General features: G+C 35.6%; 1 protein-coding gene across 4 annotated transcripts; it reads right to left on the minus strand.

The window, feature by feature from the left end:
* Positions 1–2,919: 2,919 nt before the first annotated feature.
* Positions 2,920–121,336, minus strand: WDR72 (WD repeat domain 72). 4 transcript variants are annotated; one of them, XM_061999429.1, is made up of 20 exons: positions 121,273–121,336; positions 111,787–111,948; positions 110,606–110,712; positions 107,614–107,692; positions 104,416–104,590; positions 103,624–103,700; positions 101,737–101,856; positions 99,710–99,855; positions 99,247–99,340; positions 96,229–96,370; positions 95,492–95,734; positions 94,779–94,999; positions 93,296–93,491; positions 76,389–76,594; positions 54,580–55,400; positions 52,423–52,514; positions 49,483–49,565; positions 44,295–44,406; positions 9,731–9,829; positions 2,920–3,191 (listed from the first exon to the last, which is right to left on the minus strand). In XM_061999429.1, the coding sequence occupies exons 2-20, from the start codon at positions 111,937–111,939 to the stop codon at positions 3,136–3,138; spliced, it is 3,222 nt and encodes a 1,073-aa protein (XP_061855413.1). In that variant the 5' UTR covers positions 111,940–111,948; positions 121,273–121,336; the 3' UTR covers positions 2,920–3,135. The 4 variants fall into 4 exon arrangements, with proteins under 4 accessions (XP_061855413.1, XP_061855412.1, XP_061855414.1 ...); XM_061999428.1 differs by having other exon boundaries at positions 99,247–99,343; XM_061999430.1 differs by lacking the exon at positions 9,731–9,829 and having other exon boundaries at positions 99,247–99,343.
* Positions 121,337–128,213: the final 6,877 nt, after the last annotated feature.

Raw genomic sequence — 128,213 nt, forward strand, 5'->3', positions numbered from 1 at the left:
CCAAAATGGAAGCAGTTGATTTCACTGATCAAACTTAAAATACATAATCAGCACTAGAGAACTAAAAAATATAATGTTTGCATTTGGAGCCATAAATTAACAGTTCAAAATTGTGGGATGTTTCTAGGCAGGAATCTAGATCAGTTACTTTTTGGAATCATTTCGAAAACTCAAAATCCATCAAATCAGAGAGATGTCAATGAGTCTCGGGTTGGGTTTATACTAAGGTACCAGTAACTTCCTTTTAAATTTAAAAAAAATAATATACTGAATTCTATAATGTAATAAGTACCTATAGGATTTGAAAGCTGAAAAATTGCTTTTAAGAGAGACTCTGGTATATCCCACCTAAAGCTCCAGTTTCCTGTTAAGATAATCCTGACCTACATGTGTGTTGTCCCATGCTTACAATGTATCTCTGCCTTCTTCCCATCCTGGCTTCTTTGTGCTGCCTCTGCTCTTTGCACTGAGACCAGTGCTTGTCATGACGTGGTCTGGTCATACAAGCATTAATGCAAATATAAGTGAGGAGATATAGAAGCATATGTCTGGAGTGGGGGGAAATTGCCCTGACTATGAAATCACAACTTGGGCCATACAGCAATTACTGGTTAAAAAAAAGAAAAAAACAATCCTGTTCTTTAAGCAGTTTCTACATTCATGGACTTTTTACCCCATATCTCAAATTTCAACAACTATTAAAAATTACCAGCATATTACTCCTTTTGGCAGGATTCCCTCAGTATAACACAACTGAAAAATATGTTCTTAATTACCTCGAAACTTTTCTGTAAAATCAGTCTCCACAAGGTTTAATACCGTGGTACATCAGACTGCATTGGTATAGAAATATTTCTGCAGTTACGGCTTACATGAAACAATCGCAGACGGTTAGTATGTAACTTTGTATATAGCTCTAAAATCCTCACTTTGATGCAAAAACATTGTTCAAAGCAAGAGACAATCTTGAGCATATACTGTAAAGTTGGTTGTTTGAAAGACAGGCAGACCACGTGGGAAATTTATTTGCTTTACTGGGAAATAAATGTACCTAATAAAAAACGTTTCTGGCTTACCTTACTGATAGTGTAATTATAATCAGCACAAAGCACGCATAAGCATGTGCCAAACAGCAATCATCACTGCACAAACCGTTCCAAAGGGCTGTCTGTATTGGCAGTCTGCTGATGTGCACTGCTTTGCAGAATTAAAAGACAAGCAATCAAATATTATGTTGCACAAATGTAATTGTTACTACAGCAGTACTGGGTGTTATGGACAATGCCAATACCTTGAGCTATGAGACCTCTCTGAACACATCAGTTTTAAAAATATCTAGTAGAAACAGTTTTAAGGAGATTTGTTACCTTGGCACTAAGAACAGAACTGGTCTGCTGATGCAAAGCAGTAATGTTTGTTGTGAAGGGAAGTGCATGTTTCAGTGCCAATGGAAGACTACTGCTGCAGACAAGAGGAGACTGCTGATGAGTAGCAAAGGAGATAGCAAGGTCCATCCTTTTGTTGTACTATCTGTGATTCCTATACTGGTTTTAAGTTCTTGTAATTATATTTGCAATTTTATTTTTACCTTCCTAATGTTTGCAACTCTGATTTAACCATAAAAATTAAGAAGATACATGTCAGCTGAAGAAATTTCTGCTCTCAGTTGTTTTGTACATTTAAAAATAAGTTAATGAAATTATTCTGACATACAGTAGAGTAAGTAAAAGAATGAAGCTGTAACACTCATCATCCAGGTTGTTTAGTCACCATGACTCAAATACAAGCTCATATAAGTATCTAAATATATATATTTTACATAGGAAATTGCCTTCTAAGAATAAGGGTTTTTTTTTTTCCTGAAAAATACCAAATGTATAAAAATCAGTAACTTTGCTGTTAAATGATGTTATTTTTCTGCATAGCATTTACAATTGCAGAAATTAACATTAAATATCTTTATCTCCTCTGGATTGCAGCCTATTTTATATGACATATTCTGTGGAATAAAAATTGCAATACTACTTCTCAGAAGGCCCTTTCACTCAATGTTTCTGAACACCTCGCTGCCATCACTTAGAGATATGGAGTTATGGGATATAAAAAAGCAGAAGAAACAAGGTTTCCCATCTCTTTCATCTTTAACCAAATCCAAGCCATAGTATGACAACAGAAACCTCATTTTGTCACTCCATGTAGCGATAACATTTCCCCACAAGTAGGAATCAGATTCATTGCTAGAGAATCTTCCCATCCTGAAAATACTTTTTCTCTCCTAGTTAAGGCAACCATACCTTTGGCTTCATTAGCACTCCAACTATTGGTAATAAAGAAAGTGAGCTTACTTCTCTGAGTAGCCATTATTTGTCAAACCAGCACAAATCCCCCAGAACGTCAGGTGATAAATGAGCCTAATAAGCTGCAAACATTCTCCAAACATAATGATATATTTATTTTAAAAGACATAAATGAGCACAAATAGAAATTCAATGAAATACATAATTTCAGAAGAGGCTCCAATGGGCTTGTCCAACTTCATATTGGTACTACTTTCTTACAGATGGTGATGGCAGTACTTATAGAAAAGGAAAATTTACATTCTCAACATGATCAGATATATAATCAATTTTCCATGCTCTCCTGTGCACAAAACATTCTCGTAAAATTCCATCCTTAATTAATAATGCATATTTTTCAATTAAATGCAAACAAATTTTCTAATTATTTCAAATGTACATGGTTTTGCTCAGTGTTAAGGTGTTATTGGTAATAAGTTGGAAGCAAGGAAAGAGAAAAAGTTAAATTTGATCAATGTAGAAGAATATTAAAATTGATGCAAATGTTTTACGGTCAAAATTGTAAGATTTGGGATCACTACATAAACTATGAAAAATATCTAAAAATAAAGAGGTGGTATTTTCTGTTAGAATTACCTAAATGGAATAAATGTAAATCTATTGGTGATGGAAATGTGAATTAAAGCTAATAAATCAGCAAAAAGCTGATATTACGGCTCTTGTTTTGAAAATGAGTTAAAAGTATACAATACACAAAAACCATTTCATGTCCACACGACGTATCTCCCATTTCTTGTCTTTTCTTGATCTTCTAATTCTTTCAGCTAAGCAGAGTTTTCTAACACAACTTGCAAGAGCACACCTTAGATATCCAGGGATGTGGTTTCGTGTCATCTGGAAAAGAAATGTGTTCATCTTGCTTAATGATTTTAAAAAATAAGTTATTATGCAATGTTTTTACAGATGAATAAACTCTGTAATTTTTGTAATGGAATGAAAACTTTCACCACCAACACGCTAGTGTTAAAATCACAAATCTACCTCCAGAATTATAGAATCATAGAATGGTAGGGTTGGAAGAGGCCTTTAGAGATCATCTAGTCCAACCCCCCTGCAGAAGCAGGTCAATCTAAATCAGGTCGCATAGGAACATGTCCAGGCGGGTCTTGAAGACCTCCAAGGAAGGAGACTCCACAACCCCTCTGGGCAGCCTGTGCCAGGGCTCCCTCACCTGAACAGTGAAATAGTTTTTTCTTATGTTTAAGTGGAACTTTGTGTGTTCCAGCTTCATCCCATTACCCCTTGTCCTGTTGCTAGCTACTATAGAAAAAAGGGGTGCCCCAACCTCCTGACACTCATCCTTTAGATATTTATAGATGTTAATAACATCTCCCCTCAGTCTCCTCTTTTCTAGACTAAACAGCCCCAGTTCTTTCAGTCTTTCCTCATATGAAATATGTTCCACTTCCCTGATCATCTTGGTGGCCCTGCCCTGGACTCTCTCCAGCACTTCCCTGTCCCTCTTGAGCTGAGGAGCCCAGAACTGGACACGGTACTCCAGATGAGGCCTCATCAGGGCAGAGTAGAGGGAGAAGCATATCCCTTGACCTGCTGGCCAACACTCTTTTTGATGCATCCCAGGATGCCATTGGCCTTGTTTATGTTCTAATTGCTATACTACAAGAGACAATATGGAACCCAAAACAGCTCAAGAGAATGTATAGCATTTGTCCAAACTTTTCTCCTGAACAGTCTTCTCCTTATTTTATTTTAAAGGAAAACATTCCAGTGGATCAGAGGGAAGACAATATCTGTTTCAAGTTAATTAACTGTTTGTTTCCTCTGCAAATAAAATTATCAAAATCAATCTATTTTCTTTTAGCAAAAAGAATCCTACAATAGCTCTAAACACAAGTAATAGGAAGTTATAATAAGAACAGATTATATTTTATACAATTTATGTATTTTTAATAAGACTTATTAGAGTTCTACAGAAAAGCACTGTCAATTATCAGGTTTTAGTTTCATCATTTCTTATATGATCTATGATAACATTTACTACTTGAATTTTAAATATTACTTGTTTTAAAAACACTGCTTAAACAGCTACACCACTTTTCTTGGGCATATGTACATCAAGAAAGCAACACATACAATTTTTTTCCCCAGTCTACTGGATATCTTGTAAATTTATCATATTATTTATCATCTTTCTGACTGTGTCATAGACACATGGAGATACATATTTTCTTGATGTCGATTTTGTAGTCGTCTGGTTTTACAATTTAATTTACTATTTAAACAAAACAAAACAAAGTCATGATACTAGTAACTCAGAATGATACTAAGATGTGAAACTACATCTACTGCAGTGAAATTCTTATGGATTTATCTCTGCCTCTGTTGAAAATTCTGTCTCTCACAGACTGTATTTCAGGGCCAGAGATATTTCCCATCTCTATGGCAAGGTCTACCTAGGAAAAACAACTAAAGACTGAAAACTGCTTAGATATTCACTATTCTCTGTTATACACCCAGAGTTACATTCTGTCTTGAAAAGTCAAAAAATGAAGAGGTAAAAATTTAATAAAAGAAGTCCTTTTTGGAATGAAGGGGTAGTATTGATCAGGAGCTGCAAATGGGACCAGGTGACTCAGGCAACTCTGGCTACTCTGGCTACTTCAGTAGTTTGGCTACTGAAGGCCATTGGCATACAGGGTTCTTGTCGTTTACATGGTTTTCATCTAAAAGATAGAAAACACACTGTAATTCCTATCAAAAGCTTCCAACTCAGGCTTCCATTACAGAGGCCCAATTTCTCTCTATTACCAAGAGAAATAATAGCCTGTTGCCTAGTCTACTGCAATATCTCTTTTGAGGGAAATGAGGCAAGGGGCATTTGCACCTACATTGTTTCTTGGGGCTTCAGCTCAAATCTATTCCTTTTTCTCTTAAGAGTTGTACTTGCAGAACTCTTCTTAGTATGATTGCACCACATATGAACGCTAAGACACCCCAAGTTGTGTCAAGTCCTTCTACAACCCTCTGTTGAAACCCAGAACATTTTCAATCCCTTTAAAATCCATGTCAAGCAACTATCTTTGGACAAGATGATCTATGTGAATTTTTCACCATTGGTGGTGGTACAGCAAAATTTGGGTGAATAGCTTTGACCTGGAAGTCTAACATATACATCCATGTATATGAGCTAGCAATGTGCCGTTGTGGTCAAGAAGGCCAATGGTATCCTGGGATCGATCAAGAAGAGTGTTGGCCAGCAGTTCAAGGGATGTTCTTCTCCCTCTACTCTGCCCTGATGAGGCCTCATCTGGAGTACTGTGTCCAGTTCTGGGCTCCTCAGCTCAAGAGGGACAGGGAAGTGCTGGAGAGAGTCCAGGGCAGGGCCACCAAGATGATCAGAGGACTGGAACATCTTTCATGTGAGGAAAGGCTGCAGGAACTGGGGCTGTTTAGTCTAGAAAAGAGGAGACTGAGGGGAGATGTTATTAACATCTATAAATATCTAAAGGATGAGTGTCAGGAGGTTGGGGCATCCCTTTTTTCTATAGTAGCTAGCAACAGGACAAGGGGTAATGGGATGAAACTGGAACACACAAAGTTCCACTTAAACATAAGAAAAAACTATTTCACTGTTCAGGTGAGGGAGCCCTGGCACAGGCTGCCCAGAGGGGTTGTGGAGTCTCCTTCCTTGGAGGTCTTCAAGACCCGCCTGGACATGTTCCTATGCGACCTGATTTAGATTGACCTGCTTCTGCAGGGGGGTTGGACTAGATGATCTCTAAAGGTCCCTTCCAACCCCTACCATTCTATGATTCTATGATTCTATGTTCACTCAGTTTCAGACTCTTTCTTGATTTCTCTAAATCTGGAAAATTTGTCTGATGAAATGAAAAACATTGCCTGGAATATTTATTTATATTAAAGAAGCAATTTAAATTATAGTGAATTCTTTACAAGGGGTTGATGTGATTAAAAGTCAAGTTCTACAAAAAGCTGTTGCAGTTCTTGTTTGAGGCCACAGCGGAGACAAGTTTGAAAAGCCAAGGCTTTGCATGTCAAACAGATGTAGTCCTCAGCATGTGGGGAAAATGGCAGTGATAAACCTACTATTAGGCATCTGGGAGAGAAGCCCAACATCTCCTCTGCGTGTGGGCTAAAATAGACATGAGCCACTATCACAGATAATGGCAGCTTGTAGGTGCATGAAGGGAGCAACTAAAATCCATTTCACTTAGACAAGAAACTGCAGTCTGATATTTACCTGTGTCCATCACATGTGAAAAGTGTTTACTGTGAATTATCCAAGAGAAAAGTGCAGGTTGAGGGGTTTCATTACCTATTTGAGAGTAGTTCAGATCACACATTGAACACAAGAAATCACAGGTAAATCTCAGATTGGTGTCTTGGGTAGTCAAACAGATTCCCGCTATTTATCTGAGTATATGCCTTTTTCTACAATTGCTGGAGGTCCACATCCAGAGCAGTGAGAATATGTGCAGGCATATAGAAAACATGAAAGTAAAATAAGCCGAATAAGCTTTACGTAATTTTAGAAAATTAAGATCACTTTGAAAATAACTCTCAGTCTAATGTCAAGGTTAGAGACTCCATCTTTCACTGTCAGAAAACAGTGCACTGATATGTCTGTTAATGGCTGTTCTACAGCTTCCCAATTCTGCTGCAATTGGTAATAGAGAAATCTTCCAGGAATAGTTGGAATTCCTTTCAGGCATATTTTCACATTTTCACATTTTCCTCACCAAAAGAGATAATAAAATCAATATAATTTTTAACATCACTTTTGCATATTTGGCAACACATTGCAAGTGAAGCACAAAAGACTCTGCAAAACACATGTATAGACTTTTAAATAAAAATATGTAAATGAATTTTGTCAGTTTGCCCAGACTTTGAATATGAGTGAGAGAGATTTTAAAGTCCCAAGTTTCACCAAACCAAATGCTGACCTCCCAGGCACTCTCAAATTCCAAGATACGATTCAAAGTAAAAACACCTGAGAAATACTGGAGAAAATCATAGCCAACTGAATGTCATATTAGTGTTTCAATGTTTGCTACTAAAAGTCAGTGGTAAGTTTTAAGTAAATGTATTGTGCTACCAAATCTTTCCTTTCAAACAAGCACTTCTGTCAGAAGTGTCTTAATTTCTTATCACAGAATTTCATCCACACAAGGAGCAATAAATAATTCATGTTCCTAGCTCTTTGTTGTGTGTCCCTGAACTGCACAGAGCTGGAAGGCTGACAGCTGTGTCAGGACAAGCACCAAAGATCTGACATGACAAGTGACTAACAAGTTTCTTTCAGTCTATAGTGAAAGAAGACAATGGCATAAAGTGCAAAAACGAAATCCTGAAACAAAATGAAACTGTTTCTTTCTCTTTACCTAAGTGTTTGCTATGAGCTTATTTCCGACCCATAACCTCTGGTCATTTTATAGTACTGCCCAACCCCCTTTACTCCTCACATTCGCCTGGCCATTTACGCCTGTCCACGGATCAATATGAGCAATTCTTGGAGAAATACGATGTCTCCATGACAACCAAGCCACAAATTCTCAGTGGAAAGCAGTGAGACCAGTAGTGAAATCTCCTGAGGTTTTCAGACCTATAAGACAAGATGTCTTAAAATGCAGGAATGGACAGAAACAAAAGCCAGAGTAATTCATTGTTTATTACTATTTTAATGATGTCAGATGGACCAAATGGAACTCAGTTTTTAAGTTTAGATGTCTTATCAACATGTATTTTTACCAGTCAATATTCACCTCCTGACAGGCTTTTATTCTTTCCATTACTTCATATAGATAATGCAGAGTGTAGAATTGGATATTAAAGTTCCTGTCCAAATATGTACAGTTTGCCACACAGAATTAACGTAAGGTTAAAATTAAGGTTATCTTTAAGGTACATTAATTCTCACCTGAACACTTTAGTGACATCTTGTTTTAATTCTTTTTCACTTCAGAACAAATCATAACTTGGACAATCCACATTTTGCCCACAATCATTGTTGAAGAGACTACTGACAGTTTCTGAAGGAGGTGCCATGCACCACAAATTGTAGGTGTGGTAAGGTATTAAACTTGGCTCCTTCCCAAGTAGATTATCTATCTCTTTCTAAATCTCATGCTGGTTTCTGCTGTAGAGCATTGAGTCCAAGGCTCTGTGGCTTTGAAATGAATATGGATTTACAATTCATTGGTTTCAATTATTCTAACATATACTGGTGTTCATTTCTGTGGAAAAGATGAAACAGGAATGTAGTTCAAATCAGGTATATGACAGCAGTTGAAGTCCCAAGGAATCTTGGAGGAGTGGAGTGTGCTGAAATATAATCCCCTAGACAAGGGTCCTATCTGGGTTCTGAGATGACTTAGGGGACCTGACATGGATTTCAGACTGCACCCTTTGACTGAAAATTAAATCTCAGCAGTGTTCCTTGGGGAAGGATCAGGGGACTGTTGGCAGCTGCCCCCTGTCAGCACAGGCTGCAAGATTTGGAAATCTCTTAACTAAGCTGACAGGCCACAGAGACAATGAATCAAAAACATGATACACGGATCAGCACACAAAGATGCAAGAGGGTACACAGAAACCAGATAAAACAAGGAAGGAAAATATCAAGTGAAGAAAGATGTTTAACTCTTTCACTAATGAGGACTTTGTGCAGGTTATGTATATAGTGTATGTGGGTCAAGCTCACAGTTTGCTTAAAAGACCTTAGTATTTAGTCCCACAGAATGTTTTTAATCAGCTGTGACTCAACACGCTTTATATTTAATTGTTTCCCTTTGGGATTCATTTAATAAATTTTGTAGATGTTCCATAATGAGAAAGATAATGAAACTACATGAAAATAAATCTTATAGTCACCAAAAAGGATGCACTTTATGGATGTTCCTGTATTTAGCTGAATCAATGTTAAGAGCCATTAAAATGAAATAATGATTGTGAGCTGATTTAAAGAAAAGAATCAAGCTATTTAAGGCCACCAATTTTCTTTCATCAAGAGATACAGTATTTGAATGCCCACTGCTACATTAAACTGTAGTATATGCAGTCTCTCTAATTTTTCATAATCTCATGCTACTTCCAAAGGGTCAGACATTGCACATATATTAAGTAAGCAGCGTAGTCCAAAACTAATTATAATGAACTAGTAGTGTCAGTTTTCTTTTTGGTCATAAAGCCTTTATCATTTCTAAGACCTGAATTCTTGATGAAAGAGGAAAGAATAACAGCTCCACACTGTGACCCTCGGAGGTGACCACTAATTTGACATTGCAGCTGCTAAAAAGAAAACAGCATTACAATGTGCTTTTTTTTTTTTTTTACAGATCTAAAAGCTGTCTCAGATTTACACTTGGTGACTATCTTTAAATGTCTCTCACCTAGATTCTCAGACTCATCTAAGACACATCTGTCAGGTGTATCCTCCACATCTTGGAAGTTTGCCGAGTTTGAGCTCTTGTCATGCTTCAGCACACTGACTGGAACAATAAAGAATAAAAACAAGGGGAAGGAGAGACATAATGTATTCAGAAACAAACACTTCATGATTTTCTGTGGAGTCTCCAATGCTGAAGATGTAATTTGTAAACACAAACAATAGATCTAAGTAAAATAGAAACTCAATGCACTTGTATGCATCCACAGCAAAGTTGAAAAATGCATAGATAAGAATTCATTCAGGGAGAAGTTTGAATATTAAATGTGATCTCATTGAAGCAAAAACCCCATTTGTTTCTTACAGAATCCTAAAATAATAATTTAGAAGCCATTAAAAAGTTTCTCTCTCTTTCACCTAAGAAGACAGTGAACAATATAAAAGATCAATTAGGTGATTTTTTAATTACTGGAGTCATTCACCTGGAAGAGAAATGGTGTTGGTTTTAAGATGATAATATGTTGCACATAATAAGCTAGAATGCATAATAAAACTAGTTAGAATTCCAAAGTGCAGTAAAATTTTTCTCTTTTTCTTAATCACTAAAACCATTTTCATTTTATAGCAGGAAAATATTTTCATGTAAACAATTATTCACCTGTATATGACCTTTAAATTCACTTGGCTTATATTCCTATGTAAGTTTTTTTCTGTAGTATTGCCCTTGCCCACATCTGTTTCCCTCTCTTTTCCATATGTTCATATAGACGCATGTAGTTTGAAGATTACAATTATTGAAGAAGTACAATTATTAAACATTCTAGAATAGCACAGTAAAGGTTTTTAGTTTCACTAGTTCCATTAAAGCTCTCAGCTGATCCCATTTTTTTAGGAAAATAGTAGTAACTAGAAAATGCTTAAATTCTTCTAATATCTAGAAAATTAAGCAAGGTTCCAAACAACCACAGGGATGGGGATACCAAGGCCATTAACAATCTCAGTGTAGTTTTAGCTTTGTTTTCAAATTAAGAAATTTGTTTCCTTATAACTTTTGATGGACTTTTTTTTTTAACCAAATGATGGATTACTTAATTTAATCACCCATTTAAATTTTCCTATGAGTCCTCAAGGCCTCAGGGCATTATTCAGACAGGAAGAGCTCAAAAGACACATATTCCACTTCAGTGCTCTGTACTTTTCTTTGGTTTGCAGCTATTGATCCCAGATTACCAAAAGGTTCCATCACTCTCAGCTCCTGCATCTGCAAAGGGCCCATTTGAAGCAGTCAGGACTTCAATACAATTGTGGAATTAGATACTTGAGAATGCCATATTAAGACATAATAAATAATAAAATATATGATTGTAACACTGTTCATTTCACCTGAAAATAAAGCCGGCAATTTTTGGTATAAAAATCTGCCTTCTATGGCAACTAAACAGTACCTAAAACCCCGTCCAAGTAGAGCAGGAACATTGGTTAAATTTCTAAGCTTACAAAAAGCCAGTAGACATTTATCAGTGGTCAACTTATCCACATGAAGAGGAGTTTTAGTTACTGTCTCTACCATAGAACTGTGAACATGATCATCTGCATGAAGCAAGTTGACATTGAAGAAAAACTTAGAATAAACAACAAATTTTCTTGTTCACACCTGAAAATGCTATGATATGTGCAGGAAAAAAATGTGCTTTTCATTGATTTTTGCATTTAAACGATTTTCAAATACAGTAATTGAAGGCCAGGATTTCAACTTCAGGAAAACTGGAAAGCACAAGTGTGCACATCATACTTTAAAAAAAAAAAAAAAGGTTTGTGCCAAATTTATTAAAACACTCTTTCTAAAACGGTTCTTCCCATTAAGCAGTCACTCCACTGTGCTGAATGATAGATTGAGTCATTACAGCTGCATGAATTTAAAAGTCGGAACTACTCTGAAGTAGAGCAATAGGAAAATTTCCATCAGAGTATACTGTGATAAAATGGAGAAAACAATAAGTATGGCTATGCCTCTACAGAGAAAGAGAAAAATCACTAGAGTTGTTCTCTCTAAAAACATAGTGATGAATAAAAACTCAGAATCAGCCTTTCAAAACAAACGGTGTTTTTTCACCCAGTAAAGAACTCTCATAGTGAATCAAGCGAGAACGATGATTTCACAGCACTCAGCTTCACTCTCAGTTAGCACAAGGCAGGTTCTTCCCTTGCTGGATGTCTGTGCTCTAATTGCTCTTGAATGGAACTAGGATAAACATGTTCAATTGCTCTCCCACTGTCCCAGACCAACTCAGCATAAATCATACAATTTAAACTAATCTGCTTGGTTTTACAACAAAGTAGAGCGATGTAGTGCATTTAGTGAAAGTAACAGATTCACATGAGAAGTAACTCAGAACAAAATGAGTAAAGGACAGCTAGAGACAGGTCCATACCACAGAATGGATATACCAGAAGGAAGCTGTGAAGTGAGCAAGAACAAAACCAAGGCAGGCCAGCAAGATCCTTGTACAGAACAGGAGGATCTCCAGCTGATATGCTTGAGTAGAGATTGCAGAGATTCAGGGATGTTCAGGAGACAATGGAGTCACTGAAAGCCAAGAAAGACAAAACAGAGAGAAAAGGGATCAGAGGCAAAGCTGATATGGCAGACGTATGACAAAACGATGAAGAAATGCTCTTAAGACTATTTGGTGGCAAGGACTCATTAGGAACTGTTTAAAGGAAGTGGAAAGCACAGATAGAAGGCGTTTTCACAGGGACAGAGAAGCAGACTTCTAGACATCTTGTGTAAAAAGAGCTGCTAGAGACTGAGGTTCAGCATGAAAAAGTGAAGGGAAGAAAGCACATATTTTAGAAAAACCAGGAGACAGGCTGGGACAGGCTAGGATTAGGTCACTGGTGAGGGTGTGATGTGTAGCTTAGCTTTCTTGCTTACTCAGAAGCACACATACCTCCCCTAGACAGAACTCAGGCAAATAAACCACACAATTCTCTAGTTCATGAAGTTACATGAGGGTAGGCAATGAGCAAGAAATGGACCCAGGCAGAGACCTTCAGATCCTTCTTTTTTAAAATATCACATGTTCTATGCTCAATTTGAAGAGGAAGTTTCCTTAAAAATATCATAAAAGAACATAGGGCATGGCAAAGTTAAAAATAAAGAAAGAACAGTCTGGCCCAAATAAAGAGTGAAAGTAAAAACAGCATTATGTAATCAGGAAAAAAAATATTAGAAATATCTAACACTAACTCCTGGTTTACTTCACTTTCTCCCAGAGGAATAGGATTTTATGTTTAAATGTCAATAGGGGAAATATTGTTCTGAATTGTTTATAGCTAGGATGCTGTTGGAATTTAAGTTATTTAAACGTAAACAGTGTGATCTTTATTAACTCTAAGGATACTCTGTCCTACTTTGGGTTTAAATGGACCTTAAAATTACTTTTGCCTCCATTTGAAAGCTAATTTCTGTAGCCAAAGTGATGTAAATGTCTGGAGTATAAATGAATCCCAAATCTACAAGTCAGAAAAAAAGTTCAAAAGCAACAATTTCTGATGTCATATCTCCAATGATATTTTCCTTCTATTCAGTGCAGTTTAACTTATTACACGGACGGTAGAAATTACATTTGTTAGCATTCAAGTAAGTTAAAAAAGAACAGATTTCATTGAAGCAAATGACCTTGAACTTAGCATATTAAAATGACATAAATCTTTATTGTATGGGATCAATCTTCAGAATTGTGGTAGTTTTTTGTGATACATCTTAATAAGCTCTTAAGAGTTGTTTACTGAATGTGATATCCATTCTCTTACACTATTGAAACAGAAAAAAATATTTAAAAAATAAGGAATTTAGAACAGTAAAAGAATATCAAAAGTTGATAGTATTCAATAAAAAATTTACACAAATAATTTCAAAATCTCTCCCACTCTACAAAATAGAACCAAATTGTTTCTGAAAATAGGTCACAGACTGATTGGTCATTAATCTATGAAAGAAGAGTCTTTGTGTGAATGATAAACGATAAGCTATCCATTGTGAATATACAGTAATCACTAATTACAGCAAAAATCCATCACTATCATTTATTTCTACATGCTCTATTTAAACTCTGAAAAGCCTTCCTCCACTCTGGAAATGTCACACACTGAAGTCTAATCTGCTCTACATAGCAGTTCTCAGAAGGCAGACACATTGAAGAAAGAAGTTTGCATAATACAGGTGAATAAATCAGTTAATATTTTCTGATAAGATGCCTTTGTTATTGATACGGTGGATTAGTAACTTACAGACTGCAGAGAGAATCAAAACTTGTTATTCAGAACAAGGAGATGGGGTGACAAAAATTATTTTTCAATAAAAAAATAATATGTAAGATAGGTTATAGGTGATAAATATATTTAAGGTCCAATATAGAACACAAAGCAATCTCAATCTAAATAAAACTGTATGAAAAAAAAACAGACTAAAAGAAAACAGAGTGCTGGGATGGATAAAACAACTGTGCTGCAGTGCTACTTCTGGGGATCTACAGGCACTTACCGCAGTATACCTAAGAAGCTTGATGGAGAGCTGGGCAATGAATGTTTTGAGTACTATTTTAGAAAGCACACTTCGTGGATATCATAAAAAGCGTAAGAACAGCTGTACTTGCTGATACCAAGTATCAGTGTAAGAGTCCAACAACCACACAATAACACTTCATCAGAAATATCTCCTAAACTCCAATTTGAAACCCAAGGAATTGCGATTTTTTTTTTTTTAATTAAAATCTCACAGTAGATTTCTGTGCCACAAACTTCTCTAGTTTTCCTTTAACATGGATAAATTTTCATCCTACAGCCTAACTGGCTTAACATGGCAAGCTCCATTGTTTTACCACATAGGTAGGTATCTCCTTTGCTTGTTTATATGTGTTCCTATTAGCTTAACGTGAAATTTATTCTCGCATGAGAAAAGGTATATGTGTGAGTCCTGTATCCTCCCTACATGGTGCTTGTGACTAAAGAGTCCTTTGTTTAATCTTCTTTCAATCATATCTTTTCCAGGTTGAAAATTACTATCCTATTTAGCTTTTTCCACATACTCTGCTGCCAACCTAAAAGGATGTGACTATTTCACTAATATTGTAAGAAATACAGAAAATTTGTGAAATGGCAAGTGAAATATTAGCATCACTCAGCACAATCACCTAACACTAGAAAGAGCAGGTAATGAAGTTAGACCAGCCAGCACAGATCACCCATCCTGCCATTCTGGTGGTAGCACTGTGCTGAATAGCATGCTGGCAGGCAGGGAGCCCGAAAGGCTGAGGCTTTGCCCTTGATGGCACCAGCACTGAGTACAACACAGATTGTTTCACAGGTTTTACAGGTGATACTCCCATTTACAGAGCCTGGTATGGTGTTTGCCTTTCTTGCCACAGCTCAAACACTGTCGACTCATGCTCAGCTTGTGATCCAGATTCTTTTCTGAGAAACTGTTACCTTGCTATTTCTTCCCCATCCTGTCTGTTTGCAGAAGATTAATCCTACCTCAGCCTAGATCCTTGCTCTCATCCTTATTGAATTGAATCCTGTTTTTTTCCAAACCATTTCTCAAGCCATATAAACCACTAATTCATCTCACTGACAGAAGACATCAGTTGCTCCTCATTTCATAATTTTTAGCATCATTTAAAAAAACCTGCACTGATGTATGTAGTTGTCATATAATTGGGAATGGCTGCTTGTTATCTTCTGACGATTAAATATCACACTGGCACAGTTTTCATTACTTTTTCATTTTAAAAATGAGTGATTAAGAAATTAACCTGGAGAAGCACATTATTCTAAAACGAATGTTGCATCATATGGAAGTTCCCACTGTCCTTGAAATAGGACACTACAGAACAAGTCAAACTGGGAATGACAGTAATTTAAATCCATTACTTTGAATGCAGAAGTAGGACCTAATATTCCACTGCACAGCTCGGTTTGCAGCAATCCTAACCCATGCACCTGGGGAAGTCTGAGCTTGCTCCTACACTCGGTAAAGTCACGTGCAATCGAAGCTCATTCCATTCACTAAGAGAATTGCAACTAAAGAATATTTTTCCTTCTGTAAGTGTGAAATGCATTCTACGGTTTTTAATACATCTTAAATTTTAAAAGTCCCAAAACTCCATTTTCCTCCTTCCCTGTATCTATGAGGACAGTATTACTCCAGACAGGAAAACTGAAATTTTCAGTGATTCTTTTCCCAATATACCTTGAAGTTTTATTCACCCAGAGGGACTTTCTATTTCTCTCAACTTAAATATAATGGCATGTAACAAATTATGCTCTCAAAGGACACCCCATTTTTGTTTCATTAGTGCAATGAAACATTCACTCAATTTTAAAGCAGTTGTCTTGATCTTATTTGTGATTTATACCAGAATCTGTCCATGTATTCTGTGTAGTATATATAATAAAACACCTAACTAGTTAGATTTGTCTCAGTGGGTTCTCCTGCAAGAAATAAAATGCTTTCCCATAAAATCCAACACAACATTCACTGCACAACTCTGAAGCGTATGCTTCTGTAAAACTCGGGATTTAAAAAATGAAAAAGTAACCCCAAATTGTCTGTAATTAATTCTTCTATTATTATATACATTGATGTCCTCTATGGCTACAAAGTCCAAATTTCTTTTTTCTTAATGTGTCGTAGTGCATATTTTAACATATGGTGTACAACTGAACTGTTTGATCGTATTTTATCAGCATTATTTATCTCTTGGTATTTTTTTTTTTTCAACCAGTAACTGAGAGGCAACAGAAAAGTGATTTTTTAAAAGGAATTAGTAAAGTAGGCCAAATGTCAGTTCTGGTAGTTACTCAATAAAAAAAAGTACATACCATATCCTCACCTGTCCAATCTTCTAAAAATGTATAGGAAAATTCTCTCTGTTTTCTACATGCTTGTTCAATGTTGTGGGAGAGTACATACTGCAGATATGACTGCCTATCAGTGCACCAGTAGCTTCTATAAAACAAATAAATACTTTGCATTTTTACCCTTGCACTATTGACAGTATTGACATTACTATTTTCATAAGAGTAGATTCATGTCATATTCAAATCCAAAATCATTCACTAATGAATTTTCAGAGGATTCAGGTTCAGTCCATTTCTAATGAGGAATTCTAGCTCTAGATTGCCTCAATCTGCTTTTAAAACCAAAATGAAGGGCACACAGCATTGTTACAAGACTGACACGTATCTGTGCGTAATGCAAATGCTATAGCTTTCATACTTATCCCTTTTCTTGATCAAAGCTGCCCAAATAGCTTAATCCATAGGAAAAAATATACACAGAACATCTTTATTAACCTTTTATGGCCAGATTATTGTTATTATTTTGCATTATGGCCTTGAAGATGCATTACTGATAGGGAGGTAAAGCCAACTGCAGCACAGCATGACCCTGCTGAATGGCTGCTGTATGAAAGTGGAAGTACTTATTTCCAAGACATTTCTGTGATGCTCCCTACTGTTAAAATGTTATCTGACTTTAAAAGATGTTCAGTTCAATTGTAAGCGATAAGTAAACCCAGGCAGTACACTGCTGTATTCTGAAGAGTTTCACTAGCTGGTCAAACAGGCATTATTTCAAGAAACTAATGTTGTATAGGACTGCTTCCTGGTGGCTGAGACCTCTGATTGGCAAAAGACAGTGGACTTTTCAGACAGCAAGCTAGTTACCCATGGATGTGGCTCAAGGCTGACACACAGATTGACTGGTTCACACTAATTTACTTCACACAGATTCCATTTATCTCCTAGAAGATCCCCTGGCAGCAGCTTATAATGGCATATCCTAGGATGCCTGCCTGCATGAGTTTTTAAAGCGGCGGAGCTTGATGAATCTAAGTCCAGAAAACAGTTCACAGATTGAGGACTAGGTGCAATCAAAAAACATCAAGTAGCACAGCTGGGACTTGCTAGCTTGCTTGACTGGTTTGAGCAGCTGAGCATTAACTACGCTTGCTTTCCTGCTGGCAGCCCTGTGTCACTAGGACAAATCGGAGCACTACCGAAAAGAAAAGAAAAGAAAAGAAAAGAAAAGAAAAGAAAAGAAAAGAAAAGAAAAGAAAAGAAAAGAAAAGAAAAGAAAAGAAAAGAAAAGAAAAGAGAGAAAGCTGAGATCATTACTTTGCATGGATAGTATTAACAGATGCAGAAAAATACTATTACAACATTAATCTTTATGCAAATTCTGAGGGTAGGAATCAGAAATTTTCTGTTGGTTCCTAGGAAAAAGACTTGAATAAAACTAAAGCTGTTGACATTTCTTTCCTGGTGAAAATAAAACTTTATTCAATACAGTTATACATGAACAATGAAAACTAGTTAGCAGTATACTAGGTTTTATGTTATAACAAGGTGAGGTATAGGTCAATGTGATTCTTTGACTTCATAGAGAACAACAGACTTCAGTAAGTGCAAGTTTATAAATTATGTTTTTAAAAGGACTGAGAATACAGGCTTATAGCTCTCCAAATTCAGATCAGCAGACACTACTCTTTAAAGTCCTTCTCAGAAACAAAGCAAAAATTAATATTATTAGAGAATAATATTTGACAGCAAATGTATTGTGAGAAATCCAAAGCACATTTAGTACTTAGGAGGTTAAAGACTCAGCTGTAGTGCTAGTTGATGAAAAAGTAGGATTAAGGCTTTAGTATGAGTCTTGACATGATCATGTTGTCTGCCTGCTGTCTTAAGCTTCAAAAAACAGCTGGGATCATCTTCTTATAAGCTCCAACTCAAAGATGTTTAAGCAGTTCCCAATCCAATTAAACAGAGGTAAATATAAGGAAGGGCCCTACTGAGCCCAATCATCTTATTTTTTTAATGAAAAACAGCATAATTGCAGGTTACACAACTCCTTAATCTCACTTTAAACCTAACAGACTGCTGCCTTATAGTGCACATGGCAGGCCCAGTAAACCCAAGCATTCTGTATTGGTGTGCTTAATTTTTGATCATTATCCTTTATTATGTTACTTGTAATCCTAAAAGCCTATGATTGTGTCCAGATATTTGGCAAGGATTGTACCTGGATATACAGGGATTCCTCTTCTAAGAGTAATGCATTAATTGGATAGTACTGTATGACTAGTAGATGGTTTGCAGTGAAACTGCTGTGCAGTTTTTAATTTCTGAAGTCCAGTTCCTTCTTCTTCTGTCCCTATGCTTTAAACAAATTGCCTTTTTGAACATTAGCACTGCAGATGTAATAACTTATCTATTCTTACTACTAACATGACAATACTCTCCAAATAACACTGCTCTACAGAGTGGGCTGCTTACTAAAATTCTCTTCATTAGTTAAATAGAAGATATGGAAATCCTATTTTTCAGAAGGAATTGCATGTTCAATTTACAAGGGGCTATCTCATGCAAATGACTCATTCATAGTATTATTACATGAAGACTTAGAGCATGAGGCCACTTATTTTCTCCACAGTCAAAAGATTTTTGAGGTGTGCATATGTGACCATGTTGTGCCAATGTATGTATTTTTTCAGTTATTACAGTTGATACCATAAAAGCAAAAATCCACATATGTAATCCTTCTACTTTGTCTTATAAATATGCACAACGACATTCTCCAAGGATGTAAAAGCAATATCTCATCAGGGACTACTTCAAATACAGGCTCCTCATGTCTGTAAGAGCAAGAAGTAAATTTAAATGATCAGGAGGGAACTGTTTGCAGTAGCTGTGTTACATTATGCATGACTCTTGGCTGCACAGGATTTAACTAATGAGTTCCAGTTACATGGTTAAGATTTGTAGTGAACTAGTATTTAGGCCGGGAAACTAGTATCTGACAAATTTATTTAATTTTGTCTTTTCTCCCCAAATACCAGCTACTAGCCATTGCTATTCCCTTTTTTTTTCTGTGTGGGTGGAAATCTATTTTGTATATATAGACAACGTTTCTGGCCTGTGTAACAAAAGCATGACTCTAGATTTAGTTTTAGACAGCTACTCTCCTGATGCAACTGAAAATAAATTCTGGACTCTGCTATTCTGTTAATTAATAAGCAATATTTCTTGATATGTATAAGTATCAGAAAGGTGCATTGTTGAACTGATGGATGATACATAATTATACTGGACCATCTGTTTCAATTACTATAAAACAGACACAGGTTTGGGAAACAGATTCTTCCCTTTAAGCATATATCTCCAGAAAAGGAATGTGGCACTCCTTCAAATGAGTAGATAAAGAGGGAACTGTGAACTACTTGATACTGTCTAGTACTGCACCTTCACTCTACCTATGCTCAACTTTATTCTTCCATCTATCAGCAAAGTGTATCTGTAAGATAGGTACAAAAGAGCCTAAATCCTCTCCTTTGAGACAGGTACATAAGTAGTCACCTCAAAGAAGATGGGCATCTGAGGAGGTGACTGACAAGTAGCTCTGTGGTTTAGAGGCTATATGAAACCACACGTGCAAGCAACTAAAACATATGGTTCTACAAAATGTGGATAATCTGCTGTTTATAAGTGAATCAAGGTACACGACCATGTTCTTACTGGAGTTAAACACCACAGCAAGGTGAATAACCAAGAAGTAACACTAGTGCGAGCTCTTCCATGCTCCCTTTGGTGCATTCAAGAGCTAAATGAGAGCATGAGGCAGAAACAATCTAGATGGAAAAGTAGCAGTATTTTTTAAAATATCAAATTCATTGCACTTTGCTTAAGTTGGTCAAATGCAACAGGAGCATACAGTTCAATGCTGACAAACTTAAAAGACTGTAATCAGCTTTGGTATTGCCCACTTTCAGCATAAGGCTCAACTCTTGAGTGGTGTGAGACTTAAAAAAGTAAAAAAAAATATTTAGGTTCTTTTTCAGTTATTTTTTGTTAGTCTTTTTGGGTGTTGAGCCTTCAGTTCTCAGGAAGATATTACTTCCTCTATGTTTCTTTTCCTGTTTGTAAAAATACTTTTGTATTATCACTTTGCTATAAGAAACAGGACTTTCAGAAAAGAAACATACAAAGCACCATAAAATTTGCCATAATGTTATGAAAGTTGATGAAACATTACATTCACTGTCTCTGTTATTGTGGTAGCCAAGTCACTAGCTATAATTTTATTTTTTTCACTGTCTGAAGAGTAGTTTCTTCCTCATTGTGAAAGCAAGACATATAAGGAAGAATTTCTTCACTGTGAGGGTGATGGAGCACTGGAACAGGCTGGCCAGATGGGTTGTTGGGTCTCCTTCTCTGTGGTCATTCCAAACCCACCCAGATGAGTTCCTGAGGGACCTACTCTAGGTGGTCCTACTCTGGCAGGGGGGTTGGACTAGATGACCCTTTGAGGTCTCTTCCAGCTCTTGAGATTCTGTGAAAAGTATGTGGAATATCTTTATTTATGTATTCTGAAATCTACTTGTTCCAGTGGGTTGTTTATTTGTGCATATCTATATTCCAACTCACACATAGAAAAGGTAGGCATATACTGATATATTTGGAAATGATCCAGTCTTCAACAAGAAATTCCACATGGAAGTGACCTACTTGCCTCCTACAGGTACTTATTGCCTGTATTCTTCTCTTTTACTGGTTGATTTGTTTCTGTTACTTTATGCTTTCAACTACCTACCTGTCTGAACAATCAGAGGTGAATCTAGGGACATTCATAGATATCTCTCCATATATGGAAGGATAAAAACAAATTTAGTGTTTCAGGAAACAAAACTGCCAGTTCAGGAGATCACTAAACCTTGTAAGCTGAGTGAAGTGGAAATGCCAAAAGGGCTCCTGTACAAAAAAAATAAGGTGCAAATGTGCAGCAGGACGTTGATTGCAGTTTCAAAAGCACAGTGCAGTGGCTATAGCGTAATTAATGGAGAACACAGCATTCTTGTAAAATAAATCACAGAATGCTTGCTCTCTGCTCAGGGCACTGAGTTCATTTCTGTGTTAACTAGGTGCACTTTTATAAAAAGCAATAGAACTGCTCTTAATTTACCACAGCCTGAGTTTGGCCAAAGTGGCTGAGATGAAGTAAGCAGTATAGAAATTGTAATGGATATGTAATAAAAGATCAGGACAGATATTGTAGAAGATGACTTCCCATAACTATGTTCAAACAACTACAAGGCGAGTTGACTTTCACCAGACAGAACACAACTGGCACTCTGGAACCTGCCTAATCTTTTCCAAAATAACCCAAATAAACTCAGCTCCAAAATAAAGCCTCAGCCTTCTTAGTCCAAAGATTTGAGACTACACAGCTGTAACACAGCAATATACCTAATTTCAATGATTAAATGAACAAAGCCCACTGAACCACATGGGCAACCCAGTCTTTGCACATCTTTTATCACAGCTAAATGACAAATGCAGGAGAGCTTGCTATATGCTGCTCCTGATGCTTTTTCCAGAGGGGAATAGCCTACCTCTGCCAAAAGATCTCCACTTTACATTTTCACATTGCTACAGAATTGCAAGAATTCTTGAGGCAGTATATGAAGCAATATCTACAGTGCATGTAGCTTATTGGACTCCAAGAGTATGCTAAGAGATTTGCTGTTTGTCTAAGGCATTTCACACTCAGGTTTGTTAATTCACTTAGAGGCAGTCTTTGTTCCCAGGAAAAAAATGAAAGGCTAAAGAATAGATTAAAATTCTATCAATGCGAAGACTTACAGTTTACAAAATTGGGATCACAGCAGTATTACCATATTGTATTATTATAAAACACATTATAGGTATTTGACACTTTTATAGTTGCATTCACAGCTGCCACTTCAGGCTCCACTCCAAGAGAATCACTCAGTCATTCAGAGCTAAAGGAAAGTGAAAATGTGGTTTAGAAGAGCCAACCACTTGGTTTGTTTTAGGTCACAAAGACAGCTATTGAGTGCAAATGAACAGCCAGGGCTCACTGTCCTTGTTTTATTTTTTATTCTTCCAGTGCTACCCAAGTGTTAAGATAGAAGGTGTTTCTCAAACTGTCACATTTAGTGAATATTTATCGTACCATGATTATAATAGAGTTTGTGCAATAATAAAGGCTGGAGTAGGACCTGGGGATAACTCACACATAACAGTACATGGAGATATCTCTAAAGATTCAAAAAGAAACATTTTACTCTACACACAATTATTTTTCTCTACTACTATAAATACCAAAAGATAAAAACTAATAAACTTAACTGAATATTGATTTATGACAGAGCTGCACTTATAAAGACAATAAAATAGAGGTATTTGAAATGCTAAAAATCAATTATTCACAATAATTTAAATGTTCAGGTTTTTGCATAATTTTAATTCAGTATCATCTTGTTTAATGTACTTCTCTTAGTTTACATATATATGGTTGGCCATATTTCAGATATGAAAACATTCTATTACTTAAAGAATATATATTTTATGGTAATATTTAACAAGCCATAAATTTACTTCAGTATTACTAGAGGAAATCCATTTCTATGAGAGCTGTATATCCACAATATATTTTTGAAGTATATAATGGATTAATACTTCACTGTGCTTATAAACATTAATATAGGTTATTTGTTTATTAGTATGTCAAAGTTATTTATCATATGGAGTGTCAGAAAGCACAAGCTGACATCTCATATTGTCTGCTTCAAGGGCAAGACCAATGTGACCTTTGGCTCCTTCTTTTAAAAAGGATGAAATCATTCCAGAGGAATAATGCTGAACTGCACAGCTTCCTTTAAGAATCAATCTGCCATTTGTAGTTTCCAATTTTCCATACTGTAGTAGGGTTTGTTAAGATCTGATGGCTAATTTTCTCTAATTCAGTGTTCCAAAATTCAAAAGAATATATTTCTTTTTATTGTAACATCACTTATGCTTCCTATTTATTCTCTATAGAATGAAATCAGCAGTTCTTTGTTAATTTTCTCAAGGTCCTTCTTGGTTCTGTTTCAGACTGAAATCATACTGGTTAGTGATTTTCTACTCTAGATTGCATCTGTAATCAGGAAATATTTTTAAAATTATTTGGACTCACTGTGTTTCTATTTTCCAGCACCTATTATAATTGCCAAGAAAACCATCTTTGTATTTATTGGCTTTTCTTGCTTTACAGTTCTTCTAAGTTCTACATTCAACTGATACACATGTGCAGCTGAAGGCAGAGGTATACTTACTACTGAAAATATACTGAATATGTAGATGGAATATATAAATAGTCAAAAGGAATCTATTAAAAGAAATGGTAAAAATGAGAGATCATCTGTAAACTATGGAGCTTTGCATTTAGCCATCTCAGTATCAAAACAGTGGAAAACAGATGCACAATTTGAAGCATGAATCAGATATGAAGCTACATGTGTTATTTCACAAGGATGACAAGATATACATGTGGTCTTGAGGCATACATGCATTTGCACAGGCAACTCTTCGAACTTCATCAACTTCAAAGTGGGTACATTTTTGGAGAGAGAGGGATGAGATTCACGTGAATTGGTAATTATATTATCTGTGCATGATACTGATTTCACCATAAAATTTGACCAAGGAGAATGCAGCATTCTTTGACCTAGCTGATAAAAGGTCAGAAAGCAATTTTGAATAATAAATGAGACCTGCTGACCTCATGACCCAAGTCTGGCAGGGTCAGCAGCAGCCCTCTCACCAGATGCTGATGGCAGATATACAGAGGCAGACAGCTCAACTAATGAGCTTCCTGGATAAGGGTTTTAGATCCAGTGACATTTAAGTGCCATGCAGTATATAAAATAAACTTACAAATAATCTGTGCCATAAAAAATTAAAGTGATATTTACAGTGAGGTGTAATATGACATACTTTGTAATCCTCACTACAGTGATTTTACTGCTTCTCCTAGATGGCTTTTAACCACAAAATATAATACCTGACTAACATTTCCTTAAAGGTCTTTTTTCTTCACGTTTATATGGTTCCAATTCAGTGAATATACTTTGAAGAGATATACTTTACAGTGCATTTGTTCGGCATCTCATTTATAAAAGCCAACAAAATATACTTTTGCAATAAATTTCTATTTATTTAAATTTAAGCTAACACATTCCTTCCTCAATGAGGACAAGTCAAGCCTAGAGTGTGCAAGGCCAACCAAGAACAATTTTCTCCTGATTACTTCATCAACAGTTCCACTCAGAAAGAGTTACAAAGCATGTGGTTCATGAAGAAGAAGGGGCAGTATACTAGAATTCATTCTCTCATCCACTGCTGGATTTCATTGTGTAAATAACCACTACTACATTCCAGATCTTGGAAGCCTGGAGTTTTGACTTCACCCTGGGAGCTGTGTCTCAGTTCCACAAACCGCCATCTCATTTCTGAGATATGCTACAGCTGCTTTCAAGGAATTTGCAGGAATATATCTACATGTTTGCTTATGTTCTGCATGAAATAGCAGTATAAGGACAACTTTCCAAATAACTTCTGGAGGGATTTTAAGATCTGATTTGTAAGGAAAGATAATTGTTTAGGTTATTCTGATGTCTAAATACTTCACTGTAAATACAATTAGCTACAGGAACTACAAAAGTTGTCTCTTAAAAGTTACCATAATTACTTTTATGGAGGATGTCCTTTAGACACTGAAGTCTAGAGACTACATTGGAAACTCTACAGAAAGGTTATTGTGCTCTATTCAATTCTATATTACACTTTGCATAAGCTAATTTTAACTTTCATAGTAGCTGCTACTAAAGAACTCAGAAACCTTCAACGTTACGTGGACAGGAAGAAAAAATACTGCCCCATTTCACTGAAGGGGTCTGAGGTGTCAGATTTGAAGAAACATTCTTTCAAGCTTTTTAAAGCCTCAGTCTTTCATTTTAATCACACGTATTCACGCTCTTGAATTATGAAAAAGGATAAAGAATGATTTACTTTTGCCAAACAATTTGTAATTCTGTATACTTTTGCAGCATTCTCTCCTGTTTATCTCCTCTTTAAACTAACCAGCTTACACAGAGGCCCGTTAATGTTTCTTATCTTTAATATCACTACTTATTTCATAATCTTTGCAGTGTTGTTTAGATTTTTCTTATAGCTTCAGAGTGTATTAGCTCTTCTGAGTGTAACTGTACAACTTTTGACTGAAATGTTACCCCTGACATTTATAGATGGAATTTACCTCCACTGTGGTGACTGGCATACCACTAGGGAGAGAGCATCTGTATCCTTCTGAACCAGGGACTGCCAGGAGCCATTTAGATCTTTTTAATCAGTGCTGATTAAGGCAAGTCAGATGACTAGCCTCAAATTTATCACTGCCTCTCTAAGACCCTGTAGCAGGCAACAGTCAGGGCAGCTAGCGCAAGGGACTGCCTTGATCACACGTCCTCTCTCTGTACTTGTGAGGACTTTGCAAGGGGAACTACACACTGTCTCTACATAATCTATCCCAATTTTTCACTGAGTCAAGTGTGTGCCCAGAATACAATTTTGGGACTTTGGTACTCTGTGTAGATACCAATTATACTCATTGGTAGTGAATCCAGCTTCTAAATCTTAGTGCATTCATTTAGGGAGCCAGTAACAGTAACCAGCCCCTGCACTCCCAGTCTGCAAGCAATTGAAATAAAATTTGATTATAAATAGATTAGATTATAAAAGTTGCTAAAAAATCTGACTGTAGCCTTGCTTCATGTATTTAGGACAGCAGTAGCCTCTACAAAGGAAAGAATTTCTTACTGCATTCAGTGTATTGTAAAATGTACTTAGCCTTGCTTTAATTTCTTTCCTGCCACTAAATAAATATGTGTGCTTCTGTGAGTCTGCTAGATTTCCTTAAAACATTGCATTCACTTTGCTTTACAATAGTGGGCAACACCTAATACACAATTGTGCTCCTAATTGAACTCCTTACTCACTCCCCCTCTTGAATAGTACCTTGCTATTCCAATGGCACATCTCACTTCAAGGAATGTACCTGGGATCTTCAGAATTTCTCTTAAAAAGAAAGAAATCCAGCGAGATTATTTTATGGATGCTCTGTTTTATAGCTATAAGAATATAACTAATTTTGGAAGTCAACAAAGAGTTGTTCCCAATAGCTTCATACTCATTTCTACCTCAGAAGATTCTACAAGGACGAACACCAGCATAAGCAGAGTAAATCTTCCATTACAGAAATCAGCTTGGCTTGTGTTGTTTACTGGTAAAACAGTGTAAAGCAAAACAGTGCAGTCTGGAATTAGATCCACAGGTTTGAGATACATCTCTTAACCAACATTTGAAAATTATTTAATCAGAAAGAGAGTGGAGGAGCTAAAAAGATTTGCTCAGTGGAATCACAGAAATTCTACTTGGCTTTCCTCAGTAGGAGCAGAAAAATGCATGCTACAGAGTGGATCTCGGTATGGGCTGGCAAAGGTATCGGTATGGGAAGGAGGCATCAGAAAGAACATTGTGCCCAACTGGCACTGGAATAACAGGAAGTGATTATCTCACAGAAATCATCCCAGATAGGTCCTACACACTAAATTTGTTAAACAAATCTCCTAGCTGTGCTATGATGTACCCTCTGCCCCTGTGCCATTGTAGTGACAGCTAATGCATGGCAGGCTGCTGTTCTCCACCACTTGCCCTGCTTTTTATGCAGTACAATGTCATTCACTTTCAGTATTTTATTCACATTTATGCAGTGACACGGACAATGAGAGTTTTCCCAATATACATTTTTTAACTACACTCACCAAAGAATCCTTTTTTAGTATTACCTCTGTGCTTTAAATACGGAATGTGTAAATTAGTACTGTCCACTAAAAATCAACATGCTTTAGAGAGTGTACAATATTTATTTTTCCTTAACCTAGAACGGCGTATTCCCAAAAGCAATTAACATCCCTTATGCTGCTTCTTCTTCTCATACTAAAACCACTACAGAGAAAAGTAGTCCTCCAATTTGGTATATTTTATCTGAGTCAAACTGAAGTCCTACTTACTAGTTTTTAGAACAATTATGCTTGATAGAAGCCACACTCATATCCCAGAACAGATTTGGTCATCTGTGGATTTTCTATTAAGAGGTCATTTCATTTGCCACTTTTTTTTTTTCCTGAAAAGATTATTTTTTGTCAAAAATGATTACACTTTCTTAATCATTTAATTATGCTTAATTTTCAGTCTTCTCTTTTGAATTTTGTTATTCAGTAAGTGCTAAAAGTGTATGAGCTGTGCAATTGCTTGTGGAGTTAGTGTCCAACTAAGAAAACTCTTCAAGTCTCCCCATATTTTACATATTTGTCCTCACATCCAATTTCTAGCCTTTACAAACCTTGAAGACTTTTTTGTATTGTACCAGGAGTGAAGCTCATCTGCAGACAGCTGCAATATGAGTTTCCTCACCCTGCCCTGCCATTGACCTACAACCTGATCTAAAAGAACCATCTTTTTTTTTTCAGAGTGAGAAGTTATTCATTTGCTGTAATAGTTCTATTTTGGGCCTCCTCAGCAAAACCAAGACAATTGTGCCCAAATAGCAGCAAGATACTAGCCCTGTTTTCTATATTGTGAAAAAACTCCACAAATCTGTTTCACTTAGGAATGGCTTACAAATCAAAGGAGAAAAAAAATCAGATTTAAAAACAGGCTTAATATGCACTTTGTTAAAAAAGTATTAGAAATTTGTACTTGTTCATACAGTTTCACTTTAATTTTATTCTTTATACTATGTAGCTTATTCGTTGAGTACAATCTAGTTTTCCAGTAGCTGCTTGCATGCAGGGCAGACTTCACATATTATCATTGTCAGAGAACAAATGAAAAAAAAGAGATAATCGGGGACTATGGAATAATAATTGGAAATAAATAAAATGTTTCTAATGAAAACAATTAGTCACAAGCACTACAAGTTGAAATTCAGTTCAGTGTTAAAGAGACAGTTTAGAAGCACATAGTACATTTATCACAGCTCCACAGACAAGTTATTGAGCTGTCTGTGAAAAACAGAGCCAAACAGGAAAGCTTTCAGCAGAAAGCAGTGGTTGAGGTCCTTGATTGATAGAGTTAGATGATGCAAAGCTGTCTGATGGCCTTTCTGCAAAATAAAGTGAAGGAACTCAAGGTCTTTCATGACGATCTCTGACCACAGATGAACAGCTACTTTATTACAGCACAGATTGAGGTTGCACCTTAGTCCATATTCTGCCACTTTTGGATGCACACGGTTAACTTTACCAACAATCCACTGTGTTTAACATAAGTGTCTTCCATCTTTACAGGTTTTTAAAAGGAACAGCAGATTACAGAATTTAAAAGCTTCACCTCGTTCTTGTTTAACTGCAGTGACTGAAAAAAAATATAATCGGTTTTATCATCATCCTCTTACTGCAATGACAGGGCTGATTGTTCAGAGAGAAGTGTCTCATTGAAAAGATACACAAAAAACTTCATTGCCCCTAACAGCCAAAATCTACCTATTGTGCTGCTTCCCTCAGGAATTAGCTCATTTACTTTTCCCTAGATGTGGTTCCATTCTTCACCGACATGATGCTACTGATTTCATAGAACAGATATTTGCAAAATGTGAGGATTATTACACTGTGTTAGCTTTTTGCAGAAATCAAATCCTTATATTCGTGCTTGTGATATCTGGGAAACATTCTTTTTAAGCAAAAGACCCAACACTGCCTGACCAATATAAAACACTTCAGTCACCTAAACAATCTTTATGTGTGGGGCACTATTAAATTCAGGTGAGAGCAGTGACTCTTTACATTAGGAACTGAGAGTATTTTTTTGAGATTTTTAAAAGTGTTTAGCTGCCTGTGCTTGACACTAGATGAGGCTGTACTGCTTTTTTAGTTTGAAAGTCTCAACTAAGAACCAAATGCTCTGACCCAGTCGCTTCCAGATTTCTTTATATGCAAGGCACAGGTTTTCCTACTCCAGTCCATCCTTGATACTATTTTCACATAAGAGTCATAATGTAAAGCAAACAAAGACCACAACATTTAAGATCAATGCACACACTTGAGCCCCAATGCCATAGTCTGCTATTAACACAAGCACAGGAGGTTAATAAGATTTTCTTCACTGCTTAATCTATCTATTTCTCTCCACAAACTTCACTCTGAATACCTCAACACAGTTTTACGTGCTGGTTTTAACTTCAAATGAAGATGACCAGTATGTTTTCACTGGTATCCAAGTCAGAAGAGTTGTAAAGAAGAAAGAAAAGACATTGGGACTATGACTATCTATCCTGTAGACATTTTCACACTGACACTTCTTATTAAGAAAAGAGGAAAATTCCACAAAGAATTTTTCCAAGTGTATGAGTTTGACTCTGTGGTCTGTTTTAGTTAGTTTCTATTGCATACCTGGCTCATAGGGTTGCTAAAGCAACTTTTCATAAGTTGCTCTCATTCATTCTCATCAACTCTCCTTTGAAGAAAAATGTGTTTTTAGACGTATAAAGTTATTTTGCCTTAATTAGAGGTCTCTCTCATTGACAAGACCAAAGCAGTGGCCTAGAGTAGAGAATCATCACAGATCTTTTCCAACTGAACTATTGTGGTCCAGTGTATCTCAAGTCTGAAATACTTTCATTGGTCCTTGCTTTAATTTGTATTCTTTGTGTTACTCTCTCAGCTCTAGTGCTCCAATGTGAGCATAAGTTTAAGTGGGATCATCCTCACATCAGACAAACTATGGTAAGACTCAATAAACTTACCTTTCCCCAGGAGGTGACTCAGTAGGCAAACAAAGTGTCAGTGACTGCAACAAGCACAGTTCTAACATGGAGAGGTTCATGTATTCACATAATGTCTAAAAGAATTATTCAGCTTTGTAACAATTTCTGCTCTGCAGCTAAGGGATGAGCATTACTAATATCAACATATTCTCTTCCCACCTCTTTGATGGCCTTGGTTTTAAAGTCAGTATTAATCACTGCTCCCCAAACTCTTCAACAGGATTGCTTTTTCTTCCCATTACTTTAGTTTAATATTTACTTTAGAAGTTGCTACCTAAATTGTCTCTGGTTATGGAATTTAATGTCTCAGCTATCAAAGGACTGACAACAAGCAGTCTGCCTTGAAATTCTGACTTTGGAGTAACTAGTTTTCCAATAATATTTAAAGTGTTTTCACTAGCACTTCTCCCTAACTACACACTTCAAATAAGAAAAATGTATTTGTTTTGGTGTTAGGCCACAGTTACCTAACTAGGTCAATATAACAACTGTGAATTGACAGAAATGGATAAAGTAAGGCAAAAAAGTTGAGAAAAAAATTAACAGCAGGATAGCTGCCACAATTTAGTGTTCAAAATAAAATGTCATTTCAGGAAAATATTCTCTAATTCTATGAAGTATTTAATCAAAGTGCATGCAGCAACTACAATTTTTAATTGGAAAATGTGCACACAAAAGTCTACATTAATGACAGGCTATATGAGTTTTTAGAATTTTAATTCACTGAACCACCTAGCTCATTTTTCACAGTTGATCTGGTGTACAGATACTTTGACCTATGTAGTCAACTTTAAACTCAGTTATTTTGCAACTAAAAATGCCCATATTTACAATAGCATACACTACTAGTGGTTTTAAATTTTACTTTTTAAACATATCACTTGATATTACTTGAGTTGATTTATTCTGACTTATGGCATACATGTTACAAATTTTGTAGGATTTTTTATGCAAAATGAGATTTATCCAGAATTTTCCTCCTGCATTATATGGAAGAAAGCTCACCACAGTACAACCTGTTAAACAGGAAGATGCTCTCAATTGCCTCAGTTAGATACTTCTCCAATAGAAACAGGGAAAATGAAAATAACATTGACTGCCATCATCGGGATTTGGGAATATAAAAAGATTTCTGTCTCTAAACTTTAAAATGATGTATGTTTCTAGCCACAAAATTTTAAACAAACTTCTAATGGATTTAAAATAATTTCAGAATTGCACATCTGTGATTAATACTGGGACACAATGTTTGACATCCTAAAGGCTGAACTATGAGAAGAATTGCATTATTACACCTTTCTGTTGTACAAGTTCAATCTTGGGAGTAAAAAAAAACCCTTTAAAACCAAAATACTATGTTTGGTTCATATAAATAAAGGTGTTTTAAAATCCTGTATTGACTTTTTCACGTTATTAAGCTTTTTAGATGAATCCAGTTGTTAAATGGTTGTTCTAGTAACTGGCCTGTCATCTGGAAATGTTCTTAGATTGTTTTTTTGACACAATGTCCCTGCAGAAAGTTGGGCAGGGTGACATAAAGAGCACAGGTTTGCCTATCACACTGATTACTGGATGTAATAGTAAGCAAGCTTAAGTGAACTGTGTGTCTTCAATCTTTCCAATCACTTAGGGATGGGCACCAGAGGATACCATCCATCATCCATGGCCTGAAACATATGGTGCATCAGCAATCTTAGGCTGACCTAAATGATAGTAAAAGCTGCTACGCTGTTCACAATAAGAAATTGTTGTCCACTGAATTACAGGTTTGTGATTAGATTGCTAACATGGCCAACTTGATGTATAAGTGAAGTGTCTGGGAAAGATATTCCCTAGGATCCTTTAAAGATTAATTTATACCCTTGAAATGTGCACCAATCACAAAATGAAAAAATATGTCAAGATATTTTTCTTGTGAACAAAAAAAGCACTGTAGTGGTAACAGCAATTAATTTATTTTTGGCAGTTTTTGCCAACAGAATTCAATAAACAAGGTTCTTAAAGGTTTTTGTTTTCTTGCAAGGTTTTTATTGCTTGACTTCTAAAAACACTGGGCACTACAACACTATCCCTGATAAAAGGAACAGCTCATCTTCCCATTGTACTCTAAAAATCTTATATATAATTGCAAATATTGCACATCTGCAGCTTGAAAAATACTGAAAAAAAATCTTCATTTTTTATTATTATTTTCCTATCTAATAGATCTAGAAATACAATATTATCAATTAATAAAATAGAAAATATATCGCAATATATCTGACCACTGATCTCCAAATTAGCAATCTCTCTTCTCCATAAAGTAGATTATGCTTGTCATGTTATTCATTCATCAATTCAGGAAAAATGCATTAACATCACAAAGTTAAGTTTCAAACTACAATATCAACTTTGAGGGGGGTCAGGGAGGGCAGTGAGAGAAGGAGGTGTTTTTATGCCAGAGCTATCCTACTCCCTATATCTGCTTTAGGTAGAAGAACACAAATGGTGAAAGGCACATCTTAAAGACGCACAATCAGAGTGAAAGAGACCACTGCCTTATAATATTTGTGACCAAATAAGAGTATGTTGTGCTGCCCATTCAAGACTCTTCACAAAAATCTGCTTACTCCAGGCTGAAGGAAATTACTCCATAGAACTTGTGAGAAATTGTTTTGCAAATATAGCTGCTATGTACAATTATAATGAAAAGATTGGAAGCAATGGTTCTCTCTACCCCGTTCATTAGTCTTTTTTTTGTGATATGCCTTGCTGTCCCCATAAATGAGAGTTACATCTGCTTGCTATGGTCTGTTAGGTTAGACTTTCTACTTATGCTTTAGCTTTATTTCTAGCATGCTTGTCACTGGCATAAGTCCTGAACTATTTTTAAACATTCCTAACCATGCAACTAAATCACTAAATTTCATTATGAAAAGCACAAGTTTACATTAATGATCTTTTTCATTATTCCTTAATACAGTCTATTGCTGACAGTGTAATTCACATCACATACCATATATCATACCTTGACATGGATAACAATGGTCACTAGTGAAAGGGGTTCCTTTTAAACCTTCCAAGAGGCACATACTAAGTAAATAAATTCTTTCCTGTGGGTTGAGAATGATCTTAATCTGTTAAGATTATCTGGGACAAATCTATTTGAAAGGCCTTCCTAATTTGTGTTGCTGAAAACACAAGTTAAAACCAGTGCCTGCTTATCTTGTACAACAATAAATAACAAATTGTCTTCTCATTCAAGAGAAAGTTTTGTCTTTTTCACTGTCAGCATTAAACTATCTAGTCCAGTGAGATACAAAACCTTGACAATACTCCATTTCCAAAAGAAACAGAAAATTTAGCAATAGAATATAGGCCATACATAAAACTGAGCAGGTTTGCTTTATTTATGTCTGATAAATATTTTTTCTTTCATTTTAAATTTACTTTTGGAGCTTAAGGAAAAAAGGAAAAAAATAAAATCCAAAACTTATTCTGCTATAAGGGTGGTAGAGAAGAAAAGAACACATAGGTCAGCTACTAATTATTCTACAACAATTACTTCCTGAATTCAAGTTCCTACTTCACCCTTTTCACTAGGCTATCTGGGAATCTTCTAGTAGTGCAGCAGGTGACATGCCTAACATCCATCATATGAGAACAAAACAGGCACCCGATCTTTAGGGAATTAGTGATAGGTATATCTCAAGTGTGATACAAGTTGAGTTTTTCCAAGAGTAGGGGAAAAAAGAAAAATTCTTCTGCTGATACACTTGGATTTTGAGAAAAAAATTCCTCAGATGTACTGTAAGGTATCTGCATTCCTTATCATATTAATTTTAATCTTTTATTAGTACGTAAAATTGAAGTAAAATATAATGCTGAATCAAGGCAGGATACATGGTGAATCTAACTTGGGGTCTTAAAATAAAGCATAAGCTGAAACATTAAATACAAACCAGGCCTGAGAACAGAAAATACTGAGCAATAAACTTATTACATTTCAGAATGTGGAAGTCATATTGTAACTCTCTCAGCAAATATAGATATTATTTTAAACAAATACTACTAAAGTATTTAACTTGTCTTCCTGCCTGATAACTATTTTTCGACTGTTCAGCTCAATATTTGAGTTGACTTTTATAATTTCCTTCTATATAAGTTAGGGAAGTCATATGCTGAAATTCAAAGACAGGAACATTTCAAATGTAATTATAGGAACCAACTCTGTATCTACTAAAAGATTCAAAATCCAAGATTGAAAACTGAGTAGTTCTTTGTTTCACATATCCTAAAAAACATTTAGCTACTATCCCAATCACATAAGAGAAGATTAACTAAAGAATGGGAAAAATTACTAACTGCACACTGCAGATTGATTTGGCATCCCAAGACAACACAAGCCATAGCCAACTGCAATCAAAATCTCTCAGGCAAGATTTTATTCCCCCCAATAAGCAGAATCCAGGCACAGAGCCCAAAGAAAAAAATACTGCCAAACTTGCAATCGTTTTTCCAAGCAGGGCAGCAGTATAATCACATGATCTGGAGAACACTACCCTCCCACACCTTCTACCCGGGGATCATCCCACATATCCTCCCTTTTCTGAACCAGTTCGTCCTTTCTAAGAAGGCATCCAGCTGCCCAGACCTTCTAGGGCAGGACCTATTTAAGTCTTTAGTGATCTATGTGTAGTCGTGACATTGCACATGAACATCACACAGCAATGAAATTTTATCATAAAAAATTAATATAAATAGTATCAGGAGGCTGGAGATTACAAAACATCAATATAGCCCAGAAAAAAGTCTAAATGGAAGATTATAAACAAGGTATTCTGAGATTGTGCTGTTCAGCTCTATGGCTATTAGCACAGGGCTAAGCTTCAGTACTAGTAACAGACTACGTAGAACTACTTCCTCCCCAGTCTGCTTCTCATACTATATACTTAACAAAAAAATCTCTACCCTTTTAAAAATTAATAGCAAAAAACACTGTGGAGGAAGTGTTTTATTTCGAACTAAAGTTTTAGGGGGGAGGGGTTTGCTGCTGTATTCACAAGCTTTTACAGAAGCTGGATGAGTGGAAACAGGACAAACAAGTAAAGCAGGGAAACGCTATTAAGGCCTGTGAGTTACTTAAGAAGGTGGATAAGGGACAGAAGAGAATCAGAGCAGTTTAACATTCTGAGTGTTGCTAAGGACAAAGTTTGAAACATAACCTAACCAGGGTGAAAAACAATAGGTTTTGTTATCTTTACTTTTTTTACATGAAATGTAGACTTGTGTTACACAAATAACTTGATTAAAAAAAGTATGATAATATGAGACAGAAGAAATTAAAACATTGCATTGTAATTTACACACTTCTTTCCAGAGTTTGTTGACATCTCTTCCAGTTCTTAGGGAACATCAGAAGGCTTATTTGACTCATGGCTCTGTATACCGAATTACTCATAAAAAGACCAGCATTCCAAGTAAACTAAAAGGATTTCAGACTGCATGTTATTAGCAAGTCCAAACACTGTGTTTGACCAAGAAAAACAATATAGGCAAGGAGATATTCAGAACAAGGAGATAAGATGTGACAGTGTCTCTTCTAAAACCAAAACAAGTAGCTGAAGACACAAGAGACCAGGCTTACTCCAAAAAAGCCGGAGGTATTGCTTTAAACATAGTGTACTTGTAGTTCCTTCACTTGTGATTTTGAAGCCCCAACTCAGAATCAGCTTTCAAATCATGGAAAGACGTGTGCTGTATGTTGCTTGTACCAAATGAACTTTTAAATAAACAGTAAAGACGAAATATAAACCAACGGTAATTTAATGTGTCTGTATTAACAGCCTCCCCTCAAAAAAGTATGATTACTTTTAAAGCTCTAAACAGAAAGTATAATAGAGATTATTCCTATTGAGAAAACATTAAAAAAAAGCACATAGAAAACAAAATTGTCCAAACTATGTTTTGCATTTGAATTTAGAATACATGTCACCCTTACTGTCTTCTTGACCAGTGAATTCTATTCTTCCTAATGTTTATGAAGAGTCTGAGATGGCGCCTGTACAATTTGATTTTGTGTAAAAATACACACCAAATCTGATTTCTGCTACATTAAGGAGTTCTCTGGTAAAATATATGACGCGTGGAATGAAATAAGCTGTAGTTCTAGAATGAGTCTTTAAGCTTACTTCCTTTAGTACTTGACCACTAATATTAAAAACTACTGGATCAAAATGTAGTTTTAATTGGATATATAGGACATGATACAGTGGTATAGTTAAACCACAGGTTAGATGCTAAAATATAACATTGATTTGTATTCTTTTACTGGAAATATTTGTAACATGAAACTAGGATATAAGACTCATTTTTAATGTCTATTCAGTACAGAGGAAAGCTACTGCTGTCATCATCTTATACTCAAAGTCCACTCATCAAACAAATGCTAGATTAATTGGTTTGCTGTTTCGCAGACTAAAATGAGATTACAGACTAATCTAATTCTTATTAATAGTGCAGAAATGTTTATTATACAATCATTTCTTATACTACTTATTGCTAATGCATGCACACATGAAACTGGCCTGCCGGGGACTTTTTTTAAAACAGCCTAAAGTAAGTCTAATAGTTTAATGAATTTTTTGTATGAACTTGTACAAGAGCATAAAACTTCAGTTCCATCTGAAAAACTTTCTGTTCTTATTGGTTGAAACATTTATGCTAATAATAAAAACAATGTGGACAGAGAAAGGAAATTTCTTTCTGCAGGTATTTTTTAAACATTCTTGTTTCTCAGGAAAAAAGAGGAAATGGAAGATGGGAATGTAAAGGAATAAAACACCCTGGAAGAAACCAGGTAGAAGATGTAACATTTAACAGAAGGAGATCTAACCTAATCAGATCAGATCTCATAGAATCATAGAATCGTTTCAGCTGGAGGAGACCTTTCAGATCACTGAGTCCCAGACCTATCAACCACTAGATCATTTCTCTGAGTGCAACATCCACCCGTCTCAAACACCTCCAGGAACAGTGACTCCACCACCTCCCTGGGCAGCCTGTCCCGATACCTGACAACTCTTTCAGGAAAGAAAATTCTCCTCATCTTGAACCTCCCTGGCGCAACTTGAGGCCATTTCCTCTGGTTCTATTTCTTGACACTAGGGAGAACAGACAGACCTCTGTCTCACTACAGCTTCCTTTCAGGTAGTTGTAGACAGCAATAAGGTCTCCCCTGCCTTCTCTTCTCCAGGCTAAACAGCCTCAGATCCCTCAGCCCTTCCTCATATGAGACATGCTCCAAATCCTTTACTAGCTTGGTAGCCTGCCTCTGGATCCTCTCCAGCACCTCAATGTCCTTCTTGTAGAGAGGGGCACAAATCTGGACACAATATTTGAGGTGCAGCCTCACCAAAGCAGAGTACAGGGGAATGATCACCTCCCTTTTCCTGCTGAAAACATTGATCCTGATACAGGCCAGGATGCCATTGGCCTTCTTTGCCACCTGGGCACACTGCTGGCTCACTGATCATCTCCTCCTGAATTGTAGGGGGACATTTTGCTCCTCGCCCCTGTCTTGGCTTGGGAGGCTGACTTTCCCCAGTGGAAATGATGCTATTACTAAAGACTGAGGCAAAGAAGGCATTAAGAATACATTCTCTTTGAATAGAGAACTTAATAATTTCGTGGTCACTGTTCCCCAGACAGCCTCCAACTGCCACATCCTCCACAAGACCTTCTGTGTTCACAAACAAGAGGTCCAGCAGGGCACCCTCCCTCTTCAGTTCACTCACCAGCTGTATGAGGAAGTTATCCTCCACACAGTCCATGCTGGTTTGTTCCTTCTCTGTGTATTTCCAGCAGATATCTGGGAAGTTAAAGTCCCCAACAAGAACAATGGCCAGTGACTGCGAGATAACTTCCAAATGCTTATAGAATGTTTAATCTACTTCACTACTTTGATTGGGAGGTCTATAGCAGACTCCCACAGCAATATCATCTTTACTGTCCTTGTCCCTTAACCTAATCCAAACACTCTCAATCCCATCATCACTATACTTAAGTTCTGAACATCCATAACAGTCCTTAACATATAAGGCCACCTCACCACCTCTCCTTCCCTGTCTGTGCTTCCTGAAGAGCTTGTAGCCATTGACTGTGGCACTCCAGTCATGGGAGGTATCCCACCACATTTCTGTGATAGCCAGTATGTCATAACTTTCCTGTTGCATCATGGCTTCAAGCTCCCCCTGTCTGTTGCTCACACTCTGTTGCTCACATTCGTGTAGATACACTTCAGGTGAGCTAATGATTCCAACACTTTTTTGTGAGTGAGGGCCATTTCCTACCAGATGCTTCTCAGGTGTTTCTCCGACTTATAAATCAACAACCCTGGCCTCTTCATTTCTCATTATATGTCTATCCCTTGTATCCAGTGAGAAGGCAGTCTTCACTAGCACAACATCCTATGAGCCCTGGCATGCCTACCTTGGATTTATTCATAGCAGTTTTATCACCTTCCCCCTTCAAAACTAGTTTAAAGCTCTATCAATGAGCCCTGCTAACTCCTGCCCCAGAAGCCTTTTTCCCCTCAGATTCCATTTGCTGTCAGCAAGTCAGGTGTCCTGTATATCCACTCATGATCAAAAACCCAAATCCCTGCCAATAACACCAATCCTGGAGCCATGAATTCATCTGATGGCACTTCCTGTTAATTCCCTCATTCATTCCTGCCAGTGGAGGGATAGAGGAAAATACGACCTGTGCTCCTGATCCCTTAAGCAGCTGTCCCAAGGACCTAAAATCCCTCTTAACTGTTTTTGAGCTCCTAGTAGCCACTTCATCACAACTCTCCTGAAATACCAAAAGTGGATCATAATCCAAAGGCTTCACCTGGGTGGGAAGTGTCCTAGGGAGGCTGCAGAATTCTCTATGAAATGGGTCCAAATGGCATATTGGGCCCTTCAGGAGGGAGTCACCCACAACAATGACACGTCTAGTTTTGGTTTTGGAGCTAGTTTTTAAGCTTGGTCCAGGGTGACTTGGTCTTGGTGGTGCTTCTGACCTGGGTACACTAACCACCTCTTCATCAGTCAGTTCATGCTGCAGGGCCCCAGACCTGTTCTGCAGGAGGAGCTGGGAAGGTGAGAGAGGATGGGAGGGAACTCTCCTGCCTCCCCAGGCAGGGGCTTGTTTCCATTTGCCCCTATCTCTTTGGACCCCTCCTTCTGCCTTGCGGCAATAGGGGAGGGGATCCTCTGCTTTTTGTGGAGCCTCCAATTGCTGCTTTTGCCTCAGGGAGTGGCTCCACTAATCTATCTCTATCTCACACTCCCTGATACTCAACCTCTCCACTTCCTCCATAAGCTCTGCCACAAAGTTGAGCAGATCATTCACCTGGTCGCACTGAACTCCCCTAAAAGTTATTTCCCCTGCAGTCAGACCACCAAGGACAAGTTTTCACTGAAATTCTGTTTAATCTTTGTGAGATTAATGGTCCAAATAGACCAATGTTCAGAGTCAAGGTTGTCTTTGGGGCTTTTTTTTTGTTTAAATACAGAGTCAGAATGCATATTTTGACTAATATGAAAAGGCAGTACGTTGTAACAAGATGACAATATGAAAGGAAATATCAGAGACAAAACAACCCTTCTCTTTCTACATTTTCCTTGAAAAAAACTTAAGATTTTGCAGGGAGGCAAGAAGATTCATTCTCTCTACAGAAAGACACAGTTATGGAATGACTTCCTAAGACTTGACATTAAAAAGTTGTCTGCAACTGAACAGATTTCAGAAACCCAGACAATGGAAGTGTTTGAAATCCTCTGTTGCAGGTCACTACACTTTCCTAGTGAAAAGAAGCTGTTATATCCTGCCTTTCATTGATTTACCATTACTGAATGGATTCCTCATTTTAACAAAACATATTGTTATATTCTAGATAAGTCTTTGATAATTCTTTACACTAACCTATGGAATTCAATTGCTACCATTAATTGCACTCTGGTATTTATCAGCAGAAGCTTTTTTTTTTTTCCTGCAAGAACAATTTATTTAATTGAATAATTTAAAGAGCTCCAAAACCACATACAAAAGATGAGGTTATAGGTAATAGCTTTCAAATATACTTAAAAGCCTGAATCATTAGCAGCTTTTAAACTAGGAATTTTAAAGTGCAAACCAGAATTTATCACAAGCTAGTCTTAGTTGTGTGGTTTCTTGCTCTTAATTTTTTCACAAATATAAGAGGTAGTTGAAATAATATTCTGTTTTTAAGAGTACAGCCTATACTTTTTGCTTTTCTTTCTCTTTTCCAGTTTTTGGCAATTTCTGCAATATTACATACATGAGTTCCTTAATTTAATAACTGAGCATGAAGAGCTTAAACATATTTATCATCACAATTTTCTTAAGAGGAAAATAAATCCAGCTCCTCACATTTTACAAGAAAAATGAAGCACATGATTCCAGAACAACTGGAGTTCCATAATGCTGTTTCAGATAAGATAGCTTTGTCTTCCTGTGCATTAGAAGAAATGGGCATCCAAGGAGGCCACACACAAAGCTGCTTCAGTGCAGTAGGTAGGAGATCACAGTCCTACACACAACACACACCTGAAAGTGAGCGAATCCCATTTCTAACTCTTACTCTTGCAAACATTTTGAGAAACAATTTCTCTAGATAACTCACAGTAGAATGCCTTGAGGATAAGCAGTGAATTTCTGTTGAGGTAGATATGGGTTCAAATCAATTACAGAAGGGACTATTCCATGTCTTTGTATCAAATCACTGGGCTACTGAATGACAAGAGTGGTATTACTGTTATTTTTCCTCTGATGAAAAGAAGTTTTGCACATGGCAGGCTATGGACTAGATCTGTAAGTCAATAAGATGATATATCATAAAAAAAAAATAAAGAAAGTTGGCAAACTTAATTCCTCTTAGTTTGTGCAAACTAAGGTGGATAAATAGGTTCTTAAGATTTTAAAAAGCACTATCTGACGTGTGGCAGTGGAAAACAATACCTGTTAAACAGTATCATTAACCTGAGATTATCAGTGTATAGGAAAAAAGGCATGAACAGATAATGTACAATGTATCTTTTCAGAATTATGATGTCAAAGAAATCAGGGAAAAACCTCTGCCTCTGTGAAGAATTAAAGCAAAGATCGCAGAAATCAATAGTAAGATAACTATCAATATGTTTGGAACAGGTCCAAAATTATTATCTTTGACATTAACATAAAGAAATAGCAATTGTTTGCATTTATATTTTTTTTAGCAACAATAGGAGAATGTACTTGGATACAACACAATCCTTTCTCTAAGATTCATTTCACAAATAGCTCTAAATTTCTTATTTTGTTTCTGGAAAAATATTTTTTAAGGAGTTTTTATGCTTGTGGGCCTTTTTTGGGTTTTTTTGTTTGCTTGTTTTTTAAATTCAATTAACAAACAATTTTGCTTGCTTGGACATACAGAAAAAATTACAACATTTAAACTTATGCAGCAAGTGAAGCTGATGTCTTAATACTATCACCTTTAACCATGAAGTAAGGATGCAGGAGCTTCCTAAGGAGCATGAAGCTTTCTGAAAAACCAACTATACAATATACCATAAACTCTTAAGGTGAAGAAAAACTAAAAGTGAAATCCTGAAAGTTGTCTTTGTCATTTTAAAGAAAACTTCTTTAAAGTTGACTTCAGTGGAAATTTTTTGAGAGCTAAATATCTCCAGATCAAATCTAATAATTTCAATTAAACAAAATGAAATACAATACAATGATGACAGCAGATAAGATTCAGACACTTTTACTTTGGGTCAGAGTGCATGATCTCATCCTTGAATTATGACTGGAAAACCTGAAACAACATTTAACTTTTACCTTGATGATGCACAAGATGACAGCTACTGTACAACCCATAGAGTATTTTATAAGAGTGCATAACTATCAGATTAATTACTAAATCCAGAACTAATATCTTGGCTTTGTAATTACACTGGCTGTGAATTTATTCCTGGATGGGTTTTTAATAATTCCTGTATATCAATACACAAAAAATAATTTTAGTATTTAACATGTTAGAAATCACAAAACAATTTGTTCAATTCTGAATAAACCTATCAAGTTTTGCACTGCCTATTAGAAAACCATACTAACCAAAACAAGAATATTTGCATTATTCACATAGTGATAAATAATGCAACAAGTAAACATATGAATGGAAATGAAAACAAAAAGAAAGCTAATATGATGGTAAATACTCTTAATGTAACAATTTCCCATTCTTCCTGTATGTTGTCTATTTCAGAAGACATTAGATTGCTTAATAATATGTAAAAAAATCAACCCTGCTTTACAGGATAGATTTAGGTAGTTCAGACGATGACGAATGAAAAAAGTCTTAGCTAGTGTAAATGCATGTAAACACTGTGCTCATTCTAGCAAAACAATTTTTTAGTTGTTTGTTGAATAACCTTCAAATAATAGAATTAAGAACAAAATGACAGTAAAAATCTTTTACTGGACATACAACCAATCAAATTGCCTTTGAGAGTGGAAAGCTGAAGGAACTCCCCTGAACTAATAACTTCTGTGATATTTAACAGTTAGATTTAATCAACTAGAATCTCATAATCATTACTGAATGCTCTATGAAAAAGAAATGTTTTTTCATCTAGTACAGAAGGTTTTGTAACAAACCCAAAGGTCTAAACACATCTGGAGTCTGCAAATACCTGCAACTTCCATGGGTTCCAGCTAGTAACTCACGTAAACCCTAGTAAACTAGTTTACTAGTAACTAGTAAACTCTACCTTGAAATACATGCTGAAAATTCAAGAAATTTGAGATAAAATCCATATATAACTTACAGCTCGTAATGTTTTCATGACAATACATCGTATACCAAACCACATGAAAGTAAAATGATTCAAAGCAATCTTCAGTGTAAGCTAAGCATAAATTCATATGAAAATTATTCAAAGTGTTTTGAGTTTTGCAATATTTCAACAGTCCAAATTATAGAGACACCTTTTAGTTTCACAGCCTGAAGCAAGTATCACTGATCATTTTTAGTATCCTGGAAGAAGCAGACCGGTAACAAATTTTCATGACAGACACACACACTCAATGAGATTATAAATTAGTTTCCCAAGAGAAGGCTCACTAATAAGATTGAATCTAAAATTTAGGTCACCTAATTTTAAGACTGAGCTAATGGGCAGAAAAAAAAAGAGAGTATAACTTCATAACATAAATTCAGGTACAATCTTTTTTTATCATAAACATTATCACCATTGTAAAGTTACAAAGAATAAGCTTCTTGTAAAATAAAATGATCTAATTGTAAAATACATTTCATATCTCCTTGCAGGGAAGTGATCTCTTAACGAAAAATAAAATGTTCTCTATTACATTATAAAGTTATAAAATTTAAGCAATTCATTTTTAGTGTTGTGTAAGTTGTGATGTCATTGAAAAGATAAATTTCAAAAACTTTTCTATATGATTTACTGATTCTATTTCAAACACATTGCTTCCTTTATTTGCAAATATATTTACAATACCAGACTATCACACAATCAATGTTCAGGGTTGATGAGAGAGTATGAACGTCCTTTAACTCCTTGACAATCATATGAGAAAACTCAGCTTGGTAAGGTCAGAAATAGGCCATTTGGCTTGTCATACACAGAAATAATGTATTATGAACTCATACTTCTAACTTGTTCTGAGTACTAGAGAACTTCTAAAAGACTATAGCAATAAATTTTCCACCTACATGCCAAAGAAGCATTTTTAATGTATTGCAAATCCCTCTCCTCAGTCTTTGGCAATATTAACAACTTACCACTTCCATTCTCTACTACGCCCAATGGCTCTCTGCAGATTGCCATCTTTCTCAAGGTATTCATAGTCCTTTGAACTTCTGCCAACAGCACTGCTTGCATTGCTACAGGAATCTGTCATAAATGCAAATTATTATTGGATGATATCAGTATTTCAATTATTTGTCTAAGCATTTGACAATTTTAAATTACTACAAAATTTTAAGACTGTTCCAGAGAATGTCATTGGAAAGTCAGTACTTACCAATACCTTTCAGTCAGTGATAATCACGTGTCTCTACATAATTACTAACAAATAAACATTAACTGGATAGTAATAAAATGGTGCAGGTTGTCAATTGTGACTACTTCCCACTAATTAAAGATCCATTTTCTTTAATCCCAGAACTAGAATCAGTTGTATACAACCTCCTTGATTTCAAAGGGTCAGGGCACTATATATTAGTAAAGTACAAAGGAAGAAAAGCTAATAAGGAATATCTTCATTTTTTTTTTTCTATTGTGCAAAAATGCTTCACAGAGTGAATAAGGATCTTGTATTTTGACTTTAAAAATTTTGGTGTCTAGTTGCCTTCTGAAAAGCTTAAAGAATGTTTTGTTATTAGTGGTGATCCACTATTCCTCTAGCTCAAACATGATAATACTGTATTTTTTCTCTAACACGAAGAAATAACATTCCTCAAACTCCTTTTATCCAAAAGGAACGTCTGCTGGAATTATGAATGGCTCATAAGTGGCACTTGCAACAGCTGACGTATCATATATGGGTGTTAGGAGAAATACAGAGAGAATCTGAATTTTTCAGGCCAGTGTGCTCCACCTCAAATCAAATATGAAAATTTTAAGTTAAAAATGTTTAGATTACAAACATGAAATGATACATTATAAACAATCTAATAAAAATGAGTTTAACAGAAATGGAAGTTGATATGCAGACTCCCTCAAACTGGCTGGAAGACAGACAGTTTCATCTCACTAATCAAGTACAGTGAATTCATGGGCTGTCAATCACATTTCTAGCTGTCCCTGTAAATTCAAATCATTAAGCAGAACAAAGGCTGTAGGTGTCCTTTGTGACAAAATCCTTTATTGCAAACAAGTATACCACAGTCAGGTTCACAGTGTGAAAGTTCACAGTAAGTGAACCCAGCCCTATGTGTTTTAACATCGCACGAACCTTCATCTTGTTATAATAGTACTTTATTTTACAGGGGAAACCAAAGGCAGTTTCCAATTCCTTACATCGAAACAGCCCTGAGCTTTGGGGATTACAGATCCTGACTTTACAGCAGACTCTTACAATGTAGCTACAATCATTAAAAGACAAACACACAGATATGTTGTCATTTTCCTGGGGAAAAAAAAAAGACAAAAAAAGTTCTTACAGAGGTACACAAAAGAATTGTACATGTTATGTGTTTTCCATGGTGTTCTGATTTGCTAAGAAGCTGTCACTAATCTGCATCAGATATTACCTGTACAATTACCTCTGTATGCCAGCCAGGCAGCATTTATATCATGTAGTTTCCTCTAACATCTTAAAACAAAATAAAAAATTGAAACAAAAGGCACAAGATGATGTTGTAGAGGCACTTGTACTTCTCTCTTTGCTACTTGTCTATTGCTGTTGAATCTGCATTTCTACAGCTCTCAGTGTGGTTTCACATCTTTAGTTTTGTTCTCTCAATGCATCTTCCCCAAGAAATCATACACTTCATCTATTACCAAGTTTAAAAATCTCTAGAAGCTTTGCCTGTTTCTAACACAAAACAAATTTATACAAGAATCCATTCCTCTTTAGCACCTTTCTGAATTAGATATACATTAGCTATCTTTTTGGCTACTAATATATGTGTCCATTTTTTTCCGCCATAATTGTAACCACTGTTGTAAATACCAGCTGCTTTTTAGCAGGGATTGTGAAATATGACAGAAACTATGCTTCTATGTCTGAGAAAACGTAAACAGCGTAAGTCCAACTATAAAACCAGATATTAAAGAGTGAAAAGGAATTGTTTGACTCTGCAGCAGCAATGCTAGAGAACAATTCAAAGAGGCAAGTGAACAAAAGTTGAGGTAAGCTGCACTGTTATGTCTGTACTAAGTTATCCTGGCTTTCCTTTCCACACTTTATCAATTACCTCCAAGAATTACTATTCTCTTTTATAATCTGTGGGACTAAAGAGACAAGTCAATAGATACATCTCCTGGTTACCTCTACAGGGCTGAGCCTTGCAGGAATTGTCTCTCAAATGACTCCATTTCATAGTCATATCAAGAAAAAAAACCACAACAAACCTAAACAACAGATCAAAACATCAGCATTGAATTATGCCATCTGTTTTCCTCTAATTCTGGATACCTACTGTCAGGAAAGTTGTCTAGACACTCAAGCTACTTGAAGTGAACTGACTTCAGAGTCAAATGCTATAAAAACAAATGTATTTAGAGCTTGCTAGAGAAATGTAGCATAAACGTAGGCATTAGTAAAGAAAGTACTAGCTTATCTAGTACTACCCTCTGCCATGAACTTAACATGAAACAGCTTATTTTTTAAAAGAAAAGTCCTTTGTAATGTATCTCAGATTCATCCCACCTTAGATACTAATGGAAATTAAGTAACTGAAGTGGGAAAAAACCCAACTACAGTCCTGCTGAAGTTTCATGCAAAACTGACTGCTCATTTAGTATTGAATTTATTTGCTGATTAGTACTGAAAATGGGAAGGTGGCCATGGACATGGGGACACTTACTTTGTTTTACAAATGATTGTCCACCTTGAGGAGTAAGATATATTGTAGAAGTCTAAGGAACTAGAAGGAGCAAGGAAATAATCAAATAAAATCTTTTGGTGGAAAAAAAAATATCCTTACATCTGCTAGAGTCAGCAACAGACAAAAAGTTTTGATTGCACGAGAATATGACTATTCTAACAATTTTGCTTACTGATGTTTTATTTTAGTGTTCATTGTTTCAGTCAAATAGGTTCCGTAAATCTGCAATAAGGTAGTATTACTATTTAAAAAAACCCTAAGGTATAATCAAATATCCATCACAGATACAACTGAGGAACAGGGGACTGTTTCTTCATATTAAATGTGTCAATACAAGCTTTTGTTTAATATAAATCTGTGTGAAAAGATGAGCACACTTAAATGATTTCTGGGCAGGAGGGAGTGGGGTAATAACAGCTCTATTTTATCTGAAAGATCAACAAAAGGCATGAAGACGACCTTTCCTTTAAAATCTTATGGAGTAAAATGTCCCAGAAAAATATTTTAAAACATATACATTTTTAAAATGTAATACAACAAGAGACCTCCCTCAGCCCTTCAACTAGTCAGTAGAGCCCTGATAATCACTTGCAGTAGGTTTTTTCAGTTTCCTTGTTTGCACAGAATCTGCTGCAGTACCGTAAGGAGATGAGGAATCAATAAATGGCAAGTCCTTTGGGTCATGTCTGAGAGTCAGTATCTGCCACTGAAGATAACAATAAAAAAATTTAAAAGAAAAAAATTGTGATGTTTTGGGTAAATGTACACAAGTGCTTAATCAGGCTGCTCAGGATTAATACATTGGCCATAAACCTTTCTTTACACAAATACAGATTTAACAAAGCGACTCTACTATCAAAATTATAATTTTGTTCAAATCGTTGGTTGGTGAATACTCACAACTATTGACAACATCAAAAATTACTTTGAATGTTAAAAATTCACAGCAGTTTGGTTGTACTACAAAGCAGGTTAACAAAGCTTATTGCAACTATGAAACTACAAAGCTATGTCTGAATAACATTAAAATCTGAAAAGCATTGATACATGTATTTTAAATTTAAGATAGTGAATTGTTGTCTTCTCAGATGAAGTGTGAGGCAGCTTATTCCATGCCTTATCTTCCTGCACATTAACATCCACTAGTAGATAGGACCATTATAATTGTACAAGCTGTTCAGTCACTCAATTCACTGGAAAATGTAAATACATAGATCTGACATAGTTAGCTGTGATACAAACGCAAGTCTCATGGCCACACAACCCTACGCTGTAAAGACTTTCAGCAGCTGACCAGGTCACCAAGGATGATATGGATCTCATGTGACAACTGCAACTATTGAAACTGGGGCTCTGTGTTCAATTTTTGTTGTTGTTTAAAGGATTCAAAAAGGATTAAAAAAACTTATTGTAAGAGAAAGGGGGCAGCTTGCAAAGGAGAAAGAATGCTGTAAGAATATGAAGATGTGCAGACATTGAGGATATGATAACTGATAGGCTGAAGATAAAATGCTGAATTCAACTGAATGTGTGTCTAACAGAACAGAGGATTATTATTGCAGTACCTCTGAACACCCCAGCTCTGGAAAATATTCTTTACATTTGAAATGCAGCACAGAGTTACATTAACTTTTAACGTACCATCATAAAGTTAACTTGTGACAGATATTCCCTCTTCTGGAGTAAAATCCCTTGTGGCCATAGTATACTGTCTTAAATTTTGTAACTCCTGAACACAAACTCACTCAAGAAACCACACAACTTCATTAAAATTCCTATTTCCAAAATGAAAAATAGTCTCTAGATTTCACTGTTCAGACTATTTCACATTTGACTGTCAAGTCTCAAGAAACAGTAATTTATCTCTCAAGACATCAGAGTCTTCACTAACAATAGGCACAAGCTTCATGTGACCTAGCAACCCATAACTTATTTTACTAAGTCATTCCTGAAGAGTGTTCTAATAAGCAAGGACTTGGGATTATTTATTCCTTTAAGAAGTCATTTTATGTTACTTCTATAATAATATACAAGTATTATTACTGCTCTTATTTTAAACTTTATTTTCCTGCATCATAAAACTGCATTTGTAATGTAAGTTACATCTGTTTGTTAGAGAACAAGTAAATAATTTTTTTAAGTACATGCTATGAAGAAGATCACCTAGATTAAAAATTAGTATGACAGTTACTTTCCAAGATCTAAATATGTATTTTAAGGCAAAATAGTTTTATGAGTAGCATATTTCATACAATATGCAATAATAATCTGCTTTTCACATATCTGAATGGCACTATTTATATAATAATTTCACCAAAAATCCTAACGATTGTAACATTACAGATTCCAAATACTAAATTACAAACAATATTACTTCAGGATTACATTGCAACAACTGCCAGAGTCTATTTCCTACCTTTATAGATTGGTCCTTCCAACAGCAAATTAGTTTCAGCAACGAAACACTCCCAAAGTCTGGGGAATGGTATCTGCTTTTACCTGAATGACACAGACATAATTTATGAACTCCCAGTATACATAGAAGTACATAGTACACATAGTACACACATAGTACAGTATACACAGAAGAGAAAGATATTAAACATTTTTAATTTTTTACTTCAGCCACATACTTCAAAAGATCTGGAAAAGCAAAACTTCTTAGAATGTGTTTTCATCTCATACAATAACCGCAATTCATTCAGGCAACATATTTGAATATTTATTCTTATCCTAAATCACATTAGATTGTTGTTTTGTTTTTTTTTTTAAACAGAGGTTTGATAACCCTCCGAGTATGTTTTTGGAGATGAGAATACTTAAGTACAGGTTTTATTATGTAAATTTTAAAGCTACTTGAATATGCAGTTTTTTTACCTTTAAAACAGTAGCACAGTCTATGCAGAAATACATTCAATAACATTTTGTATAGTTACTGTTCCACCTGATTTACTTTCCTGTTACAGGATAGGAAACCTGGTGTGCAGTCAAGATGTCACATAGCCACAGACTCACCAATTATGCTTGCAGTTAGTAAAGACATTACATTTATGGATTTGCATGTGAATTTTGTTACTACTCATCCTGATTTTTCAGATTATTTTCAAAGCAAAGCACAGTTTGAACTGGCAGCTGTGCTGGTTTAGTCCACTTGTTCCTCATTTGAGCTTCAGAACAAATGTGACATCTCAGTACTTTACTACAGTGTTTGTTGCCAGACATATAAGTTTGGTAAACTGGTTGTCTGATCCTTTGAATTCACTCAAGAATCTGATTGTCAATACAGTATAATGTCTTAAGAAGAAACTGAACCATAAGTGGCAACTCTGTTTCAGTAACACTGAAGTTCACACAATGCATAGTCATTTGCCTAAATGTTGCTTAAATGATTCTTGCAGGAAAAATTGAAGTTTGAAAAAAACCACATAAGTACTTGCACATTGCAAAGTGAACAGGGTACACTAGTGTAGTCTGAATGGGAGCAGTAAGCAACCACGTAAGTGTAACTAAGTCAATATCTAATATAATATACAAGTGTATGTACAAACATACATGCAAGTATGAACAAAAATAATTAAAAGGGAAAGAGGAAAAAAGAAAGCTAAAGCACTTAATGTCTTTTTACAGAAACATGGGGTAAGAGCAAATATTTATCCTCTGACAGTTGATACAGCATGTACCATAGTACAAAATCTAAAGGCTACTATGGAAATATAAAAAAAGGATAACAAAATGAGAGGCGGAACTGATTACACAAAGGTAAACCTCTCCTCCTAATTTTTAAATTTTATTTCTTTGCTATCAGAATTTCTATGATTTCAGATCTTTTATTTTTTTTCTGTCATTTTGTAAACTTTGCTGTGTCAAAGCTCAGTTATTTCTAACTTTCCCATCCCATGATTTACAATTAATTTCTTTAGCATGAACTTGCAGTAGAGCCTGTTAGAAATACCGTGTGATAGAATCAGGTCTCCAAAATTTGAATATGACCAATATTCAAGCAATGCTCATTTGAACTAATAGCTCTTATAGTTCTTACTGACTCAAGAGCTAACCTGAGACTACTCTAATCATAAAACAGCCTTTCAGATACTGCATCCATTGATCAAGAGCAGCACAGCCAATAGGGTACCTATCATCTAGTCTTGTCCTCTCTTTCTGCACTTCAGTTTAACATCTACATATTCAAAAAAGTCTTAAAAATTCTTGGTTTAATTTGGTTTTGTTCCTTTGCACACACGTAAATGTATACAGAAAGTCCAGAAACATTAGCAGAATTAAGCATTAACATTGCTCATTCTGTTGTCCAGTGTGTCCTTGATACAAAAGAACTGGTCATTCCTAAAACATCAGAGATCTGCTAGTCTCCGATAAGATTTTAATTTGCAAATCCAAACAAATGGACATGGAGATACAGGATGAATTAGATTACCTTAGAAGTTTTAGGCCACTCAGAAGAACTATTTTAGTGAACATTTAGATGGACATTTTAGTAATCTCTACACCATTTCCATTCTTTGATCTACTTATTTTCTATTGCTTGATTTTATGTTCCATCTCTTTCTTCCAACAGGCATTTCTGCTGTCATCACAAGTGCACATAAGGGTTGCAGAAGGAAAGGTATACTAAACCTTGATTTTAGCTGGGGATATTAAGGCTTATTTACACCTCAGAAAATCAAGACTTTATTTGAAAGAATTTGTATTACCAGTCTAGACAGGACTTAGCCCAGGAACACTATATTTTTCAGGTAATGTATACTATCAAATATCCATATTCTGTTGAGGTTAGTTGCATACTGTAAACATACTTAGACTGGCTTGCTAAGCAAAAATCGGCAAAAAATTGCTCGTGGGACAATAATGTGAAGAGATTACGTTATACTGACCTAAGACAAAAGTCTAAGGGCATTATTGAACAGTCAAGACAACACTTGTATTACTAAGGCAACAGTTTGCTTGAAGGGTTGTATATATTATTGGGCAGGCATGTAATGGTGATGAGGGAGATAGGAGAGGGGAAGACAAAAGTTTTGTATTATTACATTTCTGCTTTTCAGATTGCTAGAAAATGTCTTCCGAAATTCAGCTGAATGTTTGCCATCATAGAAAAAATATCCTTGATTCCAGCAAATTATCCTTTATTAACAGCCAATATTTTCTTTACATTCTTTTGTAATGTTCACAAAAGAAAACAGAATAATCCATTTTCTGCATTTTCCAACTGGACCTTCTTAAAGCTAAATAATATAATTTTTAAATTCATTATTTAAGTTAAATGATATCTTTAATGACCAAAGGCATGCATCAAAACAATACTTAAAAAGCTAATAGTGCCACTTCTCCATATACTTACTGCTTGGCAACTCTTCATAAAAACTGAAGAATGAAGGTATTACTGCTTCTATATTTTGCAATTTTTCATGTACAGATTCTGATTTCTGTGGCCTAAAAGAATATGAAACTATTAAACAAGACCTGAACATACATAGCTACACTGCCATCAGTTACAATCACACACAACGTAGGTTTTCCTCAAAAATCACTTGCATTTTTTTTCCCCACAACTTAGTATTGAAACATTCACATGTACATAAATATTGAAAAGTACCATCTCTATGCAGGAACTTTCCATTTAGTTCAAAACTTATTATGTAGTCATATATGAAGAATTGAATCAAAATATCATTTTCACAGAGGACTTGGGGTTGTTTTTTCAAATACATAAGAAAAAAACTTCAAGGGAAAACAACAGCTTTATTTTATAGCTTTCCATTTTTTTTCCACAGTGTTAAATAATTCAGAATATTATTGCAATACTTGGGAACTTCAAAGGAAAAGGACTTTTTCCCAAGGTGGAGAGAGGCAGATAACTTTGCATGCACATAACTGGTTTTGAAGCAATGCAGAAAGTGTAGATACATTCAGATAGTAAAACTATGCTTCTAACAGACACAAAAATAAGATCACATGAAAGTACCTCAACTATGGAATCAGTTGGGTTTTTTGTAAGTGTCAAAAGCATGGGCAACAGCCCATGTTAGAGCATCAAAAAGCCATCAAACAGCTACAAGATAAGTATATAAACAGGTATACTATTAATCTTTGGAAAAAAGAGGCAATCAGAACCAAGCCATATAAAAATCTCCAATAAAACATATCTGAGTCTTTGAACATAATTCTTTAAACTCCTTTGTAATCAAAATTTCTGGCAACTTTTTTTTTTCCCCCTCTTCCCTTTTGTACAAAAAAAAGACCTATTTCTACAAGGGACAGTAGTTTTTATGGCTTTAGGTTTCCTGGGGAAGACTAAGATATATAGTATCGTTTTCATTCCCAAAAAAAAGTGCATTTTCTCTTGCATGAACTGTAATAATTATAATTTTACAGGAGATATGTTCCAGAGCCAAGATGGTTATGTCTGGGAAAAAAATGTTTGATTTAGATAGAATAACTAACTTCAATGGCACAATGTCTTTCCAACAGAGTACTGTAAGATACATTGCAAGCATAGAGTCCTTTGAAAATGAAAAGGACTTCAGATTCAATCTGGAAGCCTGGAAAAAACCTTTCATATAAGAGCATGTGTCAAATATGAACCAGTAGGCAATGTGATTAGAAGTAACTGAGAAATGTGCATTTGGCCTGTGAGATGGTGCATATCTCTTGAGATATCCTGAACACCTAGAGCTTTGTGGGAGATGCACAGATATTAGCAACATCAGGATCAATTTTTTTTGTCCCCCTTTTTGCCTCTGGGCCATAGCATCACCAACGCTGAAACAAATTGTCCTTAAAATGCTAAATACAGACCAACATGGGTTTGCTGAACAACAAAAGTCTGTGGACAATATCCATTGCCTAATTAGTATGCTCTATTTGGCTTGGTCAAATAATGTCAAACATGCAATTTTCCCTTTAATGCTGAAAAAACATTTAGTCAATAAATTTGAGTAACATAAATGTTACTTGGGATGGTTCTCACAACGTAAGGACTGATGAGGCATTCATTCCCAGTAGCTGCCATTACTACTGGGAGCATTGTACTTTAGATAGTGTAACTAGGACAAACTGTTCTTGTCTCATGTTTTATTAATCTGTGAAGCCAAGGATTTCATAATAAGGGAATTATACTGCTTACAGATAGTGAAAGTTAAAACAACACAAACGTTCTTAATTCATGTCTAACAATGTGCCTGAAGAATCCTCATTATTCTAAGTTTAAAATGTGAGGAAGAGAGATATCTAGAAAAAAAAAAAAGGTGTGAAGATGGATAATTCAAGTTTTCTGTTAGAAAAATTTCTTGCATCCGTTCTTATCTGCTAAATAGAAAAATATAAAGAAGTTTAACTTTTTCCTGATCTCCTTTTGTTCAAGGAACATCCTATAAAAAAAGCTCTAGAGAGTGTAAACTCTATTGCAGAAGTCCCTATTTAAAGAAAGTGTTTATTTCAAGGTTTTCACTTTCACTGCTATGAAGGAAGAAAAAAATCGTAATCAAAAGGTTCTTACCTTTCAATTTCACCTGTAACTGCTGAAGATATGTTAATTATTCTGATGATTAAAGCTATTCTGCTAAATAAGAAGGAAATTGTTTCCAGTCCTTTTGTTATAAAAATATTATTTTCAGGTCCATCCTTTGTTCCAATCTGTCTTTCAATTGCAGCAAGGTACTTGTTCGATAAACCAAGCACTCTTTTTGAAAACAAGTTGGTTACTACATGTTCTTCTAGCCCACCACAATCTGTACGTTTCCATCCTGGAAACATTAGTGATAGATGGTTTTCATTTGACACAAGTCCAACAGAAACAGGATGCTGAAGCCTCAAGATATCCAAGTGCTGAACACAAAAATTGTCTATTTCTTTATCTATACCCCATGGTAAAAGACACGACAAAAGCAGTTTAGCTGTATCAATGGTGACGTTCACATCAATGTTTCCTGATGGCTGCATTCTAATCTTTCTTGAACTCTTCATTTTTTTCTGCCTTTTTGTCCCACCACTTTCTTCCAAAGGCCTAGCTGCATTATTATCCCTACAGACCTGGTTTGAACAAACAGTATCTACGTATCCATCCACTGGAGATATGAAGCCAGTAGTTTTATTTCTTTTTAATGTCAGTGCTCTTTTCTCAGCAGTACTTTTGGCTCTTTCTAGAGTGTCATAGTTGGGGAATGAATTTGATGACTTTAATCCATTGAGTTGAGATGACAGCAGAAGTTCCTCAAGTTTTTCCAGGTCAAAAAAGAGAACATGAAAGTTTGCATCATTCCATTTTGTCTTAACTGGTAAAATAGTAAAGGGCTGTTGCATGTAGCTGGTATCAGTTAACTGAAAGAAAAATATTAATTGTCCAAACACAAATCCATAGTTTTTTGTACTTTTCAAGATATCAGCATAAAGTTGCATATGGAATAGACCAAATCTAATAACTCTAAGTTAAATTAAGTTCATGCACCACTTACTAAGTAAAAAGGATTTTCTCCTAAATAGCTTAAGATACACATTATGCATGTAAATTCTGTAATACAGCCTTCCTAACATCTTGAGTTATACCATCATGCTGTAAATTGCATACACCTTTTGCCAAAGTTCTAGATTGGTATTTCTTTTGCTAGGTCTCATTAAAAACTAAAAGGCTTTAAGGAAAGCTTTTAATAAAATACAGCTGCTTTCCCCCTTCCCCGCCTCAAAAAAAAAAAAAAAAAAAAAAAGCTAGGGAAACATGCTGGAATGCTGAAAAATCTTTGCAAACCTTGAGAATGTCTATGCCTTATAGCAGTTTGACCTATGTCTGAGACAAATACTATGTCTTTTGTAATTTTTAAACAAGTTAAACTATCTTAAAGTTATTTAATATTAAGTCACATATTCTTTATCAGTAATAATAAAAAGTTTATGTAATTAGAACTCCAGTTACAAAATTACCTTAGATGAAAATAATTGGGAGAAAAAGATTACAGAGCTTCTATAAAGTCTGGGAACATCTCACTTGACCTTGTGCCACTCCATTTCCTAACTTGACTTTCCTAAAATTCCCTAGAATTGTCACCAACTTTAAAGGCTGTTCACAGCAACATGTTTGCAGAGGAACATTTCAATTCCACATACTAACACGACAATTATGCTCGTACAAATACACGTCTGATTTGGTGTTTATTGAAAACAGTAAAGAATTTTCAAATCTCCTTAAATGTCAGGAAGAAGTGAAGATTTGAGAACAGTTATGGTCAGTCACAACTTTAGACTGACATATTAAACTATGATAATAGTAACCTAAAGATGGTGAACTGTAATAGTGCCAGCTGAACAACATGTTGCTGATGACACCAAACTGGGAGGCCTGGCTGATTCCCCAGAAGGCTGTGCTGCCATTCAGTGGGATCTCAACAAGCTGGAGAGTTGGGCAGAGAGGAATCTCATGAGATTCAACAAGCACAAGTGCAGACTCCAGCATCTGGGAAGGAAAAACCCCATGCACCAGTACAGGCTGAGGGGATGACCTGCTGGAGAGCAGCTCTACAGAGAGACCCTGGAGTCCTGGTTGACAATAAACTAATCATGAGCCAGCAATGTGCCCTCGTGGCCAAGAAGGCCAATGACATCCTGGGATGCATCAAGAAGAGTGTGGCCAGCAGGTCAAGGGAGGTTCTCCCCCTCTACTTGGCCCTGATGAGGCCTCATCTGGAGTACTGTGTCCAGTTCTGGGCTCCTCAGCTCAAGGGGTACAGAGAACTTCTGGAGAGAGACTAGTACAGGGCCAGATGATCAGGGGACTGGAACATCTTTCATACAAGGAAAGGCTGCAGGAACTGGGGCTGTTTAGTCTAGAAAAGAGGATACTGAGGTGGGATCTCATTAATATTCACAAGTATCTCAACGGGGGAGGACAGGAGGTTGGGACATCCCTTTTTTCTATAGTAGCTAGCAACAGGACAAGGGGTAATGGGATGAAGCTGGAACTCAAAACATTCCATTTAAACATAAGAAAAAACTATTTCACTGTTCAGGTGATGGAGCCCTGGCACAGGCTGAATTCTAGTTTCATTATTTAAATCATGTCATGTTGCACCTTTTAGAATTAGAATAAATTTTTATTTTGCCAGTACCTTTGGCATAATGTAGATGCTATGCTGTGCCAAACTTCTAAGGAGAGATGTTTCTGGACACTTTAAAAGTCAGTTCCTTATACAGGTATCACAGATGAACTTGCCTATACAAATGTGTGTCAAAAATCAAATGTGTGTCCTGGACATCGGAATCTCAGACAGATTGGAGTCTAAGTGTACAGACAGAATATTTGAGGAGATTAAGACAAGAAACTCTTCTTTATTAGGACATATACTCTATAGATTAGATACTAAGTAGAACCTGTGGAAAGAAGGAAAGAGCAGGAATAAATACGAGAAGGAAGAAAAATATTCACATCAAGCCACACGAATGGACGATACATGCAGTCAGGACTAAGATGAACAAGTCAAGAGTGGGAAATTCCCAAGCCTGTCTCATAGCCCTTAGGATATTTTTATATATGGAAAATATGCTATACTTGCTTTTTTTCTTCCCCCTACTCCCAGCTTTCCATGAATATTTCACGAGATGTGCTTCTCTTGGCCTTCTGTACCAGGTAATTTCAGAGAGTCTTTAAGGAGAGTAAATGCAGCAAGTTCCTCCTTATCCCATAGTCAATCCACTTCAAGAGTGGTTTTCTGGCCTTAAACATCTCCACATTCAGAAGAAAATAGTTTCACACAACTGCTCTCTTTTCTCCGTACAACTCTGTGCCTGTGCATTCCCAGTATAATAGAATTTCTATGACAGAGTTTCTACAGGCTTCAGAAAGCAGAAAAAAATTACTGATGGTGGCACAGTAGAATATAAGCCTCTTTTGCTCCTTCCTTACACTTTTTTGTACTATAAAAGCACTAAACCTACATATCACCCAATGAAGAGTCTCCAATAGTAACACTACCAATGGCAGCTAATGACAAATATTCAAACTTTCTAAGGGTGATCTTGATGATTCAATAAATCTATTTTCCTACTCAATTTTATTTTCTTATCTGCATTTTAAAACAAAGTGTGAAACAATAATCCCTTTTAAGCAAAAATATCAAGTCTTTTGTCTTTTGACTGTGAGCATTATTAATTTTTGTCTTTTTTTTCCATAGGAAATGCAATATTACAGGGAGTCATAGAAATCACAGATATGTTTAATGGAGGGAATGTCAGTAGGTCATCTCAAACATCCTGCTATACAGACTTTCATATCACTGAAATATCCATGAAACTGATGGTATTTTATCTAAGTAAAGAAAATCCAAACATATAAGAAATATCAAATTGTGATTTGGAACAAAAATCTTACAACTTCTGCACCCAATTAAAAAAAACCCAGAAACAGAACTAAATGACAGAAATGAATCTTTAAGAGTAGTCCAATAAATTTCCATTCTAAAGACAAAAATCAAATTTTTGTCTCTGAGAGACACTCCAGATGAGTTTATTAGAGAGCAACTACTTTCCTTCACTGGAATCATCACACTGCACTACACCAAGCGGCATTTGTGTAGGTACTGGGAGGATCATCTAACAGTAAAGTTAAGTTATGAGATTGTGACACAACACCTTATATCAGAATCCTGCTGTATCTATTAGAGGTATCTTTTACCTTCAGGGGAACAGCAAGACATGAGAAAGTCTAAATTTCTCGTTGATGCTTTGGCGCCTTAAGTGCTTATGACTTGTACGTTTTTCTTGTTCTGCACAAGTCTATCCTCTCAGCACTGTGTTCAGTTTAGTTACTTCACTTTTACAAGAAAGCAGGTATTAGCAGAAAGATAGTATCAAGAAGCAACTTTTCAGCCCAGTGAAAACAATCATGACAGCTTCCATACCTCAAGCAATACAGACTTTTCTAGATCACTATATTAGTGATAATTAGAAATATTCTAACAACACAAAAAACTTTTTCTGTTGAAAACAGATGAATCTTAAAAGAAACCATCAAGTGTCAGTAGACAGCTGCAACAGCTGGCTTTAACTTGAGTGCTATGTTGATTAACTCAACTTTGTCAAGACCCCTCCTTACCTAACCTGTTTATATTACTATACATGATTTTATAGGATTATCTATTTTAAAACTGTTAATATTGTAGTTATGAATAACTAAAAAGATTTGAGTCTCTATAACCTGTAAGTTACCTATTTCCATTTGGATAATAATATCATTTGGTTTTGTTATTTAGGGAATGATGCTCTCATCAAATGAGAACGCACTCTAAATGCATAACCTTATTTAAAGATCTCCATAGAGAATCATAAATAAGATATTATAACTATTTGGATTCTTTTGATCCTTTTCCTTTTTCTAAAACTAATACACCATAGTTAAGCACAGAATTATTTTAATATTTAATTATGCTGTTTCTTAATACATAGGGAGAATCCCATTGAATGCAAACACTGGAATTCAGAAGCTAGCTTTGACATTAATAGAATCTTTTATTCTTTGGTCTATAACTTTCATTTTTTTTCCACCTCTGTCATGGTTTGACACGACAGCCTTTTCTGGTAATGGGGAAGGGGCTGTAAAGATGGCTCCTGGTAGAAGTTGCCCAAAACTCTGCGCACTTCTGGGGCTGAGCCAACTAGATATCTCTAAGATCACTTTTCAAAAAGAAGACAGAAGAGGGTTCTTCCTGTTTCTTCCTTCTTCTGTCCCTTCTTCTTTTCCGGCTGGTGGTGGTGCAAGAAGTGGGAAGAGAGAAACAACCACTCAACTCCAAGGTCAGTGAGAAAAGAGAGGAGGAGGTATGCTGGAGCAGAGACTCCCCTGCGTTCTATGGAAAGGACTAGTGAAGCTGAGATTCATTTGCATTTTGCTAAAGACCCCACATCAGGGGCAGTGACTCATTTTGCTGAAGACCCCACATCAACGGCAGAGACTCATTTTGCTATAGACTCCATGCCAGGGGAAGTGACTATGGCCAGAGGAGGCCGTGTCCCGAGGGAGGGACCCAATTTTCACAGAAGCTGTAACTGTGGGGAAGAACCTACGCCAAAGAAGCTCATTAAAATTATGCCCAGAAGAGGCCTGTCCCAAGAGAGGGACCCTGTATCTGCAGAAACTGCAACTATGGAGAAGAATCCATGCCAGAGATGCTCATTAAGGACTGTGTCCCATGTGAGGGACCCTGTATCGGCAGAAGTTGTAGCTGCTGGGAAGAACCCACACCAGAGAAGTTTGTTAAGTACCTTGTATCAGAGCAGGGGAAGAGTGTGAAGAGTCGTCCTCATCTGAGAAGAGAGAAGCAGCAGAGACCATCTGTGAGAGACTGACCACATCTCCCATTCCCTGCCTCCCCGAGCCATTGAGAGGGGAGGAGGCAGAGATACTGGGAGCAGTGAGCTGGGCCCAGGAAGAAAGGAGGGATGGGGGAGGGAGATCTTAACGTGCTAGTTGTAATTTTCTCATCATATTACTCCCTTTTTGCTTTATTTCGGTTCTGTTTCTTGCAGGTAGTAGAATAAAACTTTCCTACTTTCCTTTCTAGGTGGAATAGTTGGGTCTGTTTTGCCCAGAACTGTAATTGGCAGCAAGCTCTCCCTGCCCTTGTCTCAATCCACAACAACCTTGGTTATCTTTTTCCTCCCATTTTGCTGAGGCCTCTGCCATCCTAACGAGGGTGGGGGTGAATGGGGGCACCGAGCAAGAGACTGTCATGGTGCTGCTGTGCTAGCTGGGCCAAACCACGACAATCCCATACATTTACATTGGTAGATTAACATTTAGAAACCTTTAGGAAAATCCTAATTGAAACAAAGAAAAATACTGTGACATCACTCTGCTGAGATATCTGGTGATGCTACTGCATGTGATGTCACAATAAATGTTTATTGGCAATATGAAAGCTTATTGAGATTGATCCTAAACACATCTACCAAGTCATCTTAGCTCTCTGCCATAGGCATTTCATTCCAATGAAAGAAGGCAGACATCTAAAGCTTTAGACATAAAACACTATTTGGGAAATATGGACAAGCTATTCTCTGTAACAGAAGATGACAGAAAATGGAAGGAAACCTATAAAACTAACTGTGAACTAGAGAACTGGGAATAGCATTTGATGATGGATACTGAAAAGCAGATTAACAGATATTTACATTCTGAATTGTGCCTTTCCTAACATTCCAGAAGTATTTCACAAAAATAAATCCTATTATTCAGATTAATATTGCAATAATCTTCAATTTTTTTCAAACATACGCATTAAGACTTTGGTAACTGAGTGTCAAAAACCAGGCAAATAACAATAGCAATAACAAAACATGACTTGTCTCCAAATTACAAAGTCCACCTTTGAGGCCTCCCTGTTGACAGCACACAGGCTTTTGTGGCAAGAAGGTTCCTTTTTCCTCCTTTTCTGACAAGTTTTGCTCTAACTTAGTTATCACAGAATTGTCTTTCAAATCCAAACTGCTTAAGCAGGTATATCAAAATATAGAGCCATACAAGCTGTCAAGCCTTACCATTCTCTCAGTGAATTTCAAATGATCACATCAAAAAGAATCAGTTTAGTAATACAGATGCTTCCTTCCGTTCTGCAACTTAAATGACCACCACCATCCTATGATGTACTGAACACAACCTAACAGATTTTGATAATCATAATTTAGAAAAGCAGTAGAGCTGCATCTATTCTAGTTAACAATTGCTAGTTTTAAATGTTACCTTTGATATGACCAACATTCTGATTCCTGATTTACAAGCCTGTCCTGATGACCAATATTCTCCTTTTACTATTTAGATTAAAAAAATGGGAAGATTCTTTTAATTATTTATTACAGAGAGCCTAAACTCTATGACTTCTCACAGCTTCAGTAATTTTTATCCACATTTTGGAAGTGGAACGTTGTCCTCTTTGTTGTTGTCCAAGTGTATGAATCTAAAATTAATGTTAAGGTCCTGGTCCTCTTCTGTAGTCCAGTTCTGAAAATTAGCAGAATGTGCTACCTCTTCTTTGGGCATCACTAGCACTAGAAAATTCATGTTTTCATAACAGGTAAAAGTTCTCATACTGAGAGATAAAACCAGGTGTTTGTATGATACAGGTTACCACTTTCTTTTGTTAAAAACTCAGTGAGAAGCACTTCATTTTGCACATGCATGCAGTACCTCAAAATTAAGTAAACAGCACCATCAATCATTTAAATTAAAATATTGGCTCGTCCCTAACAAAAACTGATTGATAGGTATCTTATGAAGTTCCTGTAAATTAACTGTTAGATTTTAATTTAAGCAATCCCTACCAAAATAGACTGCTTTTACAATACTCTTTTATAATTAACAAATCACTGTTTGATGCTGGATGTTATAGTAATGAGGCTACATCTACTTTGTTCAAACTAAACTAATTTGTGTGCTGATAACATTCCTACTTAAGAAGTGGAACTTGAAACACTTACTGCTTGATAAGGCTCTCTGAGGCCTTCACCTGTTAAGCTTTAAAGAAGCAAGAAGTCTATCTACACACCAAAATTATGTCCTGAGATTTATGAATCTCTTGTGCAACATCTCTGACTCACAGCAGAACACGTTGTTCACTCAGGAAAAAGAACACTCAGGAAAGAGCAGGATTCAGGGACACTTTGAAATGGCAAGCTATATTCCAAACCTGGCAACTATCTCCTCTGTAATAGCTCCCTGTTTTGCCACTGAAGATATTTGAGCCAGGACAAGATCTAGAAGAGAACAGACTAGTTCAGTTGGAAAGGACCTACAACAATTGTCTTGTTCAAGTAATGACTGAGGTATCGCCCAAATACCCCATAATAACAGGCTTGGGAGACGAATTGTGTCTCTAAGAAGCTTGTTCCAGTGTTTGACCACTCTCTTGGCAAAGAAATGTTTCCCTATGTCTAGTCTACACCTCTCCTGTTGCAGCTTGAACCATTCTCATGTACCTTATCACTGGATTCCAAGGAGAAAAAATCAGCACTTCCATCTCCTCTTCACCTCCTCATGGAGCTGTAGAGAGCAATGAAATCACTCTGAGCCTCCTGTTCTCCAAATAAACCAAGGCGAATGTCCATAGCTGCTCCCCATAAGACATTCCTTCCAGTCCTTTCACTATCTCTGTTGCTCTCCTTTGGATGCATTCAAGGACCTTCACTGTTCTTAAAGGACACGGCAACAAACTTAAAGCTAAGGCAACAGACTGTGAAGACTCACTTTAATTGATTATCTTCTGTTATGGAATCCATTCCTGCTCCACAACATACAAGTCTGTTTTTCTATCACTTTTCTTCTTTCTTTACACATTGTTACCAAACCACCTCAGCACCCAAGGAAAAAAATTCCCATGTCTATGGGAACTAGGAGGCAGGAGGCTGTGTCCCCCAGATACATCAATACACACCATTATCTTTAACAGGTTTAAGACAGATAGACCACATAAAAATTTCATGGGAAGTACAATTCAAGGGTTATTTTACCTAGCTGTCTTCTCATCTCTAAAGGTCTTTTTCCACTGGGATCCAACTTGTTCTAGGAACACTATTCCACTTGAAATACACACTTCCATTAGCTGGCAAGGATTCCCATACTGTTTCAGCTCCTCATATATAAGTACTTCCTTCACACACCAGCTTTCTTTACCAGATGCATTCTATTGTGAGTTTTGTGCTAAAACTGGATTTGACAAGAATGGTCTTGACGTTCACTTTACAGAAAGGAATTAAAGTGGCAAAATCACATGGTAGATTTTTAAAAAGAACACTAAACTCAAAATATACTCAACTTGATACAACTGAAAAATGCTCAGTTCTCACAAAGTGGGTTTTATCAACTTCTATGTAAAGCAAATCCCAAAGGATTAAATGTGACTTTTTCTTACAAACTTTTGGCCTTCTTTGTCCATTGTGCTCCTGCTTTATCCAAAGCACAACAGGCTAAAAGTGATAGAAACTTGGCCACGAAGTTCCAAGTGCCTGCAGAAGGAATCATGTTGTATAAAGCATAAATGTGAGCTGTTCTGTTGATTATGATCAGTTTTTTAAAATTCTGGATTATTCAAAGGTTTTATTTGTGTTCCTTTGAGCTACCTTTTGTGAGATAGCATATTTTGATTCATTAACATTAAATGAGTCACAGAAACAAACAAACAAAAAGATCAGTCCCCTCCTTTATCGACTACTTGCTGCCCCCATAAAGTCTTAGGAAAATATTAGACAGAAATTGAACAATCTATTTTTAGGTGAAATTTTAGTTCAATTTGGCAGGATGAAGGTGAGCTTAAGTGAAGTATTATCAAAAGAGATTGGAAAACTCTTTCATTAACAGAAGCTGCACTGATGATGATTTTTTTTTTGAGATGGAGGATTTTCTGTTATCTGAAGTTTTTTTGCAGACATATTTTTCTATTTTAACAGTAATTAGACTGTTAGGTTTTAAGACAGATCCAATACAATGGCACACTTACATACATGATTAAAGTCAATCAGATGAGGAAGAGTTCCTCTTATTTCTTTTTTAAGAGTGACTAGTTCATTATGCAATGTACTTAATATGAAGAAATCTGCTAACTTTTAACAGCAAAATACTACTGTCCTACTGTCTGCTCATATATATTCAATGAAGACATCCTTCCTATGAACAAAGTACACATACTTTAACCTTTCAAACAAGAATTTTTAAGCAACCTCTAATATGGAATCATTAAAACCACTGCACCTTAGAGTCTAAGTTTCTCAATTTGATAATTTGTGAAATACCACAATGAAATTTGAGAATACAATATTAATACATTTATTTTGATGAAATGAACACTTCTTCTGGTTATCTCTCTTCACATGTTTGAATCACTGTTCATTACCTCTGTAGCAATTAATAACACTGACAATTAATTGGATTATTTTTTTTTTTTAAAAAAAACCTAAAATGTGAGAAACTTCAGCTACAGAAATGAAAGAGAAGCATGGGGCAGTAGAATTTGCCAACTAAGATATATTGAGGGCTAAGAATTCTCTGTGTCTTGATAATGCCAGTCACTGGGACATCACAGAAGTTCAGAGTTCATAACTTCTCTGAAAATCACATCACATCATCAGTCTGGCTCTAGGCTCCGAAAAATTAAGCATGTGGCACAGCTGCTTGTAAAAGTTATTTAGCTACTTCCATCCTGTCCCTGACTTTCGTACTTCTTGGACCTGGAAGAACTGTTTTAACTGAAGCATGGCTACCACATCTAGGGGTCTATAACACTAACTTATACTGCCAGTGACAGCTCTATTCTGTTCTCCATGATGCTTTATCCTTGATAGTAGGAAGCAATAACTGTGTGTGGTTTTGTTTGGTTTGGGTTTGCTTTTTAAATACAGAATATCTTAATGAATGTCTTTACTTGCATATAAATTGTTTCTCTTTAAGCTTTTTTAAACAAAACAGTGGCACTACACATAGTATAGATAAAGGAGAATGATGTTTTGTGGATGTGTTTGGAGGTGCTACCTTATGCATGGTTTTGCCAAATAGGAAACCTGCAACTGTCTCATGGAATTGTCTCAGGAAATAAATATATTAAAAATGCACAAAATGGCTGGCACCGTGTAAATTAAAGCATTAAATTCATTTCTAAATCCTCTGAGCCCTCAGTTGCTAGAGATTGTAGTCGATAGCAGTAAAAAAAATTGCCTCCTTGAAATGTGCTTGGTAGACAGCAGCTTGATGATTGGCAGCAGAAATAGAAGACAAACGAGAAAGCCTTCAATCTGCAGCTGATGCACAGGAAGAACATGGGGAGCTGAGTTTACAATAGAGAAAACATTACCAAGCTAATGGTACAGGCAATCATTTGACCACCATGCATCTCTGATAGCAGCAGGGCATCCATTTTCAGTTAAGTGTTAGAGTACCTTTTTGCTTTCTCTGACCACTGCAGGGGTAAAACAACCCAGTGCGTGAAACCCACTGACTGGTAATAAATTACTATATTGGATACTTTTTGTTTTCTTTCAGCAATGACTTTACTGTGCATTCCTGCTATCATTACCAATTAAAGTGGAGATCGCGTTAGCAAGCTATATCTAACTGTATATCAGTCCCTATGCTCCAATTGCTTTGGCAAGTATCACAGGGTCAAGAGGCTCCTTTGACCTTTATCAGCTAAGTCTCTCTGACCACTCACTATTTGAGGCAATCTCAGCTGAACAGATGGACACTTTTTCAGACTCTATAAAGCTCAGAATATAAAGATAAATGAAATTGTGTTTCAGGCTTCAAACTGGTTTATGAGCATAAAATATTGTTAACAAGTTCCACAAAAACCTCAGATTTCAAATAGCATATCTTAAACCTACACCATGAGCACTGCATCTCTTTATCTACTAGGAAATTTGGCATTTTTGTTGCAGCTTCTACAGATAAAACTAAGAACTTGATACAACTCACATGTCTAGTTAGTATAAAGTCAATCCCAAACTTAGAAATCCTAATTTAATTAATTTCATCATTAAAAGAGAAACAAAACAATTAATAAAGCCTTTTACCATGACAGTCAGAGCAGCATATAGGACATGATTAAACAGATAATTCAGTGGAAGAATAGTAAAACAGTTGGATACTACAGAGCATTCAGAAAAGGCTTGGAGCATCATTTCAAATGCCCTCAACTTAAAATTTCTTAAAAGCCCTTACTCTTTAAATTCCTGCACCAAAATTTTAGTCATACAACTCATAAGAGAAAGCTTCAAATTCCCTGCAAGATGCTTAAAGAACTGGCAATAATTACTGAAAAATGTGGTCTTGCAATCATATTTATGTATTAGTAATCAAAAAATGATCTGTTGTTCAACAATAACATTGAATGCTCTATTATTTGAGATAATCATATCAGTAAGCCTGCTTTAAGTTCATAACCTTAAGTATCAAATGTTATACAGGCTTAACTAGGTTCAAATGCTGAAAATGTCTTAAAGTAAACGAACTTTTTTTTTTTTTTAAAGTCTAGCTTGGTTTTCAGAAGAATAGATTTCTAAGTGGTAAAAGGCTGATCTGCATCTTTCTGCAGGATGTCACTGACATTTCATAGAACACTTCCACAAAACTATTAGTCTTTCATTCTGCTATCATCCAAACTCAACCAATTCAAAACAGTCATTTGCAAATACACAGCTGTCTTATTTTCTTGTTCAGCTGAAAGGACTAACAATTGAGGATAGGTGTGAAGATGCATTTAGTTAAAAATAGCTACAAACAGCAGGTATAATTGAAATAGCTCGTATACACATACCTGTCCAAAAGAGCCTGCATAGGAAGTGACACAAATTATCAGCTATACTTTGATCCTCACCTAATGACCATATTCACCTTCTAATCCAATACAGTTCCTATTGGCAACCCACACATGCACACTCCTATGGCTAACCATGCCTACGTCACTTGGAGCTTCAAGTTTAGGGAGCATGTGAACAGTGCCCGCCACCCTAAGTATCCCCAGTGTTTCAAAGTAGGCAGACAAGCCAGGTCTATCCTTTCCAAAGCAATGCTGGCCTTATGCATAGGGTGAAGATTATACAGAGGAAACACATTTATTCTAGCGAGGTCACTCATATTCTTCCCTTCAGACGTTCACTTAGTCATAGGACATAGTTTCTTCTTGGGGGGGGGGGGGGTGGGCATTAAGAAATTTTTTTCATATTCATTTACCCTTTTTAAACCCCAGTACTCAGTTATAAAGAACTAAGTGCAAAAAGTCTGGAGCAGTACCCCAGTTTACTTCCATGTGCAATCTATGCTTGTCATGAAGCTTCATCATCTGGACAACTTGCAGTCCTAAATAAACATGTCCATTCATGATGAATTTTCCCATATAAAGTAATTTAAAGAACTGGCTTTAAACTTTCCTTACATTATTTCAATTGTTATTATTCATTATAACATTTCTCATCATATTACTGAGGATGCCCACATCCCTCAGAAACACACAGAAAAGGTGGCAGGTTTTTTAGAGCTTATACATCAACAATATTTGTCTACCAATTTAACTGCAACATAAGCAGAGTCAATCTCTTTCCTTCTAACACCATAATCTTTCTCCTTTTTCTTTTTCATCCCAGTGGAGAATGTTACTAACTTAACAGCACTTCAAACAGTAACTCTGGCATCACTCCTGAAGAGTTTGTAACACAATGTATATAATTAAGCCACGGAGTCTTCAAGCTCAAGCTGTGTGATGAATAGACTAAATAACTGGATAAACTCCCTCTTTTCATCATGTATGGAAGACCATCATCAGGCAGATTGTTGGCCAGATGGATCTATTGGGCACAGTCAATTTTTAATTGTTCAGTGAGAATTGCTAACATGTCTATTGCTCAATGTAGAGATCTGGTATGAAAATTAAATGTTTCTCATATTTTGTTTCCATGCCCACACTGTCTGCTTCTCCATCACAAATATTGTACTTAAATTTTTCATTGACTATAATGTTAATGGACACACAAAAGTGATCCTGGAGACAAATCATAACATGATATCACAGAATAACTGGTAAGTAAAGCTAATATATAGAATATCAGTTTGCAACAGCAGGATACAATTCTACACTTTGTTTTTCAGGAAAACATTAAGAAATATATATGATATATAGGTAACTTTTACTTTGCTCTAGAATTCATATCACTACCTGTCTTGGTGCACACTATCAGAAAAGCAATTCTAAACACAATACCTTTGACAAAATCTCTTCTAACATTTTTATTATAGAAAGAAAATAAAGTTGAACTGGAGATCCACTCATCTCAAAATAAGATCTGCCTTTGACATGGACAGTCTGTGCACCATGAAAAGTTTAGATGAAAGAGAAGAATAAGGTATTTTAAATGAAGTCTTAATAATTTAAATACTAATTATTAAGATATACCCAGTGTATTTGAATACATTAACTTATCTGGAATGTAGAACTAAATTTCCTAGTCATATCTTTAGAAATATACAAGGCTCAGCAATGGGTAGTAGCCACAGCATTTTCAGTCTTACTCAGCACCTTGGAAAAGCAGCTGTTAAGACAGAACATCTGCCATGTTTCCTAGACTATCAACTGGACAAACAATGCTTCAGCAGTCCACAAAAACACAGACTACTGACTCACAGACCTAGGAATTATTATACTGAACAATTTCCTGGATGAATGAACATCCAAATATCTGAGAGAATAATGCTCAATACAGAGATCCTGCCAACATGACCTTAGAAAGAGGGTAAAAGCATGAGAATATTGCTTTGTCCTAAGAAGGATTGATGCATATAAAAATTAAGTTACTAACCCATAGCTGGCTGCTGACTCCAACCAAAATAACGTATTTGTCCTGGGCTGCTCTGATAGTGCATTTCACAAATTGGATTATTAGAGTCCCACCCATAAAAGTTAGTTACATAAAAAGGATTACATAAAAACTTAGTCAGGTGACCTCGTAAAGAAAAAAAAAAGCATGTGATTAAATTCTTAAATATTACAATCCTGTCTACCTTAGAAAATTATATTCTTGAAAACTCAGGTATAGACAAGTTGGACTGTCTTCAGATCCTATATCATTCTAGGATGTATCAGGACAGCTGCCAAATCTCTGCACCCATAGATTTCATACTGTTCTTTCTGTAAAAGCTGTTCAATCTTACTGAAGCCACTAGAACTGCATAGGCTTCCAAGAGGCTACTACTTGCAAACACTCTCAGACAAACCTGGTTACCCAATTCATCATTTTCTGTAAGCTTCACAAGAAGCAAATGTGACTACCAGAACAAATTAAGGTTTGAGCATTAATATGTAGAGAAAGATGTCAAGAGAACAGAAGTGTAACCAAGTGCTGTTGCTTGGTTTGTTTTAAATTGAACCAGCTTAGTTTAGTATTTTATTTCTCTTATGTAACTGAGAAAAAAGATTCAGTTAGTTACCAGAAGGAGACTAGCAGATAGCAAGTCTTTCTTTTGCAGAGTAAGGTTTAGTGTTGCAAGTCCTAGATCTGGAATTGCATTTAATGTGGCAAAATATTTTTGAGAGTCATCATCCTTTTTCTTTGAATAGCTGTGTGAGGCAGAAACCTAGTAAAGTCTCACATATCTGAGCTCCCATTTATACTTTTCTTCAGAAATGTTATGTTTGTAATAGAAAAGATTATCCCACGTGTAAAGACTCCACCATGTCATGAATAGCAAAGAATTCTGAAGAACACTCCCGGACAACAAGATAAAGGTTATAACAAAGACTATGTAAACTTTGCAATTTTAGAATTGCAAGGAAAGTATATTACGAAGTAATTACATTTTAGGGACTAAAAATTAGTAAAGCTAAAAGACAAGACAGGAAGATTCAAATCGTATATGATACCACCCCCAGAAATAAAAGAAATTATCCTTAGTGAACAATAATACATCTCAAACAGCACTTGAGTAAGACTGAAACTGTATGCTTCTATCCACAAAAAACAAAAGGAACTTTACTAGAAGGAAACTGCAGCATGCCAGTCGAGGTATGATAGAGGACAAAGAAGATGACAGTAACAGACAGATTAGGTTCAATAGATGGTCCTTCAATGTGAAATACTTCATAAAGACTATTGATATTGACCTTAAAATTATTTCTAGGAGAACACTGTAGCACCTTCTTTAGCTTTAGTATAGAACCCAACTAGTTGACTAGGCAGTGAAAACAAAAATGTAAGTCAGTTGCCTTCAGTATAACAATAGAAAAAAAGTCTGTAAAAGTATCTAAAAAACAGTGCCCAAAGCATTGAAATAAATAGATGTCTAATTCTCAGATTTCTGTGAGCCTGTGTTGCTTACTATCCACGTCTTTAAGAGTGAAATGTGCCACAACAACACAATGCTAGCTTTTTACTTTTATTTGGCTTTGAGGCTATCATCAGCTAAAACACCGAAATCAATAGATTCTTGACTTAGTGGACCAATTTAGAAAAATACAGTAACTTTCAGTAAAGTTGATATATGTTCCAAGCTGTCAACATCTCTAAGCATCATGATGCCTTTTTGACTGATACCAATTTAGTCATATCATTCTGAAGTTATTACTTCGCTGTAGTTATATTGTTGCCTTGATAAAATACTTGCAAAATTACACAGGAAATGCAGTACTGAAATGCTTTGCATCTGAGTTACTGGAAAAAAGTAACTACACCTTCATTTCTTCACCCATTTTCATATTACACTTCATGAATCCACTACTAAATATAGCTTCTGAACACCACTTTCAATAAAAAAAAAAAAAGGAAATCTAAATACCCTGGCAGCAACAACATAAACAGCATAAAAGTTTAAGTTTCATAAACTTCAAGGAGAAATCTTTCAGTTTAGCTTCTTACCTATTTCATACAAATGACTGAGATTTGCAATTCCTTAGTAATTCCTAAATAATAATCTAATTATTACAAAAGGAATTAAATGAAAAGAATCCACATCTAACATACCATTGTTTATTGTACCACTCCTGACTTCATATTTAAAACGTATTTGTGCTTGTAACTTACTTCCATTTTTCTATTCCATTTTCCATCAGTAAGATTTAACTAGTAGTGATTTTTCCAGGCTTCCAGGAACAATTTTATTTTCAAATTGCATATTTTACTATATTGAAACAAATAACTGCTATTATTCTACAGCCTTCATTTGTCTTTTACTTACTCCATGCAGCAATGTAAAGTAGATATTGCTTTTATTATTTATAACTTCTGTCCATTCTTGCTTCTTAACTATAAAAATAAAAACTTTGGCTTTCCTCTAAGAAAATACCTGTTTCAGAACTATCTTACCTTTACATATTTTGCTGAGAGCTGTTAATATATGCTATTACATAAGTGACTAAAAAGTTATTTAGAACAACTAACACTAGTTATGCCAATTTAAAATGTTTAAAAGGCATTTACAAGTGTTATAGTAACTGGTATTTAACTATACTCTGGTAATAATAACTGTATAAATCAAAAAGACCATTTACAGACCTTGCATAAATCCTTATTTAGATATTTTGACTCCACACAGTAGGGCTCAGAGTATTTTAAGTAACTGTCAAGTGAACACGTCAAGCAATAAATATAGCTAACTTCCTACAGAAGTTTATATGTAAATAAATACAATGAAGTCGTCATATGATGCACTGAAGCTGTATTTTTCAAGCCAGCTTTTCACACAGCTTCAATTTTCAAATATAACTATGACTTAAAGGTATAATGAGAGCTAGTTCCATATAAACACCATGAACACACAATCTAGTGTGCAGTCTATTGTAATTAAGACTAGTGATTCACTACCTATTGCTACTGGCCAGGTATCATAGCAACCTTGTGTCACTGAATACTGCTGGAAAACTGTTCAGCACCAGCAAGAAAATGCTTCAGGAAAATCTACAATGACACTACAGATTGTCAGCATCTGTGGGGGTTGTTACAGGGAGAACAACAAAGAAATTTAAAAAATCCTATGCTTAGAAAATTGACAGCAATACTACAGTAGCACTACAAAAAGGAAAAAAACCAGAGAGGAAGGAAAGACCTTTTTTGTCATTAGGTACATAACTTATGTACCCACATCCTAATATCCATCCATACAAGCTGGGAGCAGAAATAATGCTACATTACCACACTGTTTATGTATATCCACAAAGTACTGTCTGGTGGGGGATATTTTGGATTTTTTTTTATTTTTTGATGTTTTACTACACACCATCATTCATCACTAACATTAATGTAAAAATAAAAACAAACTCACTTTAAAAATAATATTTAAACTTCCATAAATGAACTCAAGATAGTCTTGTATAAATCCACAAAAAGAAAAAAACAAGTTACTATGAACAAGAACCCAATATTGATTTTTCTGCGGTGCAGTAAAGCATCTCCATTCTATTTGGCTGCTGTCAAAGCCACTCTTTAACAGCTGGAGTCAAATTGCACTATTTACAGCAAGAGCCCTTGTCAAGTGGACCATAAGTATTCTAACAACACACTATTCAAATGGCACTTTGCCACACAAATTGCTGACTTGATGAATACCCTATGTCAATGACTAAGGCCAATATAAAAGTTTCATTTTTATGAGAGGTTTTACATTCACATATTAAGTAAAGCTTTCTTGAGGAACTATTAAGCTATATATTTTGGGTCTTTTGACATTGAAAATAATTAAAATCTGTTTAAATATAGCAAGGGGATTTGACAACATTAATATGGATCTTGTGTTAACTGCATTTGTCACACTCATCTGTTATTGGTACTCCCACTGGCACGTGCAGTACAATAAAAGAATTAAAATGGTCAAAACACCATGAAATCAAAGCATTCTGCTTTTGTATCTGTGATTTACATGATGACAAACATTTTGAAAGGAAGCCTTTGAAGCTGGACTGTGACATGAGGATATTTTTCTTGTTTCTTTTTTGGATTCAGACCATTACTTTTCACATGCTATTTTGTTTAAAAAATACTAGTAATGCTAAAACAAAGTAATATGAATATTATGAAAAATGCTAACTCTTACTTGACAACTTGATGTGGACAATCTCATTGTACAAAATAAGGACTACTCAAAAATGTAACACAAACAGGACAGAACTACCCCTTGTTTTCTGTTCCATAAATCATCAAAAAGGAAATCTTATAAGAAGTTAAAATTGACTGTTTATTTTTTTTAAAAAAATAGAAATGTCACTAACAATTTAGTGTGTTGTTAAATTTCTAATACACAATTTGCCAAAGAAGCAAATTGATAATGAAATACTCATTTTATACTAAAACCTTTTTATACTCTGAAAATTTCATGATAGTTTCATTTGTGTGGTCATTATATGCTTATTAATCTGGTATGGAATGTTGAACTTGCATATCCACAGAACTCTCACTAATTTCATGGCATCTGGATATCAAGAGACTATTTCAAGTTTCCTGCATAAGAACTAAGAAATAAAATGGACTTCATAAAAAGCCTTAAATTCAGCTGTAACAAACCAGTGTTAAAAAAAAAAAGGCTGCAGAGCCTTTTGTGTAGGTTGCATCGGGCTTCTGGAATAGCAATAAGGGGACTTCTATTGTTATAGTCTTCTCAGGTTCAGCTACATCTCATACATTTAGCCTCCAGCATCTCCCAAACCAATCTACAGAATGTGCTCTAATGGGCATAGAGGTGAGAAAAAGCGCTGTATGTAATAGATGACAGATTTTTGATGAATGAAAAGCAGTTTCCCAAGTATAGAACTTCATTTGTTAGGAAATTTGACTAAAATAATAAGACTATAAGAACAAAATAGATGAGATATAAAAAGCTATTTAGACAGTCACAGCGAAGGCTAGGAGATATCAATAATATTTTGTCAAAAACTTTTAATTGGGACAAGATAATTAATTAACAGTGCTTAAATGAGAAAATGGAATATTTTATCGAGAAATCAGAGCAGTTGAGATGTATGTCTGATCAAGAGAAGCACCATAAACTATGATTACATGTCAACTAGCGCCTATTGTAATATTACTTCCAATGTAAGATCATGGTAATTCCCAAAGCTTGTTAAATTCTACATTTCAAAATTTGTCAAAAAATTATTTTCTAGTATTCCATGAGCAGCACATTTTATTTCTTGACTCTTTGTTAAATCCATGCAATTTTCAATTTAACAGGTATGACTGAAACCACACTCCAAGCATAACTACTATAACTTTTTTCTGTTGTTCCTCTTTAAAAAGGCAAGAAGAAACTATTCCTTTTTGTAAAATAACAGTGAGATCAGATTCTGTGTCAATGGCCAACTAGTGCACCATCTGCCCCACAACATGCTCAGCAGGATTACGCTCTAATAAGACTTTTCAGAAAATAGGATCAAAAAGAACTTTAGAAATCAGACTAAGGTTAGTAAAAGGTCAAAGAAAAACATTAAGAGTTAAACAACAACCATTACAAACTCAAAGTGATATGTAAATTTGTAGATACAATAAAGGGAAAGACTAGAAAAGAAAATTCAAGAATGAGGTCTTTGATTAAGCTATACTTTATAAAACTTTTGGAACATCCAGAATTTCATTTATCACAATTAATAAAGCCAGGGAAAGGCCAGAGACCATTCTGAAGGCTGTTTCCACATCAGTTGAGGGAAAGCATTTTTAGTGTTCCCATATTTGTGCAAAGATATTTAACTACGTTCAGGATTGAGGAGTTGCAGACAACTTCCTTTTTATTGCAGAGAATGGAATTCTCAAAACCCATTAATTAAAAGGTATCTTAACGCAATAGTCTCTTAAGATACACTCATCTCCAGAGCTCAGTGAATATATTCACTCCTGATGCACAGAGTTTTCAGAAAAATATTTGTACTATTAAATTGCAATCTGAATAAGGTATTATCTAACATCACTGAATTTGAGACTGCATTAAATTTCAGAAAGTTTTAATAATTGGTTTTACATTTGGCAAATACAGGCTTTTAAAATATCTACAGATAACTGATAAAAATATTGATATATCTAGGCCACAAGCAACTATTGCATTGTCAGTCTTACTTCTTAGTATATGGCGTCTCTATATTCATTTTCTCAGCTTTAGCAGCACATTAACACTGGTTTCAGTATGATATTTCCTTCTATTATTTTTTCAAAAGAAAAAGTATATATTTTCCATCAGTCACAATTATTTGGGTTAAAAATTTCTATTAAAAAAAAAGTTAGATAAAGCTAAGTACCAAATCTCTCCTGAAGACTATCACATCTCTTCTTAGCCTTGTATCTCACAGGGAACATGACAACCCTCTTTTTAACCGATGAGGTGCCAAATGTAATTGCATGAATACAAATGTAAGTGATCTGCACTCTATTCCAAAGCAACATTAATAGAAAACATCCTATAAGAACTAGCATTGAATGCCAACAGGAACATGCAGTTTCATAGAAAAGCAATAGTGGAAAGGCCAGTAGCATTATATCAAGATGTGTTTTTTCAAGACAAACATGTGATCTGGAGGGTTCTATGATTCTGAAGGTGCTGCTAATTGGTGCAGTGATAAGTCAGAGGCACAAGGAAACAGGGTCTAACGGTGCTAAATCTCTGAGAAAAATCCTTCTGAGATGATCTACTGGTGACCTTGCATAATGTACTCCCTCATCTTCCTCATTTGTTCTATAAAACAGGGTTGAAAGCATAAACACTGAAATAGCTGGAACAAGCTTTCATAAACTTGAAACTAAGCCTCCAGGCCACTTGACCAGGGCTATACACCAGTAAAGGTTAAAGAATTTGCATCACAAATGATTGCTCTTCAATCTTACCTTATCTGAAGACTTTTCTCTATGAGTAGAGCTACCAGACACCATGCCATGCTTATAAGAGCTAGAATGTTTGTATCCAGTACTTTTATTTCTTTTTGAATCTTGAGATACAGGAAGTAGAGCATCTGCCACTAGGTATTCTGAATCTTCAATGGAAGTAAGAATTGCTTTTGCTGTTTCACCTGTTTCATGTCTTTCCAGTGTGCCTAGAGAAAAACAACAGATGTTGTAATTTTTATTTTTTCAAGCAACTACATTATTTTGTATTTCAGTACAAGTATTACAGGATTAACATAATATATTTCATGTGAGCAGATATGTCACGAAATACAGATGAGACAACTAATTGCACATTTTCTGGACCTTAAACTGTAATTTTTACACAAGGGTCTATTCTACAGCATTAAGCTTTATTTTCTAGTATAGCAATATCTGAAGAAGTCACTGCAACAAATACCTTTGATTCAAGCCACAAGAAACTTAAACCAGATGCAGTTTTCAAAAGAGGCAGAGGAAATTCTGAATACCACTTGCTCTCACAATCTCCAACACATACACTTGTTTTCTTCTCACAGAGTATCTCGTCACAGATTATATTATTAACACTGTAAACAATAACATATTTATGTAATATTTTAGTGCTGTCCTCTAGTGTTCTAGATTATAAATAGCAGGGGTAAACTCAAAGTTTTCCTTCCATTCCTAAAAGCCAACTTTACCTCTGACACTTAACACCTATATCACATGTAGCCTTATATTCATATTCCTGACTACTATGTTCCAGAGACTATTTCATCACTTACATGGCTCTAGGTAATGCAATTCCTTTAACTGTTACATCCAGTTATTTTAGTAACAGTTTTATTTATAAATAGCTTTAGCTATTATACAATTTACAAGTAACAGTAATAATTAACATCAAAAGGTATCTAAACAGAGCTTAAATTCATTTGAAATGAGCTTCTTTATTACATGCTACACATATCCTATGGGAATTAAACTCATAAGAAATATCTCAAATGGCACATTTCCTATAAATATCAGAGACAAAAGACATGTGAAGGATTTTAAAAGTATTAAATATCTTCTATAACATGAAACATTTTTTCCCTTAAGCTTGAATTCTTTGTAGCCTCAAGTAATACAACATGAATTTTCCCCTCTCACTGCTACCAGAAAAAAAATGTATAACATGGAAGTTCTATCAGTTAATACCTGCTAAAAATATTGGACTGGGATTGAGGGATCTCATATGATAAGTGTTTGTGTATGTATGTTTGTATAAAAATCTCTTTATCTGAAATTATTTCTTTGAAACTCTTCCATTTCTGTTTACTGTATTATCACCTTTGTTACTTCCATGGTCAACAGTCTTTTGAATTCAGGGCAGAAGAAAGTAACTGATCCTTTGTCTCCTATGAAATCAACTGAATATCATAGATTATTATAATATTGCACTATACAAACACGGATCCGCTCCATTTGTTTTTCATGTCACTTTTTTATCCCTCCCCAGGACTTACAGCTTGTAATGATCAGGGATCATTACAGAACTAAATATTTACTGGCAGGAAAGCAAGTTGCCCAAAGATCTTAACAGTTAAACTATCTAAAAATATTTCAAAACAATACTGGCTACAAAGCTCCCAACATTGTAACATTTCAATAATTCAGGAATACAAAAAACAATATTAATAGATGCCTACAAGGAAGGATTATGAAATTAATACTAAACGTGTGTGAGCACACATTCTTAAAAGTATTATGAGTTTGTAAATTTAAGAAGTTAAAGAAGTCGGGAAACCATACAATCACCCAGGTAATACTTTTTTGGCCTCTTTATGTAGTCTTTCAAGCTATAAAACATATCCTATTTCCCCATAGAACAGCTCGCTACACCATTCAGAACAAAAGTTACCAAAAGTAATTTTCTTATTATTAAGAGTGAAGAACTAAGCTTTCTCTACTACCTTCTGTAGTAGGTCCAGTACGAAGGGTAAGTTTATATGTATACACACACAGATATCCATCCTTGTTTCTTTTATCATCTTTGTTTGAACAACTCACTACTACAGTAGTCAAGTGCCTCAGAAAGGTTGTTATCCCCATGAAGTCATGTTCTTTTCATGGGCAAGGATCTAAGGCAAAGATTACAATAAATTTATAGTATTTCAAAGAAATATGGAGACCTGGTAATAAATTTCAAAGACCTAGTTTTACAGAACTTCAAAACAAGTTTTCTTAGCTCCAGATGCATCTATGAGTGCCTCAACACCAGTTATCTGTCAGTCAGACTACTGTGTGGAAGAATCTTGCTGATACAGAATACAATCATTTAATTAAAACTATCACACTACAGTGGCAAAAGAGGGTAAAACCATGTTTCCAACAGAAACTGAGATCTAACTTGCCTCACTTTTTATCCTCCCATATATATTCATGTACATTCAAAACAAAGATTTTTTTTAAGACTTGTGTTATTTTCCATATCGGAATTAATTCCCTGGGAACAGCTTCAGTGACAAGTATTCAACTTCTGGTTGAAGGAAAAACTTAGTTTAAAGCAAGAGGCAGGATGGAGAAATCTGTATACATGACAAAGACATTCTGATCACAGCAAATAGTGAAAAAGAATACTGGGGCAGGGTGGTTACTTCAGAAGCAGGTACTTGTTAAAAATGAGGTCTCTGATTTTAAAGAAAAATAAAACCAAAAATATTAAGAAAAAAATATTAAGAGCCCAAAAGCTTTTGATTCAGAAGCATAAAATAACAATAGATGAAATGGAAAAAGATAGAGGTTTCCACATAGCAACATCACTGCTATGACCCCCTATTATACATACAAAATACAGGGGAAAAAAAAAAAAGTCTTTATCTCTCTAAAGCTGTGACCATGGCAACCAAGTCTCAGCAACAGACAAGAGTGGAGCATTTCGCTCTCCTGGGCAACTTTGGACCACCAGATGTGACTGGCTAGAGACTGCTACAATATCTTATTCTTCTTCTGGACCTAGTATTACAAATTGCGTCTCTTGGTGTTAGTACTGCCCACACAGTTCTCCGGGTTCTGCTCTTACTGCATTTTTACTGGGGAGATCATGCATATTATCGTGCCTCAAGACAATGTATTCACTGACATCACATGACCTGTCATATCATCAGGCTCCAATGCTGTTTGCTGTCACAGCTAGAGTATTGAAAATCCTTCATATGCAGTGCTGCTGCGACCTAGTAACTCAGCTGAATCTTACAGCGTAACAGTGACATGTGAATGAAAAATGGATTTCTGCTGCAGACACAAAACACCAAAAGGAAAGACATTAAAACTCACCTGTTCTTTCCTTGACTCCATCAAGCTATTCTAAACAACAAAGGAAAATAAATCTGTAACAGGAATTGCTAAGATACAGTGAATGTGCTAAACTAGGCTGAACAGAAGTAGACAGCACTGGACTTAAAAGAGGTGTGTGCAGTCTGTTTATTTCTTTATTACCATCTGAAATATGGAATGACAATGACAATCCATCCCTTAATGCCTAGCATGAAAATCATCCCTGATTTGAACTCTTCTGTCTGATTGGACTGACCATGTCAACAGGTTTTTATTCCCATCATGGATTTTTTTTTAAAAAATACATATAATCTTACTTCATTTTTATATAATAAAAGAATGGTCAACTATCAGTTTTAAGAAACAATTTTAAACAGACACACACAGCTAAACTCATACATGTTCCACATACTATACCTACAATACACAGAAGTGTGTGTGCATATGTATAGATATAAATACAAAGATATTTGACTATTCATATAAATACAAAGACGTTTGGCTATTCCTAGTATAAAAGAACTTATCCTTACTCTTTCTGCCCTTAGCAGAAGCTAAGCAAAAGATAACATTGCCTTTGTTTTTCTTCCTGAGACAGACTTCTCCAGGCTTCATTACCTTTTATTATTCTACATCAATACATAGTTACTGAAAAATGACTCAAATTACAAAAACTAGGAAATATTCAAGTACAAGTCACAGACCAACCTGAGGCTTACATTTCTAAAACATAAGATGCCATAAAAAAAAGGGAAAGTTTTAAGTTTTAATTGAAGGGTAAGAAACTAAAACAAACAAAAAGCCCAAAACTAAACTTCAAAGCATAGATGTTCATGTCTATGACTTGTTTTGAATCATTAATATTTTCTAAATATTGTAACCAATGTTTCCTCATCCTTTGATTTTCAGAAAGGGATTTAAGTGACAATATAGCATGTGCAAATAAACTGCAGTAAAATGGCAAACTTCCATCTTAATACATACTATCATTTGCATCATATGTTACCTTTAGCATACCTAGAATTTCTTCACAGAAATGCTTTTTTAGAGAAAGCCTGTCTCAACCAGAAATTGTTTGATGTTGCATTGTGATAATTGTTTAATGTACTCTTGGCTCAGGAAGTTATCTTGTCTCAGTTCAGTAGTGCATAGCTGGGTTAACTCATTCCCTGCAATTTCTCCATTTCTCTAAGGCTGCCTCTTAAGCATGAAGGTGGGGGAAAAAGAAATCAAGATCTCAATCCATCTGGTGTCTGCCCTGACTATTAATGTTGAAGGTCAGACCATGACCTAAGAAGAGTTAAACTGCTAGAACCTTTTTCCCAATATGAAAAGCTCCCTTCAGCAGAGATACAAGCCTTGCACAGTCTTCAATTAACTCCTAGTAATAGAATCATAGAATCATTTCAGTTGGAAGGGACCTTTAAGACCATCAAGTCCAACCACTAACCTAACACTGCCAAGCCCATCACTAAATTCTGTCCCTCAGCACCTCATCTATGCATCTTTTAAATATTCTTCTGCAGGGGGCTTGGACTAGATGATCTCTAAAGGTCCCTTCCAATCCCTACCATTCTAAGATTCTACGATTTTGAGGAATGATGGTGACTCCCCCACTGGCCTGGAGAGCCTGTTCTAGTTTTTGTACAACCAAGCAAGGTTTAGGGCCCATAGTCTGTGTGCATTTACCGATGTACCCAAAGTTAAACACATTGCTTACGAGTATCATATTGCATAATTTTAAAATGAGAGAAAGGATATTATGTGGGTGTGAGTGTGTAGAATTTGTGAGTATGTGTACTAGACCGATTGAGTAGGATTTGAAACTACAGGTGTTCTCATTCACTCAAGTTATGGTAATTTTATAATAAGCTTAATTTTACTATCCAAACAACAAACAAGACTTTATTAAAACAATTCTATAGGCATTTCTATCAAGTAACACATGACAATTTGGTCATTTGCTACTTTTGACAATTTATGGATTATCATCTACTTAAGTGAACTGCATAGAGATCAACTTGGTGCCCCTTTCTCACAAAACCATTTCACAGTTACATCTTACTTCTGAAATATGTAACTAATTTGGATTTCTGATCCACAGGATAAGAAACTACAAGCAAACTTTGTTAGCTAGGAAAAAGGGAATTAATTAACAGAGTTCATGACAATGGAAGAGTCTTTTTTGCTTCCAAGCTCACAAAAATATGCATGAAGTATGTTTCATGAAAGACTTACCAAATGTAGTTGCCAAGGACTGGGTTCATTGAAAAATTTAAAAAAAAAAGAAAAAAAAAAGGTAGTGACTGCTAAGACTTTGACCTTAACTACACCATTGCCTCCAGCATATGAAATGCAACCATAGGATTTACCAGCCAGACCACACTCACCCACTCAAATCTGAATCTGACCAATGACCTTAAGAGAAAAAGAGAAAGCTGGAGAGTCAAAAAAGTAAAATGAGAAAGATATCTAAAGACTGTAAATCTCTAAATTTTGCAAGAACAAGAGTTACAGGAGTGTAATTGTTGTTGCTTCTACACCTATCAAAGCATCAATGTACAGTAAGTTAATGACCAATTTTACTTTGATACAATTCTAAGAGTTTCATTAAAACTGTGCAACTTATTTCCTTAGAGTCACCTGATGACGCTTAAGTCTTAGTTTTCTGAACAGTGTAATCACTAATTTCTAAGATGAGAAAAGTTGTTAGACATACTAAATGAGCGTCTACTTAAAAAAAACCCCAAACATATCCCCCACACACTCTGCAACTGATGTGATATTTTCATATAGTTTAACAGAGCTTTAGAAAACTACATACAGATTATCTTTAGACAGTGTTTGAAAATGTTCCAGCATGTTTGACCATCAATATGATCAATGATTTCATCTACAACACCACTACGTGCAGAGTATTTCATTTTCTCCACAGCAAGGATACTTTCAAAATAGAAAAGGTTTTATGTAACAGTCTGAACTATTCAATGTGGCATTAACAACACAAGAAGTACTTTCAGACTATTTTGAACTCTTGTCTACTTTTTATAAAGAGGTGTTCATGATAGAAATGATCACAGAGACACATATTTTGAGGGCCACTAATCTCATTAAAAGCTTATTTTAATTTACTGATACCTGTGTAGTTTTTAAATGCTTGAGCTCAAGTTCTTGTGCTTGATAGCTTGACCACCTTGTGACAGTCAATCTTCTGTGTCTTTCTCAGTGAAAGCATTTCAAACCATTTATCATTTATGTTGAAGTTATGAAACATATAGGTATTTTATTAAATCTTGAAGTATGGACTGAAAGCTGACAATTACACTTCCATGAAATACATTGTCAATGTCTTGTTTCCACCACAATGACAATTTTCATTGAAGCACCATAACCTCTTCTGTTTGCTTAAGCAAGAGAGGTATCTATAGAATCCATCCCACATGATGACATACATAGAACCAGTCTTATTACTGTGAATGGAACTGAGAGTCTTTTATTTACCTCTATTAAAAAAGTCAAACTACATACATATAGGAAGTTTTAAGTATCATAATGCTATAAACATAATGCTATGTTTGCTAAAACAGGTAGTAATAGCAATTGAATTGAGGTAGCAGGCATTTTTATGCAAGTCTCTGGTGCATTGTATACATTAAAACATGTTTTTTCCAAATTCTGTAACACCTATAATGTTCCAAGAATAATTCTACAGAAAGCATTGCCATTTTTAGAATTCCTGCTCTGTTTAAATGCAGAAGTTAGAACCCAAAATAACTGCAATGCTCATGCACTTGACAGGAAAATGGCAGAAACATTGTTACTGACCAGATCAGATGTGGTAATTGACATGGCAAAACGCAAGTATTACATTCCAAAAGGATTCAAGCAGGGCACAAATACGGAAAGCAAAGCACATTAAAGGCAAGGATAAATCAAAATATTATATGGATATTTATTTAATATCCGTCCTTAAGAATTCAGAGGTACATGAAAAGAAAACTCAATGCAGAAATGCACAAACCTGATTTGTGCAATTAGATCTGTAGAAATGGTCTCATCACCAAGCTTTTCAAAGCTGAACTTAATAAAATTATTTTCCTTCACCTACATATCTCTCAAGTGTAGAGTTATATAACTGTACTTTAATACCTACATTTTTCTCTATTTTGTTATCTATAGTAATTTTATTTTATGTAGAAAACTCTAATTATGTCCCTTATTGTTTAATAATTTGTCCTGTGTGTTTTGAAATAGCATAGAATTATCAACAATTAAAAGATATAGATCTATAAACAATTCACAGGTGAGGAAAGTCATCAAAGAAAGAAAATAAAAGTCATGCAGGTACTTAATAAAAAGTTTATTACAACATTTATAAAAAATCCCTTATAAATTATATTTCACAGCAGTGCACATGTCAAGAAGATACAGTGAAATCACCACTGTCATGAACAGAAACACAAAGCACTAAATATCACTATGATCACCATAGCTCTTGAACAGACAGTAAGTACAATGTGAAAAGAAAAAACATATTCATATATAATTTTCTAATTCAATAATTCATCTAAAGTGTTTTGTAAAAATGTCTAAGATATTTTCAATCAGAAAAATTAATGGACTTTCTGTTTCTGATGGACTAGTTTATCCTTAAGATTATTCAGTGCATTTACAAAATTAATAAATCAGGTTTTGTTTATAAAAAAAATTGTTCTTCTCTATGTAAAAAGCAAAAGATATGCCAGTCAGATTATGACAGAGGCTTTTTGAACTTTTGTTTTAGAGTTCATAAACCATTTTTAAAAGACAACTTCTAAACAGTTAAAATCTACAATGGCACTACTACAATAACATATAATGGTGTCCCTACTGAAAAAGATGAAAAAAAGAGGTTTTCTGCATTTTGGACAGATTTCCCTCACCACGTAGGGTATTGTTTACTCTGACACCATGGATGCGAGTCATATCTGTACTTGAATTTATTCTAATAAAGCATATTAGTGATAACAGTCAGACAATGCAACAAGACAATCCACAGTGTATTCAGATAAGAAATCTGTAGGATCATAGAATGGTAGGGGTTGGAAGGGACCTTTAGAGATCACCTAGTCCAATCCCCCTGCAGAAGCAGGTCAACCTAGACCAGGTCACACAGGAACATGTCCAGGTGGGTCTTGAAGACCTCCAAGGAAGGAGACTCCACAACCCCTCTGGGCAGCCTGTGCCAGGGCTCCCTCACTTGAATAGCAAAATAGTTTTTTCTTTTGTTTAAGTGGAACTTTGTGTGTTCCAGCTTCATCCCATTACCCCTTGTCCTGTTACTAGCTACTATAGGAAAAAGGAATGTCCCAACCTCCTGACATCCACCATTTAGATATTTGTAAATGTTAAGAGGATTCTCTTGTCTTGTCTTCTCAGCTCCAGTTCCTGCAGCCTTTCCTCGTATGAAAGATGTTCCAGTCCCCTGATTATCTTGGTGGCCCTGTGCTGGACTCTGTCCAGCACTTCCCTGTCCCTCTTGAGCTGAGGAGCCCAGAATTGTACACAGTACTCCAGATGAAGCCTCATCAGGGCTGAGTAGAGGGGGAGCAGAACCTCCCTTGACCTGCTGGCCACAGTCTTCTTGATGCATCCCAGGATGTCATTGGCCTTCTTGGCCACAAGGGCACATTGCTGGCTCATATTTAGCTTATTATCAATCAGGACTCCCAGGTCTCTCTCTGCAGAGCTGCTCTTCAGCAGTTCAACCCCCAGTCTGTACTGGTGTATGGGGTTGTTCCTTCCCAGATGCAGGACTCTGCACTTGTCCTTGTTGAACCTCATGAGGTTCTCTGCCCAACTCTCCAGCTGGTCAAGATCCTGCTGAACAGCAACACAGTCTCCTGGGGAATTAGCCAGTCCCCCCAGTTTGGTGTTATCAGCAAAATCACTGAGGGTACACTCTGTCCCCTCATCCAGGTCGATGATGAAGATGTTGAACAAGACTGGCCCCAGAATCGATCCCTGTGGAACTCCACTGGCCACAGGCCTCCACTCGACTCTGTGCCATTGATCACCACCCTCTGGGCTCTGTCATTCAGCCAGCTCTTGATCTACCTCACTGTCCACTCATCCAAGCCACACTGCTTGAGCTTTCTGATGAGGATGTTATGGGAGACAGTGTCAAAAGCCCTCCTAAAGTCAAGGTAGATGACATCCACAGCTCTCCTCATCTAGCCAGCTGGTTATGCAGTCATAGAAGGATATCAGTTTGGCTAAACAGTATTTCCCCTTGGTGAATCCCTGTTGACTCCCTCTGATAATCACCTTTTCCTTCATATGCTCAGTGATAACATTCAGGATGAGTTGTCCCATCACTTTTCCAAGGATGGAGGTGAGGCTGACCAGCCTGTAGTTTCCTGGGTCATCCTTCCTTTCCTTTTTGCAGACTGGCGTGACATTGGCCTTTCTCCAGTCCTCAGGCACCTTGTCTGTCCTCCATGATTGTTCAAAAATGATGGAGAGAGGCTTAGCAATCACATCAGCCAGCTCCCTCAGCACTCTAGGAAGCATCCCATCAGGATCCATTGACTTATGAGCCTTAACCTTGGCCAACAAGTCTATAACCTCTTCCTTTTCCACCCAGGGCAAGTCCTCTGCTGTCCTGGCCATCCTGTTATCCTTGCCGGACTGGGCCTCCCGAGGGTCGGCCTTGGCCGTAAAGACTGAAGGAAAGAAGACATTCAGTACTTCAGCCTTCTCTGCATCCTCAGACACCAGGGCACCCTCAGCATTTAGCAGCGGGCCCACATTACCCCCACCATCCTTCTGCTGCTGATGTACTTGAAAAAATGCCTAATTACTGTCCTTAACATCCCTGGCTAAACTCAATTCTAGAAGGGCTCTAGCCCTCCTAGTTGCATCCCTGCATGCCCTGGCAATGTTCCTATACTCTTCCCAAGTGAGGATGATTAAGCCACTGTGTTTTCATGTACTGAAGTGCAGTCCTACTCCAACACAGCCTCTTATCTTAATATCTTGCATACTCTCAAATTATTTTATCTGCCATCTGACTTAACCAGACACATTCTTCCAAATACATGGTTAACTACACAAATCCAAAACGTGTTTATTTATGATTTTGACCTTTTCCAGTAAGGACTGGGAACATATACTTAATTTTGACTATACAGGAGCCCTGAACACAGAAAAATACTCTTAAGGTACACGTTACTATCTTTTTCTGTGTTGCATTTACCATCATGTAAGACATTTGTCAAAATTTGCATTCTCTGGACAAATATTAAAAAATGTAACATAGTCAATGTCATGTTAAATGTACATTATCATAATTAAACAAAAGTTTCATTAAGTGATGTTATTCCATTTTTCATCTCACACTAAGCATATTATAAACCGATAGAACAAAACTTGCAATGCAAAACAAAATAGGAAATTAGTACACAATTCATTCTGTAAGAATTATGAACTTAAAAAAAAATCATATTAAACTAGTACTAATTGAAATACTAAATCTACCTTTGATAAATGGATAGCTTTTTAGATAGCTTTTTAGAGTCTACTCATTCTTTCCTCACTATCACTACATATTACTAGTGTGGCTCAGTACACATGCTGCACTGTACTGTAAATAGCAAGAAAAAAACCCCAATCTTTTCATTGTTTTACCTTATGACACTAGTATTTACTTTTTTTTTTAAAAAAGCAAAGATACCAGCTGCTTAGGAAAATATAAAAGCCATACAGATAACAGCTAATTTCCTTGCTGAAGTGGATTTCAAGTGGTGGCTATTGGAAGAAATACTCTGCACTTTAATTAGAATAAAATTTGTTATTGATTTTTATATTTGTCTTCTAGCACACATAAGTTTGGAACATATCCTGTACACATGCTATATTAATATTCCAAATGTATTATTAGATCAATATTTATTGTCACAGAAAGATGTTTCACTGTAATGGAAAGTTGCTGTATCCATATATTAAAATTTAGGTAAAATACATTCAACTACACAGATATTAATTCATGGCTTCTGTACTGTTTACTACTACTCACTTGCATATGCAATAACATTTCAACTTCAAAGAGAATATTTGAATTCATTCTGTAAATTTAAGGACTAAAAGGATAGGATTCATTTTTTTTTTGCTCGACCTGTAACAGCAACAGGCAATGAACTTTGCCCCACACTTCTCAACTTCTGTTAGATTCCCCTGGTAGTCAGTGGGCAAAAGATATCAACTTTTATTTATTCCTACTTCCTCCTGTTTATTACAAAATACCACAAGAACTACTAGCTCAGAGGTAAAGGGTTTAAATGCAGACAGAAGTCTCATGCTAGAAAAGGTAGAACACACTTGAGGTCAACTATACTCTTAGTATTTAACATATTTCAGCATAAACTATTCTGAAATGCCTATTTATTTGGAATAAAGGCAGTTCATTGTACTTAAGCAACTTCCCATTGACCATATAAAGTATCTTTGGCAATCTCACAAAAAGAGAGTACAAGAAGTTGTACATGTACAACAGTTGTACAAGTTTAACTGGCTTAGATTTTAATAATGAAGCCTTTAATCTGCTTGAGGTATCATCCTCTTCATTACCTGGTGGAAGGATAGTTTGAGCTAAACTGGTGTAACTCAGTCATAGATACTAGATACCCCTAAACTTTTGTAAAGTCACCTGTCAAAATCAACAGAATTATTGCTGACTCTGCAACACTGTAAATATTGAAATATTCAAGAAAATAAGTGTTCAGGGTTGGTTTTGGTTGTTTGGTTTGTTTTAACTGTAAACAGTGATATACAAGTCTGATAAAAGTCCCTTGCCTTTCACTTTAAAGAGTCAAAGCCTCAGTCACAGCATATCCAGAAAAGTAATAAAACCACTTTTTTATTACAGAAAGATCAAAAATTTGAATGTATGTCCAATTCTGTAATGGAACCCAAACATGAGGCTACCACTTTGACTTGATTCTATTTAACCACATAGCCAAGAAGTACTATGTGTGGCTGCGTGTTCATTTGCCAACAGATGAACATCATAATGAAAGGCTGCTGTGTTTCTGCAGAGGTTTTTCAGTGATGCTGTATATATCTTTCCCATACATCTGAACAATGCCTTGTCTACTGAGTGGCATCTGAAGTATCTACATAGCTCTTGATCTAGGTCAGGCCAATTTCAAGGATCAATGCCATAACCTGTCATGTTCTCCTGCAATACAGATATAATTCAACCGTAAGCCAGCTACAGTATTTTCTAGTAGGCTTTCCCCAGGTATTCACCCTAAATGGCATCTTTGAGTTACCAATGCATAATAGGAATGGAAAAAAAAAAGTTACTTGTTAATGCAGCAAATAACTGCATATTTTCTTATGTTCCAGCTATTCCTTAAGAGATGGTGACTGCAGCTGTCATACTTGCTTGATACTAATAAAGCATACAGAAACAGCAATTGAAAAAAACCACACATTTAATTATCTGCACTTTTTCTAAATATGCAATATACATGAGTAGTGACATCTATTTTACTTCCTCTAATTTCAAAGTAGGCAGTATTTTCAGAGCTAAAGGAGAGACAGTAAAAATATATTCTGATTTTTGTCTCTATGGTACTATTACAGTCCATGCTATTAAACCTGACTGATTTACAAAGAATTCTCTATACTTTAGAATGAAGTTATCCAGCAGTACTAAAAGTCTCATCTAAGATATAATTCTGTCTCCAGATCCTGAACTTCTATGCTGCCTTGGGCATTATATGTTAATAGAAACAGTAAGTTCTTACATTGCGAAGTCCATCAATTTGCATTTTGGTCTAGCAACTCTATATAATTAATGAGTTAAAGCCATTTTCCATGTTCTATGTTAAGCACAAAAGCAGCAGCAATGAATTCACTCCATAACATTTGCTGGATTTTGGGGGGTTTTTTGGTTGTTTTTTTTGTTTTGGGAGGGAGGATGATAGATGATGGTGGTTTTTATCTTGGGGGTTTTTTGGTTTGGGATTTTTTTTCTGGGTTTGTGGGTTTTGGTTGGTTTTTTTTCTTCTTTAAATGGTACCTTTTATGAAAAAAAGAAAAACCAAAAACAAACAAAAACCCAACAAAAAACCACCAAAACGCAACTTGTTTGTACCATTTAATCCTGTAAGATATTCTTCTGAGTAGTGCAGACCTGAATTTCTCTAACACCATACAGGGAACTGCCTTTTCTCAGGCCTGCACAGATTACTACTTCAAATCAACAGTGAAAAGCTTCACTTTTAAAATGACAGAGTGAGTTACTTAGCAACTACTTAGCCCCAGAAGTTTGGAATATTTATCATCTGTCAACACTCTTTCTACTTAATAGTAGGGATTCCATAGAGTAATAAAAATATTGAAAGAATAAAAAAGTAAAAAGGGGGAACTTACATAATTTCTTTTTTTATATATAGGATACACAACTTCAAAATTTTTACCAGAATATCTACTTCCACAAAACCCAATAAAATACTGATGTTACACTGAAGTGTGAAAGAACAAAACACAACCTCACTTCTTAGTGCGCAACACAATTCTGTTGTAAACACACCACTATTCTCTTGCACACACTAGTGTGCAACATAAGTCTTACCAAAGACATACCCTGACATAAACTAGTGTATTTGTTCATGATGTCTCTATAGTTCTAGAAAAAAGCCCTGCTAACTTTTAAAGTAACTTTTTGCACCATGATGGATTAAATTATGCTCTCTGATGTAATTAGCATAGTCATTTTGGGTTAAAGTTTAGAGGTTTTTTGTTTGGCTGGTCTGAGGGTGGGTTTTGGGAGATGAGCAGTGGTGTGTGCGGTATAAGGGAATTAAGTGTTGTATTGACATACTAAGGAGTCTGAGTCTCTTTAGAATCTAATTTCTTATAAAGCGGCAGATTTAGATTTGCCACTTTCTGAGGTCTAACCTTAACTCATATCATAAGAGCACCCGAGGAGCTGTTACACTGCATCCTACAAATATAACAACAGTACAGTCTATGATGGATCTGTAACAAGTGCATCGTAAATGTATCTATGACATTCAGCACAGAATTATTATTTTTCAGTGTTTTAGAGCTTTAATCCCTCATCTGCTTCCTTTTTTGAACAAAGTGATTAAGTTCTGATAGAAAATAAGTTTAAAAAAGTTAAAGTAAGGTAAAGATGACAGATAGGATGACAAATTTATAAGAAAACAGTATATTCTGAGGTCCTTTATGACATTTATTTGCAGACTTTTAAATGCACACTTACTTTCTGGTTAAAAAGTTCAAAAGAAATGCTAATAAACACTTAGGTATATAGACCTTCAAGGATGTCTCACTCTAAAATTGATATGTACTTACATAACAGCATACCTACAGTTACACATTTGAGCAGTGCATTTTTTAGGTGTGAAGTAAAAGAAAACATTCAATAACAAGATTTCACATGCCTAAATTTCTCAACTCTTTTCAACATGAGTTTTAAAACAGTGATAACGATGTAGACAGAACAACTGGAAACTGCCCACATCTTTACAAAATTCTCAATAAAAAATTGTGTATTTACTAAGGACTGATGAACATCAAGATGCTCTAGCTTCCCTATTTACAAACGGGAATTAGTACAACATCTTCCTATCCTACCTTTAGTACTTAACTACAAAGAAAAAGATTAAAATTGTCACTTCCTCGGAATTGGTACAAAACAAGTACCCAGGCAATGATTAGAATAATATTAATTTCTGTTTTATTTACTTGAAATAAGAAAGCATCCTAGACACAGCCTGCAGCTCTTACTGTTAATAGAAATACTAGTGGCATATTAAAAGTGCATGCTGCCATTACAGAGGGGAAATAAACATGAGATGTAGTAACACCTTTAAGAGGGATGAACACCTTGGAAAGGAAACATTCTTCCTTTTGGAGAAAGGAGAAATGGGCAGAGGGAAGTAACAACCTGCAGAACTTAAATTATCCTGATAGACTAGTAAAATGAAGGGATTAGAGGAATGACAAGACAGAAAAAAAGATCCCAAAACAGTAAGGTTGAACAAACCCTCCAGAAAGACTACTGGGCACAAGGGTAGACCTAATGCTCCCTCCTGACTGGAAAAAAACGCACTGAAAAGTGTACTATTTACATAGACGTGTGATATTAGAACACACATAAGAATCTTAGGTATTTACCAGAAAACTAAATTCAAAGTTATATAGGAAAAAACAACAAACAGAAGTAGGATAACAAGTTTAGAGTATCCTAACTCAGTCTAGCATTTGCTTTTGAAAACTTGACTCTGTTTTTCTCAGCAGTGCAACTAAAGCTAACACACTAAGCAAAGAAAAATAAAAAGCACTATATACAATGTAACCATTTCCTAAGATCACACATTCATTTTTTAATTCATTTTTTGAATTGTAAGATTTAAAAACAGTTTTAATATTTTAATTAAATGCAAAAATACGAGAACATCATAAAAGAACTTCATTTTTTGAAGTTCATATTATAAGTAGCTATAGGAATAACACTTGTAATACTAGGGTTTTTTTAATCTAATATAGTTCAATTTCATTTTATTCTATACCATTTTAATTAAAGCAGCAACTCAGTACATTTGGGAGAAAAAAATAAAAGTACCAGAAAGCATTTCCTGTGCCAACTTAATGACATTAAATAGCTTACTAACAGAACAGGCTTGTAATTTCTGCTATACTTATTCTAACAAGTCTTTAATTAAATGTAGATATTTTGTACTTGAAAACAAGATACATTTTCATTCACATCAGACAGCCCAGATGTAATAACTTTTAAAGGAAATTGTGATCTTTGTGTTACATTTATAAAACTGTTTTGTACAGTATTAAGGTGTGCACTTCCATGGTTCTAGATTCATTATGCACTTCCTTCTCCCACAACACAGAGCTCTGAGTAACATGAAAGTTGTGCATGGTAACATCTAGTACCAATACACTTTCTAATAGTTCTGTCTGTCGCAGTCTAAATAACTACATTTATTACTCTTGTGAATCAGAATTACACTCAAAATACTTGAAGAATCTACAGTTTAATCTGAATGACTGAGCTTTAGTTTTCCTGACTATGCTGCTGTAAGATTTTTCTATCATCTTCCACTAATAACTGATTATCAACTAATTCAAAGGGTTTCTCAGACTATGATTTTGCTGAAGAAAGTAGAACTTTCAGCTCTAACTTGGGATTGTCAGGAGTGAAAATGTAATCCTTTAAATAACTAAAGAGAATAACTTAAATTTTATTTATAGCTTCCAGAAATATTCTGCTCAGTTGATGAAATGTCAGTTGATCATCTGATTGTCAGGGTCTCACTTAAGATATTTTATTAGTGACATACATACCATGGACTATATGAAAATTTTATTTCTTGCTTGTTTATACAAACATTAAAATCTCTCCAATTAATGCACACAACATGTTAGTATTTCTGCTTTGGTCTTTTATAAATTAGGTTTGCATAACACCACAACAGACAAGTGAAAAAAAAATCCCAACTTCACAGGAAAGAGAACAAAAATCTATTCTTCTGTGTTCTCACCTGTTTCAATTTCCCAAATATAAACTGAATCATCTTCACATCCAACAATTAGCAGATTTTCAACAGGATCAAATTTTATCTTCTTCACAGGAAAGAGATGCTTTCTGGCATGCAAGAGACATACTCTCTTCTGAAGGTGTAGAATTGCTACTGAATGATCACTGCAAACACAGCACACTATGCTGTGGTCTTTTAACTGTAAAATAAAGAACTTTAGTTTCAACATTTTAACAGCAGCAGTTACATTCCTATCACTTTCACAAGCCTGGTAAAAGTTTTCCAGTGACTTCTTTTCCAGAACTGTAATTTTAGGAAGCAATGTTTTATTTCAGTCTATATCTCCAACTTGTTTTTAACAGGCTAGCTCTACAACAAATCTCCTGATAGGACATTTGATCTCATCTGATTTTTCAACTAAAACAAAATAAGTAGCATTTATTTACAAGAATTAGCCTACTCAAATAGTGATTATTTAACCAAATATACAGTAGGAGTGGTCCTAGAAGAGGAAGTAGTAAAAAAATTACCTTAAAGCAAATTGCTGTTCATGTGATATAAAATTGTCAGGTCTTATGACAGAAATACATTTTCTTTGGCTTTTCTAACATAAAATTGGGTTACAGTTTCATTTCACACTGTATGGATCTGATTCTGCAAAGACTTCCCTTCCTGCAAGCAATTTTTGGTGACATGGAAAAATTCAGCCCTGTAAAGAACACTGAAACACCATCCAAATAGGCATTAAATCTTACCTAGTTTCCAGAAAAGGGGCTAAACAGAGCCTTACAAGCATTAAGAATTTATGCCGTTGCAAAACAATGTTGGCATATCATAAGTATCAAATAAGTCTTCACAGGCTAAGAGGAAAAAGATAAAAATCCCAGTCCCATGGAATACAGTGGGGACAAAATTTGTTCAATAGAATTACACAGTGGTCAATACAGTAAATCTTCTAAATCTTTACTTCAAAATTCTCTTAAGAAAAAAACTACAAAGTCTCTAAATCTCATAAAACACAAAAATAATCATGCAAAGGACCACAAAGATGTGCCAGGAAGCAAAATTAAGCATATACATTTACATTGAAACACTAATGGGCAAAGTCTTTTGTTACTATATTCAAACTCCTGGCCTTACTGATGACACTTTTCAAGTTCAGAACTCAGGAGATCCATTAACATAGAAAGAAATTCAGAATCACGATCTGAAAAATGATGAGTGGAACATCAACAGCTTTAATACAATTTATGACTGGCTCTGGATCATTCTTCTGAATCACTGAAGTTACAAACTAACAGGAAATAAATGCCATGATATTAAAAGCAACTTTCAAAAAAAAAAAAAAGATCATTAAGTGGATTTAAATTAAGGATAAAAATATTGCCAGATAGGTTTTTTTCTCTCATGTATATATATATATATATATATATATATATATAAAAAAAAAATCTTTTCAGGTATCATTTATTGTGCTTTTACTTACTCTGTAGCTTTCTGGAGATCGCAAGAGCTGTGTCACTGGACCAGACTGCAGACTAAATCGGTGTAAAATGCTTCCAGTAAATATATCCCAGCAGATCACAACAGAATCCTGGCCCCCTGATAACAGCCAGCTTGGATCAAATCTTACTGATTCATCATGTGGATAAAGTAAACTAGTGACTCTGCTACTATGACCATTCAGAACCTTATAAAGTAGATAATCTGTAAGAAGGTGGTACATAAATTATTTCCATTAATAATAGTGGTTCCACATTTATAGTACACTTTTTGTTCAAAAGACTAAATAAAATAATCCTTTACATAGGATCAAAGAATTTTGGATATTTTCCTAAAAGGAAAGACAAAGGTCTGCACTCCAAGCTTTATCTACTGAAATGTAACCTTTTATTCGTTCAGCAGAAGGATCTTTTAGAGGAAAAATGATAAATATCACGACACCTCACAGATCTCATTTCTAGGTGCTCATCCCCAGAGCCATTCCAGGACTCCTAACAGTGGAAAGCACCTTAGTAGTACTAACACGTGACCAGATACAGAATGAAAAGAGAATCATTATCTTCCCTTTTCCTCATTCAGTCCCTATCACCCCTCTTTTTAAGAGAATTTTCAGAGAGATCACTGGAGGGGATGTTGGAAGAATGCAGTCTTCTGTGCTTGACTGAGATAAATTTTAACAAAATTGTTAAAACTTACCTTTCAAAGATATGTTTTCTAGAAGTCTTGCTACTGCAGTTTTTAAACCTAGTGTAACAAAAATTTTCCCATCTTCACATCCACACACAAGCTTATCAAGACTTGATATATACACAGAGGAACTGACAACTGCACTTGCAATCCCATCGTTAGATGCACAAAGATGATCGATAATGCCCTCTGGCATTGAACAATGTTGATCAAAACTATCCTGAAGAGCCCACGTTGCTGTAATTGGGATCTCTAGAGAGTGGGTGAGAAGTCAAGAATTAGAATTTTTTTTTTCCTACATTCATAACAACAGTAAAATATATATACATTTTCATATCTTTCTCACTTTCCCTAATTTATCCCTTCCACAGCCTAGAATGGAAATTTAGTAGTTACTATTCCAACTCTAGATCACATTTCACTAAATCCTTCCTTTTAAACCTCCCTATGAACCATAAGCGGGATCAGTTCAGTAAAACTTCATGACATCTGGTAGAGAAGAATTTATGGTCAAACAGTAAGGAAATAGGAACATTTATGTATTCAATTCCATAACAAATCTCTGGAAACTTCTTGTTGTTAATGTGTTGTTCCTCATAACTAAAGGCAATCATCACACAATGAATGAATGAGCATCCCTTTCTCGTGTGAAAATATTTTCATAGGAATTTAAGTTTTCAGGAAAACTGACTTAAAGACAGTTCTAAAAAAACATCAAAAAACCAAAGGGTATAGAATTGCCAAACCTTTTGGTGAACCATCATATGTTGACACAGGAACATCAGGAACATGCCACAAATTGAGCCTTCCTGAAGCTTCACCAGAAAAGAGAACCTTATAGAAAGGCTCCTTTCTTTCATTCACAAAGCCCATGACAAAAGGAAAACTCTGCCAAAATTAACAGTAAATCAATACTCTGATATGGAAGAGCTGATAAAATAATATAACAATTCATTGCATATTCAAAGGATTTTTTTACATGAAAAGCTGTAGAATTATAAAACAAATAACAGTTGAACCCTTATCTGTTACTAAGTTCTGCTCAGATCACATCCACTTTGCCTAGTGCAATATCCTTGACTAAGTCTATATCTTAAACAGAGAAGTGGAATGGGAGTGCTCCCTAGGTTTACTGTCTCTAAAACACTACATAAAAAAAACCAAAGAAACCCACCCAAAACCAAAAAAATACCCCACATACAGCAGTGAAACACTGATAGTCTTCACATCACAAATTCAGTACAGCTACAAACACAATAGCTTAAATTACTATAAAAAGTGAAAGTTAAGAATTATGCTTTTTACATAGACAGTAATATCTACGATCATATGACTATCATTCAGTCATCTGGAAAAAGTTAAACACTACAGAAGTATAATATCATTGATAAACAGGCTTACTGGCATCTACCTAGTTTCACTTAGTCAACGCTAAAAATCATTGTAGTATATTTCTCAGGAAAAAACACCATATTTTTATTTTCTCCTGAAGACTAGAATTCTTGTCAGTAGGTAGAACACCACAAATAATTATATATCTTCACATCCATAATAAACAAACTATGTGATAATCTAATGATGACTTACCCAGCACAACCTGTTTAGTTCTTACCATAAGCTTCATTCTCAAGTACCAATTAAAAACAGGTGAGGTGTCTAAGTGGAACTTCTAGTTGCTCAAAGCTTACCAAAAATCAAGAAAATTAGGACTGTCCAAGTATGTATACATTAGTGTGCCTGAGTTTACACCAGGCATGTACTTTGGAAGTGAATGCTTACGTTCGCATTGAACTGTCTTGAAGCAAAAAAATAATGATGCTTTTTGCATGAAAGTAAACTGGGAGATGAGTGCAGGAACACACAAAAAAACCTCACACCAAAATTCAAAAGCTCATCCTGTACTGTAGATAGTGTGAATGAAAGGTCATCAGCACAAATCAATTTGTTCCATGCATCACCTTTACTTAAGTAGTGTAGACCAAGTTGACTGTTCCTTCAAGGCATTTCAATAACATCCCTAAATGTTTGATATATTTTATTTACCAAATGGCAATTTGGGATTGAACTTTACATGAAGCATCTGCACTGTAAAGTGGTTCAGTTTATAACCTAAGAAGGGAGATTCAAATACATTAAGACACAGGAAGTTTTCTTGTCTCTCAGCTCTGCTATGAATTTTTCAGGAAGTAAGGTAAATGTTAAAGCAGAAATGTTATAAAGGGCAGGTAATAATATTTTTTAAATGCATACATTTTGTGGAAAGCATGTATGAGCTTCCTACCACCACTGTAACCTTAATATTTGCTAAGCCATGTGTTCTCTAGCTATTTTCCTTCACAATATCTGACCTTTTGGCATCCTTCAAGAGTTATCCTATCTGATTTTAGATCACAGCTTTTGGCGGAAAAGCTGAATGGCTTGTGTTATTGCCCTTCAACTAAAAACTAAACTTGTCAGGCTTCACAAGACTATGCAACAATAATGCTTTCTAGGACCATGTAGTTGTGAATAGAGAGAAAAAAGAGCACTAGAAAACCTCACACAGGTATATATATCTGATTTTTACTCTAGCCAGGAACAAATAAAAACGTCCCCTCATTGTATTTTCAAAAACTGTTTAAAAACTTAAAAGCTTGAGCTCGCATGCAAACAGATAAAGACTGCAGGCACAAATTAAATACATGCCTTCTAACAATTACTATTTCATAAACAGTATTAGCAATAAGACATAGTAACAACACCAGAACCGAAGCTACACAGAAAAATGTGCTATTTGTTTTGGTTCCATTTTTCCCAAAGTACAAACCCCTGTCAGAAGTTTGTTTTCCATTTTTCTACTTTTTAATTCCAATCAATTTTCTACCTTTTAAATCAATTGTTTTTTCTTACCTGTTTCTTTGTGATCACACACACAAAGCACTACTCAAAAAGGGAGTCAAGATGCAGATTTTCCAACATAGCTGAGTCTGCTTGAGTTACTATGTCTAAGTAGTAACTTCTGAATTTGAAATTGGTATGACATGTTCTCCTAAATTTGAATTCTCAATTAGAAGTATAAAAGATAGTCTCTAAGGTTAAGAAAGGATAAAGTTAAAAAGTAGGTTTTCTCAAGCACAGACTGTGGTTCTGAAGAGTCACATGTGTCTAATTTATGCACTGCTGGTACTGTCAGTCTGCTCACAGTATAAGCAAGTTAGGCATGCAATTATGCCTCTGAAGGGTCAAGATAACAGTATTCTGGATAAAATGTCACAGATCCAACCTCTTCACAATTTAGGATGAATACACCCAGGGAACAACCTACACTGAAACATGCATACAATTTTTTAAATAATACAAGAACCAAGCAGTTTGCTTACATTTTGCTTGAGGGTTGGCTTTTTTCTGTGTTATTTTTTGTTTTCCTTTTTTAGAGATTTGAAAGTAAAGGCTTCTAAATCTATTTTAGATCATTTTTAATTTAAAAAAACACTCATTTTTTTGTCAAAATTGGAAAACAAAACCTACTTCAACAATTAGTCTATCTATAAATACTGGAATTTTTTTCCCCCCTGCAAAAAGCTACATAGTGCCAGACTTTAAGGCAAAAATAAATTGTGAACATCTCCAAGTTGATAAGTAACAATTTTTAAGTCAAGAAATAAAGTCTTACTCATCATTTACATAGAAAAATGAAATCTGTTGATGAATTAAAAAAAAAATTAGTGATCTTTCACGTAACTACAAACAAGTAATGAATGAATTTTTGAAGCAAATATATCTACCTTATTTTCCTTCACACCAGTAAAGCAGAGTAAATGAGGACAGACAGTTTCTTTCAGCACCTTGCCTTCAGTAGGATACATGCTTTTAGAAAGTCTGCTGCATAATTTGAAGGGAAAAAAGAAAAAGCTAAAACCTTCAGAAACCCGTATTTTTTTAGAAAGGAAAACAGTAATGCCCAAGATTCACAAATTCAATTAAAAGTTACCCAACAAGTAATTACAAGCAACTTTTTGAAATCACAGCACCAGCTGCCCAAGTTCTACATGGCTAATCTTATTCCCGTGTCCCCCGCTGTGTCAAACAAAGACTAAGGGCTGTCAAACTCTAGCTAAATCTTTGAGTGCCAAAGTGGTTTTGTTCTGGTTTTTGATCATTTGCAACATGCAGAGATTTTCTATAATAAACCTCCCAAAGTTCATCTTGTACCTGAACTTTTTGTGCGAATTTCCCATCTGAGCCCACCTGTTTAGCAGCTGGTAGATGTAACTGTGGCCGTCTTCTGTCCAGATGATAAGTCTGTAAGCTGCTAGTACTTCTCCACCAGCAAAGAACTGACCACTTTTAGAGAACTCAGTACAAAGCAAGGAGAAATCACAATAATCGTAAACCTGAACTCAGAAAAACAATGAAACGTAAGCAAACAGTACAGACACATTCATTTTAATGCAAGCTGGTTTGTAGCAAGAGAGCAATAAGTAGAATAGAAACTTAACTGTTTTGTGGTTTGATTATCTCTTTTAAAATGAAAGCAGTTTTCATACTATACTAACTATTCTGAAGTCAAAAGCAAAATATATATTTGAAAGAGCCTGATATTATAAAAGCAGCATTAAAGCCTTCTGTTACATTACGGGCTTTTGGATGGAAATTACTTTGTTTTCCCTTGCATTCATTGTTAATGAACTATTCATTTCTTATAAAGGGGTAGCTAATGAATTTATCACAAAAATATGATGCTAAAGACTTTGATAGAAGCTACAAATGCTTCTGTCTGTACTTTTAAAGATCTGTTGGTATAATCACAGCACATATAAACAAAGCTGATTTGTTTCTTCTCTATTTTGGGGAACAGCAGAGATTTTTCACAAATTAGTTGAAAGCAAAGAGCACATAATACCCTCTGCTTGCAAGCATTCTCCTCTTCTACATTTCTACACCTGGTAAAGAATTACCACTTGTTTGCTTCCTTTAACCCTCCCATTTTAAGCAGAAACAGGATATGACTAGAGCAACCTAATATACCATCTACCTGTTCACATTCTTAGTGGCCTCATGGAGAAAGTATTCAAAATCACATTTTTGTAATTTATTCCAGCAGCATGAGGAAAAATATCTGAGAGTGAGAATTTCTATTAATTACTCATATCTAATTTATATTCATTACCTACTTTATATCTAATTTGCTCTATTTTCATTACTAGAGAAGTGGGTTAAGGAGCCACTTTAAATAGATGTATATCACTCTTACAGGATAGATCACATACTTTTCTCATGAAGGAGCAAGATAATCATCATATATTTTAAAGCTATATATTTATTGAAACATAGAAGATGAAATTCCAACTTGACTTGTATCTATGACACTAAGCAGTAAAATACTCAAATGTATAATGAAGATATAAGAAATATGCACTTCTTGTGAAAAAACAAAAAAATATTAGAAAACAATTCAGATTTTTCAATGAAAAGTCTATTCATTCTATATATATGGAATTTCTTCATAAATGCTTTTGTAAAGACCTCTAAACTTAGACCAAGAGAAATCTCCACGATACCCAACAACTCTATTATTCAAAGTCAACTTAGGTGTATGTAAAATTTCTCTGTGTCCCACATTCCCCTTCCCCCACATCACTGGTATTTGGATAGGGTATATGTGCTGTACTAATATCTCAAGATTGTTTTTGAAGTTGTATCACTGGGAAAAAGAAAATAAACTGAACTGTATTGTAAAAATAGTGTAACTAAAATTTAAAAGACACTAATAACAGTTTCCTTAGCTATATCATGCTTTTATTATTTTACAGCTACAAGAAAAAGTTATATAGTCTATAGTCTCTACTTTTGCTGGCTTCTATTAGTGGAAGCCAGGCTATTGGCCCTGATGGAACAAAGGCCCCTGGTTACTGAGGACTTGCCAACTGTGATTACTTCTGTCATACTTAAAACAGTTTTTGTGCATCTTTGTCTGCTTTTGAAATGCACTATGTAGGGGCCTATAATACTCTCAGTGCTCCAAAACTGGCTTAATACTTCAAGTAATGCCCCTTTTACCTAGACCATTTCATGCTGAACATCCAAAGCAGAAATGCATTAATAATCTCAGTCCAGTAGTTAAGCAAAGAAGGGATATACCTCACTATTAAATTTGACAGTGAACACTTTCTTTAAGCTAAGCAGGAGAACAACCATCTGTATATAAAAGTTACATTAGCTTTATCAAAAGTATTAACGAAGTTAAAAAACAAATATACTGCTCAATAATGTACCTGCCAGCATGTGGAGGACACGATTAGAAGGAGTCTTTCTGTATAAGTACAAAACCGTACCGCTTGACAGCTTACACAGTCCAGAGGTTTTGATTCCTTTTCACACACACTTTGTCTCTCCTTTACAGTATAGAGGGAAAAAAAAAAATCATAAGATTTCTTCTAGATACACTTTTAGGATAAAAACAAGCCACTGAAAATAACTGTTAACACACATGCACTTTCAAAATGCAAAGCAACATATAGTTCTCAATTAAAAGTGAGATAGGAAGACAGCAGGGTTAGCAAGTACTATGTAAACAGAAGGCTCAGACCTTAAAGAAGTGATAATGAATATGGAGAAGGACTAAAGACAGGTCACAGATAGCATCTGCTGTAATGAATATCTGCTAAGTATTCTTCAGTCAAAAAAAGTAGCTACAGCAACCTATTAACTGACAGTATCAGACTCAGAAGGGTTGCTGAATATTCCGCTTTCCTACTCATCCTTGTTTGCAACCAGGACAGCCTGAGACATATGGTGCTGTCATATGTCTTCTTTGACCTTAACAGCTCTAAAAAGTAATGGAAAAGTAATTCATTTTCTTAGGTTGCATTGATGAATTTAAGGATTTTTTTTTTAAATGTACTTTCACTCTTTTCCTGTCGAGAACAGACTTATCAAGCCATCATGCTCAAAATTATTACAGTGTAATAGTTTTTATTACTAAATTACTGATGTTTTCTGGTTTGAAAGATACCAAGAGTATCAAAACCTCTGAAAGAAGAGATATGCTGGTCATGGAATCACAGCTCTCAAACTGCAAGCCATTCTTTCACTATGACTTGTTCCAATTATTTCCAATTAAATCCACAACAGTTATTAAAATACCGCTCTTTAAAATGTGATGTAGCTGCGTTGTTACCAACTCTGCACTCCTCCCTTCACAAAAGAAAGGCCCAAGCAGAAAAAGGAATGCAGTGTACCAGATACTCTTCTCTTACATCTATAATCAGTCATCACACTCCCCAGAATTTCTACAGCGTGGCAGTGCTTTTCACCCTAGGAATGTTAAAAAGACTTCTCCCAAAATATTGCAGATAAACCAAAAACACATCACAAAACCACCAGTACGGTATCAAACTTGACAGACTCTCCTGAGAGGCCTGATTCTACGCATAAAAAAGTAGTGCTGTGGCACACTCTTCAGTTTGTTGACTAAAGCAGTAATGTACTACGGATGTTCAGGGAAGACGGTCAACATTTTGCTGTTTCTGTTGATGATTCGAAGTACTTCACTGTAATACTGAAGTCCTTTTGTGAATCTAGCTCTGAGTTTAATTCAAACACAAAATATTGTATTCCAATTCCAACATTTGTGCATGTCAAGTGACAGTTGCTGAGAATTTTAATACAGGAAAGTTGCACAGATTAATAAATGAGTTTGAAGATGAAGAAATGAGGCACTTGACATAGCAAGTATCTTTTCCAAGTGAAGACCACATTGTGGAAGGCAGACAGAGAAAAAGACTAAAGTACCATTTTGAAGAACGTAACAAGGGTGAAGAGGGAGTACAAAGGCCAATTTTGAAGTTTTGAGTTTAACAGACAGAGTGAAGATATCCAAAGACATAGTAACATTAACAGGGCAACAGGAAGCTTAAACATGATGGAATATGGAAAGACAAGCAGTCTAGGCAAAAGACGTTGCAGTTTTCAGTGCATTTAAACAACAGCAATGTGAGTGTGTTTCCAGACTGTTGTAACAACATTAACCGATTCTATTTAATACATAGCAAGAAGATTCTAATTTATTCATACTCTGCTTCAATGTATCATTTACTTGAGAATATTACTACATTCATGTTATCATTCAAACAGCTGTTTCTCACCTCATACAAACTGACCTGTATGCTATTCAAAGATGAAGACAGGTCCCACACTTTAAGAACCCCAGTTACAGACACTGCAACCAATGAGTCTTCTGTGAAGAGTTAACAGTGAGATAGTCAACTTGAAACCAACTTCAAATCATGTCTAACACCAAGCAAGAACTCTGGCATAGAAACTGATGTTCTATACAGTACTATATGGATTCTGCAGGACACTGTTTATTAAAGTACTAACTTTACACAAAGATTACTATTTGGTACACAGAAATACACAATTTGTGACTAAATAGTGAATAACTGATCAGATATCTTTCAATAGCAGGCATAGAACAGTTAGTTTGTGCTCTGAATTTCCCTGATATTACAAAAGTAATTTGTGCATATAGCTAAGAAATTAGCTACTTATAGTCAGTATAGGCTGAATGGTAGGGGGTGGAAGGAACTTTTAGAGATCACCTAGTCCGATCCTCCTGCTAAAGCAGGTCCAACTAGATCAGGTTGCACAGGAACACATCCAGGCAAGTTCTGAAAGCCTCCAGAGGAGACTCCACAACCTCCCTGGGCAGTCCAAGCCAGTGCTCTCTCATGCTCACAATGAAATCTGCTAGCTTTTCTCTAAGATATACAATAAATGAAATATAATCTATATTAACTGTATTAATAACACCTTCTTAGTTGCTGTCAGTGAAACATTAGTATCTTGTACATAACAGCTCTGTAAAATCCAATTAGACATTAAATCTAGTGGGATTCTATCTAGACAGAAGTTACCACAATTTAACTCTTATATACATCTACAATATATACCTTGAATTCTTGCTGAGTGTACAATACACATGCAATTTATCCAATCAGAAGACTCAGATGATGATAAAGTGTGAAGAATACTCAAAGTTCTAGCATCAATAATAAGAACATCTTGATATTCTCCACAACAAAGAAGCCAGCCTTCACCTGTCATTCGGAATGAGCAATGGTAATACTGCACAAGTGGAAATAAAAGAGTCAGCATACAGAGCTACACAAACATGCACACATATTTTTGATATTATGTTTGTCATACCTGGAATTGTAACACGTGTACTACAACTATAAAACATCTACAGCATATTTGAGAACATGTACAGTTCTGCTGGCGACAGAAGCATTTCACATACCTTTATAACAATTTAATATGAGTATACAACTTATTAAGAGCTGTCTCAGACTGAAAGTAGTATCTGCCCTGCCTAAGTATTCGGCTTTTTGGAATCAGTCAAAGTGTTAATTTACAGTACAAGTTTAGGAATTGTTTCTGAGAGGCCTCATCTCTCTGCAAACATTTGATAAAGCTGTAATTATCAAGAGCCACATAAAGATGAAAAAAATCATGTGAAAATGTGGAATATTCACAATTACTTTTTTTCGTTATGAATTTTTATTATTTTCCAGGAAGAATTTCTACTCCATGAGACATTCTTAATTTAACATGAAATGACTTAGTGTTCAGAAAATACATTCTTTCTCAACAATCACAAAGAAGAAACAGCTACATAGCAATATACCGAGGAGCAGAGATGACAGTAGCACAGACTGACTATGAAGACTTCTTTTGAGCTAGGTGTTTTATATGTGCAAGGACATTTGTATTGCGTAACATTTGTCCATAACTGTACATATAATTGCTATAAATACATAAGTAGTCACCTCAAATGGAATTTACAAGTTAATACTATCTTTCAAGTAAAGGGAAAAATCATGTAGTTAGATGAAAATATGAGACAGACTCACAAAATTGTGCCTCTTACTCTAAGTTATCCATCCATTCAGTTTTTCTTAGTTATTAATTCTTGGTCTACCAGTTCACTAATTCAAGTGTGAAAATAAGAGAAGCGTAAGTGAGAATATCATGAGTATTATCACTGATAATATTATCATTACAATAATATCAGAGGCGGAAATACTTGGCAGTAGGAGCCATTTGTAATTGATGTTACTCTTAAATTAAGAGCAAATTAGAAGGTCCATAGAGTCCTCTGAGAAAAAAAAAAAAAAAAATCATCACACACTGTTTAAAATGGTTAAGAGTTGACCCTGGTGTGAAACTTATTTCAAATTGCAAATATTCAGTCTGCAAAGCTTGACATTTATCATTTATAGCTGAATCATCTGCACTGAACAAAAGGAACCTACTGAACCAGATAGGTTAGTTGTTTAATTAAAACTTACCAAAACAGTTACTACAAACAAAGCAACAATTTTAAATGTCTATGCTATCAAAATTAACATGTACTAAACCTCTAAGTAACATTCTATAGCAAATTATACATCTCTTGCCCTACTATGCCACAAACAATCACTCCCCATGGAGCAACAACAACAACAAAAAAAGGTCCAACAAAAAAATCCAAACCATGACAAAAAAGCCTCAACATCCCACCCCTCCCCCCTTCAAAAAAAAAAAAAAAAACCAACCAACCAAATCTATGTACTATAAATATCTGAAAGCTGCATTTAAAAAAACAATTTTTCCTCCTGGCAACATCAATTCTTTTCCCCAAGAAATCCTGTTACATGCTCCTATTTTCCTTTTCATCATCTTGCCCAAGTTACAGAAAAAAATCATTATCTAATCAAAATTAGGTTTAGGTCACTTCTAATAGGGAAAAAGTAACAGTTTCCAAAAACTATCTGCTTCTCCTACTTGAGGAATAAGAAAGTAGATTCTGCCTTTTATCTCTACAAATGTACAGAGATCATCAGACAGTCAGCTAGGTCAGATCTGGCTACTTCTCTACAGAACTCCTCTATAACTTTATTATAATCTAATAAAGCAATACCACAAAGCAGGTCATACCATATCTCTATTACATTATAACTGAAGTACTGGATTTTGTGTGAAGATACATGATTTAGCACACATACACACAATTAAAAATTATAGAAGAATAACTTCCTAAAAATATAGGTTTTTTATATATATACACATATACATAAAAATACATATTAAGAAGTTGTTGTTCTATAATTTTTTGTCTTTTTTTTCTCTTCTCTATCATTAATAACTGTGTTTGGATTCATCATATCAACCAAAACATTGCCATGAAAAACAGTGTCTTCTACAAGTTTTAAAACACTTGGATTCTGAATTTTGCCATAGTTTGAGCCACATACAGTCTGAGATTTCCATCATCTGGAGGTTTAGTTCCACCTTAGACTTCTTCACTGAAGACAAACAGCATTTTCATTAACCTAGGAGTCCTGAGCTCTGCTGCTACTATATCCAGAAATAAGCCATCTCTCTGAATCAAATCCATACATGCTAGGCTCCTCAAACATATACACACATGCATTTCAAACACCCTCACACTGCAACACCTAGTTACTTACTGTATCTGCATACAGGTCAAAGTAGACACTTGAAATTATCAAGAGTAATACTTAAATTACTGTCCCAAGTTAAATAAATATGTCCCAAGTTCTGCATCAAATGAAAGTATATTTTCACAAGTGGGACAGAGTAGAGTCTTTTGCAGGTCAGTAGTTCAGCATCAAAACTTTCAAAATGTCCAAAACCAAAATCTGTAGTAGGCTGGCTCACAATGTTTGAGTAGAGAGCTTATACTTCTCAAACGTGTCATCAAAAATCCAACAGAAAACTTAAAGTTTCCATGCAATTTTAATCTTTACAATCATCTTGATTTAAGACAGTTTCACTTTACTATCCAATACCCAAACTTAACAATAAGTTAATTGATACTGCATTCCAGACATTTGCAGCCCAAAAAGAATCAGTTTTATCTGATTAAGGAGTTCAGAGGAACATAAACATCTGAGTTTGTTTCCTAGACAGAAGTTAAAAAAGAGGGAAAAAAACCCAGATATACAACTTATATTGCAACAAGCTTTCTCGCAAGTAGGTTATAAGCTGTACATTTCCATTTGTATGTTTCTGTAAAAGTCATGTTAATAAAGCAAAACTCTTGTTATGAACAGAGATATTCCATGAAAAGTTGCTATACTTACACAGATTGCTGTATGCCTATAAGGAAGCTTTGCGTTCTCAATGCACTGTCCACTAGTGACATTCCAAACACACATCTCCCTGCCAAAGATAACTTTATATTATTCTCTGTCATTTCCACTCAATTGGCTGAAATAATTTTGTGCCACCAAGGTTTTCTTTAGTGTTGTACTTAAGTGCAGCCTGGTCGTTTATGTGGTGCTTTGTTACAGATTACTGGGTAAGAAAATGTTGTGGTCATTAGCAGGGAATGACATACAGTATCTGTTTCTTTTTGTTTTGGTAATTACACCCTGCTGCCTTGCAACAAACGTGGCTTTAAGGCCAACTCTGGTCTACAACAAATTGTAGGTATACTGCCATTATAGCCCGTCAACGTGTCACTGTAACTATCTGTCATTGGAACTACATCCTCCTGAAAATGATTCATTTCACTGAACTTAAACCACACGTTTTAAAAAACACAATATATCTTCTGCCGCATGAGACCAGTTCTTGAAGGAACCGCAAATTCTGTTAAGAAGAAACAGTGCCACCATGAGGCTATTCCTGAGAGACGTTACTGATACAGCACCTGTCTCAGCAGCCTAAAACGCCAGTGAAACATTATAGCTACACTTAATTACATTAAAAGTTAACATCGGAGTTAACGCGTTAGTCAGTCTCCCTAGACCAGCTATTCTTCAACAAGCTATGGAACTAGAGTACAACAGGAACACAATCAAATTAAATGTTGTAAATTACATTGTACAAGGTATGTCATCATAGTGCTGCAACTGAGTGTTAAACTTGACGCATTTAGATTTTATTTAAACAGGCATTATGCCTACAGTTGAAAAATTATTTTATGATTTCTATAACTATATTCTAAGATATTTTCTGTATGAAACAAAGAACATATCAAGGGAAAATATTTTATTATATCAGAAATATTACTAAATATTTACATTTTATCTACACACCTTCACATTTTATGATGTTCTAAAAATACTACCTAATTTATATTTTTCAGCTGAGCAAGAGCAGTGAAATCTATATTTTTTGTAGTGTAGCAGAGTTGGTAGACCAGAAGTCATAACAAAAAGAATGCTTCTGCTGGCAGTTAATTCTCCTTGTTTACATCAGAATGAAAATTACCTTTACTGCTTTAGGTATATTTCTATGATACATACATGCAAATGTGTGTAAATAAGACAAGAATATAACTTCTGTATATTGCACTTATTTTATTGTGTGCGCTATCAAAGAGCGATACCACATGTTAACAAACCTGTCCTACAGCATACACACTACATGCATGCACATGACATCATTGAGAATTTCTGAAACATCATGGATTCATTTATCATTTCCATATAAAAGGTAAAAAAATACTGTACAATACTCAGCTTTCTGGGTTAAGTCAGTTATAGAAACACTTTAGAGATTCTGATGCAGGATAGGGGGAGATTATCATCTTCAATACAATTTCTTCCACTCTCAACACAAAGAGATGGAAGCTTGAAAATGGCAGAAGTGAATGATTCACAAGCCAGAAAATGCAGTTCAACAAACCCTGAATCTCCTGAAGATGAGGCTTCCTATTTGTAATTATCTCAACTTCATGTTGCAGCCTTCTAGGAATCAGTGATGGATGCTTTGCCCTTATGTAACACAGATGAGCAGCAATTTGGTGAAAGCGAACATTTAAAGGGGCTAGAAAACTATTCAGTCATACCTATACACATTCCAAGCAATGAGGCAGAGATGTTAACATCTCTTTCTTTCTGGTATATTTATAGCAAAAACCTCACTTGTTTCTTAATGCTTTCCACCCCAACTTTTTGGAAATACAGCACCTTTTCACCCAGTACATAATTAAGACGAAAAATTAGTTTCACCTCTGAATCCTTGTGCAGAATTGCAGGAGGACAATACAAAAACTAGTTCTGTAGACTTCTCATTCTATTTACCACTGCATCCAGTGGAGCAGTCTAACCTTTGAAGATTAAGAAGCCTGAATCTTTTTTTTTTTTCCAAACTATTCCTTTCTTGTATATTCATGACTGAGACAATCAGATAGAGATCACAGCAGTTGGAAAGGATAAACACTGCTTTCTCCTCCGTGAGAAAGCAGTAGTCTTAAGGTACTGGAAGGTGTAGCTTGAAGAAGAGTAATTGACAAGAAGTCTTCACAGAAAGAGGTTTTAACAGAGCTGTCTTGTTAATTGGAAGAGATGAACCCCAAATGAGAGGAGAATATCATTAAGCAGCATGACAAAATTATTTAAGGAAAGGCCTTAAAGAATTAAGAAGCTAGTCCTAACTGCTTTTAACAGCTGAAATCCTAAACAGATGGTTTCTGACCACAACTGAAAAGCTTATCAAATATTCAGAGATAAATAAATTCTTGAATGCTTAAGCTAGTAGATCTGCAGAAACTAGTTTGACCCAAGTGATGGGCCAAGTCACAACAAACACAAAAGAAAAGCTGCAAGATCAGAAGCCTATGCAAAGGATGCACTACAAAATAGCAAGTCATGTTTACACAAAGACAAGGAACATATGTGCCGTTTATTCAGTCTTTTCTGTGCTTCCATTGCACTCACTGAGCAAGCATAACCCGGATCAGAGTATATTAGCCTCTTAGTAATGATCCAGTTCTCAAGACTGAGCTGAGGAATGAATAGGAAAAAAAAAGAATTATTATATTAAAATGCTGCTGATTCCAGTAGGTGATTTTTCTATCTTTGAATGGGGTGTAGGTGAGCCACTGAAGAAGTAATTCTCTTTACTATGAAATAGACATCTGAATCTGCCAAACCCTTCTGTTGTCCAAGAGATGAGATCTTAGACCATTGTATAGAAGTAATAAAGTCATCCAAAGCAGCTGCTATCATTTCCATAACATAGAAGAAATGGATTAAAAATCATCTGCCACATGCAGAATCTGACCTATATCTGCCATACATTTAATGACTTAAGAAATCAATAATTGAATATTCAGTTACCTACCCGTTTTCAGTAGCACTTACTACATATGGCTGTTTCTCAAACTCTCTTGCTTTTGCCAAACAAGTTACAGAAGCAGCATGGCCAAAAAGAATTTCTTTAGGTGAAATCTAGGAGAATAATACAATGGATTAACTTAAACATTACTTTTTCTTTATAAACTAAGGAAACCTAAAAGAACAAGAATACTACTTGTCAATATTGTTATTCACGAGTAATTTTCAATCTTCTCTACATTACGTTCTCCAGTCATGTTTATGGAATCTAAACATGTGGATGGATTATGCAGTTTGCATAAAGTACTATCTTTGTATTCACTGTAGTCTAAAAAGTGCACCTTCTGACAAATTTATAAAACAGGTGACATGCAAAATATCTCCACCCTACAGCATGCAGCAAATGTGGCAAAGCTCTCACGCCTGTGTTTCATACAATGCGATTCAGTAATCCGTTTATTTTAACTGTAGGCAAAGATCTTAATGGAAAGAGGTAGCCCCACAGAAATGCCAGCTACAGTTTCAAGCTATACTTGAGAACAAATGGGGCAGCCAAAGCCAAAAAGAAGAGAAATACAGTTCTAGGAACACAGAATAAGGAAATGTAACTGCTTTGATTCTGTTGCATCCTTTGTAAAATAAATGTGAAATAGTCAAAGCAATAGCAACAATATGCCTGGAAGTTTGTATCTTAAATACATCAAAAATATTTTTATAATTGTATTTTTTCCATCTTCAGACATTTTTCCCATTTTTAATCTGGAAGAGGGCTCTGCTTTGACGTGTAGATTTTTTTCCTTAAATTACAGGCTGTGCTCAGAAATAAAAATTTTTTAAAAAGACTTCACATAATAGGAATCATAATAATTATGTATGTTTACATGTTGTCATTACTCAGAGCACACAATCTCAAATTATAATCCACAAGCCACAACAATCTATGAAAAATTTTGCCAAGTCTGCAAATAGCTAGACTTATAGAGGCATTTCAACACTTTTTGCTTCATGATTTTCCTATAACAAATATGACACTATAACTTAAGTAAGTGCAAGTTTGGATAATTCCATTGTTAATCATGGAATCATAGGATGGTAGTGGTTGGAAGAGACCTTTAGAGATCATCTAGTCCAACCCCCCTGTCAAAACTCCAATCTGTCTGCTGGGCAGACTGTACAATGGACACAAACCTTTAATTCTGGTGAAAGATCCCAGAGACATATTTGTCCTTCTTGACTTCCCGTAACTATAGTCTGCTGGTCATCTGTAATCATGATAGCAGTAATGCTATGAGAGGGAGCTATTTTCCCCCACACTGCCACAGCCTGTATGGATACCTTCATAGTCCGCACCTGGAAACAGAAACAAGTCATGATGATTTTAAGTCACATTCTTAAATGTAAGGAAAAGCAAATTTTAAAAAGGCAACATAATGAAAACATCTGAAAACATATGAACACCTGAAAAGGGGAGCTACAAGTAGCATCACGAAATATTTGACAAGGCATTGGATCATTTTCTAGCTGTTGCAAACATCACTCTAAGACTTACATTAAGACAGCTATCCACTAATAGTTTAAATAGGCAGCAGAACAGTGATGAGTCACTATTTTAAATCTAGGCAGTATTGTACAGGACCAGAGTTACAAAAGACCAGTACTATTACAATATTGAAATATCAGGAACAGAAATCATGTGCTGCCTCACACAACTTGGCTTAGCTCTGATGGGACAATCTTCTTCCTAATTCCAGTTGCTGGACTATACATGCCTCTCCTATTCCCTCCAACCAGCTGTGCTGCTCATCGGCAGCAGCTTAACTGTTGGCATACAGAGATGTCAGGGGAGTGGGGTGTCAATAAAGAGTTTGTGATTCCTAGGAGGATAAGGCAAGAGAAAGAGATAATAGGGCTGGAAGGAAAGACAAGGTAGTGAGCCCAGGAATGAAGTGAAAAATAAGTCCCAGGACAGCAAAGCACTAAGCACTCAACCATTCAGTAGCATCTCCTAGAATTCAGACACAGAAGAAAGGAGGTAGACTTGCAAGCTGGGAAACAGAGAGAACAGACAGACTCTTTCCACTGCTCAATTCTCAAGCTCTGTGTCCAAAAAGTGTATCATATAATACATTTTAGTCACTACTGCAAAAAAATAAAAACTACATTAAATGGAATTGTCCAAAACGACTACTAGTCACTAGGTAATTTAATATATTCTTCTGAACTGCATTTATAGGAAACTATTTCAGTGTGTGTTCAACTATCAGCACTTACAAGATATCCTAAAATCCTCCTTATTAAAACAAATATTTTACTTCACTTGTTTTTAAATTTGTTGACTGTTTGTTTGGGCTTTTTAAAAAACCACCTCTGCTTGCTAGCTAGATTCTGTGCTTGCTTTGCTTAAAACAAAAGCTTTGAGAAAACTGCTTTGTCAGTCACTTAAGTGGCCTTCAGACACACTGGTTGCTGTACAAATTCCCATGTTCATAACTGTCTAACACATTTCTGGAGTATTCCCAATGATACCTTCAAATCCCAAGGAATCTAAGTATCTGATCATAAATAATTTGGCACTTACATAATCAAGTCACCTAAAACAATATCATTTAATACCTGTTAAGATTTTTTAGGGTATCTAGCAATACATCCAATGAGTATGTCTCCTTTACATCAACTTATGTGAAAGAATTTATGGCTAAAACCATACACAGATGAGCAATATCTTTAGCATCAGGGTCTTTACATGAAAGAACTCTACACTAGGCTGCCAGTGTCTTCCTTAGTCCAAATGCAAATAATTTTCTTATATACAAGCCAGTTGTATCAAAACTCTCCAACTTGAGTATACAAAAAATCTCCAGCATTCCTTCACTGTATCTTACAATGTTTTTTCTCTCCTTCATGCTTCCAGAAAGCCTGCACAGGGGTTTCTGAAGCATCTCTTGTGAGAAGAGACAAAAACTAGGTAGCACAAAATGCATGGCAGCAGATAAGAGTCAATCAAAGGAAGTAATGTAAGAGCGATGCAAAGTGACATGAAGAGCTGCTACGGTGATAATTCAGAAGAGATCAAAAGACAGAAAGAGTAAAGAAGCCACCTTTTAAGCTATGTTTAAAGAAACTGAAATACCAACAGTCACTAAATTCAGCATGATAGCAGGTGAAAGTAGGGACACAGACAAGAGGTGTCTTCATTATTACTAGAAGTAGAGGAATGGTCTCACTTCTTGACAGGAACATGAGATGAAGGGTTCAGCAACTGAGAAGAAGGGCTGAAAAGACTAGTGTGGCAGGTTATCAAGGTCTTGCCATATAACCTCAGACAGAATAGCAAAGACAGAGGAAAAGGAATCCAAGGGAAAATTAATTGATATCAAGAGTTTCTTAGGCATATATACATTTAGTTTCATTTTAAAATTCTTTGAGAACAGTAACACTTCTCAGTGTCTTGAAATATGCTCACAGCTTTATAATTTGACTTTTCTAATACTTTTTTTTTTTTTTAAATCTCTAGTCATATGAAGTATTATGCTTCCTGGTGAATGCTTAAGTCCATTTCTACTTTATTCTCCAAAATCCAAGTTGTTCGAAGGAAACTCTAATTATATGTTTTTAGGTATCAGCTGAGCAAAGAAAACTCACCATTTTCATAGGTCTTATAAAATGGTACCTGCCAAGTTAACAGTTTGATAAAATGTCAGCCAAATCCTGAATCTTTAAAATGCACTTTCTTGCATACTATGAAGTAATTTATATTTATGCCATGGGACAGTTCAATTAGTGTAAGGCAGCAGAATTCAGGTTTGTACTACATTGAATATGAACTCATAAATTACATTTTCTTCTAAAAGAAGCAAAGAATCAAGATCAGTATTCTTAGTAGAAGACCTACTGCTGAACAAGCACCGAATAGAAGAGAATTGCAAGACAATCAACAGAAGTTAAAAACTAAACAAATTGGTAGAATTTGCTAATGTACAGAGGATCTATTTGCACACATTTGTTTTAGATATCCATGAGTGTCATGAATGATTAAACAGCTGCTACTATGGACAAAACAGTGATTATGTAAGACAATTAACTTGGACCATAATGTTACAAGAACATTTTGTACTTTTTCCTTTATATTACACTTGAATCATAAAAGAAATTGAAGTCAGATGAAATATGACCTTCCTTGTTAATATTACAGTCCTTAACTTTTTTGTCTTGCTTCTTGGTTAACTTTTCTTTTGGATTAAGATATTTTGATGCATGAGATAAGCATTTTGCATTAAAGCTTTGCTTCTAAGAATTCATGACATTCCTAGAATACGGCACATATCCACATTTTGTCTGACTCTCTTTAGCTTTATCAAAGCTATTTAGATGCTGATGGCATCTACAATAAACTTTAGAAAATAAAATCAACAGATGTTTATCAGACTGTTCCTTTAAAAAAAACCCAAAAACCTGTTTCCACAAAGTCAAATATTGCCCAAGGTATATCTTAGCTGCATGTAACTTATCAGCACATGTCAAATTCCTACTGCACTGCCCACTCAAGCATGTCTGATTTACAGTATTAACCCATAATTCCACTTGAAATCAAGTTCTTGAGGGATACTCCTCATTTATCCCTAATAAGCCCTTTTGTTTGTCCTGCCCTCATGATCGCTCTGCTAAAAAAACTCCCTCATGATTGTATGAAGAATCTTATTTCTTAGTTAAATCATACCAGTTCACCCCACCACTAACTTGTCACATCCTGTCTCTAGTTCTATGAACACTTTTCACACTGAAAGCACACCACAAGCCGCTGTTAACTTGGAAAATTATCACAACTTGCATAGCTTCAAGGATTTCAGCTGTACTACTATAGCAACTTTGGACTATTTATACAGTACTAAAGTATAAAATGAGTACACCACCTTTTATTATGCAGAAGCTGCAAGATATTTAAAAGTCTAGTCTAAAGCTTTAAGGGGCCAGAGAGCAGGAGCTCTGACCTTGAATGTCTAACTACATATTAATGCAAGGGCTTTTCCTCATTGCTCAGCTTTTTTGACTGGCACTGGTCACAAATTGAGTAGACAGAAAAAGATCAGATTATACTATAAAGAAACATTGTCATCATAATTCAACATATGCTTTCCCCATAGAGCCCAAATGCCAATATAGTAAGCATACTTTGACTCTGCCTTCTCTATTAATCTTAAAGAAAAATAAAAATTTGCTAGTCTCACTATTAGGTTCATCTCAGACCTTTCAGTCACTGTCACATAATTACTGCTTAACCTCAGGCACACATCCCTATGCTGCATTTTCTCAAGATCAAAAATTATAATCCTCTGGCAGTCTTCAAAACCCGCCTGGATGCGTTCCTGTGTGACCTGATCTAGGTGGACCTGCTTTGGCAGGGGGTGGACTAGATGATCTCTAAAGGTCCCTTCCAACCCCTACCATTCTATGATTCGAAGGCAGGTGGTTTGGGAAAATACAGGTTAGAATGGAAGAATTGCTTAGGTCTTGGATGCATGCATGTACACGTACTCACAGTGATTTGATGTGAACAATCTGCCCTGCTTTCCCCACATTGAACTCTGCAGCTCACATTCCCTGATAGTACTTGCATTTACATGTAGAGTTTGCTCAAAAATAAAAGGAGGCTTTCCAGTATGAAACATTCTGAACATCATGAAACTATTAACTAGTTACAAGAAACACATTTATTGATAAATACTATGATTTTTTAAAATTAATTCAGAACTCACTAGTTCTCACATACATCAAGGTCCTTAAAACTAGGAACCGAACTTCCCAGAGATGTAATCTTAAACAGTCCAAGTAATAAAACACTGGTTGTAACAGAAAACTCTTTGTCATAGATACAGCCCATAATAAAACCTACCAAACAGGAATTTATAGCTTCTTTATAGAAGGCAAAAAGATTTCATACAACAAAAGATCACTCTACAGGGAACAGTCCACCTGCCAAAAAACATTTTCTGAATTTATATTCATGTTTATTTCATGCTTCCTATGCATCCTAAACAATTAATTCAAGATAATTTGTTTCAAAGTCCTGTTAGATGTATGGCAATCAGTATGAGAACAAAAGAGATGGAGAAATTCGCTTACAGTACTGAAAATATTATGAGATTCCTAGTACTTAACTGTTTATATCAGAATAAAAATACAAATATTTTGAAAGCCCAAACAAATTACTAAGGTTTGTGTCTTCCAAATCTATCTCATGCTCCCATTCCTGTCAATTCTTTGACTTTACCTGACATATTATCTTTTACTGTCTAGGTGAGAAAATAAAAGGTCTATCAATACTTCTTGAACTGTTAGTAAAAAGCTAATGACTTTCCTTTAAAATAGCTTTAACTTATAGTCTGTGGATCAATTCTACATTGTTTTCACAACTTTCTCAATTTACTTGATAATGTAAGTGTCACACTCTCCTTAAAGATGTTGTATATCAGTTCTAGTAATTAGTAAACACATAATCTTCCCCAAAATAAAAAATTATATACACCCATCATCCAAGATATATTGCAAATACATCTAAGAGGCATAAATTACAAAATGTATTGCATTTCCAAAATACTTGATAAAAGTATCTGAAGTATAAAATCTAAAGATACAGAAGTGATAAAGTTCTGGTTTTGCACACCTGCAGATGTGCCACATTGACAGTGATGCTGCTGCTCACTTATTCTCTATTTATATAAATTGCTATTCAGAAGCCTGTTGTGTCTATGAAACTGAAAATACAGGTCAAGAATACTTTGCGATTTGTGAAGCAGCAGGGTACATGTGCACTGTATAGGTGTAAGCAATGGAATAAGCTAGGAAAGAGAAATAAAATGCTGAGAAAGATGCTTAACGACAAATGGAAATAGTTGGACTTATAGAGGCTATACGTGAGAAGGCAGGGTATGAGATGTAGAAAAAGGAAAGAGAAGATATATGAGGCTAGTTAAGCAAAAAGGGAATGACAACCAGAGAAATTACAAAGACAAGGGGCACAAAAAGTAAAACAATGAAAAATTTAAGATTTTTCAAAAGATAAATAAGAACTAGTATAATGTGCTAAATATGAACAAGAAGATTAATAATTATCTCCTTTAAGATTTAGGATATACTTTCTGTGGGTACAGTAACAAAAATATCTCTATATTTCAAATATTTTAGTTACTATATCTAATTACACAACAAGTACAATACTCCAGTAATCAACATTTCTATCCCATGTCCCACTTGCACATATTTTAATATATTCTGCCAGAATTCTCAGTATTTCACACTTGTTCCTCTACTTTGCTTTTTGCAGCTCTATTCCAGAGACTCTTACTCCCTACCACTGAACTTCAAGTTTCAAATGCAATAGGACTTCCCTGGACACCTATCAGGGCTACACCCTAATCAGCTGGAGGAGTCACTGTTGAGTGACATCTAGATCTTCCCTGGGGTGTGAAAGCACCACTTTTGCAGTCCAAGGGCGCAAGAGAGTGGGACCAGGAATCAATACAACCCATTTTAACTAGCAAGAGCCACCTAGTAATACCTTGTTTGTATTTCTTGGACGTGTGACACAAGAAACGCTTATTTCATTCCACACAATAATTCACCACAATCAGAAGGAGCAGTGTAAGGGCAACACCATCTCCCAGCTGCCGATTACATCAAAGGTTTGCAGCACAAATTCAATTTTATGATGTTAATCTCAGCCTGCCACTCAGAAATTTTCTCTGAGGGATATGATTTTTCTCTGGATTTCATTTTAAGAATGATCTTCTTTTTCTACAATCAATAAAGATATGTTTTCATCAAAAGACTCTATCTTGGCAGAATTCAATTGGCCATCTCAAAACCTTTTGGTGACATAATATTAATTAAAATAGTTTATGTTGCACCCAAGCTAGAAAACAGGGTAGCGAAAACATCAGCAACTCAAAATCCTTGTGCTTTATATACTGTCACAAGGCATAGTAGAATAATCTTCACCTCCTTGAAGTGATCTGCTTTACTCCATAAACTATTACAGTATTTTAAGCTTGCCGGAAGCATGAGATGCTCATCTGCCAAATAGAAAAATCAGAAATGCATGCAAAAACATAAACTTCACTGCCACTGAAATCTACAACAATAGTCAATGACATAATAGTAGTTTAAACATGTTACATAACAAACAATGCATGTGAGATAGCTAACTTGGTTTTGAGTCACAAATAGCAAGGATCCTGTATATGTTCAAAGTTTATCTGGAAAAGAAATTCATTAGGTAAGTGTACTTGGAGCCATAAAAGATGTCTTACAAAAAATAACCACATTTGGTTTTACAGTCTGAAATATTGTGCCTGAATGTTTACGGAAAATGAAGCATCACTTAAGCACTATCCCGAACTATATATGTGAATTATTTGCCACTTCCAAAGCCTTAAGCATACAAACAGTACTACTTAAGCCATCTTCAGTGAAGTTACTTGTATTCAAATGGTGAAATGCTCTGCTGAAACAGACCTTTATTCAACTCTTAAGACATTCTCCCATCAATTCTTTCAGGAAAGCACACAACAGAAAAGGACCATCAGTTTCTGCAGAACATAAGCTTTGATTTATACAAAATTGCATTTTACTGACTTAAAGAGGGGGTTTAATCTTAGTTTTACATATATTAAGTTATGCCTATTTTTACTGAAACAGTATTCCATGCAAGAAAACGATGCTTCTTTATGCCAGTAAGGAGACAGCTCCCTACATTTTCTTACTTGAAAATTATCTTTTGAGCAGATATATTTATGTCCTTTAGTCAATGATCCCAATATAATATCACGTGAATCAAAGGATCTGCTAAGGTGGTGTCAACTCCAAGTGTATGGCCTACATAACTTGTAAAGTGTAATCAACTTTAAGTTTGTGTCATGACTCCCCACAGATGCAAGAAAAAGTCACACATATTCCGCAAGAGCTTCGATCAACTTTTATGAAATATCAGATTCTGTCATGAGCTAGTCATAATTAAGCCTACAAAACTCATTCTAATGTACACTGCTTTAACATGAAAGATGTTAAACCTAAAAAAACCTTACTAAAATCTCAAACTGAAAGGCAGTGAATATGCATCAAAGCTTTAAGTCACTCATTCTGTCTTCCTCAAGTGACCTTGAACTTATTTAAGATAAGAAACCCCTGCTGGGTCAGAGAAGTAATGTTTTTGGTTCAGCTAGACTGTACTCTGCAATGTTTAAATACCAAACAAAATTGGAATCAGACGCTAGAAATAAAACAAGTAAAACATTTCATCAGCCTTTGGAGTCTGGATAGTGGTGTAACAATCACTAATGAGTGGTGTACTCAATTGCATCATCCTGATGATTTCCAAACTGACAACAAGAACTCCTTAATTTTTCCATTTATCTCTGAGAGTACTCTTAATTACTAAACAGGCCTCTGTGCAGTATTCTTCACTATAGGGCACACAGCTGTTTAGTGTAAACAACTCGGAAGGATTTATTATATGTACACAGTTAAATCTGCTTAAGTGAAAAGACACTGTTTATTATGAAGCAGAATCAAAGTCCAAAACTGAGTCAATGCATTGCAATGCCTGGATTGCAGTTTTCATTACAGTAAACTTCTAATTTAACACTGATAATTTTTTTTATGAGAAACCTACTCATGCAACAGTCAATCCTACCAGCCAACACAAACCTTTTCAGCACAACTCAACTACCACTTTTGCAATGACTATCCCCAAAAATTCATAGTTCTGTACCCATTGCACTACTGATATGCTCAAGTTTCATGATATATTAAAAAAACACCACTACTGCTCCTAGCTATGACTCAAAAAATAATCACGACAGAAACTCCACAAGGCTCTAAGTGAGGTAACCTGATTAATTTCACAATCTGCAAGTCTCAAATAATCTGTAACCGGAACTATTTTCATGAGCTGCTGTAAAACGAAGCCAAATTTATTTCTACTCAAAGGTTTTGCGTCTAGTTGATAAGGCATCACTGAAATAACACAAAAGCATTTCCCCACTTCAATAGGCTAATATTTGGAGCTCTGATGTATTCTCACTTTACTACTTTTCCTCAAGAAGTCTTGTGAATAAATGCACTCCAAGACAATTCCTGGAATACACGCAATTCACTTGATTATCTTCAAATCATGAGTTTCAGACACCTAATACAAGATACCAAAGTTAAAATATCCTGAAGTAACAGAATTATGGATAAATGTAAAGGAGATCAAAGAAAACTCACAGAAACTTAGATTAAAATTACTCAACTAAAAAGAACAAACGCTGCACCGTCAAAAAGGTTTAGCATCCATCAGAAGAGCTCGCTGGGTGGTACTCAACACTACCGCTCATGGCCACGGCAAACCCAAACCACCCTCAGTGGTTTTTCCCGAGGAAGCTAAGTATTAGTGCCGCAGACCCGCGTCCCGGATGCACAAGGACAGTCCAGCAAACGGCCCGAAGCTTCTGGCCGACGGGCGAGTCGGGCCGCAGCTCTGCGCCCGCTCCCAGGGCACCAACGCGCGGGCAGCGCCGACACTGCCACCGGCGCACCCCGGCCGGCCGTGCAGGCTCGACGCGGAGAGGCGGGCACCAAGCTGGAAGCCTGTGGGGAGAAAGACTGGCGGGGAAAGGCGGTTGAAGAGAGCCGTACCTGGAGCCGAGCTGAGCAGCCAGCCGAACAGCCCCTTACTTCCAGCGGCTCCCAGGCACCTCGAGCTGGGGAGGACCAGCACCGGCCGGCAGCAGCTAAAAAAAAGGGGAAGGAACTGGGTGTGTTTTTATTGCGCTCTGGAGCAGCTACACCCAGCCCTGCTCCCGCCCCGGCCGCTCCTCATCCTGCCGTGGCGACTGGCACCAGGGCAGCGGCTTGCGCCGCCCTCAGCCCTGTCAGCACCCGGCGGCACCCGCCAAGAGCAAAGGTTGGAGCCGTGGCTTTGCACCCTGAGAGCTCAGGGCGAGACGACGACGGGAAACGGACTGGAGGAAAAGTCCTTGGGGCTAAATCCAGGGTAGCAGCGGTTCCCCTAGTTACCCTCCTACCCCTCTGCTGCCCCTCGCGGCTCTGCAGACCCAGGCGGGGCTGTACCCATCCTGCGTTGGGACGAGCAGTCGAGAGCAGAGCGCAGCCAGCCCGAGAGATAAACCTTGCTCGGTGATGAAGTAGGCGAACCTTTTCAAATGTCCACCATACTTTAAAAACAGTAAAAATATAGAGTATTTCCCCTGCCAGGAGTAAAGGGATCGTGCGAACTACAAGTAGTGGCGGTTTTCCTAAGGCGAGGTGGATTAGTGACATGCTGGCGTTTGGAAGACGTCAGCCAGGTGCTCAGAGGGTGGAACTTTGTTTCTCACAGGTGTAGCAATCAGCAGCAGCTATGGGTGTCCACATCTGAGGCTGGTAAACGCCCAACCCGGGTACTCCAGAGTATGAAGGGTATGTATTGTTGAGGATGTGAGCTTCTTCAAGTGTTTCTGTTTGGGATCAATAAATACACTGTAGTGAATGAATACAGTAAGAGAAGAGTGGTGTCCTGTTCAGTAGTGGTTTGTTGAGTTTTCTATTATTTGTTAGTCACAATGAAGTTATGGTCTGCAAAAGATTCTTGGGAGGAGCTGAGCTGAGCTGGGGGTAGAATATGCAAGTGAGTTCATTTTAACTGCTGAAATAGAGCAACATACAGGGCTGACTGCAAATATGAGAATCGTTCTATACAAGTTATTTTCTCAAAAATTATTATTTTTATAATGATATGGAAATAGAAGGTTCTTACAGTGCACATAGTTCCCCAGTGCTAATAGAAGTATGGTAGCTAAGTATAAAGTTTTTTATTATAGTATCGAGTTCACATTTACACTGAGAATATTTCCCTGGGGTATTTTATCTGCTATGAGATAAATATCCTAAAATATGTTAATGTAGTTATAGTCTGTGGGCTACATTTTAGAAATAGGTAGAAAAGAGGAAAAAAAGACACATAAAGTTTATAGTGTTTGGAACATTTTTCTCAGCCTTTTTGTTTCAGCAGTTTTGTAGTTTAGATAACTAAAAAGTTCTTAAACTGTCTCAGCTTATTAATGATTTTCTGTGGGCAAAGTATAAACCATGAAAGTCGAACTTTACCAGACAGTATAATATTTGATTCCATTGGTTCAAGCCAACTGAAGAACACTGAGTGAAATATAGTGAAACTTAAAAAGATTTTAGGTGGTGTTTAGGTTAAAAACAAAAAGATTATATAAGTCAACTTACTCTAAAAGACAGCATTTTACTTTTCATGAGAAAAAATGAGCACTAGCCTTTTAAAGCCAATAGTGTTTACTGGCACCTCAGCTTAATTTTTTGGTTTTTTAGTCAAAAGATGTTCATCAAGAAAGTAAAGCAATTGTATGAGACCAAGTAACCTAACAGATAAACTAGCTTGTGCTTTTCAATACTGCCTGTGAACCTAAAAAAAGATTTTAGCAACCTGTCCTTAATCATTGTTACATGGTGATTTCCATAAAAGAAATTGTCACATATGTTTTGGCACTATTTGACACGAAAGGAAGGTCACTCCAAAGGCATTAATTGCTTCTTAGGCTCAGAGAGGTTTGCAAAACAGTGTGATTTCTGTTTTGTTTTAAAACACCATATTTATTTTCTTTGTAAAATAAATCCATAAATATGTTACACACATTAATGCCATTTAAAATATGTTGACAGATGTTCATGAAAAATATTATTTATAAAAGCTGTATGTGTTTGTTATACTTCTTATATTTCTAGATATTAAGAACTAGTCCTAAAAAATGCAAATGATATTGTTTCATTTCCAGTCTCTACAATAAGAAGCATTGTGTTTAAAAAATATAGATTTTTATCAGTTGTAAATGATCAAAGTTTTAATGAAGATTCATGTGGTATCATCCCAAACTATACTTCTTTTTTTTAAAAAAAAACACTGGTCCTACCTAAAAATATAATCTCCCATATGTTGTATAATATTTGTGTAAATCTTTTATTTTAATAATTCATTTTGGAAAGTGCAATTGAACAGCTACAGAGCTAAAATAGGTAAATCATTAAAATAGCATTTTTACAGTAGTGGCTTAACACAGAGTGTTTTTCTACATTAGTTTAGAAGGGGTGAAGTTTACAGCAGCTTTATGTACACAATTTACTTTTGCTAAAAATTATTTAACTTGTACCAAACTGCAAGAAATTGAATCTTTCTGAGTTTAAAATGCCCACATACAAATGTGTACAATTACAGCCAAACTGATTTATTACTATATGTCAAGTTAAAATGATGTGACTTATGTCAACAATATTTAGGTAAGACCAATTTCAAATCACAATGTAGGCAATAAAATTCTTGATGAAAATTGTACTATTCACATTCTTTTAAAAATCATTATTTAATTATAAAAATAAATGGCAGGATTAATAAATAACACAAGCCATTTAAAATAACATTGTTCAAGGTTTGGGAAATCTTTGTTGTAATTTCTTTCAAGAAATTAGAATATGAGATTCTGATGTGTGTTTCAAGAACAGAATCTAGAATTTAAGACTTATGCCAATTTAAGACTCACCTTAAATATGAGAGTGAATATGAGAGTATTGGAATCATTACTGTAACTTGTGCATGTTATTTCTGAAAATGTTGGTATGATTATCAGGTTCACAGAACTCTTGTTTATCTTTCTTCTGTCTGTGAAATGCCCCTTCACTGTGTCCCTTTCTCACTCTCCCTGGCTTAGCCATCTCATTATTTTCTTGAGTAAACAAAATCATTGGATGCTGCTATTATGCTGTTGTCAAATTATATATAGGCCATAGCAGTACTATGAAAAGTAATTAGGTGATGTTAAAGATATGATCCTTCACTTATTTTTGTTATGATCCGTATCTTTTAACAAAAAAATAGTATTTTATGTTAGTAAAAAAACACATTTAGTGTCCAGAGATAAGACCTATTTAGGAAGATAAAATGATAAAGATTAAGTATATATTTCCTTATTTTGTGGCACTGGTTCTTGACAAGAGCCTGCATCATGGGAAAAACAGAATGAACAAAGGTTTCTCAACCTATCTGCTATGGTATCAGCTGGGTTTGCCAACAAAAGCAAACTGTAAGAATTATCTTGACTTAAAATGATATTTATGAATAGCTTGTTTACAGAATATTCTTGAATTGAAATCCATAAAGAATCATAGTCCAAGTAAATGTGTCACAAGTTGAAATATCACATCTGACAATTAACAGGGAAAGGGAAAATATGTACAAAGAAAATTATTAAAACTGGCCACACTCTTGATATCAACAGAAATCACTTATTTTCTTGGGGGAAAAAAAGAGCTCTGTCTGTGACTGTTGGATTTCAGCAAGGAAGGCAAGGGCAGTTCACAGATAACTGTATGCAGAAAGGAGTCATCTAAACATGGGTAGAATCTCTTCTGAAGGAGATCAGACTTTTCAGAAGTGAACTTTCTGCATCAAAGCTGCAGTCATTGGTGGTTGTATTCTTTGGGCATCGTTTTCATGTGCTGTTACAGAAGGCTTGCATTCTAGTTCTGGATCTTTTCTTAAATGTTGCTCTGACATGCAGATCACTTTGTTTTATTTTAACCAAACAAAACTGATTGTAACATAAAGGCTAAAATGAGGGGGTTTTGCAGTATTTTTCAGATTCTTTTGTTGAAGATGATTTATTTTTGCTTGCTGAGCTAGTGTTAGGTTCAGAAATCCCATGTTGTATCCAGACTTGTGTACAAATCTACTTTGAGACATTGTGCAGCTAATTTCATCATCTGTAATTTAATTTAAAAAAGCTGTGAAATCTATTAATGAAAATCACTTGAAAAAAAGTTTGGAAAAACTTTTATAAATCTAAAAAGTTGGGCCTGTTTCGTATGGTCTGGGATTGGGTAGGTTCCTGCACTTTCCTATTTCTCACTAAAAATAACTTCGGCTTGCTAATTTATGAACCATTTAGATCATATAGTAATTTCAGTGTTGTGATTATTGTCATCATTAATTAATTTCTTGATCTTTCTTCTGTTATTCTTTATCTAAATATGAAGAAAAGTAATTTCAATAAACTAAAATATTCATCTGGTCTCAATTAACATGTTTTTGAGATGAATAAGAGCAATCAGCGGTCAACAACGTTGTTGAAAGGTGTCACATACTGAAATATGAAACAGCATTAGCTTAGATTACATTAGAGGATAGTTGTCAAGTACTGAGAATTTATTGTATTATCTTATGTAGAATGTGATGAAATATTGATGAAAAATGTCACATTTCATGTCAATGGCAATATTATTTTGCAAAGATGAGCTATGGGTGTGCTCACCAGTGGATACACTGCTGGAGACTTAAGAATGCTGTTGATTAAATCAGAAAATTTATGAGAATAAATTCCATGTCACAAATTTCTGTTAGATAAAAGGTTGAGAGAAGTGTGTACTTGTTACATTCTTGAATTAAAGCAAGACATTGTTTCTTAATACAGAATCCAATCTCTTAATGTCTTTCATACTGTATTTATAAACTGTACTTTAGTGAGATATTTTTTTTTCCCCAGAAAATAATAATGATGTAGCTCCTAGGTCCATTAATTGGGTAATTTTAGAATATCATTAATCTAAAAATGAGTAATAAGTATGTTTTTTCTTACTTATTGTGATGATTAAGGACTGTAATATACGTTTTGAGACGCTAGAGGGAGCGAAGTGAAAACAGGGAGGAAAGCTGAATCCTATTAACTGATCAGTTTTGCTCAGAATGTAAAAAAGTGATTGTTGAATTGCAGTTTAACTACATTTTAAACCCGTAGAAGTAACCTCCTTGGTTTTTCCTTCTTGCAAATATTTTTAAAGGCTTGCTATAGCTACTCAACACTTTTGCCTTGCAAGATTATCTGCATAAAATGGGTTTAGTTTTCATGTTGTATACATTTCTGAGAACAAATTTGGAATGAAGTTATATTTTTGAGGGGACAGACACTTTTGTATCAGTTATTGCAATTGTACAATTGCTTGTAACAAGCACCATGACCACACCCTTTCACTATTCTTGCTTTTATAAAACCATATAATGTAGGCAGTTATGGCAGTTATATTAGTTTCTAGGAGTTCCTTCTTACTTTTGTGGAATGAGAGAATCCATGAGAAAGCAATTACCTATCCTGTTCTTCTACACAAAGATGGTAGGAAGTATTTTGGTTTCTGGTGGCTTTAGAGTATAAAGTGTTTTGGTTTGTGGGTTTTTCTTTTTTCCAAAAAAAGAGAAAATGTTGAGCTATTGCAAACATGTTAGAAATATTCATTTAAGCACTTCCTATAAGTTCATTAAACAGACATATATGAGCTAAAGATACCTCATATTTTTTGATTTCTGCTATGGTTCCATGGCTTTTCATGAAGACAAATGAAGTGAGCAGAAGCATAATTTTAAAGCTATGGGTACAGGGCTTGTATAGGCTAAATGCAATCATTGAGTGTCCCAGAAGTGTAGAATTTTTTGTAAGCATTAAGAAAAGGCATATTAAATTTGCAGCATATGTAACTAGTTGTAGATTAAGTCATAGATAAGATTACCAGGTCTAACAGGATTAGAAAATACATTATGCAAAATCAAAGACTAGTGAAACTAAAACTGTTAGTCTGTTTCCTTAGAAACTTTTTTTTTTTTTTGTCTTTCATTTAAGACTGCAGATGAAAGAATCACTGAGCCTTACTTAGTTCCTTAGTAGCTGCTTTATTCTGATGCCTTTTTTTTGGCATGTAGGGCTTTTTCACCAATGACAAGTAAGCCAGCTAGGTGTAAGCACTCCGCTACATCACAGATTCAGAGAGGTGATTGAATGTGTACTAACATACATGAAATGATGAAAAATGGCATTTGTTTGAGATTTATGTTTAGGAAGATACGCAGAGGTCAAAGTTAAAAAACCTAGTGCAAAAAATGAATAAAACTGAATATTCTGAAGAAAAACAGTCAACATATTTTTTTCTATGGTAATCTAAAAAAGAGGCGCTAGATCTGTTCATTCGTTAGGTATTTATTTAAATGAAGAAAAAAGAGACAAAATGTTTTTTTGTTGTCTCAAACTTTTCCTCTTGTGGTAGTTTGACCCTGGCTGGATGCCAGGTGCCCACCACACCACTCTATCTCCCACCTCCTCAGCAAGCCAGAGAAGGGGAGAAAATAAGATGGGAGTCTTGTGGGTTGAGATAAAAGCAGTTTAATAATGAAAGAGCAAAGCCACGCACATGGGAAGCAAAGCAAAAACAGATAAAGCTGTTACTCTCTACTTCCCATCAGCAGCGGTGTCCGGCCACCTCCCAAGAAGCAGGGCTTCGGGACGCGTAGCGGTTGCTTTGGGAAGGCCAGAAATGAATCTTGCCTCCCCTTCCTGCTCCTCTCCTCCAGTTTATATTACTGAGCTGACGTCATATGGTATGGAATATCTCCTCGGTCAGCCTGGGTCAGCTGTTCTGGACATGGTCCCTCCCAAGATCGTGCCCACCCACAGCTATTGGTGAAGGTGGGGGAAGGAATGCTGGAGGGACAGCCCTGATGCTGTGCGAGCAGTAGTCAT

Source organism: Colius striatus, chromosome 7 (genome assembly GCF_028858725.1).
Source record: "Colius striatus isolate bColStr4 chromosome 7, bColStr4.1.hap1, whole genome shotgun sequence".
Taxonomy (NCBI): domain Eukaryota; kingdom Metazoa; phylum Chordata; class Aves; order Coliiformes; family Coliidae; genus Colius; species Colius striatus.

Coding starts and splice junctions, on each gene's coding strand:
- WDR72 (XM_061999428.1), bottom strand. CDS start 111,939: ATGAAGGTATCCATACAGGCTGTGGCAGTGTGGGGGAAAATAGCTCCC. Junction 99,856..101,736: donor TGTCCTCCACATGCTGGCAG/GTACATTATTGA, acceptor TTCTGAGTTCAG/GTTTACGATTATTGTGATTT. Junction 95,000..95,491: donor AGAAAACATATCTTTGAAAG/GTAAGTTTTAAC, acceptor ACCTTCTTACAG/ATTATCTACTTTATAAGGTT.